The sequence below is a fragment of the Abramis brama genome (assembly GCF_963993115.1).
Source record: "Abramis brama genome assembly, chromosome: 15".
Lineage (NCBI taxonomy): Eukaryota > Metazoa > Chordata > Actinopteri > Cypriniformes > Leuciscidae > Abramis > Abramis brama.
The window spans coordinates 27,559,845-27,704,023 of record NC_139977.1 but is presented as its reverse complement, the minus strand read 5'-3'; the positions used below and the strand labels follow the sequence as shown (position 1 = coordinate 27,704,023).

General features: G+C 36.5%; 4 protein-coding genes, 1 long non-coding RNA gene and 1 pseudogene across 10 annotated transcripts; 1 reads left to right on the top strand and 5 right to left on the bottom strand.

The window, feature by feature from the left end:
• Positions 1-162: 162 nt before the first annotated feature.
• Positions 163-1,043, bottom strand: LOC311097024 (chemokine XC receptor 1-like; annotated as a pseudogene). The gene has a single exon. The product of its transcript is annotated as a chemokine XC receptor 1-like (transcript).
• A 5,183-nt stretch (positions 1,044-6,226) lies between these two features.
• LOC311097023 (C-C chemokine receptor type 8-like) lies at positions 6,227-7,075 on the bottom strand (the record flags this gene model as incomplete). Its single annotated transcript, XM_084136490.1, has 1 exon — positions 6,227-7,075. One exon carries the CDS (start codon positions 7,073-7,075, stop codon positions 6,227-6,229), a length of 849 nt encoding a protein of 282 aa, XP_083992616.1.
• A 6,675-nt stretch (positions 7,076-13,750) lies between these two features.
• LOC311097022 (chemokine XC receptor 1) lies at positions 13,751-14,599 on the bottom strand (the record flags this gene model as incomplete). Its single annotated transcript, XM_084136489.1, has 1 exon — positions 13,751-14,599. The coding sequence occupies one exon, from the start codon at positions 14,597-14,599 to the stop codon at positions 13,751-13,753; it is 849 nt and encodes a 282-aa protein (XP_083992615.1).
• A 20,825-nt stretch (positions 14,600-35,424) lies between these two features.
• LOC311097206 lies at positions 35,425-39,877 on the top strand. The gene is made up of 5 exons (XR_014609206.1): positions 35,425-35,481; positions 35,580-35,620; positions 36,237-36,301; positions 37,895-37,996; positions 39,463-39,877. It is a non-coding gene; the product is annotated as an uncharacterized lncRNA (long non-coding RNA).
• A 15,592-nt stretch (positions 39,878-55,469) lies between these two features.
• Positions 55,470-65,033, bottom strand: sdad1 (SDA1 domain containing 1). The gene is made up of 22 exons (XM_084136329.1): positions 64,798-65,033; positions 63,886-63,990; positions 63,704-63,802; positions 62,823-62,933; positions 62,640-62,711; positions 61,860-61,960; positions 61,706-61,763; positions 61,433-61,507; positions 60,772-60,873; positions 60,617-60,686; positions 60,342-60,445; positions 60,198-60,255; positions 59,425-59,483; positions 58,482-58,558; positions 58,266-58,363; positions 58,081-58,157; positions 57,075-57,201; positions 56,888-56,979; positions 56,604-56,791; positions 56,402-56,486; positions 55,775-55,936; positions 55,470-55,635 (listed from the first exon to the last, which is right to left on the bottom strand). Exons 1-22 carry the CDS (start codon positions 64,885-64,887, stop codon positions 55,591-55,593), a joined length of 2,055 nt encoding a protein of 684 aa, XP_083992455.1. The 5' UTR covers positions 64,888-65,033; the 3' UTR covers positions 55,470-55,590.
• Positions 65,034-65,683: 650 nt separating this feature from the next.
• ptpn13 (protein tyrosine phosphatase non-receptor type 13) lies at positions 65,684-136,777 on the bottom strand. Of its 5 annotated transcripts, none has more exons than XM_084136148.1 (49): positions 136,428-136,777; positions 124,130-124,249; positions 117,582-117,757; positions 116,739-116,804; positions 115,617-115,802; positions 113,889-113,982; positions 109,625-110,194; positions 100,564-100,656; positions 99,734-99,821; positions 98,105-98,303; positions 97,373-97,447; positions 97,112-97,280; positions 96,393-96,543; positions 95,682-95,820; positions 95,130-95,282; positions 94,605-94,787; positions 94,299-94,461; positions 93,013-93,376; positions 91,334-91,440; positions 90,413-90,472; positions 89,197-89,286; positions 88,332-88,439; positions 86,611-86,742; positions 86,049-86,476; positions 84,550-84,693; positions 83,837-83,930; positions 82,007-82,092; positions 81,781-81,925; positions 81,436-81,650; positions 81,230-81,328; positions 80,137-80,492; positions 78,838-78,991; positions 78,546-78,701; positions 74,878-75,049; positions 74,282-74,492; positions 74,002-74,087; positions 72,813-72,874; positions 72,245-72,400; positions 71,979-72,144; positions 71,254-71,343; positions 70,802-70,908; positions 70,589-70,644; positions 69,534-69,631; positions 69,249-69,397; positions 68,270-68,360; positions 67,835-68,172; positions 66,924-67,139; positions 66,460-66,522; positions 65,684-66,372 (listed from the first exon to the last, which is right to left on the bottom strand). In XM_084136148.1, exons 2-49 carry the CDS (start codon positions 124,242-124,244, stop codon positions 66,295-66,297), a joined length of 7,497 nt encoding a protein of 2,498 aa, XP_083992274.1. In that variant the 5' UTR covers positions 124,245-124,249; positions 136,428-136,777; the 3' UTR covers positions 65,684-66,294. The 5 variants fall into 5 exon arrangements, with proteins under 5 accessions (XP_083992274.1, XP_083992275.1, XP_083992278.1 ...); XM_084136149.1 differs by having other exon boundaries at positions 84,565-84,693; XM_084136152.1 differs by lacking the exon at positions 84,550-84,693.
• Positions 136,778-144,179: the final 7,402 nt, after the last annotated feature.

The window sequence follows — 144,179 nt, the reverse complement described above, 5'->3', positions numbered from 1 at the left end:
ATTACATAACAAAAAATTAACAATTAAAAAATTAAGGTAACATAACCCTGCTATTTCAGACAGGAAAGACTCAGCTACAAGGACACACAGGTGATTTACAATTTTCCCAATCAATAATAAAAGTTTGAAGTTATATTTGAGTAACTTAATTTTGTAATATATTTAAGTAGCAGGTTTTATAAGAGACAGGGGCAGGAGAGTTCCAGTGCGGTGAAGATAAAGAACAGGCTGAACAAAACCAGACAGCACAAAACAAACCAAACCAGGGACCCAAAATGCAGGATTAAGCTTTTCTGTGGCAATGGAAAAAACTCCTGCAATACTATATGGGACATATGTGATAACCATCCCTCACAGTAGTTATTAGAATTAGATCAAATGTTCTTTTCTTGATGTTCATTTTCTCTCTCTCCTTCTCTCTCCTGGTCCTGACTGCTTCAGAGCTCTGAGAACAGCCACAAGACAAAACAATTGGATGAAGAAGAAGTGGAGGAACTGCAGTGATAAGAACCACATATGTACAGTGTTGTGTGAGACATGCAGCGCAAACAGGAGCCAAGAATAATAATCCAGGCCGCAGTGCAGCAGATCACTCTATATCTGAGAGGTTTGAACTTCAGAAATGTTACAGGATGAACCACTGCCAGGTAACGCTCAACACACATCAGACACTGAAACAGAGGACGACCAGTAGTGATTAGTCCTGTTAAAAATAGTTTAAACTGTACTATAAATGAAAACCACTCTGCCAGTACAAAGGTCAAACAATTCACGTAGTAACCAGCCTCAGAAATAGAGAAATTGAGGATGAAGAACTCTGATGCAACTCCATTTCCTGTTCCTGTGATGATGAGCCATATAATATAGGAGTGTGTAGGAAGACCAACCAGGAAACTGGTGCTGTAAACACAAATGTTCAACATTTCTACAAGCCCAATGGAATGAGTTGTGGTGTTTGTAGATATTTCAGGTGTGGTGAAGTTCATTGTAGAGTTATTCATCGCCTCTGTGTTTTTGTCTTCTCCTCTCAGCTCACAAAACATTATGTAACTGTGATCAATCGGAAGAGAGAAGTGTACATGCAGGTAATTAAATAATAAATACTAAATTAAAACTGAAATAACCAGAGCAAACCAACATTAAATGACTTCAAAATGGTTCTATAAATTCAGTAGTATTTTAGGTTATTTTATATCTTCATCAGCCTGTTAACTGGCAAAATCTCTGCTTCTATTGTATGTCTACTGAAGTGATTTCTTCTTTTCAATAAAATATAAAGAGCCCAGATTATTTACTTGTTCAATTTTTCCTAAAAAACTAATCAACACAGTGACATTGCTTCTTCTTATAATCTGTTTTACCATAAAAGCAAGAAATCAAATCAAAAAGAGAAGTTTATCACCTGATGAGTGAATTTCCGGTCTCTCTGCACTTCTGATCTCTAGTACATTCATCTCTGCTGTTTTATAGACTGACTTCACAGCTGTAATAAGAATATACGTGCAAGACTTCATCTTTTAGACATCACATAAAACACTAGATATGCAAATGTTAAAAGTAACAAAGGTTCAAATATATAACTTATTGGGTTTGTTCACCCAATTGTTCACCAAGGCACAATTTATACACCACACTGAAATAATTATTCCTTATCTGCAGTTAAGAATGACAACAGCAAGTATTCATCATTTCTTTCAGACTGTGAAGAGATTAAGCACATGGGAAAATTGAGGATGTGTGTGTATTTATTTTTAAGTCAGAGTTGTGAGATATAAACTCGCAATTCTGAGAAAGAAAAAGTCATGAGATGTAATGAGATGTAAACTCACACTTTTTTAAAATTTATTATTATTCTGTGGCGAAAACAAGCTTCCATAGTTTTAAATTAAAACATTTAGAACATTTTATTACATGGCTCCCTGGAATACTGTTTGGTCACTCGCACCATAGCTGTCTGATATTTCCAAATATCCCGTCATCAATAGCAACACTGTATATAGGCGAATAACAAACTGCATTTTTTTTTAAACTGCTGGAAGGAAACGTTTCTTGAAGTTCTTTTGAAAGTGAGCAACCCGATTAATTCCATCGTGAAATATGCTTTATATTTTTATACGTTTTGCCAAATGCCAGTCGAATAGACTACACCATTAAAATTAATTTGAATTAAAGACCTAAAGGGTCCTATTTTGACGATCTAAGCGCATGGTCTAAAGCGCAGGGCGCAAGTGCAGTTAGGTCTTGTCTGAATCCGCTTTTGCTAGTTTAACGACAGGAAAAATGGTCGGCGTGCCAGGCGCATGGTCTAAAAGGGTTGTCCCTATTCTCTTAATGAGTAATGGGTGTGTTTTGGGCATAATGTGCAATAAATCAGAGTCTCATCTCCCATTCCCTTTAAATGCCAGTTGTCTTCGCCCCATGATGGTTTCGCTATTTACATGGCAGAATTTGATAGTGGAAAGACCAAAGCCGTCTCCAGAGCGCAAACGGAACTGCTCGTGTGAGAGGTAAAAGTTCACAAGCAGATCATCTACAGGACAAGCCGGATTCCACCACAATAATACAATAATAATTTTTTACATTGTAATCCTTTTATTTTAAATATTTGGCATGTTTGTGTGCTGCTGTACGTGCGTCCCTGTGTGTACTCGCGTTGTGGACCCGCCTATAGGCGCACATTACTAACGCGCTCTTTAAATAACAAAAAGAAATATTGCGCCATTGACTTTAGACCAGGTTTCAGTTGGTCAATGGTGCAGTCCATTTCTGCTGCCTCAAAATAGCAAAGTGCCAACAATGCGCCAGAACACACCTTTTCAGACCAGCACGCCTATGGGCGCACAAATGGGCGCAAATGCATTTGCTATTTAAACAACGTGGCGCAGGACGTGAAAATGATAACTGCGTCGGACTGAATCTAGCAAAAACACTTGCATCAAGCTTGGTGCTTCATTGTGCTGGGTGTAAGATAGGGCCCTTTGTCTCAGCCTGGGGTGTCCCGGAAAGACAGAGAGACCTCCCGCAACGGATCCAGTGATGACGCCCATTCCTGCCACGGAGTCTGAGTCTGAGCCTGACCCAGCGCCCTCCTCGGGCTACAAGCTTGAGCCCCCTCCCTGCCCGGAGTTGGAGCCAGCCACAGAGTCCACCCCAAAACCATAGTATGTCGCCGCACCCGTCCCGACGCTGGAGCCGATCGCCAGATCCAGCGAGGAGTCAGGTCCAGTGAGACAGTCCTCAGATGAGCCAGTTGAGGAGCGCTGGTTCATCAGTTTCACCACGGAGCTCGTCCCACTCCAACCAACTACACTCTGTATCATGGATGACCCGATCCCACCCAATATCCTGCCCACCCTTTTGTCACCACTATCATTCCCCAGACAAACATGCTTCACTGGTGTCTCATGGCTCCTCAACTCTGCCTTCGCCGTTGATCACCGCCAGCTCGTTGGCTCCACCTCAGGCTCATTCAACACCAGCACGGCTCTGTGATGTGGATCCCCTGGCTACACCTCAGGCCTCTAGGCCCAGTTCTCCACCTGTCTGCCCGGTTTTGGTGCGGACGTCCAGGCCTCCGGCTGCACCTCAACCCTCCCCCCTCCAGCTTCACTGGGATCCTCCTTCCCTGCGGTTCCACCGTGGTCCTCGCTCCCTCGAGTGTCGGCCCGTTCTGCCAAGCCGCCTTCTCCACCTCAACCCTCCAGGCCTGCTATATCACCCTGGGATGTCGTCCTTGGGGCTTTGCTCGTCCCGCTCCACCGCAGTCGGTCGAGGTCCAGGCTCTGCCAAGACTTTTAGGACTCCGCCTTGCCTCCTCCCACCGCCAGTTCCGCCGTGGTATTCTTATCTGCTGACTCCTCCTGACTCGACCTCCTCCTAAAGTTGGACTTTTGCAAGAATAATTATCCAGACCACAATGCTGCAGATCAATCTATATCTGAGAGGTTTGAACTTCAGAAAGGTTACAGGATGAACCACTGCCAGGTAACGCTCAACACACATCAGACACTGAAACAGAGGATGACCAGTGGAGGAGAGTCCTACTAAGAACATTTCAAATCTTGAGAGACATGTAAACCACATTGAGGGAACAAAGACCAAACTGTTCAGACAGATACCAAGCTCACAAACAGAGAGATTGAGAATTAAGAACTCTGATGCAACTCCACTTCCTGTTCCTGTTACGATGATGCATATATATATATATATATAACTCTTTTGCGCCGACGTCACAGTTACGTCACGGCGCTAGCTGGAGGCAAAACAAACGGAAAACTGGAGGCGGCCAATACAAACCAGCACAGATTCGGCTACATAATAAGGAGCTTAAATTATTATTTTTATTATTAAATGTCATCTTGTTGTGTTGTTGGGTGCAAGAATCGATGAAAAATAAGTATGCTGTATCTGGAATTTTTATTTCTAGAAAATATTCATATCATTAAAATTGCACCGTAGTGTCACTATTTACATTGTTGTCTTCTTGGCGCTGGCTAGGCAGAACTGTGGATCGTAGCACACAAGTCTTTACATGACCATTCATCACATAGTTATAGGCATCTAAATATATATATATGCCCTCAGTTTCTCTTTACCCTCGGTTTCTCTATCGGGTAAGTTAGGTGTAACGTTAGAAGTCAGGCCACTCAACCGGAGGTAACGCTAATGTTAATCCTGTCAGATCGTCCATTGACTGAGCGTATACGTTCATCTGGTTCCGTCTGTTAAAATTAACTTTTGCAAATAACAATCGTGGTCCTGGAAAGTGAGTGACCTTGCACATTAAGACAAAATCAGATTTTCTCCAGTCATTGTTAAAAAACAAGCTAACAAAACTTGCAAACTAGCGTTAGTGAAGCGGCCAGAGGGATCTTTCTGCCTCCAGCTAAGCCCCGCCCACACAAATACGTCACCATGTTTACCAACTGTAAAAGGGTCTATACAGTAGGAAAATCAAATGGTCCATACATTTTTAAAGAAATTATCTATAGCCTATTTCTGAAACTGCCAGCACACCTGCCAGTGCATCAACACAAAATATGCAAATTTTTATACCAAGCATTTAAAAAGGAGAGGGAGAAAAACTTTTTAATCATCTGTGTTATGATAGGATGTCAAGTTTAATACAACATTCTAAATTGAAAGCCTTCATAAGGGTAAGGTGACACTAAGTCATCAACAAAACCAGCTCATCCCACACGCAATATAGATGGTCACTTAGTAACCATTCTTACTGAGAAGGCCCCACGGAAAACAAATATTCAAAGTGTTTATTAAAAATAGTAAGGACAATTTCTAATAATCATGCCCATGAATGTGTTAAATAGTTTTATATGGACAAGCATAGACTTTACCTTTTAATGCACAAACCACAGTGACGGTGGCAACCAAAAACAACACTGAAGTCACCATGAAATTAAAATGAACAATTCTTATTTTTTTATGAAATGTTACAGTGTTTATTATAAATTAACTATCCATGCACACCATTACATTTTTTTTAAATGTGCCCTCGTAATCTTACATCCACAGATTCCAAAAGGCTCAAGTTCATCAGAAACAAAAATAAGTCAAGAAGAAGATTATTTTGCGAATTTATTATTTATGTTTTGACATCGCCCTGAACATCTATTCACTTTTGCATAGAGTTTTGTCACGCCTTTTATTTACATAAAATATGTGATAAAATGGCCATAATTTATAATGACCACCTAAAACATTCATATTAACCTGAAAGCTTAATGTGAAAAATGCCTAATTTTACCAGTATACATTCATGTAAATTCTCATTAAGGTAAACTACCTGTCTTCTAAACTGATTGTATCACAATTTTTACTCCTGTGTGTTTTTCTGGGAAAAATAAAATAAATGACAGGCTGGTAGCAACCATTTATATCAATTATATAGGACAAGTACACTCAAAATTAACTAAACCTTTGTATAAATAAATAGAATAATTAAAGTACAACTAAAAGTCAGTTTGTGGTGCTGCATCTCTCTAAATAAAAACTGAATGACAGTCATTGACAGTCTGCCACTTCACACTGCAAAGGCCATTTAAACATTACGAATGCAAAAATGAATTACAGAGAAATCACAATGTTTAGTGTTGCCATTTGTGTCAATTCTAGCGGACAGCTGAACAAAACAGACATGCCAAGATTATCCCAGAACCAATAAATAGATTTAGTAACTTAAGTAAGCAAATTATTACAATTGCAGATTTTATGATGAACAGAGGCAGGAGAGTTTTCTAGTGCGGTGCAGATAAAGAATAGGTTGCACAAAACCAGCCAGCATAAAACAAGTCAGACCAGTGAACCAAACTGCTGGATTATTTTCTGCCGTCAGAATGACAAATATTCCTGTGATTGCAAATGGGAAATATAGGATAATAATGTTCACAGTAGTTATTATAATGAGATGAAATGCTCTTCTCTTCATATGGTTTTCTTCCACTCTCTCTCTTCTTCTTCTCTCTCCTGGTCCTGACTGCTTCAGAGCTCTGAGAACAGCCACAAGACAAAACATCTGGATGAAGATGACCAGTGTAAGCTGCATGGACAAGAACCATGTATGTGCATGAATGTTGTTTGAGGTGAAGTTATACATGCTGACCAAACAGGAGCCAAAACTAATTATCCAGGCCGCAGTGCAGCAGATCACTCTATATCTGAGAGGTTTGAACTTCAGAAAGGTTACAGGATGAGCCACTGCCAGGTAACGCTCAACAGACATCAGACAATGAAACAGAGGACGACCAGTGAATGTAAGTCCTAATAAAAATGCATCTAATATCTTAAGACTTGAAATCCACATTGACAGAATAAAGACCAAACTATTCAGACAGATACCAATCTCACCAAAGGAGAGATTGAGGATGAAGAACTCTGATGCAACTCCACTTTCTGTTCCTGTGATGATAAGCCATATGATATAGGAGTGTGTTGGTAGACTAAAAAACAAATTGATGCTGTACACACAGATTTCCAGACAGTCTAGTACCCCAATGGACTGAGTTGTGGAGTTTGTTGATATTTCAGATGTGGTGAAGTTCACTGTAGAGTTATTCATCTTGTCTGTATTTGTCTTCTCAGTTCAGCAGCTCACAAGTTGTGGTAATGTAACCATGATCTAAGAAGAGAGAAGTGTGAATGAACCAGGTATAATTAGGATTTAGGTTAATATACATTCAAGTGCAAAATCAAGTGCTACCTCAGGTGCCTGGACCCTGGGCCATCTCAGTCTGAGGACTACAGACAGGCTCAGAGGCAGAGTGTCGCCAACCTAATCAGGGGGGTAGGGCTTGGAAAAGGCGTAACCAGAGGAAGGTGAAGAAAGACCTGAGGGAGGTTATTGAGAGTAAGCGCGCTGGCAACTAGCCGCACTTTAGAGAGAAGTAAGATCTCCCTACTCTCATATCCCTCGCTCCTCATAGGCTGCTCCATTGTGAGCTTGCATAAGGATTAAGCTGCCTCCCCATAATGGTGGGTTATCTAAGCAGGTACTATAGCTCCCGTATGTCTTGAGAATTTATCTGCCCGTTTCAGATAAAGGACAGGCTGAACAAAACCAGCCAGCACAAATCAAACCAATGGACCAATGTGGCACAACAGGCACAAAATAAAATAACTAAAAAAAGAGTTATTCAGGCCGCGGTGCAGCAGATCACTCTATATCTGAGAGGTTTGGACTTTAGAAAGGTTACAGGATGAACCACTGCCAGATAACGCTCAACACAGATAAGACACTGAAACAGAACACACCATTATTAAATTACATCTTTCTAGATTTCTACTTCTGCTTCTATCAGCTTCATAGAGTATATGGACCCTGGACCACAAAATCAGTTACATGGGTCAATTTTTTTTAAATTGAGATTTATACATCATCTGAAAGCTGAATAAATAAGCTTTCCATTGATGAATGGTTTGTTAGGATAGGACAATATTTGTCCGAGATACAACTAATCTGGAATCTGAGAGTGCAAAAAAAATCGAAACATTGAGAAAATGGCCTTTAAAGTTGTCCATTTATGTTCGCGATTGTGCTGCATTCACTCACAAAAATAAATGTTTTATATATTTAGGAAATTTACAAAATATCTTCATGGAACATGATCTTTACTTAATATCTTAAAAATTCTTGGCATAAAAGAAAAATCGATATTTTTGACCCATACAATGTATTGTTGGCTATTGCCACAAATATACCCGTGCGACTTGTGACTGGTTTTGTAATCCAGGGTCACATATTGTTTGCTATTCTAGTAAATTGCTTGTCCCTTTGGATTAAAACATATGTTAACCGAGTAACTGTAAATTTACACTAAAGTTGTATTAACCTTAATTAGGCAAAATTTAATTTGAAGTATATATGCAAAACTGCATGAACACAGAAATAGTGTTGAGGTTAAAAACAAGATATTAAATTAAAAAGAAGTGTTTATCACCTGGAGAGTGAATGTCCAGTCTCTGTAAATGTGTATAAATCGATGTGCTGTGTTTTGTAGACTGACTTCACAGCTGTCACAGAACATATGTGCATGACTTCATCTGCTACACGTCACATAAAACACCAGATATGTAAATAAAGTAAATAAAGACCTGGCAAGTCAAGGTTAGTCAACCTGGTTAGTCAAGCTCGCATCAGATGACTCTAAGCTGATACACGTCTACCTATAGGAATAGGACGCCTATCACTGTATACATAATATAAGCTCCTTCACTATTATCAGCAGCTATTGCGTTTCCCAGGAGCTAATTACCCTCCTCCATCCCCAGCTCATCCTATTTTTAAGCTTTTAGCAGCCATTTTTAAGTAAAGTGACTTATTGCACATTCAAGGTATACATTTTGCTAGTATAAGTGTTCAAATCAATAATCACTCAAATCTGTAAGAAAAGAAATTATCACTGCAACAATTTTTATTCAGTCCTTCCAAATATTCTTCAATTGTCTGACACTAGATGGCACAGGTGCCACTTATTCAACATCTTAAATGCAAATTCTTAGACTGAGACATTTGTGTTGACAGGAAGTCAAGTTTATTGCTATAATCTCTGTGGCAACCATCAGTAGGGAAAAGGTGACACTGGGCCATGATGTGTTTTATTGGATAAACAATATACAAAGAGTACATCAGTAAATCAGTTTGTAATAAACAGTGAAACACTTACATATTCTGAATATGTAAAAAGATACATTTACACTCTTCAATGCGAAACTCAGTGCATTTACAGAGGAATCACAATGCAACTTACGTGTTACATTTATGACAAAATGTTGCTATATTAAATCTAGTAAAAAGGGTCGTAAAAAGGATCAGTCCCAGGACATGTTTGCGTTCACACAGATGGCACTCTAGCAATTCTATGCAATTTTCTTGGATCAATGCTCTGTGTGAAAGGGGTTCGATGGGTGTTGTGTTCATAAGTGAAAATGTGTTGTAGACTACTATTTTGAAAAGGAAGCCTGATCTGTTGTGTTATGTGAACATAAGGGGTCCTATTTTAACGATCTAAGCACATGGTCTAAAGCGCAAGTTCACTTAGGGCGTGTCCGAATCCACTTTTGCTAGTTTAACGACGGGAAAAATGGTCAGCGCGCCAGGCGCATGGTCTAAAAGGGTTGTCCCTATTCTCTTAATGAGTAATGGGTGTGTTTTGGGATTTACGTGCGTTAAACCAATCAGAGTTTCATCTCCCATTCCCTTTAAATGGCAGTTGCGCTCACGCCATGGCAGATTAGCAATTTACATGATGGAATTTGATACTGGAAAGGCCGAAGCCGTCTCCAGAGTGCAAATGGATCTGCTCGTGCGTGAGGTTAAAGTGCGCAAGCAGATCATCTACAGGACAAGCCAGATTCCACCATATCTTTATGTACACAATAATAATCTTTTACATTATAATCCTTTTAACTTTAATATTTGGCATGTTTGTGTGCTGCTGTGCATCCCTGTGTGTTTAATAAGCAGAATGTACGTGGGTTGTGGACCGGCCTATTACTAACGCGCTCTTTAAATAACAAAAAAAAATATTGCGCCATTGACTTTAGACCAGGTTTCAGTTGGTCAATGGCACAGTCTATTTCTGTTGCCTCAAAATAGCAATGCGCCTGAACACACCTCGTTTTCAGACCAGCACACCCATGGGCGCATAAATGGGCGCAAATGCATTTGCTATTTAAACAACGTGGCGCAGGACGTGAAAATGATAACTGCGTCGGACTGAAACTAGCAAAAAACACTTGCATCGCGCTTGCCGCTGCATTGCACCAGGTGTAAGATAGGGCCCAAGGTGTGAGAACGGAAGTGAAGATAGTTGAAGTTCGCTACCGCTGTTTCGTGTGCTTCATTACGTAATAGCTCCTGACAGATACCGCAATGGGTCAAAATCAGAATTTGGAAGTGACATTGAGCTGCTTTAATCTGCCAGAGTAATGATGAGGTGTCAAAGATCCTAATTTAGAGAAATTAGTGTTATTTATAATTTCCACAAAGCAATAAACATTACAGATAAGTAAAGGTCACCATCTTAATCTAATCTAAAATGTCAAAGTTGCAAATATTATGGAAAACAGAGGCAGGAGAGTTTTCCCGTACGGTGCAAATAAAGAACAGGGTGCACAAAACCAGCCAGCACAAAACAAATCTCTGAAGGAGTCCAAACTCCCTGAATATAGCGTTTTGTCAGATTGGTAAATAATGCTGAAATAGTAATCGGCACATATATGATGACCATGTTCACTATTGTTATTAGAATGAGATAAAACGCTCTTCTCTTCATGTGGTTTTCATCCTTTCTGTCTCTTCCTCTTTCTCCTGGTGTTGACTTCTTCAGAGCTCTGAGAACAGCCACAAGACAAAACAACTGGATGGAGAGGAAGAGGAGGAACTGCAGTGAGATGAACCATGTATGTGCATTAATGATGAGTGAAGCTAAAATTAACATGGAGCACAAACAAGAACCTAGAGTGATTATCCAGGCCACAGTGCAGCAGATCACTCTATATCTGAGAGGTTTGAACTTCAGAAAGGTTACAGGATGAACCACTGCCAGGTAACGCTCAACACACATCAGACACTGAAACAGAGGACGACCAGTGACAGCTAGTCCTGTTATTAAACCTTGTAGTGTCAAGAGACTTGAAAACCAAATTGAAAGTACAAGGAACAAACAATTCAAACAGTTTCCAATCTCACAAATGGAGAAATTGAGTATGAAGAACTCTGATGCAACTCCACTTCCAGCTCCTGTGATGATGAGCCAGATAATATAGGAGTGTGTAGGAAGACCAACCAGGAAATTGATGCTGTACACACAGATTTCCAGACTTTTCTCAATGGATTGAGTTGTGGAGTTTGTAGATGCTTCGGGTGCAGTGATGTTCATCTCTAGATTTTACTTTTAATGGTTCATAAAAACTTATTTTGTGATCTACACAAAGAGATAAGTGTTACTGAACCAGATCTGTATAAAAAAAAAAAAAAGCATTTCAATATATCCAGATTAATCATTTCAGTTATTAAATGTTCCCAGTTTAAATCTGAATAGAGCAACATCATTAAATTATGAAAAATAGATTGTTTAACAAAGTAATATTCGCAGGCTACATTCACCTGCAAAATCTCATTTTTATAATATGAATTTAATGAATCAATGAATTTAATCATGAATTAATGAATTTAAACTGTTAGTTCTCTTCAATCAAACAAAGCTCAGTCCCATTTTACTCAGTGGATAAAGTGTTAACTCTTTGGACATTATCAGATAAACACAGTGACACTGTTGCTTATTATTAAGGGTATAAACAAGAAGAATCAAAAAGAGAAGTTTATCACCTGAAGAGTGAATATTCAGTCTCTCTGGATGTGTATAAATCTCTGTACTGTGTTTTAAGTTCACAGCTGCCACAAGAATATATATGCATGACTGCATCTGCTAAACGTCACATTAAACATCATATACGCAAATATTTAGAGTAAAAAAATGAACAAAATTCAAGCCATTTTTTACACATTATCAAGTGACCCTGAACTTCAAAATATAATTTTCATATGATACAACATACAATGGTGGGTTTTCAGTTTTCCCAAACAATCTTTATAAATAATGACATGGTAAATTGAGGCTTGGTAATTGATGTAGTTTATTGGAAAAACAAACTAATAGCAACCACTCATTTTATTAATAGGATATGAGGTTTCATGCACTCATGCTGTGACTATCTGAACGACCTTAAATAAGTTCAAATATCACAGAACTTCTGCTAGGCATTTTCTAGAAGTCAAAGTGCACGTTTTTTGTTTTTTTTTGTCCTCTGAAAAGTGAAGTTGTGTTTGAAAAGTATCAAGTTGATATAAGTACATTTGAGTACAAACTAATCCCTAGATTTGAAGAGTTAAATAATATCATAAGCAGGTTTTATGGAGAAAAGAGGCAGGAGAGTTTTCCAGTCCAGTGCAGATAAAGAACAGGCTGAACAAAACCAGCCAGGGGTGCGTTTCCCGAAAGCATCGTTGGCCAACTATGGTCGCAAGTTCATCGCAATGTCCATTGAACTCTATTGGTAACGAGGGAAATTGCGACCATAGTTGCCTAACGATGCTTTCGGGAAACGCACCCCAGAACGTAACAAGTCACAGCCGAAGACCAAACTTTCTGAATAATCAGTTTTGTTAGAATGGTAAACAACGTTGTGAGAGTAAGTGGCAGATATGTGAAATCCCAACAAACCAGAACATTAAGCATTAATGAGTTTCGATGTTTTTCATCCTGCTCAAAAGAACTTTATTCATTCATTCATACCCAAAATAACAATTCTATCATATTTTGCTTATTAAATTGTTACCTCTTTACAATTAAACAAAAAGAGCTCAATCTCATTATATTCAATAGTAAACTTTCCTCGGAACTCACTTTGGACTTTTTCAGATAAATACTGTGACATTTTTTTATATTAAGGATAAAAACAAAAACAAAATTAGTTTGTCACCTGAAAAGTGAATGTCCCCTCTTAGATGTAAATATCTGTGCTGTGTTTGTAGACTGACTTCACAGTCGTCACAAGGATGTCATTGCATGACTTCATCTGTTTCATGCCGCATAAAACATACAAATATTTAAAGTAAAAAAAACAAAAAAAACAGAGAGTCTGAGTAAACTTATTAACAGAAATTGTTAATCTGGAAACTTGTGATTGACCAGTCAGAATGAAGAATTCCAGTGTGCTGCATAATATTGTTATATGTTTCTTCTATATAAGAAAGTAGCAAATTCAAATGAATCACCTGAATACTATTTTTTGCAGACTGAATATTCAATCTTCAAAAATATTCAAACAGGTGCAACTCATTAATTTTTAGACTGAGTATTTAAGAGAGCAAGAAAGAATGACAGAGAGATAAATAGATAAATAAATAATATATAAATAATAAAAATGGAGGGGGGAGTGCAAAAGGTGACTGATTAAATGTTTTATTGGATAAACAAACACACTGATATCAAACAACCATATTTAATTAACACACTCAAAAAAATGCTAGATATATGAGTAAATGAACATGGAAATTAAAGATTTTTATACTCGCATGAACTGACAATCAAATCTATCTAAAAAATAATTTTAAATATAACTTAATTTAAAGATCAGAGCAAACACCAAGAGGAAAGAGACACAAAAATGGCCCATCCACAAATAAAATTTATTTAAAAAGTAAAACAATCTGTAGTCATTTTTGGTCAGTTTATAATGAACAGAAGCCGGAGAGTTTTCCAGTGCGGTGAAGATAAAGAACAGGCTGAACAAAACTAGCTAGAACATAACAAACCAAAGCAGGAGCCCAAAATGTCCAAATATACTGGTTTATCAGAATTAGAAATACTCCTGCGATAATAATTGGCACATATGCAAAAACTATGTTCACAGTTGTTATTAGAATGATGTAAAATGCTCTTCTCTTCATGTGGTTTTCCTCCACTCTCTCTCTCCCTCTCTCTCCTGGTCCTGACTGCTTCAGAGCTCTGAGAACAGCCACAAGACAATACAACTGGATGGAGAGGAAGAGGAGGAACTGCATCATGAAGAACCATGTATGTGCATTAATATTATTTAACATTAATGTGATCATGCAGCACAAACAGGAGCCAAGAATAAATATCCAGGCCGCAGTGCAGCAGATCACTCTATATCTGAGAGGTTTGAACTTCAGAAAGGTTACAGGATGAACCACTGCCAGGTAACGCTCAACACACATCAGACACTGAAACAGAGGACGACCAGCGATGAAAAGTCCTTGCAAAAAATTTGCTAATGGCACAAGAACTGAAATCCAATTAGCCAGTACAAAAAACAACAAATCCAGACAGGTACCAATCTCACAAACAGAGAGATTGAGGATGAAGAACTCTGATGCAACTCCACTTCCTGTTCCTGTGATGATGAGCCATATAATATAGGAGTGTGTAGGAAGACCAAACAGAAAATTGATGCTGAACACACACATTTCCAGATACTCCACTATCAATACAGAAGGGGTTGTGGAGTTGGTGGAAGCTCCTGGTGTGGTGAAGTTCATTTCCTCCTCGTTTGTCATTTGAGTTCACAAAACATAAATAGTATTGCTATAAGAAGAGAGAATTATAAACGTATGGGGTTATTCAAACAACAGTTCAACGTAAAATTGTAAAAAAAAAAATTACTGATCATTTAATACATTGCAGTAAGTCTACATATTGCACTCTTAGAAATAAACAGCGATTCCATAGAAGAACCATTTTAGTTCTACAAAAAAACTATTAGTGAAGTTCCTAAAAGAACCCTTTTTTTGAAGAACATTTAAAAAAATCTAATGAAGCTTTTTTGCACTTGAAAGGTTCCATGTTAAAGGTTCTTCATTAAATCGCACATGCCAATAAAGAACCTTTATTTTTAAGTGGACCCTAATGTCAAGTAAATTGCTAATTCACTTTGATGAAACAAATAGAGATCAGTTCTGTTTTACTCAAGTGGTCCATCTAACATGCCCATAACCCTTTTACTATGACTGATAACCACAGCAACATTGTCATATCATTCAGCGGTAAAAAGAAAAATAATTCAATTTAAAAGAGAAGTTTATCACCTGAAGAGTGAATGTCCAGTCTCTCTGGATGTGTATAAATCTCTGTGCTGTGTTTTATAGACTGACTTCACAGCTGTTACAAGAATATATGTGCGTGACTTCATCTGCATAAAACATCAGATATGCAAATATTAAAAGTAAAAAAGGTTTAAAAAGATCATAAAAACATATACTCTTATTTGATACTTTAATTTTATTCCAAAGAAGTTCATTCATTCATTTATTCATTCATTCCCAAAATAACATTTCTATCATATTCCGCTTATTAAATTGTTACTTCTGTTCAATTAAACAAAAAAAGCTCAATCTCATTTTATTCAATTGTAAACTTTCCTCAGAACTCACTTTGGACTTTTTCAGATAAACACTGTGACATTTTCTAACACTAAGAATAAAAAATAAATAAATTAGTTTGTCACCTGAAAAGTGAATGTCCCCTCTCGGATGTAAATATCTGTGCTGTGCCTGTGTTTGTAGACTGACTTCACAGTCGTCACAAAGATGTCAGTGCATGACTTATCTGTTTCATGCATAAAACATACAAATATTTAAAGTAAAAAAAAAAAAAAACTGAGAGTCTGAGTAACCTTATTAACAGAAATTCACTTTTATATGGAAAATGTTAATCTGGAAACTTGTGATTGACCAGTCAGAATATTCCAGTGTGCCGCATAATATTGTTATATGTTTCTTCTATACAAGAAAGTAGCAAATTCAAATGAATCACCTGAATACTATTTTTTGCAGACTGAATATTCAATCTTCAAAAATATTCAAACAGGTGCAACTCATTCATTTTTAGACTATTTAAGAGAGCAAGAAAGAATGAGAGAGAGATAGATAAATAAATAATAAATATGGGGGGTGCAAAAGGTGACTGATTAAATGTTTTATTAGATAAACAAACACACTGATATCAAACAACCATATTTAATTAACACACTCAGAAAAACTAGATTTGTGTGTAAATAAACATGGAAATTAAAGATTTTTATACTCGCATGAACTGACAATCAATGAACTGACTTTTTTTTTTTGCAGACTGAATATTCAATCTTTGTACATCTAAACTAGACAGCACATGCAGATGCAACTTATTAATTTTTAGACTACGTATTTAAGAGAGCAAGAAAGAATGAGAGAGAGATACTGTAGATAAATAAATAATAAATATGGGGGGGGGGTGCAAAAGGTGACACTGGGTCACTGATTAAATGTTTTGTTGGATAAACAAACACACTGATATCAAACATATTTATATTAATACATATTTATATATTTATACATACATATATTTAATTAACACACTCAGAATAAGCTAGATCTATGTAAATAAACATGGAAATTAAAGATTGTTATATATAATTTAAAATATAACTTAATTTAAAGTCCAGAGCACACACCAAGAGGAAAGAGACACTTCAGCTGATGATACAAAATAAAAAAATTGGCCCATCCACTACTAAAAAAAATGTTTTGTTTATGAGGAACAGAAGCCGGAGAGTTTTCCAGTGCGGTGAAGATAAAGAACAGGCTGAACAAAACTAGCTAGAACATAACAAACCAAAGCAGGAGCCCAAAATGAATAGTTATACTGGTTTATCAGAATTACAAATACTCCTGCGATAATAATTGGCACACATGCAAAAGCTATGTTCACAGTAGTTATTAGAATGAGATTAAACGCTCTTCTCTTCATGTGGTTTTCCTCCTCTCTCTCTCTCTCTCTCTCTCTCCCTCTCTCTCCTGGTCCTGACTGCTTCAGAGCTCTGAGAACAGCCACAAGACAAAACAACTGGATGGGGAGGAAGAGGAGGAACTGCATCAAGAAGAACCATGTATGTGCATTAATATTATTTAACATTAATGTGATCATGCAGCACAAACAGGAGCCAAGAATAATTATCCAGGCTGCAGTGCAGCAGATCACTCTATATCTGAGAGGTTTGAACTTCAGAAAGGTTACAGGATGAACCACTGCCAGGTAACGCTCAACACACATCAGACACTGAAACAGAGGACGACCGGTGATGTCTAGTCCTTGTAATAAAAGTGCTAATGGCAAGAGACTTGAAATATATTTTGACAATATAAAGAAAAGAAAATCCACATAGATATAAATCTCACAGCAAGAGAGATTTAGCATAAAGAACTCTGATGCAACTCCACGTCCTGATCCTGTGATGATGAGCCATATAACATAGGAGTGTGTAGGAGGACCAAACAAGAGACTGATGCAGTAAATCCAAATTTCTACTTCGTCCGCTTCCCAGATTCCATCTGTTCCAGATACCATTGTAGAGTTGGTGGAAGCTCCTGTTGTGGTGGAGTTCATTTCCTTCTTGTTTGTCTGAGCAGCACAGGAGCTTACAAAGCATAACTGATAGTGTTAATAGAGGAGAGAATTATAAATGTACTGTTTTACTTATAGACTGCAGTTCAACATGAGCATGATAAGAAATTACACTAAATGCAATATGTGATTCTTGGTTCAGAAGAACAAATCATTTCAAATCATATGGTTGCTCTACAAATAATCCTTTTCCTATAACTAATTAAATAATAAATAAATAATCCTATAAGTTTTGGGTAATTCATGGTTCTGGACAACATAGGCCCACCACCGTATACGTGAAAATATATAAAAATGTTGCTGCAAGTATTTGCCGTTTCCTTCTGATCCTTGATGGTCGGTGAGGAAAATGTCACTTCGTTATGTAGACCTTTATTGTAGCCTACAAACTTTTGAGTGCATAATGCATAAGTCAGCTCATTTGAAATTGATTGTTTACAGTTTGATGGAAGGTACTCTCATGCCACTGAGGAAAAAAAGTCAAATGTGGATATTAGCAGCAGAATACGCAGAACACAGAATCTATGCAGGACTTATGCAGGACAGTATGCAGGACAGTAGTAGGCTTAAAATAGTATAGTATAAGGTTAAAAACATATATTTTTTTGGTTCATAATTAAAAAATATACCCTAATGGGCTCGTACTTATTACAGAGTAATACATAATATGTAATAACAATACATACATAAGCAAAGTTTTAATGTTCGTTATGTTATTTTGAGTTGACAACTAAGCCATCTAACATGACCATAAACCCTTTAATATGACTCGTAACCACAGTGACAAATGGTTCAGCATATAAAAGAAAATGAAGCTAATTTAAAATATAAAGTTTATCACCTGAAGAGTGAATGTCCAGTTTCTCTGTATGTGGGCTATATAAATCTCTGTGCTGTGTTTTGTAGACTTCACAGCTGTCGAAACAATAGCTTATAATATGTGTATGACTTCATCTGGTATATGTCATGTACAACATATGCAAATGTTTACAGAGGTCAATTTATAACCCCAAAGGACAGCTGGGATAGGCCTATTTGGAACATGTTTAAGTATTTGGGATTTTTATATGTTGGTCTATGTATATAAATAAATATAATTTCTCTCTCTCAGGTGTTTTAGCAAGGGTGTATTTTTGGTGTACTATTACAATGGATGTTGTTGTTTTTTTATTGTACTGATGCAGTCACCAGCACCATTATAGATTAAATTTAGAATCATTTTAGATTAATTGGGGGTATTTGAATCCATTAATGCATCATATGGGTATGAATATGTAATGATGGTAATATGGTTATTTTATTATGTTTTAGAACGGTCTGCATGATGGAATAAATTCAGGACCACCATGTATTTGTCTGGTTGTGCCCCTTAAAGGTATATGGTTATTCATTTTGAGTTTGTTTTTTGTTTGTTATCTGGATGTGACTGACACTCATGAAAAATATTCTATTTTGTTATAGGGTGTTGGATGTTGATTGCTAGTTGCTGTTCTCTTATGTTGTGTTTTTTTTTTTTTTTTTTTTTTGTGTTTTTTTTTTCTTCTTTTTTTTTTGTTTGTTTTATGTGACAATTGTGAAATTGACTGCTCCCTGACTTTTTTTGGTAAATTAATTTCCTAGCCAGCTCTATGTGTGTTTTGTTTATTGGTTTTTGTTTAATGTATTGGTTGGTTTGTAGCTGGCTAGTGGAATTGTGTTTGTTTATTTATTTATTTATTTATTTAAACTGCTTTTCACCCTTGATTAAGCAGCAGGGGGTAGCTTCCCATCATGGTCGGTGGAGACCTGGGAGTACAATTTAATAGAGCCCTTACAGGTTTTGTGGGTTGATTTGTGTGGTTACTAATTGTGAACGTATCACATAATCCTGTTTGTATTGAAGGGCTTATGGGGGTTTGCTGTGGCTTTCACAGAATGCAGTGAAGTGTCCCCTGTATTGGTAGCTCAGTTCCTGTATTCCCAGCTGGACAGTTTGAGAAATTGCTGCCCCTGTCAGCTGACTTGGCTCAGGGTTAAAGTCCTGTATATTTTTATGGTCCTGTTTAATAAAGAATTATGTATTTTTCTACAGCTTATTGTCTTCTGTGACAGATTTGTTTATTTTCCTTTTTTGGGGGGCCCTATCGGGTGTCACACTGATTATGATTTATATTGTGGTCTATCCACACATTTAATATACAAATGGTTGCACCCGCTCTTATGTTAAAAAAGGTGGATATGGAATAAGGAATATCCATTCTCCTCAAATGTACGTCTGAAAATAGGCTTCCACAGTTGATGAAAATGATTTATTGGATAAACAAATATCACTGGATAAACAAAATGCACTTGTATGACAACCAAGTTCACAGTATACTTATCAGAATGAGATTACAAAAAAGGCAATGTTGCATGTAGAATGTAAATTTCCTCAAAATTAAATTTGTTTGAACTGTCTGCGGTATTAAAACAAAATCACTCCCACACCTGTGATGTTGTTCTGAATTTAAATAGATGGGATTTCCTGCAGATCATAACGTGATATTGCTTGTTTATGTTAAAAAAAGAAAAAAAGAAGAAGTCAAATGAATAAAATGATTACTGAAGCAGTGAGTGTTCAGTCTTCACGAACAATCTTTATACATCTGAAAATGGGTGACCACTGGTGCCACTCGTTAAACACCTGATATGCAAACATTTTAAAATAATGGGAGAGAAAATGACATAAAATCATTGATAAAGTGATGTATTCACTAGTGGAAAAATCTATACCAAAATGTATTTAAAATTACATTTATTTCATATAACTAATCATACAACTAAATCTGTATATAAATAGGACAATTAAGGATTTCATGCATTAACCATGGTTTACTGACTGTCAGCAGTTCAAATCTCACTGGCTAAGAGTAAATGTGCATATGCTTTTATTAATCCAGTAGAAACCAAGACATGTTTAGATGTTTAAAATCAATTAGTGTTTTTTTGCAGATGCTGGATTTGTGGGTTCATGACATTAAATATTTTTAATATATTCATAAGATATTCAAAGGTTTTAGTAAAGTTTTTATGTAACATTGCATTTTTACAGAACATGTAAATATACATTGCCTTAAAGCAGGCTGAACTCAGACGATTCTGGTGCTCATTTAGAGGAAAGAAACAAAAGAACCAATTTTTTTAAAGGAAAGTAAGGTGATTCAAAATTGTCCCATGACATTTAAATATCACAATAGCAGGTTTTATGAGGAACAGAGGAAGAAGAGTTTTCCAGTGCGGTGCAGATAAAGAACAGGCTGAACAAAACTAGCTAGAACATAACAAACCAAAGCAGAAAACCAGTGTTCACAAACATATTGTTCTGTTAAAGTGGCGTTGAGTGCTACGATAGCATATGGAATATGTATAATAGCCACATTCACAGTAGTTATTAGAATGAGATAAAATGCTCTTCTCTTCATGTGGTTTTCCTCCTTTCTTTCTCTCCCTCTCTCTCCTGGTCCTGACTGCTTCAGAGCTCTGAGAACAGCCACAAGACAAAACAACTGGATGGAGAGGAAGAGGAGGAACTGCAGTGAGAAGAAGAAGGCATATGCCTTCAGGTTGAGAGGGTTTAAAATAAACCTACAAAATAAACATGGTCCAAGAGTGATTATCCAGGCCGCAGTGCAGCAGATCACTCTATATCTGAGAGGTTTGTACTTCAGAAAGGTTACAGGATGAACCACTGCCAGGTAACGCTCAACACACATCAGACACTGAAACAGAGGACGACCAGAGACAGCTAGTCCTTCTAAAAATGTTACTAATGTTAAGAGACATGGGAACACATTTGACAGAATAAGAATAAAGAATTCATAGAGTTACCAATCTCACAAACAGAGAGATTGAGGATAAAAAAGTCTGCGGCAATTCTGTTTTTTGCTCCTGTGACGATGAGCCATATAACATAGGAGTGTGTAAAAAGACCAAACAGGAAATTGAGGGTGAAGATGCACATTTTGAGATAGACTATTAGCTTAATGCAAGGACTTGTGGAGTTGGTGTACGTGTCAGGTCTGGTTGAGTTCATTTTCTCTTCTCTTGTCTATGCACAGAAGCTCACAAGATATAGCAAATATGATCTGTAGAAATAGAGATGCGTAAAGCTATTTCAGTTTTCAAAGTAAATTATTGTTTTTTGTTTCATAAAACAAATGCAGCCCGTTCTCATCCCAAGTCGTCATATACTGACGCTTTCAAAATTTCTTCAATATCTGACGCACAAAGCACCCTTTAGCGTCCATATGAGACGCATAACCCTACCACAGACCTAAACCTACCCATAACCGAAGCGTCTCATATTGACGCTAAGGGTGCTTTGTGCGTCGGATATTGACGAACTTTCGAAAGCGTCAGTTATATGACGCCTAAACCTACCCATAACCGAAGCATCTCATATTGACGCTAAAGGGTGCTTTGTGCGTCGGATATTGACGAACTTTCGAAAGCGTCATTTACATGACGCCTAAACCTACCCATAACCGAAGCGTCTCAAAGGGTGCTTTGTGCATCGGATATTGAAGAATGTCTGAAAGTGACGGAAAGTGACGATTTGGGGATGAGAATGCGTTGACAAATGGCACTCTAACAACAATGTCTAACATGCCCATAACCCCTTTAATATGACTAATTAACAATATACCCATATTGTGACATATCATTCAGCATAGAAAAAGAAAATGAATAGAATTTAAAAGAGAAGTTTATCACCTGAAGAGTGAATGTCCAGTCTCTCTGAATGTGTATAAATCTCGGTGCTGTGATTTGTAGGCTGACTTCACAGTTGTCACAATAATATATGATGTCTACGAACACATATGCAAATATTCAATATAATAAATGAGGTTCAAAAGTCTAGGTATGTGGCAAATTTTTAATTGATAGCTCATAATCATACAAAAAAAGGTACAAGAGTAGTCTGCCTATGGGATATGATGCTTTCTTAAAGACTAGTTGGAAAATGATATTGCAAGACAACATTCTCTGTAAATAAAACATAAACATGTTTATTGCTTTAAAATGTATCTAAAATGTATTTTACAATTATTATCTTTAGGCTTATACTATATTCTTAATAGTGAGTAGAAAAGGTGCACTGTCAACTTAATACAAAATTAATACTTTACTCTTTTTTAAAACAATTTGTCTCAGTATAAATTGGTCTTGTTACACAAAAATATCTGTCTGCCTTATTTTAGGAAGGACATTCCTCACAAGGAGATCACCATTGGAGGTCTATTCCTTTAAATTTACCCTTAACTGATCAATGAGATTGACAATAACAGGATTATTTTTGTGAGTCAATTTTTTAAAGAAATTGTTATATGATGAGTGAATATAAATTTGAATATTGGCTTTCACAGGTGGCATTGTCAAACACCTGCCATGCAAATTTTGTTTGTATATGAGGTTTAGAACAACATTTCTAAATAAACAGAACAGTGAGGGACAAATCAAACAGGAAAATATCACTTTTCATCAAAAATCACCGATTTCAAGGTTGTCGGTGATGGCAAAAGTATTTGAATCTTTTATAAATGATCAAGTAAAACAGTTTATAACTGAAAATAAAATTTTAAATGAATTAAAATCATTTGCTGGTCACAAATGATATTATTAAATGTTTGGATAGTAAACAGCATTGTGCAGCTTTATTTGTAGATCTCTCCAAAGCATTTGATTAGATCATAAACTACTGTTGCAGAGACTTAGTTGTGTGGGTTTTAGTGAAACAGCTCTAAATTGGTTTGCTTATCCGAAAGAACTCAGTGTGTCTCAGTTGAAAATTTTATTTCAGCAGAACAAACAATTAAAAAAGGTGTCCCACAGGGTTCTGTTTTAGCACCAATTTTATTTTCTATTTATATTAATGACATAGGTTGTGGGATAACCCCAGAATTCATCTATATGCTGATGACACAATCATTTACACAGTAGCACATTCTTTGAAACAAGCCATAGAGTTTCTGCAAGATTATTTTCGGTCTTTGCAACTGTCATTGTCAAGTTTGAAATTGGTTTTAAACTTAAAAAAAAAAAAAATTATATGCTTTTCACCCGTGGTTCCATCAAAACAGATTGCCCGATTTTAACTTTAGAAGGGGACTGTATAGAACGAGTAAATTGTTATAAATACTTAGGCATATGGCTAGATGAAAAATTTGGTTTAACGTACATATTGAAAATCTCTTAAAAAAGGTTAGAACAAAACTGGGTTTTCTCTTTCGTTTAAAGAAATGTTTTCCTTTTGAAGCAAGAAAGAGAATTATTTCAAGTTGATTCCTCTCCGTATTAGATTACGGTGATGTGATTTATATGCATGCAAGTTCATCTTCTCTAAAAAAGTTAGATTGTGTATACCATGCTGCCTTACGCTTTGTGACGAGCTCATCATTGTACCTTGTATGAATTGGTGGGTTGGACTTCTTTGTTTCAAAGGAGAAAAAGACACATGTTGATGTTTATTGCTAAGGCATTGTTAGGCAAATTACCAATTTATATCTTATTACACCTGTAATTATAGCACTAGATCTAGTGCTAAATTGCTTTTAAAGGTTCCTAGAGTACGTTCAGAGCTTGGTAAAACCACCTTCTCTTCCCATGCTCCTTGGTTGTGGAATGAGCTGCAGAGTATAATAATGATAGAAACACTCCCCTCTTTAAAGGTTTTTAAAAATCTCTTATTGACCAATTTAAAAGAAACGTGTGCATGTTTTTTTAAGTAGCTTTTGTTGTTATTTTATGAGTGCTGGATACAACTTTATGTAAGATTCTGAGTTTTATGTTTGTATGTTGTTTATGTGAAATTTTTTGTGCTGCCATTTTGGCCAGGACTCCCTGGAAGAAGAGATTTTATATCTCAATGGGACTATCCTGGTGAAATAAAGGATAAATAAAATTTAAAAATCACATTAGCAGGTCTTATGAGGGACAATGGCAGAAGAGTTCCCTTTCTATGGAACTCGCATTGCGTCGATGATGACTTTTTGGGGAACGAATACCCACTATGCAGCAGCGAACCCTGCCTGTCCCTGTGAAGCTGTCTCAGGCACAACTTAGGACGAAAGCACTCGTGCGCCCGGCGTAGAAGTGAGGTCCAGACTGTAAAATCTTGTGAATGTGTGCGGAGTGTCCCAGCCACCCGCATCACATACCTCTTGGATACCTCTGAAAGGAGGGTTCTAGACGCCATGCCTCTAGTTACGTGAGCCCTTAAAGCCAAAAGTGAAGGCAGACTGTGCACATGATAGGCCAGGGAAATAACTTGAACTCTCAATTTGCTGATGGTATGCTTAGAAGCGGGGAACCCCCTCCTAGGTAACCCGAAACATACCAACAACTGATCTGACTTCCTCCACTGAGATGACTTCTGAATGTAGATATTAAGCACTCTGACAGAGCAGAGCAGATGAAGTTTCTCATCTTCCACCGTCACATGAGGTGGAGGACTAAAAGCCTGCAGAACCATAGACCGTCCCATATTAGAAGGGACCTTAGGCACATAGTCCGGTCTGGGATGCAAGATAGCCTTAACTCTACCAGGAGCAAACTCCAGGCAGAGATATAGAGAGGGCCTGGAGATCTCCCACTCTCTTGTGATGGCTTGTGATAAGTGATGGCTAGGAGAAAAGCTACCTTGAGTGTGAGGTTCTTGACCGCAGCCATCTCCAGAGGTTCGAAGGGGGCCTCGACCAGCCCTTCGAGAACCACTTTCAGATCCCATGTAGGTACTCTGGTCCGAGTCGCAAGCCTCATCCTCCATGCACTACGGAGGAATCGTATGACCAGCTGGTGCCTCCCCAAGGGTTTGTCACTTAAAGGAGTGTGGAAAGCCACAATTGCAGCCATGTACACCTTAAGTGTGGACGGGGTAAGACCAGCAGAGAAGCGATTCTGGAGGAACTCCAGCACTGAAGCCATCTGGCAGTTAACAGAGAAAGCAGGTCCCTCCTGATGGGGATCTCCCATGGAGGGCCCTCCAGGATCAATATTATGTCTGAGAACCATACTTGGGGCGGCCACAACGGGGCTACTAGAAGTAGACTGACCCCGTCTCGCCAGACCCTCTCCAGGACTCCCGGGAGCAGAGCAATCAGGGGAAATGCGTACAGGTGCCGCCTCAGCCACGTCTCAACCGTCGCATCCAGCCCCAGTGGAGCTGGATGGGTTAGAGAGAACCACAGAGGACAGTGGGTCATCTCTTGAGACACAAAAAGATCCACTTCCACTGGGCCGAACCTCTCGCATATTGACCTCACCACCTCGGGGTGAAATCTCCATTCCCCGGGCCTCAACCCCTGCCTCGACAGGATGTCTGCTCCCCGATTCTGGTCCCTGGGGATGTACATTGCGATCTCAGACCCCCCTGATGATTCAAATAAGAAACCACTGACACACTGTCTGTCCGTACAAGAACATGATGGCCCCTGAGGTCTGGGAGGAAGCTCCTCAGAGCCCTGAAAACAGCCAACATCTCTAGGCAATTTATGTGCCAAGAATGATGATGGTCCTGCCACAGGACTCTCGCAAATCGGCCTTCCGAGGCTGGGCCCCAGCCTGTGAGGGATGCGTCTGTCAAAACTTTATTCGCCGACATGGCGCTCCCAACACTGGGCCTTGGGACAGGAACCAAGGTTTCTTCCATATGGACAGGGAATGAAGGCATCTGCGCATAGCCCTGATCAAACGGAATGGGTTCCCCTTGGGGAAAACCCTTTGGCTTTTAACCGCCACTGCAGACAAATTGCAACCCTTGATATTCTATGGATACCAGGTAGAAATAGTCTGTAGTTTTAAATACTTGGGAACATTCATAGATAGTAATTTTAGTTTTGTTGGAAATGTGGATTATGTTTTTATTAAGGCAATGCAAAGATTGTATCTTATTCAGAGGCTAAAACACTTTGGCGTGAGCAAGAATATTTTAGAAATGGTCTATAAAAAAAATGGTCTTGAGATGTCATTTAAGCCAACTGCCATTAGAATTTTAATAGATTTTTAATAGATATGAATATGAGTAGGGGTGGAAATGTATGCATAGATTGTATGTGCATATGGGAATGTTATTATTTTAATTGTTTTATATTTATGTATACTGTTATGTTGTGTTGGTGTCCTTGTGTGTGGTGTATAGTGAAGCCAAAGACAAATTTCCACTTGTGGACACTAAAGGACAACACAGTTCAGCTCAGTCCAGATGGCCATGGTATTGCTGTATATTGTTCTTGGGTGGGGGAAACTTTTTCAAATTCAAATGAGTTTGTCACCTAAAAAGTGAATGTCCAGTCTTTTTAGATCCATTTAAATCTGTGCTTACTTAGCAGCTCTCACTAAGATATATTTCCATGGCTCAGATAGCTGTCTGAGTAAACATTTGAAACATTTGCATAGAAAATGTTCTATTTGTGTAGAAAATGCAGCATGTTAATTTGAGTTGATTTAAAGACATGAGATGTTTACATGCATGTAAAAAATACAAATAATACAAATTTAATATGCATGCTAACAATTGTTAATTACACATTTAATTCACTAAATATTTACTTGAAGATAAAGATACAAGCTCCATTAAGAGATTCGACTTGAGTGTTTAAGTGTTTGAGGAGTCAATGTTTTGAGAAGAATATGATGCAGGTAATGATCATGTCAATTTGAAATATGGTACAATTGTTCTTTGGAAATAAATATTCTGTTCTTTATCAAATTGTTTGTCTGCTGTGACAGAAATATTACATTAAAACTCTTATATTCACAACAGTAGTCTATGAAAACATCCAACATGGAAACAAGTGACACTGTGTTAGAGATAAATGATCAATTATTTTATTTTGAAAACTTACAAATACAGTAACGTGAGTACTGATTGATATTACATAAACTAAAATAGTGTGGTGGATTTTTATATCATTACACTTTTCATTTAGATACAACCTCTTGGCTATTTCCACCTTGAGTGCATGCAGGGAAAAAAGATATCTGATGTCATTCAAACAATTTGTTATACTTTATGGGGTATAAACCTTCCATTAAACAGCCTAGTATGGGATTTTCAGTAGAATTTAATCAATAAAACCTTTATAAAGCATGAAAAAACTCAGCAAAAATATAATTTGTAACATCTTGACAATATTGAAATGTTTTAAATGAGTGAGAGGTGTTAGGAATGTTTGAAGAAGGGCAGTTTCCCAACTCGCCGGAGAAAAAGAAAAGCAGGTACAAAACCACCCAACACAAAACAAAACAAGCTAAACACACTCACTTCCTTAACATCTTTTTGTAAAATAATATAGAGGAATCTTGAGATCGTAAAAGGAACAATTACAATTAGCATAGTCACAGTCAATATTACAATGATCTTAAATGCTCTTTTCTTAATGTGGTTTTCCTGCTTTCTCTCTCTCCCTCTCTCTCCTGGTCCTGACTGCTTCAGAGCTCTGAGAACAGCCACAAGACAAAACAACTGGATGGAGAGGAAGAGGAGGAACTGCACAAACGAAACCCACACGAAAATGTTGGTTGATGCTAAAATTAACATTAAGAAAAAGCAGGATCCAAGGCCTGTTATCCAGGCCGCAGTGCAGCAGATCACTCTATATCTGAGAGATTTGAACTTCAGAAAGGTTACAGGATGAACCACTGCCAGGTAACGCTCAACACAGATCAGACACTGAAACAGAGGACGGATGGTGATGATGTTTCCTGTTAAAAACCTCAATGTAATCAAGGACACTGATTCTTGGTAACTTGGACTAATTTCCTTATGCAAATAAATCAAAGCAAACAGACAGAAAATCATTTCACAAACAGAGAGATTGAGCATAAAGAACTCTGATGCAACTCCGTTTCCTGTTCCTGTGATGATGAGCCATATAACATAGGAGTGTGTAGGAAGACCAAAGAGAAGACTGCAGATCATCACACAAATCGCCATAGTGTCCATTGGTGTGTTTGTATGTGCAGTGAGGTTAGTTGATGGGAAAACCTCAAATGTGGGATCCACAGCAGAGTAGTTCATCTCTCTGTACTTCCCTCTAAATACACATTCTTTTAATTAGTATCAATTAGTATCAATAATGTTCATACACACACACACACGTTATTTTTTAATAATTTAATATTTCATTTTAAAATGAACTATATTATAAAAGAGTTTTAAGGGGAGTTTATTACCTTGACAAGTCAATTTCCAGTAATTCTTCAAAAATCAAGTCCCATTTTATATAATACAACAACTTGTAACAAAAATATCAACTGGTAAGAATTCCAGCGGCACGCGCAGTATTGTGAAGTAGCTCTTTTGGACTGAGAAATTCATTCACATCTCGCATAATTTATCACCATTTGGTTCTGGCATGCAAATGTAGGTCAGATGACATTTTCTCTGTTCCTCAACATGGAGCAAAATATTTAAAGGGAAAGTTCACTTTAAAATGAAAATTAAATCATAATTTATTCACCCTGGTGTTGTCATTTACTAATGCCGTTCTTTCTTTTATGGACCAAAAAACAATTATTAGGATAAACCTGTCTTTCAGATATTCTAAGAGACGACGGGGAATTAACATGTTTGGTATATGAACATTTTGAGCAAAGATACAGTAGTTTGACTTCCCATGGCACTTTGTAAACAAGTGATTGTTAACTATAGGCTCCTTAATTGTAGTTATGTTATCAACCAATTTTGCATGTGTGAACCATTCTACAAAATACCATTTTGCACAAATAAACAAACAAACAAATAAATAAACCTCATCAGGGAGCATGTCCTGGGACCCTGTTAAATGGTTCACACTTCAACCCCCCAATGTTCAAACCAAGACTACTCCCTTGCAACTGAGGGAGACATCCAATCTCCCCATAACCCCGCCTTGTGAGCTTCTTCTGGGCGAGGCGGAGTGAAGTTCGGCACTAGAGTCTCACAAACGGGCACGTCGGCCAAGACCAAGGGCCAAGGTCAAGAATTTTGATAAATAAAACTTTAAGGGCCAGATTTACTTAACAGGGAAAATGAGCGCAATTCAAAAAAGCTTTGATGGGAGTGGGAAGTTCTGCGTGTGATCTACTAACACAGACGCAGCCGGATCATTTCCATAATGACCAACACAATCTACCAAGAGCAGCGCAAATAGTGTCTGATTGTTAAAACATACTTTTTTGGGGGCAATAAATAATGGCGCAAATACCAGTAAATTGACGAGCGCAAACCTTAGTAAATCACCTTGCATGATTCATTTAAAAACTCTCCTCCCATAAATTTTGCATCTGAAAGGTGAACTCCTATACAAATGCATATAAGCCGCAAAAATAACTGTGTCCCCATCTTCACAGAGCTAATTTTTTACTATGTCCCAGCTAGCAGGGAACGTTCTCAGAACTTTCGCTAACATTCCCTACAAGTTTGGTTAATGTTCTAAAGAAAACATTTGAATGTAATGTTTACCGAACATTTTAAGGATGTTTTCTCATTTTAAAAAATGTTCCTATAACGTTATATGAAAACTAAGATATAACATTTTAACTGCAACATTCAAAAGATGTTTTGGGAATGTTTCTGAAGTAACAAGTTGTACTATGATCTCAAAATATCATTGTCCCTATGTTTCATTATAACAAAAGAAAAACGTTCTCTCTGTCACGTTAGGAAAATGTTTTGAGGATATCATTGAGAGATGAGATGTTTAATGTTCTTTATAAAACGTTCTTCTAATGTTACGAGTTAACAAAATTATAACATTTTATTTGCAACATTTTGAGAATATTTTGGGAATGTTGTTAAAGTTAAAGTTTGTACAATGATCTCAAAATAACGTTGTCTTAATGTTTCATCATAACAAAAGAAGAACGTTCTTTCTGTCACATTAGGAAAATGTTTTGAGGATATCATTGAGAGATGAGATGTTTATTGTTCTTTATAAAACGTTCTTTTAATGTGACGAGTTAACAAAATTATAACTTTTTATTTGCAACATTTTGAGAATATTTTGGGAATGTTGTTAAAGTTAAAGTTTATACAATGATCTCAAAATAACATTGTCCCAATGTTTCATTATAACAAATGAAGAATGTTCTCTCTGTCACGTTAGGAAAATGTTTTGAGGATATCATTGAGAGATGAGATGTTTATTGTTCTTTATAAAACGTTCTTTTAATGTGACGAGTTAACAAAATTATAACTTTTTATTTGCAACATTTTGAGAATATTTTGGGAATGTTGTTAAAGTTAATGTTTGTACAATGATCTCAAAATAACATTGTCCCAATGTTTCATGATAACAAAAGAAGAACATTCTACTTGCAACATTTTGAGCATATTTTGGGAATGTTGCTAAAGTTAAAGTTTGTACAATGATCTCAATATAACATTGTCCCAATGTTTCATGATAACAAAAGAAGAACATTCTACTTGCAACATTTTGAGCATATTTTGGGAATGTTGCTAAAGTTAAAGTTTGTACAATGATCTCAATATAACATTGTCCCAATGTCTCATGATAACAAAAGAAGAACATTCTTCTTGCAACATTTTGAGCATATTTTGGGAATGTTGCTAAAGTTAAAGTTTGTACAATGATCTCAATATAACATTGTCCCAATGTTTCATAAAAACAAAAGAAGAACATTCTTCTTGCAACATTTTGAGCATATTTTGGGAATGTTGCTAAAGTTAAAGTTTGTACAATGATCTCAAAATAACATTGTCCCAATGTTTCGTGAAAACAAAAGAAGAACATTCTACTTGCAACATTTTGAGCATATTTTGGGAATGTTGCTAAAGTTAAAGTTTGTACAATGATCTCAATATAACATTGTCCCAATGTTTCGTGAAAACAAAAGAAGAACATTCTACTTGCAACATTTTGAGCATATTTTGGGAATGTTGCTAAAGTTAAAGTTTGTACAATGATCTCAAAATAACATTGTCCCAATGTTTCGTGAAAACAAAAGAAGAACATTCTACTTGCAACATTTTGAGCATATTTTGGGAATGTTGCTAAAGTTAGAGTTTGTACAATGATCTCAAAATAACATTGTCCCAATGTTTCATAAAAACAAAAGAAGAACATTCTACTTGCAACATTTTGAGCATATTTTGGGAATGTTGCTAAAGTTAAAGTTTGTACAATGATCTCAAAATAACATTGTCCCAATGTTTCATAAAAACAAAAGAAGAACATTCTACTTGCAACATTTTGAGCATATTTTGGGAATGTTGCTAAAGTTAAAGTTTGTACAATGATCTCAATATAACATTGTCCCAATGTTTCATGATAACAAAAGAAGAACATTCTTCTTGCAACATTTTGAGCATATTTTGGGAATGTTCCTAAAGTTAAAGTTTGTACAATGATCTCAATATAACATTGTCCCAATGTTTCGTAAAAACAAAAGAAGAACATTCTACTTGCAACATTTTGAGCATATTTTGGGAATGTTGCTAAAGTTAAAGTTTGTACAATGATCTCAATATAACATTGTCCCAATGTTTCATGATAACAAAAGAAGAACATTCTTCTTGCAACATTTTGAGCATATTTTGGGAATGTTGCTAAAGTTAAAGTTTGTACAATGATCTCAATATAACATTGTCCCAATGTTTCGTAAAAACAAAAGAAGAACATTCTACTTGCAACATTTTGAGCATATTTTGGGAATGTTGCTAAAGTTAAAGTTGTACAATGATCTCAATATAACATTGTCCCAATGTTTCATGATAACAAAAGAAGAACATTCTACTTGCAACATTTTGAGCATATTTTGGGAATGTTGCTAAAGTTAAAGTTTGTACAATGATCTCAATATAACATTGTCCCAATGTTTCATAAAAACAAAAGAAGAACATTCTACTTGCAACATTTTGAGCATATTTTGGGAATGTTGCTAAAGTTAAAGTTTGTACAATGATCTCAATATAACATTGTCCCAATGTTTCATGATAACAAAAGAAGAACATTCTTCTTGCAACATTTTGAGCATATTTTGGGAATGTTGCTAAAGTTAAAGTTTGTACAATGATCTCAATATAACATTGTCCCAATGTTTCGTAAAAACAAAAGAAGAACATTCTACTTGCAACATTTTGAGCATATTTTGGGAATGTTGCTAAAGTTAAAGTTTGTACAATGATCTCAATATAACATTGTCCCAATGTTTCATGATAACAAAAGAAGAACATTCTACTTGCAACATTTTGAGCATATTTTGGGAATGTTGCTAAAGTTAAAGTTTGTACAATGATCTCAATATAACATTGTCCCAATGTTTCGTAAAAACAAAAGAAGAACATTCTACTTGCAACATTTTGAGCATATTTTGGGAATGTTGCTAAAGTTAAAGTTGTACAATGATCTCAATATAACATTGTCCCAATGTTTCATGATAACAAAAGAAGAACATTCTACTTGCAACATTTTGAGCATATTTTGGGAATGTTGCTAAAGTTAAAGTTGTACAATGATCTCAATATAACATTGTCCCAATGTTTCATGATAACAAAAGAAGAACATTCTCTCTGTCACATTAGGAAAATGTTTTGAGGATATCATTGAGAGATGAGATGTTGAATGTTCTTTATAAAACGTTCTTGTAATGTTATGTGTTAACACAATTAGAACATTTTACTTGCAACATTTTGAGGATGTTTTGAGGATGTTGTTGAGATAACAGATTATATAATGTTCTCAGTAAAACATTGGCACAATGTTCCATAATAACAGGAGGAACATTATCAAAACAATGTTCGTAAAATGTTTTGAGGATATCACTGAGACCTGAGATGATGAGTGTTTTTAAAAAAAAAATGTTCTTGTAATGTGACATGTTAACAAAACTAGAACATTTTAAATGTAACATTTAGCAATCAAACTACACAATTATTGTTAAATTGAGCTTGCTGGTCTGACAGCAGGCCAACAGGGTTCACGATGGAACATATGGTGCGTTTAAGTCCTCCTGGGAAGTTTGTATTCATGAGGTTTTACAATTTTTTTAATGTTTTAAATTAATGAAGCCACTGTAAACTTTATCATCACATATTATACTGTTATATATTAATGCTATCATATTTTGTGCAGGCATTAGCTTATTTCATTGTCACTGCTGAATACCTAAGTATAGTGGTATCCCACAATGTTTCCCACTGACACGCCCCTAACTCTTCAAGATCGGGGTTAAAGAAAATCCTGAGCTTCCTACTCATATTCTCATCATTGTGTTGGCGTTCAACTTGTAAATACGATCTTTATGACATGACTTGAATGCACCAATAGCTCTAGCTTAATTAGGGACAATCCATACAAACACTCTTTGCTAAAATACATTACAGACTGTCACAGTGAGAAGTTATTCATCCTGTATCAACGCTAAAGGCCTAACCACTGCAGTCAACACCTTGGAGTCTATCCATGCTGTTAAATAAAAGTCTGTAGACAAGGGTTAGGGTTAGAGTTATGGTTAACCTTAACCCTTAATTTCTAACCCAGACCCGGTTTCACAGAGTTTAGATTAAGCCAGGATTAGGCCTTAGTGCATTTAATTAGCTTTTAAAAATGTGCCTTAGAAAAAAGAAAAAAGAAACATTACTGGTGTGCATCTTGAGACAAAACAATGGCACTGACATATTTTAAGATTTGTCAGTGCAAGTTGCTTTCAGGTAAAACAGCCCAAACGTGCATTTTAGTCTGGGACTACAGGCTTAAACCTTGCCTGTGAAACCCGGGGTATATGTTGCAACTTGTATAGAATTATGCCAATGTTAGCAAAGTGTTGTGTTGGACAGAGGATTAACCCTAAACCAACAGGTTGTGTAACAGTGCCACACAGGGTGAAAAGCAAGTTGACATTATTAGGCATAAGAGTGTTTCTAAAGGAAAGGTCAATATTTTGTTAAAGTGCAAAAGGATCATTATGGGTCACATGAATGTAACTCTAATGTCACCATGACACCAATCCATTATTTTTTCATGTAGGTAAGGTATACAGAATTGTATATGAATAGCCTACATATGCAATGTTTGCTCTGTTTAATATATAATATGTTTGCTCTTTTAAACTGCTGTTGGCAGAGCAGTGGTAAATATAATTTTGTTATATATGGTATATATTATTTATGTTATTTATTATTATTATTTATATGTTATTGTAAGTTTTTTTTTATTTATCATGCACTGCAATGAAGACACCATTTAACCAATTGATTAAATATAACAGCCAGCTTACAAATACAACTAAATAAATAGCACGTGCACATTTTTTTCATATTCTTTCTTTTAAAACATGTCATCTTTTCCTGTAATTGCAATGTTACCACATTATTGGCTGTCTCTTCGAGTTGTTTTGAGCATGATTGGTTATTCAGACTGTCATCCAGGAATCTGGCCAATGACAGCTATGCGCGCCTTTTACTGGTCAAGTTTGAATATTCGTCTGTTAGAGTGAGTGTGTGTGTGTGTGTGTGTGTGTGTGTGCGCGCGCTGCTGCTGCTCGGGATCTTCAGTACTAGCCTCCTTCGGTTCTGTGGCTTTTACATTGTTTAAAACATGGATTATTTTGCATCGTACTGTTACATTTTTATTTTGAGCGAGTTGCGGGATGTAAATGGACAACGAATTTTAACAACGTACGTGTAACGGACATATTGCAATCTGCGGAAGGTAAATAACTTTATTTTATATAAAAATACATTCTGCTACATCAAAATATAGTGTGTTAAATTGAGAAGCCAATTTTAAATGCGATTAGAGCAATATCGACATTATGTCAATGTTTCAGGCTAAGCATGTGTAAATATTGTCAGCTAACTTAGTTTTTGATAAAAAAAAATAAAAAAAGGAGCTTTACAATGAGTGAACTGAGAACATTGTGTCTTTATACAGAGAGGAACTCGAACCACACTATGAAAACTAGGCTTTTGAATACTGTTGATCGCGGGATATCGGCCTACCGTCAAAATGATGAGTCATCATCATATTATGTTTTTGAGCTGGTGAGTAAAATTTTGCAAGCTTTTGCAAATGTCTCTTTTAGTAAGTAAATACAAATAGCTAATAATATTGCTGTATGTGTGTGTTTCCCATTATCTAGGAATTTTGGGAATAAATATTATCCAGCCACACGATCTTGCGGTGAGTATTGTCATAGTAAAATACACGTGAAATAGAGGCAGAACATGTAAACTCTGCTCAAAGGCACACTGGTCCAAACCCTCCAGACAATATTTTACCTGTCTTCTTGATATGAGTTTACGGGCCTAGCTGACCCAAACATAAATGTCCTTTCAAAATGAAATTATTTTCAAACCTGTATGACTTACTTCTGTGAAACACAAGAATGTTGGGAATAAAACAACATTGGAACCCATTTTATGGAAAAAAACAAAACAGTGAAGTCATTTCTCAAGATATCTTAATTAAGGTTATACAAAATAAATTCATACAGTTTTGGAACAACATGGAGTACCGGTAAATAACGAGAGAACTTTTTAGGACATGTTCCCAGGGTCCTTTGCTAAATTAACCATGGTTTTTATTATAGTAAAGTGTAGAAACAATGTTTTTATGGTGGATTGATTACAATAATTTATTACCATTTAGTTAGTGTAGCAAAACCATGGTTAATGTTAGTAAGGGTTCTCCAGATTTATATAGCCTAACACTTAAGGAAAACATAAAAAATGGTCTTATGTCACCCAGATCAATAGTCTGTTAACACACATTAACACACTTTTTAAATTTTCTTAAGATCAAGCATTGGAACAATGTTTACGGAGCAGAACAGGCACCAACAGAGAAACAAGTCCATCACTAGTAAGTATCCACTGCATTTTATAAAACCGTAGTCAATTTTAAAGGCACAATGCACTCCAAAATAAAAATGATCTCTTTTTTTCTCCCTCGTGCCTGATTTATATCTGTCCCAGATTTATATCTGACTTTCTTTCCACAGAGATTTTTAGAAAAATTATCATTAAAGAGAATCATATAAAGAGAAATGTGGGAGGAGCTTGAATTTATTACCTAGCCCTGTTTGTTTGAACCGCGAGAGCCGTCAAAGCTTATGCTACTCCTACGTCATACATCGACAAGAGGCTTTTATAGTCTACACGTCGGACGCAAGCAACTTGCAGTTTTGCCCCCACCAACAACGCATAGTATTGCATACAATGGTGCGTCGCGTATCAAAAACTGGGACGACACATTTTGCTACGCATAGATGCATAATGGCGGCCGAAGTGTAGCGATGCGTAGCCTTGCAGGCGCGTATGCGTATCGATGTGTTGACTCTATAACTCTTTGGGCGTAATTTGACTTGCATATGGCTGTCTGCTGGAAGCTAGTTATTTAAGTCGATAAAGTTATAAATATGGTAGGGCTGGGGGAATTAACACGTTAATCTTTGCGATTAATTTGAGATGCATAACGAGTTAAAAAAAAATAACGCAATTAACGCAGCACTTTTTTTGCCTCGTTTTAATGACTTCCTGTTGCGGAAAAGGCTGCAAAATATGCCGTCCCGCCCCTCCGTGTTCGGCGATCAGGTTTTATTCTCACGCAGCTTTCATGAGCGGGTCTTTTCCGCGCCGCGCTCTCCATTCCGTGTGTGTGTGTCGGCGCACTGACACACACACACAACACTGAGCAAACATTGAGCTCTTTGCTCAATGTTCTGCTCCGTGTTTGCGCTGCGTGTTCTGCTCTGTCGTTAACGGCCCAAACGCTCCAATCATGTACCGATCATGCACTGGAAAGCAAAGTCAAATAACGTGAATTTTCTCAGTAGTAGACTTCTGTGAAATAGCCCTACTGAGCTGGTATAGTCATGCTGGCAACAATGGTAAAATTACCTGCTCTGATCACATGCTCTTGTAATAATAGCTTTGTAGGACTATGTTTTATTTTGATAATTAGTAAAAAAAAAAAATATAATAATAAATTGTTAAATTGATTATGTTGATTGATTATTGAAAAATAATAATATATTGATATATTGATGTTTAATATTATTTTAATACAGGGCTATTTTCTGTTCCTTTTTTCCTGTGTTGTTTAATTAGGTTATTCTAAGTTTAAATATTGATGATTACAAGCTTGGGGGAAATGCAATTAATTGCATTTAATTACAGCAAATTGTGTAAATAATCAGTTACTTTTTTTTAATCGATTCCCAGCCCTAAAATATGGATATGTTTCTTACACGAACGCATCACTTCGCTTCACCTTTCGCCTTTATTAACCTGCCAGAGCCGTGTGGAGTACTTTTATCATGGATGGATGCATTTTTATGGACTTGTCAAAAAAATCCCACAGGGAGCTACAGAATAAGAAATCTTTGAAGTCCACTTTTTTACTGTCTGTTTCCATCAGTAAAATTACCGTTTTTTTTGTTTTTTTTTCTCTCAGAATTGTGAGGCAGGAACACACAATTGCAAGAAAATATCAGAATTGTGAGCTGTCTTTTTTACTCCCCTCAGAATTCACCCTTCGAGGGAGTTTGATTGACAGGTATTTATTTTTTACATTTCTATTTTACAAAAATTATTTTTTTTCTACAGAAATTACACAAATTAAACGTTGAGACTTTGTTTCATATCAAAAGTAACCTGCTCTGTCTTGTCTCGGCGTTTAGACGTTTCAACGTTTTTTCTTTGATCCGCAATGTATTTTTCATTGCGTGACAACATGATGTGTGGCGTGAGAGCGCCATGGCTTGTTGGACATAGCAACAGTAACTAAAGGGGGCGGGTCTTTGCAAATTGCATTAACCATGGCTGCCTGTTAATTATCACTGGACTACTTCGCTCTCGCATCTCCCAAAAGTTTTTTTTTGTTTTGTTTTCTTGATTCCATTTTAATGGTTTAATTAAATTGCTATAACCAATTATTTAAAATGTAATGATTTAAGCAAAACTTTCTTCAAAGGTTAAACCAAACTTTTATTTGACGGATTGCCGTGTAGACCTTTGAGTCTCTCTGTGTTTTATGATGATAGTTTTTCTCAAATGAAGCTAAAATGCTGCTGAAGAGCGGCTGTATTGATGAAGTGCATTAATGTCCTCATATAGAAAAGACAGCAAAAACAAAATAAGCCAGAATTGCTTTTTTTTCTCAGGTTTTACTAATTTATCCTGTGATTCTGACTTTCAAACAGCCAATTGCGAGTTTATATATCGCACTTCTGAGAAAAAAAAGTTTGAATTGTGAGTCGCAATTACCTTTTTTAAAAATTGTATTCCATGGCGGAAACAAGCTTTCATATGCACAGACAGTAGCTCACATTTAACATGCAGATTGTGCGCACACAGAAACCTACTGGAGCACAGAAAGTTAGTGTCAACACTGTCCTGTGATTTCTCAATAAGAAACTGCGTAGAAACAGAAGTTATAGCATATTTCTTTCTGCTTTTGAAGTAACTAAAACTTACAGCTTAGCTAATAGCAAAGAGACGATACACAGGTATGATTAAATCACACTAGAAATTGTTCCATCGCCAATGCATTCAAATGCAGTTCTACTTTATCTGTATCTGATTTAAAACAAGCAGAAATCTGTAAGAAATGTAACAATCCATAGACAATATAACTGATGAAAATGAGCTGTTCGTGAGCAGAGCAGTGCAAAAGCATCGTGGGCAGTGCTGTGACATGCTGCAGCTGTGCTCAAGGTGACCTGAGTTCAAGGTTAACACTTCTCAAGCCAAGTTTGTAGTTTGTTAAAATAATTTAGCCTCTAGTTGTGTTATTAACATGTATATAATGGATTAAGTATATGTTTTAAATTACAGAAACAAAATAGATACTCATAAGGTATCATATTTATACTTTTAAATAAACTAATCTAATTAATTTCTGATTAATAATTAGGCTGGCTAATTTTGAAAGTTTTCAAAGTCAATATTGCTTGTGATCTTAATATGTAATATGTATTTGTATTATTTTTGTTTACACTGTTGCATGATCTTCTTTTATAGGCTATGAGGAAAAACTCTACCATGCACACAGAGAATGGAGCTCAATTCTGCTAACTGGGATAGCAGCTGAAAAACAAGAAGAGAAGAACAGTAGAACACCTATTAATGCAGATGACTTTATTCTTTTTCTGCAAGAACCAAGACAACCAAAGACTGATGATGAGCGCTCTGAGCAAACAGCAGTCAAGACGTGTGATTGCACATTGGACTTTACTGAGTTCTTCATGTAATGTTGGGCATCTACTGTACGCAGAACTTCTAATAATTTATGTGGATGCCATTCATAATCCTGTTAGATTTTTGTTTTATTTTAGAGATTAATAAAATTGTATGTTTTAACAATGTTATAGCTAAGCATTTTTTATGTTTAAGAGAACATTTTGGGAACAAAAATAAAAACACCCCCTGAAAACTTTCTAAGAACGTTAGAGAATAATGTTGTAAGAATGTTACACCTAAACATTTGAATAATGTTTTTAAATAATGTTATCCGAACATTTAAAAGAACATTCTGGGAACAAAAATAAAACTATCCGCTTACAACATTATAAGAACGTTAGAGAATAATGTTATAAGAATGTTATTACTAAACATTTTAATAATGTTTTTAAAAAAATGTTCTCTAAACATTTAAAAAAACATTCTGGGAACAAAAATAAAACTACCCGCTGAAAACATTATAAGAACGTTAGAGAATAATGTTATAAAAATGTTACTACTAAACATTTTAATAATGTTTTTAGAAAATGTTCTCCAAACATTTAAAGAAAAAATTCTGGGAACAAAAATAAAACTACCCGCTGAAAACGTTCTAAGAACGTTAGAGAATAATGTTAAAAGAATGTTACTACTAAACATTTTAATAATGTTTTTAAAGAATGTTCTCCAAACTTTTAAAAGAACATTCTGGGAACAAAAATAAAACTACCCGCTGAAAACTTTCTAAGAACGTTAGAGAATAATGTTATAAGAATGTTATCGCTAAACATTTTAAAAATGTTTTTAAAGAATGTTCTCCAAACTTTTAAAAGAACATTCTAAGAACAAAAATAAAACTAGCCGCTGAAAACTTTCTAAGAACGTTAGAGAATAATGTTAAAAGAATGTTACTACTAAACATTTTAATAATGTTTTTAAAGAATGTTCTCCAAACTTTTAAAAGAACATTCTAAGAACAAAAATAAAACTAGCCGCTGAAAACTTTCTAATAACGTTAGAGAATAATGTTAAAAGAATGTTACTACTAAACATTTTAATAATGTTTTTAAAGAATGTTCTCCAAACTTTTAAAAGAACATTCTGGGAACAAAAATAAAACTAGCCGCTGAAAACATTTATAGAACAATACATGCTAATGTTCTTAGAACATTTTTAGAACAAAAAATTTCTAGCTGGGGTGTCTTTAGTAAATCCTGAAAGTAGTTTTTTAACGCCAAAAGAGGGTTTGCACTGGCGCAAGCTGTTAGTAAATCTGGCCCTAAATTTAATTTCACCAAACCCTATCGTTTACTGTACTCCCTGAACATTTTGAATAAATGGCACGTGTCGCATAGGATTAATCTGTGATACTTCAGCATCTTTTTTAAATAGCTTGATCTTGGTCTCTATTCACTGCAATTATATGGACGAGCGTGAGTGGGAATTATTTATTTTTTGAATTCTCCTTTTGTGCATAAAAAAAAAAAAAGAAGGGCATGGCATTAGAACAAAAGGGTGAATAATTTATAACTTAATTTTCAATTTTGGGTGAACTATCCCTTTAATTTTCCTTTAACTGAACACAGCTGCTATAATTATCAGATTGGTCTGATTTATATAAAGTGCTAGCGTGTTTGTGGGGCCTCAGTCCCCTGCCCCTTTTGTCTCAAAATGTATTGTGCCCCTCTCTGATAAATAATAATAATAACTAAAATAAATATTATAATAAATAACAATACACTTATACAACATTGCCACTAACAATAATAATACAAAAAAACATTAAAAAATTTTTTGGCGGAAGCATTTGGCGGAGGTGAAGTGGTTGTAGGCTACTGTAAAAGTTGTGGCAACTTGTGAGTTATGCTTAACAATCAGGTCCATGTCCAGCTCTAAATTGTAAGGAATTTATATCTCTGATTTCATAGTACACTTTACAATAAGGTTCATTTGTTTATTATTCATATTAACTTCATGAGCAAAACATTTGTTAGGCTACTGTAGGCCTATTTGTTAATCAGTTAATAATAATACAACTTTGAACGTGTTATGTCACAGTCAGTGCATTAACTAATGTTAACAAATAGAACTTTTGATTTTAATAATGTTTTAGTAAATGCTGAAATTAATATTAACTAAGATTAATAAATGGTGTAGAAGTGCAGTTCATTATTAGTTTATGTTAACAAATTTAACTAATGAAACCTTTTTGTAAAGTGTTACTGATTTCATGATAGCTAACACTTTAATGAATACATGCATACAATTTATAACATCAAAATAACTAAACATGAATTCCTCATAATTACCTACTTGATTCTCTGTTTTGTTTGGTAAAGTAAATAATATTTAGTAATATTATCATCATTTCCCTATTTTTGTTTGATGTGTTATGCATTCTAATTGTATCAACATCTTTTCATTGGTAATGAAGAGAGGCTCTCTGACCTACTGCTGCTCTCCATCGAGCGAGATATTCCAAATAATTGTGAGGAAGTCATTAAAATATATAAAAACACAACAGACAGACGGATACTGCTTTAAATACAGGTGATTTATTTCAAAAATAAATGTTTTTTAAAAAAGTGCCCTTTTTGGTCCTTCCGCCCCTGCCCCGGAGGAGGTCTTTGCACGCCACTGCCTACTCCTACAAAACCATGCTCTTATTCTATAGGCTATAAAAAGTCTGATTTTCTTGTTTCTGTTGATATTCTCAAATCATGCTGGAGTACATGATCATCATCTTGCAGCTTGAGAGCTGCCGCCAGTTGAACAAGGCTAAAGAATATACTAAACTGCTCAAATAGAAGGGTCCACTAGTGTGCATGTGTCAAACACGTCCATCCGCGCTCACTCAACTTAGCCTGCATTTTCGTACGATTCATTAACTCTGTCCGAATTCATACAAAATCGCCACATTGTATGGGTTGTAAATTCTTTCTATTTATTTTTATTATCTAAATTCCCTTACCTCATCTGCACCTTGAATTATCCATTGCACATTGCTGTATTTAATCTTCTGTATGCAAAGCCTAGACTAAATTATGTATTCTGTCTTAAACTTATGCTCCCATTTTCACTGACAAGGCTTAAGCTAGTTCCAGACTAAATTGCAAAGCAACTTGCACTGACTTATCTTACAATATGTCAGTGCCATTGTTTTGTTTCAATGTAACCGGGCCTACTAGACCCTCTCCAAGCGGGATTTGAACCGAGGCACCTCCTGAGATCAGGGGAGTGAGGTTTACAAGCACAGCTTTTACTGGCCTATGTCACCCCCCTAAACCTCACTCCCATCCAGGTCAACAGTACCAAATGTAACCGATCCTACTGCTCCTATCGGGATTCAAACCGGGGTCTCTGGCGAGGTAAGCAGCCACTCTAATAAAGACCGCAGCCTCTAGCATCAGTCGCTAGCGCGCCTCTTGAGGCCAGGGGAGTGAGATTTACACGCACTGCTCTTACTGGCCTACGTTGCACTCACCCGCCTAATCCTCACTCCCATCCGGGTCACTGCACCAAATTTAGCAGGTCTTACTAGACCCAGTCTGAGCAGGATTCGAACCGGGGTCTCCGGTGTGGGAGGCAGGCTAGTAAAGACGCTAAAGACAGCCTCTAAGTGCCATCTGAAAATTTCTTCTAGAATGATCATTTTTATCAAGCTCGTATATTTAAGTTCAATAATTTCACTTAAATGGCAATGCAAATTACCTATTAATTGTCATTTAAGTGAAATTACTGAACTTAAATATACAAGCTTTATAAAAATGATCATTCTAGAAGAAAATTTCAGATGGCACTTAGAGGCTTTTGCATCTGAACTCTTCATATACAAAAAGAAAAATACAGCTCCTTTAAGAGATTTAGTTTGGCTGTTTAAGTGTTTGAGATGTCAATTAGTTCTAGGAATATACTGTATGAATACCATGCAAAATCAGTGAAGACTTAATACAAAAGAAACAGTTATGTAGTATGGTAACATACAACCAGAGCAAAATAATAATAATAAGAAGAACGCCAACGATTACAATATAGGTGCCTACGCACCTTCGGTGCTTGCTCTACATATTAAACCAACACAAGGTTTAACAATTAATACAATTGTAAAACATACCGTAGAACTTGCCCCACCTGAAATTTAAGATATAGCTAACAAAGTTCAACCTTTCAGTTTGAATTGTAAATACATGAATGACAGTGCGTTTATTGGTTATTGCAAAAAAAAAAAATACGATAATATTGAATTTTAGTTTGGAGGCCACAACTAGGTGTATGAAATACAAAAATCACAAAACAAGTTTCAAGCAACTGGGATTTTTCAAATATGACAACTAAACCCAGTTTCCACTATTTGTGTCAAAAAGATTTAGGTTTAAAATGAGTGAGAGGAGCTATGGAGGTTTGATGAAGGGCAGTTTTCCAGTTTGTCTGAGGTAAAGAAAACCAGGAACAAAACCACCCAGCACAAAACAGTACAAACTAAACAAGCTTATTGCTGAAATATCTCCCTGTGTCAGAATATAAAACAATCTTGAGATAATATAAGGACCAAATAAGAGTAGCGTAGTCACGGTCATTACTACAATGAGATGAAACGCTCTACTTTTCATGTGGTTTTCCTTTCTCTCTCCTGGTCCTGACTGCTTCAGAGCTCTGAGAACAGCCACAAGACAAAACAACTGGATGGGGAGGAAGAGGAGGAACTGCAGGAATGAAATCCATATAAACGTGTTGAATTTCACCACAGTGATGAGCACACAGGATCCAAGACCCGTTATCCAGACTGCAGCGGAGCAGATCACTCTATATCTGAGAGGTTTGTACTTCAGAAAGGTTACAGGATGAACCACTGCCAGGTAACGCTCAACACAGATCAGACACTGAAACAGAGGACGGATGGTAACAAGGTTTCCTGATAGAAATCTTAGAAGTAGAATCAAAGACAATTGGTTTTGGAGACTTGGAATCATCAGTTTCGGCACATAAACCAAAGAATACAGAGAGAATATGATCTCACAAACGGTGAGATTGAGGATGAAGAACTCTGATGCAACTCCATTTCCTGATCCTGTGACGATGAGCCATAGAATATAGGAGTGTGTAGGAAGACCAAAAAAGACACTGAAGATCAACACAGAACTCTTGAGAATGGTTATTGGTGTGTTTTCATTTGCTGTGAGGTTGGTTGATTGGAAAAACTCACACATGGGATCTTCGTGAAAGCAGTTCATCTCTGTATACGTGTCTGTCTAAACAGTATTTCAATAGTATGTCTGGAAAAGCAAACGTTAAAATCATTTTAAATCTTTACAAAACTAGATTCTCAACTGTTACATCACGTGTATAAATCAATGTAGTCTTATATCAAATGACTTTTTAAACATTCTCAAAATTTTAAATAAAAATGTAATGCCTTAACTTAAGAATTGAAAGGGTTTTTTAAACCTTGATGAGTCATTCAGATCCCATTTAATATAACACAGACTCTAACTTTTAAACCAATTTGTATCTGATATAACTAAATGAAAATATTACTGAAAACATTACTAAATATTATAATCTTACTTTGTTTCCTGAGGTGCAGTTGGTACACACACAATCCAATGGGAAGCACAGTATAATAAAGTACATGTGTCTGTTGTACAGGGAATTTCATTTCACAGCTCTCATTTATATACACACACATTACTACAGGGAATCCTGATATGCAAATGTACAGAAAATGACCAAAAAGACAGATGATCATTTATTTTCTTATTTATTTAACAAACTTGATTAATTGACAAAGAACAGAGCAAAAGTGTAAGAATTATCCCTTCTATAAAGTTTTAAACTGGATGCATTAAAGCCTGGTTTGAGAATTGCACTGCCCTCAATTGTAAAGCCCTGCAGAGGGTAGTGCGATCAGCCAAATATATCATCAGAACCAAACTCCCTTCAGGACACTTTCACTGAGCGTGAGCGCAAGGAAAATCATCAAGGATTCAAGCCATCCAAGCCACATAATAATCTTCATAGACTTACCTCCATCATTGTACTGCTTCATCTTGTCTTGGTGCATTGTCTTTATTTATATAAAAGAGAGGGTGTGTTTAAATTAATTGGGGAATTTGCATATCTCTAGTCATGCAAACAAATTATGTTTTATTAACAAAGTTCGGGAGGAGCACTTTCAGATAATTAACACGAGTGGAGAGCAGTTAGCAATCAATGACAAGAGGTATATATAGATTCAGCAATCTCACCTCAATCCATTGACAGTTTACCAGCATGCATCCACCACCCCTCCTCCACACTTCTAGTCCTAACCACTTACATACGGGGGGAGTACTCTGGGTTCGGGCCGAACTCCGAGCTCGGAGCCCTCCCCCTGGACAGCACGCCAAATACGCTTTAAACTAACATTTTATTAATATTACTACTAGTTTCAGAATGTTTATAGAACATCCAAAAGTAATGTTCACATAATGTTTGCAAAATGATTCAAATGGAATTTCTTTACTGTTTGCATAAAAAAGAAAATCATCTTTAAAACATTTTTAAAAACTGAATGTTTTGAACGTTCAGAGAACATTCAGAATTTCTGAATCAGAAACTAAAAAGTTAGTAAAACCATAATGTTGCATGATTTTGGTTGCTATTGGATGTTTGCTTACTGAGACAAATCTCTATGATATTCTGATCTCGAGATATGACCTTCAACATAAATAAATTTTTTCACACGTTTATCATCCAATTGCTTAGTAAAATAATAGCACACCTCTCCTCAACAAGCCGCATGATTATATCTGAGATGAATGACACAGACCAAAGTTTAATATTAGTTGTAGGGGTCTGTTCAAAGTATTTCAATTGTGAATGTATATTTTTTTAATGAAAACTATGTACTTTGATATTAAATGGCATTTTGTAAAAAAAAACATTCACTTTCTATTTTCAACTGAAAATGAAAGCAAAAAAACTAAATGAATATACATAAAATTTGTATTTGAATTTCAAATTTGAATTTAAAAAAACATAAGGTATGAAATATATTTTTACCTTTACAAGTCAAATTCCAGTAATTCTCAAGCAATCAGGTCTTGTTAATAAACTGCATACTGCATTATAAACACTTTTTAAATCAACTGCTAAGATATAAATAATGAAAAGTTTTCCATGAAAACTCAGTTTTATATTGTAATATATATCCGCTGAACTATCTCGACGACTGGCTGATTCTAGCACACTCTCGAGAGCAGGTTTGCGAACACAGGGACCTGGTGCGCCGGCACCTCACCCGTCTGGACCTTCGGGTCAACTGGGAAAAGAGCAAACTCTCTCCTGTGCAGAGGATCTCTTTTCTCGGTATGGAAATCGACTCGGTCGCCATGTACGCGCAGCTTACGAGCGAGCATGTGCAATCACTGCTGAATTGCCTGAGTCAATTCGAGGGCAAGAGTGCGGTTCCACTTAAGTTATTTCAGAGGCTCCTGGGGCATATGGCATCCGCAGCGGCAGTCACACCGCTCGGACTGTTTCATATGAGACCGCTTCAGCACTGGCTTTGCGATCGAGTCCCGAGATGGGCATGGCAACAGGGCACATTCCGGGTGATAGTCACTCGGGCCTGCCGTCAAATCTTCACCCAGTGGTCAAACCTCTCTTTTCTACGGGCCGGAGTCCCCTTAGATCGAGTTTCCAGGCATGTTGCTGTGTCAACAGATGCCTCCACCTCGGAGAGATGACAGCTGGCCATGGGGCCTCCACAAATATGCGTTTCCCCCAGTGAGCCTTCTTGCACAAGTCCTGTGGAAGAACAGGGAGGACGAGTAGCAGGTCCTTTTGGTTCCGCCTCATTGGCCCACACGGACTTGGTTCTCCGAACTGGTGCTCCTCGCGACAGCCCCTCCCTGGCCAATTCCTCTGAGGAAGGACCTCCTTTCTCAGAGACGGGGGCACCCTTTGGCACCCACGTCCCGATCTCTGGAACCTGCACGTGTGGGTCCTGGACAGGACACGGTCTTTGAGGTTTGACCTCATGTGGTGGCTACCATCACTTCAGCTAGAGCCTTGTCCACGAGACACGCCAATGCTCTGAAGTGGAACCTCTTTGTCACGTGGTGTTCTTCTCGCCTAGAAGATCCCAGAAAATGCCCGATCAGGTCTGTGCTCTCCTTCCTCCAAGATGGATTGGAACGGAGGCTGTCTCCTTCCACCCTGAAGGTTTATGTGGCTGTGATCTCTGCGCACCACGACCTTGTGGAGTCTAAGACGGTAGGACAGCACGACCTAGTCATCAGGTTCCTTAGAGGGGCCAGGAGGTTAAATCCTCCCCGCCCCCCTCATATGCCCTCTTGGGACCTCGCAGTAGTTCTTTCTGCACTGCAGAGAGCTCCCTTCGAGCCATTGCACTCAGCTGAGCTTAAGTACCTCTCTATGAAGACGGTGCTCCTGGTTGCTTTGGCCTCCATCAAGAGGGTAGGGGACCTGCAGGCATTTTCGATTGACAAAGCGTACCTGGAATTGGGTCCGGCTACTTCTCACGTCATCTTGAGACCCCAGCCTTGATACGTGCCCAAGGTTCCCACCACTCCTTTCAGGGATCAGGTGGTGAACCTGCAAGCACTGCCCTCGGAGGAGGCAGACCCAGCCTTGGCACTGCTCTGTCCAGTACATGCCCTTCGTGCTTACGTAGACAGCACATGGTGTTTCAGGACCTCAGACCAGCTCTTTGTCTGTTACAGTGGGAAGCTGAAGGGAAAGGCTCTCTCCAAGCAGAGGTTGTCTCACTGGATAGTGGACGCCATTGTCTTGGCTTACCAGGCGCAGGGCCTGCCATGCCCCCTAGGGGTGAGGAGTGTGGCTTCCTCCTGGGCTCTAGTGCATTGTCTCCTGCTATCAGCAATTTAGAACCTGTGCATGCTTGCTTATATGGCTACAAAACGTCAATCCATGTGAACTTCTTTGTACAAAAAATCGTAAATGCAATGGAAAATCATGATACTCAAGAAGTGCTAAAAATGAAAACAAAAATAAATAATAAATCTCCAATGTCTTTTTGATTTGATATAATACAAAATTATATAGAAATAAATGTGCTAATTTATCTGGGAATATATATATATATATATATATATATATATATATATAACATGGTACATTAACCTGAATGTCATCTGTTGTTGTTCATTTAATGGACTGTGAAAAACAAACACTCACTGCAGTGATTCATTTAATGGACTGTGAAAAACAAACACCCACTGCAGTGATCTATGGCAACATCTGGCTTGGAAACATGAGTGTCATAGATGATTTGCTTTTATTTGAAAAACATACAAATTGCTGATAATACATAAACAGAAATGACTTGAGTTAAGAATATTTTCATATTTCGTGTTTGAATTTTAAACTAAAATGCAAAAAAAGAATTCAGGGTATAGGTAAACTTCTTTATAGATACTTAAAGCCTTAGTTATTACCATTATTACTGACGAGGAAAAAAGATAGAGTTGATTGAAAACACTGACTTTTTGTCATCCCATAACAAAATATGTTATCACATTGTATTGTCACATGAGATCCTGCCATTAAACTGCATATTGTCAGCTTTCTGTAAAATTTCAAAAGCAAAACGATTTTGAAGCACAAGACAAATAAAAAAAGAAGAAAAAAAGCTACTTCTACAGTAGTGGGCAAAAGTGATTTCCAGAGGGGATGTTTATTTTTTATAACCCTAAAAGTTCAATTAAACCATCAAAATATGAGTAAAATATTGTATATATTTAAAATATTAAAAGTGCAACCTCACACAAATGGTGTTAGGGATGTTTGAAGAAGGGCAGTTTCCCAACTCGCCGGAGAAAAAGAAGAGCAGGAACAAAACCACTCAACACAATACAATACAAGCTAAACAGGCTTAACACTGTATCTCGCTGTAGCACAATATAGAAGAATGCAGTCATAATAAAAGGCACAGATACAATTAGCATAGGGACGGTCAGTATTAGAATGATATAAAACGCTCTTCTCTTCATATGGTTTTCCTCCTCTCTCTCTCTCTCTCTCTCTCTCTCTCTCTCTCTCTCCCACTGCCAGGTAACGCTCAACACAGATCAGACACTGTAACAGAGGACAGATGGTGATGATGTTTCCTGATAGAAACTTTGCTAGAATCAAGAGCCCTTGGGTTTGGAGCAAAGAGAGAGAAAATCATCTCACAGAGAGATTGAGGTTGAAGAACTCTGCTGCAACTCCACTTCCTGTTCCTGTGACAATGAGCAATAAAATATAGGAGTGTGTAGGAAGACCAACCAGAAAACTAAGGCTAAACAAACAAATCTTGAAAAAGTCCTATGGTTCGCTTTCATGTTCTGTAAGGTTAGTTGATGGGAACACCTTGCATGTGGGATCCTCAGAAGAGCAGTTCATCGCTGTAGGCTGCTTCTCAATTTCAGTTAATATCTGTGTGAAAAAGATCAAGTTAACATGATACAAATCGAAAGCAGAATCGAAAGTATATTAAGTAAATGTTGTTGCTATGGTGTTATGAGTGGTAAGTTGTAAATAAGATAAAGATACAAAATTATGTTTACAAGAAAATGTCTCAGGTTACGACTGTAACCCTAGTTCCCTGAGAAGGGAACGAGACGCTGTGTCAATAACACTTTGGGAACGCCCTCGCGTGATTGCGTCTGAAGCACGTGTCAACTAGTCCAATGGCGAGAGTGAACGTCACAGGCAGGGGGAAGCCCCGAACAGGACAGGAAAGCACATCCGGAAAAAAACGGCGTTAGCTTTTATTTAGCCGAAGCAAGTCAATCACATGGATGCAAAAAATATGGCAAAGTGACGCAGATTCTCGTTCCCTTCTCAGGGAACTAGGGTTACAGCTGTAACCTGAGACGTTCCCTTTTGAGGGAACTTGCACTGCGTCAATGGCGCTTTGGGAGCGACAATGCCCAAACGCCATACGCACAAATACCAGTTGTGTGAATACTGAGAGCAGCTATGACATAAGTACTTGTGATACAGGGGCACCCAGGTCCAAGGCATAAAACCTGATGAACGTGAGTGACAAGGACAAGCCTGCCGCATCACAAACTTCTTGAAGGAAGACCCCAGAAATTAAGGCCTTGGAGGCCGCCATACTCCTAGTAGAGTGAGCTCTAATGGCCAAAGGTGATGGCTGGCCAGAGGCTTCATAGGCCTGGTAAAACCCAGAGTCTCTGTCGGATGGAGGAACTGGTTCTATAGCTTCCTTTGCTAAAAGAGATTTGTTCCATCACCAGAGTCTGCTCTTGATGTACTACTGTTGTATTGTGGTAGACGAGAACCAAACTGGATTCTGTAACCTTTTTCAACAATCTGCAGGACCCATTGAGATATGTTTGGCAGAGTCCTCCATTCTGCCAGATAATCTACTTAGGGAACCAGCCTCTTGAGTATTTAGTCCTCAGGTTCACGTATATTCTGACATTAGAGGGCTAAAAGAGTATGGTTGTGGGGCGATACCGAAGGTGGAACAGACGCTTGTGAGCTATCTGTCACCTAGCTCGGCATCGCTCCTGAAGGCCCCGACACTTCCTACTAAGTCCCTAAAAACATAATTTACATTAGTGAGAAAAAGTGTATATGGCTGCAGGTCAGGCAGGTGCATGTCTCCACACCATGTCAATTTTACAGGCATATACCAAGCTGACCTGCTGAGGGACCTGGATGAGGGACGGTCAATGATAGCCTCCGTGGACACGGAGAGTCTTTTTGCTGGACGCCCCACTATTGCCTCTTCAGCGAAGCTTTAAACACTGTAGTGGAGAGGTTTCAGGAGGCTAAAAGACAAACGGAGGCATTCAAGTGCTACCTCCTTCTTCGCCGTCCCCAGGCCCCTGAGAGTGTCACACTGTAAGGAAACGAGGACGGGACGAAGCACACGATCTGAATGTTTGTTCTTTTTCATGATTTCTGTATTGGAGCTATACTATTTCGGGACAGACAACAATAAATAAGACAGACAGTATGAACACAGAGCGCAAAGGGTCAGTGATGCAGTGCGAGTCCCCTTGAAAGGGAACACCAGTCGTTTTACTTCAAACTTTTGCCTTTAATTCAATGTGTTACTTGCCATTTCTTTGTAATTATTTGTGAAATTTACCAGCAATTCCTGAGTGAAAATTGTTTCAAAGTAAATCCTACATTTCCCCATTTATTTATTATATTTTTTATTACCTTGAGAAGTAATTTTCCAGTAATTCTCAAGCAATCAGGTCCCATTTAATAAAAACACAGACAACATGTAGTTGTCACGGTTCATGAATTCACTGTTTTCTTCGTGTCTCGTGTATTTGTTGTTCTGTGTGTATGGGTGTGTGTGAGCGGGCGTTACCGCTCGTTGCAGCTGATCAGCGCGCCAGTTCACTCACCTATAAGTTCTCATCGCACTCTCCTCTCTTTGTCAGATCGTTGTTTGGTGTCCTTAGTGTGTGTTCATCGTGTTCCCGTCTTCAGTCCCGTTCCTGGTTCGAGTTCCTGTTCGGTGTCTTCGTGGTTTCGTCTCGTCTGGATGTTCACCTGCACTGGATTCACCGTTCACCACTCTTCACCAGCACGCTGACCATCTAGTAGTCCCTGCGCCACCAGCCCACCCGAGTTTCTGAACTGTTTTGTGTCATCTGACCCACCAAATAAAGAGTTTACTTGCATCCTTGCTTCCGCGTTGTGTATTATGACAGTAGTTTCTAACACATTTTTTGTTTGTTTTTTACTGATTGCCAAGATATAACTACATTATATGAAAATATTACACAGAAAACTGTTTCCTGAGGAGCACATGAAAATATTCCAAAAGGAAGCACAATATTCCTCAGTAAAGGACTTGCTCTACTGTTGCATCTTTCAGATACACATTACACCTACAGATACACCTACCCATCACGTGGGTTTAGACAAATCGTACAAATTCGTACGAGTTAGGTCGTACGAATTAGCCAACTTTTTATCATTCGTACGAATTGGTCGTGAGATAGCGTTGCATTTTACAGACTGAATAGTGCCAAGAAGGCCTTACATGCAAATGTATCAAACATAACCAAAAGACAAATGATGCACATCTAATGCTTTTTGTTTCAAACAAACATTACATTAGAATAAAAAGTCAATTCTAAAGAGTGCAGAATTACAATATTGAATTAATAAAGAATTAAAGTTTCTTCTAACTTCTGAGACCACATTGAAATTCAAGGATTTTATTTAAACATGAAAATGTACATACATACATACATGCATACGCTTCATTTGTTCAGAGAAAATATTATTAATTCTTTAACCATTTTATTATCAATTATTACTACCACTACTATTTAATGTGCTAATTCATTTGGGGGAAAATAAAGAATATTATTATTATTACAAACAATAATTTTTGGGGGGGAAATATGATAACAATACTGTACATGCAAATTTATCTGGGGAAAAATATTTCATTACATTTAAGAAGCTTCAGCTCCAGCAAAGGAAGGGCAGTTTTCCAGCCTGGTGGAGATACATGACAGGCTGCACAAAACCAGCTAGATTGAAACAAAAAAAGCTGAGGTATGTAAATATTAAAACATCTTGTGATAACAGAAGATAGAAAAATACTGAGATAATAGCAGGTGCAAACATTGTGACCATGGTCACAGTGATTATTAGAATGAGGTAAAACGCTCTTCTCTTCATTTTTCCTGGTCCAGGTTTCTTCAGAGCCCAGAGAACAGTTAAACAGCAGAACAGGTTTACGGAAAGAAAGAGTAAAAACTGCAGTAGCCTACCACACATATAAACCTTAACATATTTGACAAAAGTAAACATGCTAAACAAACAGGAGCCGAGAGCCATTAACCACACAGCAGTGCAGCAGATCACTCTATATCTGAGAGGTTTGTACATCAGAAAGGTTACAGGATGAACCACTGCCAGGTAACGTTCAACACACATCAGACACAGAAACAGAGGACGACCAGTGACGTACAGTCCTGTTAAGAATATTGAAAATGCTCTGAGCTCAGGAAATCTTATCATCAATAACGAGGTTAAATAATTAACACAAATACAGATCTCACAAACAGAAAAATGAAAGTTTAGAAACTCTGATGCAATTCTTCTTCCTTTCACAATAAGCCACAGGACGTAAGCATGTGTTGGAGGACCAAACAGGACACTGATGCAAAGTACAAAAGTAAAAAAATTCGACTGAATGTTGTGAAGTGAAGTAACGTTGAGATGTGGATTCAGATCAGGGATGGAGGAGTTCTCGAATCCAGACATCTTCTAATGTATCTCTGTTCATATCCAAAGAGACACAAAAACAAGTCTAAAACAAAAAGTAACAGCCCTGACTGGTCAAAATAATGACTAGGCTTGGCTCACTGGAAATATGTGCTTCTACCTACAGTTTTGAAAAACTCAGAAAATGATACAAGTTTCCAGTTGAAATGAACAATAGTGAATGTGAACAACTTTAGATCCAATTCACACACAAATGATGCCTAAGGGCATATTATTGATTAATAAAGAACTTGTACAATAGCCTGACCTCAACACACAATAAACTATGTTGATGTTTTTATTAATAACCAGCTCCATAGGAATGGTTTTTCTAGCGTAGAAAGTTTGCTCGGTAGTCACCTGGTACAGCACTGCTGGCTTCGAGTTCCTTGTCACTTCAGCAAACGTGTTCCTATCTCACGTTTGGTTTTGCTAAAACAAACAAATAGGTTTAGTGTATATTTTCAAACGTGACTGAGCATTAATATTTTAGTGCCATGTACACATTTTCTAAATGTAGGCTACAACCAACGCAATAAATCTGTTAAATTCACATTTAACTGGTTCAGATAAATCTGAACGTGCTTTTAGTTCCACTTACTGGACATTGCTAGTAAAGTCATTTTGCAGAAATGTCACCACATGGATGCATTTCCGATTAGCCCGTTTTTCTAAATAATAACTAACAATCCAACAATCTTGACTAGTTACTTACTAGTTAGAGAAGAGTCCAATGTGAAAATGCTAAACAAAAGCAAGAACAGACAATTCACCTGTGGAGTGAATTCCTAAAATATCCAGGTGAACACAAGTCTCTGCCACTGTTCTGTAAAATGACTACACAGCTGTCACTATGTGTGCTTATGACACTGGACAAGAGAGATGCAAATAAGAGAAATCATATACCAAAGCTGGGAGGAACCTATATTTATCTGAAAGAAAATAGTTGGGCACTGTAAGATAACCTCAGCCTGACTTTCCTGTCTGTTTTTTTTTTTGTCTTTGTGACCCCTCTCTCTGGTCTGTATAACCTTGCTGACTTTGGAGTAGGCTACGAGGGGGAAATGGGAAGAAGTTTTTATTTCCTTTTCATGCACTGTGTGTGTGTTTCTAGGAAACCAGCTCAGATAGGAGATCTGGATATGTCCAGAACATAAACTGCCACAGATCTCTCCGATGGACTTGTTTTTCTCTTTGTCTGGCATTCTACATGATGTAATGTATATTCTCATTGGACGGTTGCTACACCACCCCTGGACCATGTATAAAAGCTCAAGTACTACAGTAAGTAAAGCCGAAGCAGTTTTGTGAACATAGATTTGCTTAGATATTTCAAGGCCTATGCCTAGTATGTTATATAGAGTTATAATCTAACAATGTCTGAACATCACTGTGTTAGATGACAAAATATGAAACCAAAAGCTGTAGAACTATTGTTCATTGTTAACTAATTTAGTTAAACTATTATGGGTGCAGTTTGTCCAAAGGCCTATTTGTAGGTCAAATTCAAAAAGTAACGCAACAGATTTCAACTGTTTAAATGATTTATTTAAAAGACAACATGAAAATCCACACAGCCAAGTCTTCCACACAGATCATGTCATGAGATGAACCATTCAGTCAGCTCTAGTCCATTACAGGTGGGAATTACTTGCGTTTTCTCTTCTTTAAGAGTGCATCTCTGAGGGCGATCTGAGGGGGAAATGAGTGGGGAAGATCACTATTAATACGAAACATCACAAACACAACACAAACTGAACTTGAATGGGGAAGTGCATAGAGGTTTATTGCATCTAAAGTTATTAAAGATGTGAAAGAGCTGCAGGCTCACCTGTTTGTCTCTGAAGGAGCGTTTGCCTTTGGTCCTCACGTCCTGACTGTGTTTCATCATTATGAAGTTCTTTTTTCGTTTCTTCTCCTTGTTACTGGTGCTGGCGAACGGGTTTAGCTTACTCCTCTTTTTAACAAACTCCTTCCTATCAGTCCGCCCAGCCTGAGAGAGAAAAACGTCAAGAAAGTCTAACTTTTAACCTTGTTTTTCTTAGCTATGGGTAACTGACAAAATGCCAGTTAATGTGTTTTCTTTCCTTCAACACCAGTATTCTAAGTTAAAAAAAAAAAAATAATAATAAAAAAATAAAAAAAATAAAATCCTGATATTGAGAGGGAAAAAAAATCGAGTTTGGGCTCAGTCATATTTTTGAAAGAATTCTCTTATGCTCACAAAGGCAGCATTTATTTGATCAAAAATAAATATATTTTTAAATATATTAAAAATGTAATTTATTCCTGTGATGCAAAGCTGACATCAACATCAACATCATTACTCAAGTCTTCAGTGTCACATTATCATTCAGATCATAAAACAATTTTATTTATAATTTAATTCAGCAAGGATCCATTTGATTTTTTTATATATACTTGCAAAATATAATAAAATATTATCCCCCATACTCACCATGGCTGTTGCCAGTCGTGTTTCTTTGTCAGATTTGGGTTTCTTGTGAAGATGCTCAATGTCTCTCAGGCTAAGCAACTCTCCTCTGAAAAAAAAAAATAAAATAATGTATCTCATATGTGAATAGACTGATTATTATCAGTTTATTCAAAAAAATAAACTCGTTTCCGTAAAGAAACATCCTGCCCAAAACATGTCCTACCTCTGATCTTCCTCATCACTCTCTACGTTCTTCCTCTTCTGACCCTTCCCGGGTGCAGAGCTGACCTCTTTGGCCATCTGAGCGATGCGGATCTTTTTGAAGTCGTCCTGCGTGAGGAGACGACTCGTGCTGACCACGGCAGCTTTGGCTTTGCGCTCGTCCTCTGGGATACTCTGTAACTTCTCAGCCTGACATATACAAACAACAAAACAGGTTCATGATGCATAATTTCCCATCATTAGAATCAAGTGTAGAATCAGATAAGAAAGTGGTATGATCCTCACCACTTCTGCCTGATCTTCATCAGAGGAGTGATGCACGTTCACCCACTCTCCATCTTCATCATCCCCACTCATGCTGGCGCTCTCCCAGCCGTCTGGACGGGAAAGCATTACAGCAGAATAAATGTTTTACACACATATTACTCAATGAAATAAGCAAATGCTAATACTAATACAGCTTTTCAAATACCTTCATCTTCCTCTTCATTTACGTTCTCCTCTGCTTCCAGCACCTCAGCACCAGGGATGTAGTCTTTGGCCTCCAATTCTCCATAGCTCTGGATTTTGGCCTCCTTAGAGGATTCTGTTGGCTTTCCCTGATAACAATAATAAATGCAAAAACAATAAGGTACATTACTTTTCAAAAGTCTGGGGTCAGTAAGATTTTGTAATGTTTTTGAAAGAAGTCTCTTATGCTCACTAAATCTGGAATTACTTGATCAAAAATACAGTAAAAACAATAATATTGTGAAATATTACAATTTAAAATAACTGTTTATGGTTTCCATTTTAAAATGTAATTTTTTCCTGTGACGCAAAGCTGAATTTTCAGCATCATTACTCCAGTCTTTAGTGTCACATGATCTTTCAGAAATCATTCTAATATGCTGATCTGATGCTCAAGAAACATTTCTAATTATTATCAATGCTGAAAACAGCTGTGCTGCTTAATATTTTTGTGGAAACTGTCATACGTATTAACAGTATTCTTTACTGAAAAGAAAATTCAAAAGAAAAGCATTAATTTTGTAACATTTACTGTCACTTTTGATCAATTTAATGCATCCTTGACAAATAAAAGTATTAATTTCTTCCTTTCTTTCACAAAAAACAAAACAAAAAACCTGATCCAAAACTTTTGATTGGTAGTTTACATCTAGAACAGGATTTCCAGCTTAACAATTTATTAAATAATAAAAATGTAACATTTTAATGAATAAATCATTTTAAGATAAACAATGAAAATAAAACATGACATTGTATCTGTTTATCTGCATGTCATGTGACCATTAACAGATGGCAGGGAACCATGAACATGCAAATGTGCTGTTTGTTTATTGAAATATTAATTTAAAATCTTTCAGTAAATATTAAGTCAAAAAGGTTTGACTGACAAAACAACTTGGGAATCCTTGATATCTAGAATGTCCAATTCAAAGACTTTTTTTTATATTTTAATATTTTAAGTTTCTCACCCTGTCTTTTCTGTGCAGCATCTTTGGATTGAGGTCTCTGAAAAGCTGGATAAGACCTCTGGCAGACATCCCAACATCTGGAAGATAAACAGAAAAAAAGTCAAACGGTCTATTCTGTTCTCATTTCATTCAAAGTATATAGCATCTGATGAACAGACTATGATAAATAATGACAAACCACACACTTTTATCTTTGTGGGATTTGTACTGTGTGAGATCTTGAAGCAGGTCTTCTGACATGGAGAGAGGACAGCGGGCTACCAGTTCTTTTATAGCGTTGATTCTGAGATATGAGGATGAACAGGATAGACATTTATGCAAATGAGGGACAAAATAACAGTATTTTGCATTAAACAATTTAACACTTCGGTGTATTTTATTGAGCTTTACACAGCACCTACCCAACTGTCATGACCTCCCCTGAATTCCTGTCCGTAACAAAGTTATTGGCGATGGTCATGATGACTGGCTCAACGATCTGTAGATGTAACAGTAATGAATTAGTTAGAACACTAGAAGTTCAGGGTTGGTAAAATAAGTATTTTGTATTTTAATTGATTTCAAAACTTAATTTATTCCTGTGATGCAAAGCTGAATTTTCAGCACAATTACTCCAGTCTTCAGTGTCACATGATCCTTCAGAAATCATTCTAATATGCTCAACAATTTGGAAAACAGTTGTGCTGCTCCATATTTTTGTGGAAAATGCAGTATATATTTTTTCAGGATTCTTTGATAAAACTAAACTTCAAAAGAACAGCATTTGTTTGAAACAGAAATATTTTGTAACATTATAAATATCTTTACTGTCAATTTTGATCAATTTAATGCATCCCTTCTAAATGAAAGTATACATTTCTGTAAATAAAAACAAAGTCTGACGAACCCCGATCGCTGGTGTGCGAGGCGTGTGCACTAACAAGGCCGCTAAACAGTAAACACAGCATTCTCTAGCAGTCATCAGCCTGCACAACTCTCACTAACTGGCCTCTGTGGATATCCATTTATCGTAGCAGAAGCGCAACAAAATAATGCTTCATGAAAAATAAAGCGAAGATGAAGACTTCCCACTTAGCTCTCTCCAGCGCTGGAAAGCTTTTCTAAAATTAACGCGGGTCCTAAAGGTCTTTCCGGATCATAACCCTTCAAATTTCCATTGATATTCTTTTGTAATGTCTCTCAGCCATCTCTCTTTCTACAGTCTTTCTTCAAATCTTCCTCTTGCTCGTTCTCTCTCCTCCACCGTTCAACCAAATGGCTACCAACTTTCAAACAGCGCTTTTCAAATATCGCTTACCCCACCTTCGTTTAATGATATATAAAGGCCTCATGACGAGGTCTTACCTCAGGAGGGACCAGCTGATGGGAGGCCTGGGCGGCACACAACAGAATTTTGGTCACCTCTGAAACAAAAACAACAAATTAACATGAGGAGGACATAAACATGGCCTCTGAAGACTGAGACTGAATATTAGATAAGATACATTAATGATGTGTTCACACCTGGCAGTTTGGTTGTATTAAAACAAACTCTAGTGTGATTGCTCTGTTGAATAAGTGTGAACGCTGCCATTCGAACCCTGGTGCGCACCAAACAAGTGGACTGAAAAGGTGGTCTCTGGTGCGGTTCGACTAAAATATGAATGCAACACGGACCAAAGACATCTAAACGAACCAAAAACAACCTAAAAAGGACAGAAAAACCTAAAAACATGCCTGTTTTTTCTAGTCATAGGAGCTACGTTGCCCGTTACAGTTTGGTACAGGCATCAGAACCGCCATCTTCTAGCAGCAGATGTTATTTGTGTGCAACGGTGGAATTCCTGCCGCTGTATTGACTCCTTTACACATTTTATAAATTCTTCATGAGTTCTCAGCTGGCCAAAATACCATCATACGTACGCACATACAACTAGTGGATTAATATGTGTTTTTTCTCATTAGGATCAGTCTTAAAAATGACAGTGTGATCGCTAAGCGAACCAGGACTAAATGTAGTTCGGTTCTTTTGGTCAGGACCAAAAAAGAAAATAATACAAGTGTGAACACACCCTAAAAATACTGAAGTGAATTACACATTATTTGTGTAAGTATTCTATAAAGACAGCAGTGTTTACCTCTCTGGTGAGGCTGAAGGAACCGCTGGACAAACGGATAGAAATTAAAAAGGAAAAGCTGTAAAGATGGAAACAAAACAGGTTAGATAAAGTTAATGAGAAAATAATGAGCCATAAATGTGCAAATGCTCACTTATACATTACCTCATGAATCCCCACGAGTCTAGAGATGAGCTCCATCATCATGATCTTCACCTCGAACCGTTCGTTTGAGCTCTCCAGCTGCTTCAGGAGCTTCTCTGAGAAATCTGAATAACACAGATATAATTAATCTAGATGCTTTTATAGAAAGTGATTCACAACATGGATCAGTTCTTGTGGGTCTGAACCTGCAACTTCCAGGTACCAGATCTTTAACCATTACACTACATCACTACATCTATGTTGTATTCTATGTAAGTGTGAAAGGGTGGTCTGACCTTGTGGATCGTGGATCAGATGGATGGCGGAGAAATTAAAAACCTCCACTTTTTTCTTCTTTTTATGTTTCTGAGAAAACGAGGAAAATTACAAATTTAGCAGTGACATTAACAAAAAAACATTGATTTGCTAATTATGAAACACTTCATTTAACCTTGAGGACTTTCATTGCTTTCTCCATTTTCCTTTTATTTTTAGATGTTTTCTTTCCGGTGGAATATCGGACCATTAGATCTCTGGTCGTTGGCCCATCATCCTGCAGAGGAAAAATACATTTAATAATTATTTTTAATATTTAAAGTACACTACCATTCAAATATTTGGGGTCTGTAAGATGTTTTTGAAGGAAGTGTCCTATGCTCATCAAAGCTGCAATTATTTGAACAAAAATACAGTAAAAACAGTAATATTGTGAAATATTACTACAATTTAAAATAGCAATTATCTATTTGAATATATTTTAAAATTTAATTTATTTCTGTGATGCAAAGTTGAATTTTCAGCCTCATTCCTCTCCAGTCTTCAGTGTCGCATGATCCTTCAGAAATCATTCTAATATACTAATTTGGTAAACAAGAAACATTTTCAGTGTTCAATGTTCTCTTTCAAGTTCAATAGAACAGCATTTATTTTAAATAGAAATCCTGTGTAACATTATAAATGTCTTTACTGTTATTTTTGACCAATGTAATGTGTCTTTGCTTAGTAAAAGTATTAATATCTTAAAATAATAATAATAATTTAATGACCCCAAACTTTTGCATGGTAGTGTACATAGAAGAAGCAAGCGGAAGAAAAATGTGCACTTATTTTACCTCAGATTCTGAATCACTGTCTCTCTTTTCATCTTCATCTTTTCCCAGGAAGAACTTCAATCCAGCTACAAGGATCTGAGAGGAGACAGGAATTGTCAAAACATGTTGGAAGAGATCATAAGCCCTTGAAAAGCAGCCTTGTGAATAAAGTTATAATATAGTGTATAATAATTAATAAACATGTCCTTAACTAATATGTCACTAAATGTTTTAATACTGGAAATTCATCCATATTAAATTAGAGAAAAAAAAAAAAAAAAAAAAGAATCGAACCTTTGTGACTTTGGAGAAACACGCTGTGGTGATGACGTTCACGGTTTTAGCGTCATTCCTGATTGGTTAATGTGGGAATGAAACAGTTATGATTACAGATCATATTAAATGGCATCACATAATATTATAAAGATGCTTGTGTTCAAGGACTCACCAGATGTTTCTTCTGTAAAGCTCAACCATTACATCTAGAGAGATCTTGGCAGCAATGGGGTTTGAATCCCTCAGCATGGTGTACATGAAGTTCTGTAAGGTCTGAGCGCAGAAGAAACACAAAAGTGCTGAGTATTTATTTCAAAACGGAGGGAAGGGAATCTCATGAACATGTCAGTGTCATATTTCACCCCAAAATCAAAATAGAATTAAGAAATTGAAATAAGTACATGACAACAATTTAGAGGGTAAATTAAGGGAAAAAAAGTCACCATCAAATCAAAATTGACTATCATTTTTTATGAAATAATGCAGTATTTATTATAAATGATTTACACAACTTTTTTTTTTCCATTCGTCACCTCTTAATCTTTAATCAAAATAACTTCCCCTCTCTCTTGCAGCGACATCTCTTTACTACTCTGATGATGCGTTTACTGGTGTGAGGGCGGGGCAACCTGTCACTCACATGAGATCCACCAATAGCAAACCACAACCACCCAATCAATTCCCAATGAAGAAAAAAAGTCCCACCCTACATTTTTTCTTGTTCGAAAAGCCATTTCTCTCTGATATATGAATATATATTACAATATGGAAGAAAAGATTATCGCAATTTCTGTTTCATGCCGACTTCTTTAATAACACAAATCATTTCAAATTTTTTCTGACGTTTTTTATTATTTATTTACACAAATGAAGTGAAGTTTTGCATATTCTGCAGTCCTTCAATTGTCACTTGATGGAAAATGAATATGATGCCCAAATACAAGCGACTTACCGTGTTAAGTTTGTTGTTTTTGTGCTTGGCATTGATATTTTTGATATCGGTCACAATGTGGGTATATAAAGTCTGAGGAGACAGAGGACAATTTTTTATCAGCAGGCTTTGCAATAATTCAATGCAACATTCGAGCATTTGCAATAATTCTAAAAACAGAATTGCACTGCAAAATTCACAGACCTTTCGCAAAAGTTTGTCATGACAGCGCAGCAGCTCAAAGAACAGTCCCAGAAGACTGGTGGGACTGACCAGATCTTTGTTCCTCAAGAGGATGAGGGCTTTGCAAAACGTCTGAAAGAAATTGCAAAAAGTTATTTGTTTAGAAAACAGATATTCAAAAGTTAAAGGTACACTATGTAACTTTTATTTTGTTCAAAATAAACAAAATTTCAATAATGAGTCGATACATCAATCCTTCTTCCAAAACGTGTTTTTTTTCTAACCCTGATTCACTATAGCAAGCGTTCTATTTGAGAAATTGTCTACATATGTTACTCGCCCGTGCGCGTCTCGTCATATCCAAAAAAAATTTAAAAAGTTGCTCTGGCTACTTTGACGCGTCATATGTTTGTTCTCACAATGAGCGAGAAAGGTTGACATAGAGCTCACTAAATCTCCAATCGTTTTAAAAACGCTAAAAAGAAAACGCGACAGAGCTCAAAATAAAACGAGAATCAACATTAGCTTGGCTTTTTGGAGAACTGAGGGATTTGAAATGTACAAGCGACGTGGAGATGGCGTTTATATTCCTCAACAGGTGAGTAAGATATTTTATTGAACAGATAAATTGCCATATGTAGCTCTCTAACAGAGTCCATTAAGCATTATCTATTGTGAAGGGTCAAATTCATCCACAGTCACGCAGAGCCGAAGCACACCCAAAAATATTCTTCATGCAGTTTTGAGGGTCTTCAAGAGGGTCAAAGGTTACATAGTGTACCTTGAAAAAAAAAAAGCTCCTACTCTGAAAGAAAGACTGTAAGAGACTATCCAGATTGAGTTACACCGACATTCTAACTGTCCTGTAAAAACTTCACCTGAACAACAAATATCAATCGTACCATTCTGAGATCCGACTCCAGCAGCGTATGATGGTTTAAGAGAAGATCAGTCAGCTGCTGTGGGAAGTCTGACAGCTCCTCTAAGTAACAGTGTCCAACCTGGAGACAAAAACCACAATCAGTCAATAACGGTCTGATCCATAAGAGATCAAATGCAGAATGAATAGAGAGCACATCCATACCTGAGCCAGGAACATGACCAAATCAGCCAGGTCTTTGTTGGATTTGTCAGGCTGATGTTTAAAGATCTCCACATTTGACTGATAATGACGATACTGCTGCAAAAACTGGAATGACAGCAAATTAAGCTCATTTAGTAGGGGTGTAACAATAGTGTCACAACATATCGCAATACAAAAATGCAACAATATGTATTGTGGATAAAATTACTGTGAGAGAAAAAAAATTCAAGTTTACAAAGTTTTAGTGTCAGTACTACATTAAACTAATATAATAATTTGTGGGTCCTGATAATGCCAAATGTCTTATATTACCAGTAAAACGTTGCCTACATTATTTTAAGTATATCTAGTCAGTGAAAGAGTGCAAGCAATTCTGTATTTTCAACTTCAGAATCATGAATAATTTTATTCTGGTGACACTATTGTCCTGTGCATTAGGTTACTAGCACCAAGTCCACGCCTATTAATTTACACCCCTCAAATTTAGCATTTTTAATTAACAGTACATTTCTTGTTAACCTTTTATCATTTGTCTTGGAGTATCGCAATGATATCGTATCGTGATTCGTGATATGTATCAGTGTTCGTGACATGAGGGTATCGTTACACCCCATGTGATAAAACTAAATGTGAACATTTATTCCGTATCACTAAGTTTCTATTAGTTACTAGCAATACCAGTTATCATAGCTGCTATTTGAACAACAGATCCCCATTGCAATTTGTTAATAATAATAATAGAATAGTAATTTACGAAATTGAAAGTTACATAACTAGAATAGTTACGTTATATAAAATTAGCTTGTTAGGTTTAATAAATACATGAACAGCTTGTCATAGTGCAATGTCATATAATTATTTTGGTTTACTCGCGACCAGGCTAGTTGACAAATCCAATAGCAAATGTCTTACCTCCTCCGTATAGGACTTCGGATCCCTCTTGATCAGATTTTGCAACTGTGGGAGGTTCGTCGGTAATTTGTTATTGTTACGGCCCGACATTTTTGATTATTTTCTTATACTACGCGTCAGAAAAGAACGTTTATTTTGACTGATTCTATTATTTCTTCACCAGCGTGGCTCATAAGGAGGACGCCATGTTGCCAGCGAACTACGGAAAGCCTGAAAGGACAATCCGGAGGAGCGTCACTAGCTGTTTTCAAGTTATCTCTCTGTAGACTGCTGCGACCCCCAGTGGAGATTGGAGGCACTGCAGGAGACATTTATATAGTAGGCACATTTGCCACTAGGCTAAATAATTGTGAAACTACATTAGTCCAACTGAAAAACACGTTTTTTAGGTTATTTAACATTCCCATTAAAAGTAGATTTCTAACATTTATTTTTGTATTTCACTAATATTACTGATCAATCCAAATCGATTTATATACTACATCCATTTTAAATTGTAATCTATCCATTGTCAATGATCATTAGGTTTACATAAAGAAATATGCAATTTGACATTTTGCTATTGAGGCTGTTTATGTGAGTTGAGTTTCTATAGCCTCTGTTTTATATATTTATGCCTATAGTACCTAAGAGATGAGGAAAACATCAATGGAACGGGGAAATAGTCAAACTGATACAGACAGCTTAACTTACTCAAAAAGCAAATGTGTAAAAACACTTTTTTAAAGCACTTTTTGCAATTCCGAAAACTGAATTTAGAGACCATGTTTATCTCAAACCTAGTAAAACCTGAATGCATCCAAATAACATGAAAGAAACATCATACGTAAGACCAGAAAGTCTTAAAAACAGTAGCAGAAATGGCAAAAACACATTAAAGGAAATCTTAAAGGCATGATATTCTTTTATTTACAAATTGCAAATTGTCCAGTATGTAACAGCTTTAAAACATATCAACAGATTTCATATGATAAATATCACACTAAATATAACACTTTTAATTTCTTCAATTACCACTGGCACTCAGTGATTTCTGAAAGATTTACAAAGCAAATACTGTCTTGTATTCTGTCAAGGCAACATTTCCAGCATCATTTCGTTTAAAATACACAAGAATCATTTTGTACCACAAAAAAATATGAATTCATTTCTTTTTTTATTTGATCCATAATCTTTAAGGAATCTATAAAAACAGTTTTTACCAAAAAAAAAAAAAAAAAAAAAAAAAGATAAGTTATAAAATAAATGCTTTCAAAGAAGTAGCAGCCAATGGTCAAGAATGTAAGCGATAAGAATACACAAAATTCTGTAAGAATTGTATGCATCACAGACGTCCAAAACATCGTAAGAACATAATTTGTTCGGACAAGGTCAAAGCCCCTGATCGGAAATCAAAGAAACTGCTTGGAAACATCTGGATGACTGAAGCCCGCTGGTATTTTCAGCTGATCTGTCGACTCTGTGAGGAGAGAAAGAAGGCAGTGCTGGTCCACGCTTTTATCCTGAGAGTTTCTCTTCTGCCTGGAGACATCGGAGCACATACAAGATGACCTGGTAGCAGAAAATGTATTGTTCCTGGAGGGGACAACAGGAAATGTTACGTGAAAAAAGACAGCAGAAGTAAACTTTAATTAAATTCATAGTTTGTTATGAAATTCTTACCTCTGTTTGCACCATGCCTTGCCTCTGGAGTCTCATGGTACGTACCACATCTGATATGTCAAACTAAAGAGAGGAAATGTGGAGAGCATATTACATGTAACTTAATATCACTTTTATTAATCACAAAGCTAATAATGTACGTTTATATAATATAATATATTAATAAAGTGTATATAATGTTCTTAAAGGTGATCGATTTGAGCCATTTCACTAATTTTCCCATTAAACTATTTATACAATTTATGTCATTTAAAAAAGTACATTTATTATTAAGTGTTACTAGAAACAAACAAACATACATACATACATACATACATAAATTCAGCCATGCATTTCTAAAAGTAACAACACTTAACGAATTTAAAGTGTTTTAAAGTGAAACACTTTACACATTACGAATTAAAATTCAAGTCAATTGCTCAAAGAATAATGACAGACCTCTATATTTTAAAGGTGACACTTACATCTGCATCTTTGCTGATGAGGCCAAGAACCACGTCGATGCAAATGAGCGTCCCTGATCGGCCAATCCCTGCACTGCAGTGAGTGATGATGGGGCCTGATTGGTGGATGTGTCTCATGTAGGAAATGAATGTCAGGAGCTGTTCTGGTTGAGTCGGGGTTCCATGATCAGGCCAGCCTGTGTAGTTCAGATGAGTGACTCTCTGGATCTCACTAGTCTAAAAGAGAATGATATTCACATATGCAGATTTATGCATTTATCACTATATCTGTAAGCGTGTTTATAAAGATATTAGAGCTGCGCGATTTGGGGGGAAAAAAAATGTAATTGCTATCTTTGATAAAAATGTATGAAATTCCAGATTTGCTGTGCTTGTTCATGTTCGAGAGCAAGAATAGTAATAATAATAATTATTATTAGTAGTAGTAGTAGTTATAGTAGTAGTAATAGTAGTATTAAATAAAATTATTAAAATAACTAAAAAACAAAAATAAGAAATATTACTATTGTAATGTCACGATGAATGACAAAACATCAATCAATGTAAAACAGCTTTTTTTTTTTACACAACTGTTTTCAACATTGATAATAATAAATGTTTCTTGAGCAGCAAATCAGCATATCAGAATGATTTCTGAAGACTGGAGTAATGATGCTTAAAATTCAGCTTTGCATCACAGGAATAAACTACATTTTTAAATATATTTAAATAGAAAACATTTATTTTAAATTATAATATTTTACAATATTACTGTTTTAACTGTATTTTGGATCAAATAAATGCAGCCTTGGTGAGCAGAAGAGACTTATTTTAAAAACATTAAAACCTTTTGAAAGGTATTGTGTGTGAGATATTCACACAATATATATATATTTTTATATTTATATTTATATCTATAAGCTGTCTGTTACCTGGATGTCTTTGACCTCTATGAGCCGGATGACGAAGTTGTCCAGGTGCTGATCTTTGACCAGTGTGATCTGCAGCCGGTCGTCTACCATCTCAGGTGAGCGGGGCGTATCGGGCCAGTACCTCTGACATTTCACTTTCCCTCCTTCCACTTCCTGTGTCATCATGGCGATCACGTTGGACTTCTGCTCCCAGACCATCTGCCAGAAGTCCCCGAGCGTGGTGGGCAGCGGCCCCTGGCACGCGATGTACAGGAACTTCTCGTCTTTTACAGGCATCTTGATGAAGTTAGCATTAATGTAGCCGCCATCCTTTCCCAACACGACCCTGGTTGTGTCAACTGAATCATGACAGAGAGCAAGAGATGATTAATATGCAAAAAAGTTCAGAGAAACATGCTGAAACATTGTTATACATCAGTGTTTCTCCTAACTCACATGGAACGATGTTCTTGTAACGGTTTTTCTTCTTGTTCTCTTTGGTCTGGCCAATCAGACATTCATCCAAGGGGCGCAAATTCTGCAGGTTCTTTGAAAGAAAACAATATGCACACAAAAATGTATTATTTTATCACCATATTAGCATTATATGCTATATTCATGCCAAGATATGAATAAATAATAAAATATACACTGCGATTTAAAAGTTTGGGATAGGTAAGATTTTTTTAATGTTTTTCTAAGACGTCTTATGCTGAGCAAGGCTGCATTTATTTGATCAAAACTACAGAAAACTTTTTAATATTGTGATTTTTTTTTTTTTTTTTCAATTTAAAATAATTGTTTTCTGTTCTAATATATTTTAAAACGTAATTTATTCCTGTGATGCAAAGCTGAATTTTCAGCAGCCATTATAAACGTCTTTACTGTCACTTTTGATCAATTTAATGAGTTCATGCTGAATAAACATTAAAAAAACATGTACAATTAAACTTCTTTATGCACATAAAATTGTTCAGATACATAAAAAAAAAAATCAAGTAGGCTTTAAAGGTGAAGTAATTTAAAGCTGTTTTAAAAATGTTTCTAATAGAAGAAAGTGTGGTAACACTTTACAATAAGGTCCCATTAGTTAACATTAGTTGATTCATTGACTGACATTAACTAACAATACGGAATTATTTAAGTTAACATTAGTTCATAAAAATACAACTGTTAATTCTAAGGTCATGTTAGCTCATAGCGCATATTAACAGATAAAACTTGGGATTTTAAATGTATTAGTAAATGTTGAAATTATGATTAACCTTCTAAATGCTTTAGAAGTATTTTTCATTTTTAGTTCACATGGACTAATGTAGTAAACTGATTTTAACAAACGGAATCATGTTGTAAAGTCTTACAGAAATTGCTTTTAATACTGCAAAAAGTACAGATGTTCTCTTTAAGTATATGGTACAGTGAAATATTTCTGCACCTCAAACTCTTGCAGAGGAACTTTCTGCTCCAGCAGGCCTCTCATCATACGGACTATAGTGTTGAGGTTAGTGGATGTGTAATGGCCGTCAGGAACCACTTTAACCAGCGGCAGAGACGTCAGCTCATCCTCAGTAACGATGGGTCCGTCTGAGAAAGAGAGAGAAGAAAAATAACATGTATTACAGTTACAATGAGACAAACTGATTGCATGAACAATAAGAAAATAATCCATTTCCCTGAGAAACTGTGTTTTTAATAGCAAAACAGGTTTCTGCTGACTGACCTTCAGTAAATTTAGAGTTGATGTCCTCTATTGGCAGCTCATCGCTCCCCCATGTGATCTCATCTTCATCCAGCTGGCCTGACGAGGACTGCAGGGCACTAACATTTGATTGGAACAAACGTGTTAGACTGAATTTAGGAGGATGTAGTTATTAGTTTCAGTCATTCCTGAAGCTCAAACCGTAGAGCATGACCTGATGATGCATAACACACAAGTGCTTTCACTCTGACTGTGTAACAGATCTCTACAGAGAAAATAAAATGATCATTTCCTTTTAGAACAACCAAAATGATAACATGGTTGTTGGGAGTTGATCATATAGAATTATTAGTTTGGGGTCCGTATGATTTATTGATGTTTTTGAAAGAAGTCTATTTAGAAGGCATTTATTTGATAGAATATACAGTAAAATCAGTAATATTTTGAAATATTACAATTTAAAACTATTTACTGTTTTCTATTTGAATATATTTAAAAATGTCATTTATTCCTGTGACGACAAAGCTGAATTTGAATCAGTCATTACTCCGATGATAGAAATCATTCTAATATGCTGATGTGCTGCTCATTTATTATCTATTATTATTGGCAGTTTTTCCTGCTCAATATTTTTGTGAGAATCGTGATACATTTATTCATGATTCTTTGATGAATAGAAAGTTAAAACAGCATTTATTTGATACAGAAATCTTTAGTAACATTATATTTGACCAATTTAATGCATACTTGCTGAATAAAAACTTTTTGTACAGTAGTGTAGATCCAAACAACATTTAATATACACTATATTGTAACTATAAATTGCTTAAATAGTCTGGATTCAGTCATGTTTACCGAATAGAAAGTGTTTGGGTGAGAAGTCTTTTTTCAAACAATATTTGATGTTGCTTAAAAACGATCACCTTTTTTTTTTCTGCAGTTTTGCACTGCATTTCTAAACATATTTTCTGTGTTTAAAATGTAAGCTGAAAAAAACCCCCCACCAACTGTAGATGTGAAATTAGTGAAAGAAAGAGTCCTATGAGAGTTGTTAAAATTGTTTTCATGTTCCTCACCTGTCGTTCAGTGGGGCATCAACATTTTCTTCCTTCCACTCAACCTTCCGAGATGCCTGAAGACAGAGGAACATGAATATTAATCTGAACTATGTGCTGTTCCAAGTCAATACAATTGCCTCAAAGTCCATTGTTATTAGATCAGATCTTATGAACTATGATTGACTACTGTAAAATTGCAGATATTCAAAGTTTAATTACAGATGGCCGTACCTCTGGGGAGTCATCGGGCAGAGACGAGCCGTCACAGTCTGTGTCCTCTGATAGGTCACCACTTCCTTCTGTTCCCTTGCCTTTCTCTAGAGAGCCTGTGTCATAGTCTAGAACACACACACACACATTCATTTGAAGTGTCTATTTGAAATAAAAATTAAACATTAAATTAAATAAAGTTAAATTAAATATAAAAAATATTTGCCAAGGCAATATTTTTCATTTTCATTTACTTTAAATTGATATAAATATAAAATATAAATGAATAAAGACTATATAAACATATAAAAAAAAACTAATAAATGACATGCACATAAAATTACTAAAAATTATTTCTAAAATTGAACCTTAAAATATTTTTTTTGTATATTTTCCATTTTGATTTTAATTGTATTTAATACATTTTATAATATTTTAATAATATTAAATAATATATATGATCTTTATTGTACCTATCGGAGGGAGGGGAGGTGAATTGATGCTCTTGCTTTGCTCTGATGGCGTCTGGAGTTTTGTTTTCACGCCACTGTCTTCACTCACATCTGAAACATCACACAACAATAACAGATTTGTATTAGCCCTTTTTGTAAGACTAAATTATTACGCTTAGGCCTGGTTTCACAGACAGGGTTTAGATTAAGCCAGGATTAGTCCTTAATTCAATTAGGACATTTAAGTAGCTTTTATAAACATGCATTAGAAGAAAACATTACTGGTGTTCATATTGAGACAAAACAATACCACGGACATATGACAATGCAAGTTGCTTTCAGTTAAAACAGCTCAAACTTGCATTTTAGTCTGGGACTAGACTCAAGCCTTGTCTGTGAAACAGGCGGTAAATAATAATTAATCTTTCATTCAAATAACATTAAAAAACATCTATCAATTCATTATTTATAACAATAAATATGAAAGAAAAATGAAAAATGAAAGAAAAAAAAGGTTTTCTATTTAAGTCTTAAAGATGTGTATATTCATTGACAAAATGTTTTATTTTTATATATAATAATAAATATTAAATATGTTGTTTTTATATATGTAATTTTTTAATTACTACGTGAATAAATAAAAAAATTATTGGACAAAAAAATAGATGAACACAACCTGACAGTTCCGGGCATTCATTCATTCTACTTTATTAATAACCATGAGGTTGTTAGCGTGCAGACCGTACCGTTATTGCCATTAACACCGTTGGATTTGAGAGGCAGAAAGCCCAGGTACGTGTTGGGCATTTGGTCAGGTGGACGGGAGACGATGAGGTGCACCAAGCCTTTCGATTTACGGATGGTGGTGACGGCTTTAGAGTGAGACACGCCGATCATCAGATCGTCATTGACCTGTACACAAACACAACCAGCAAAATTGGCTTTCGGAAGTTCAATTTAAAAATGCAACTTAAAAAAATGAGTGTGAAGTGTAAAAACATCGCTTATGTACCTTGAGCAAACGATCGCCAACTTGCAACGTGCCCGCAGTGTCTGCGGTGCCTCCAGGGGTGACGTACTTCACGAAAATACCCCTTTCTCCACCAATCACAGAAAAGCCCAGGCCCCCTGCTGGCGGCTTCTCCAACTGCAGCTTCACAATCTGCTCCTGTAAACATTTTAGACAAGAAAAGAGTGAAATAAAGAAGGCAGAATGAATGAGACGAGGAAAAACTGAAGAAAACTTACAAAAGAAAGAAAGCCATAATGACAATGAAGCACAATTACAGTGAATTCAGTGAAGGAAGAAGCCTCAATGCTGGCCATTCACGGGACACGTTTCCTGAAAATCGAGTCAAATTCCTCTCACCGGCTCCTCTTGTAACAAACAGAACGCAGAAATCTGACCTGCCTCAGTTAAATTTCAAGCTGTTTGTGTCCCGTCTCACATGCCACAAACAGCACCCACCGTATAATAGTTTCTGTTTCTGAAGTCGGTTTATTTAGTGATAAAATATTTAGCCAGAGCAGCACCGATCAATATTAGGTAATAGTTTACCAGAAGTTCTACAGGTTCTTACCTCAGCAGGACAGATCCCGGATAGGGCCTCTAATTCGTTACGATCGTTGCTATGGAGATAACCTATGATACAAAGAGAAAGAGCAAGAGAGAAATGAGGTCACAGTGTAAATTACTCCGCTTACAACCAGAAGAGTAACAACAACTAACTAGAGCATCAGAATGCCACCAATCAAAAGAAAAATAAACTGTTGATACCATTCATTTAAGCAATAAGCAGCACAAGATCATGTGATTTTACAGTGTTTTTACCATAGTTAAGGAGTAATGTTAGCTAAAAGGAGACTCGTGTAATATAATATACAACAACTAGAATAGCATTTCCTGAAGTTTTATACTTTTAGGCTTCTGCTTCTTGCTCTGTAAATGACCAATCAGATTTCAGTATGCAAATATTATGATGACATCTTCAGTGTGTGTTACATTACACCAACATTATCAGTCAATGTAAACTTTACAAACTTACCATATCTTTACAAATGTATAACATCTTTAACTGCTTGAAATGTATTGCCATATTTTAATAGATTTGATAAAAAATTTCACAACCCATTTTTGAATTTGAACATCACAACTACATTACCATTCAAATGTTTGGGGTATGCACCAAAAAAAAATTGTGTAGCAAGGATTAATTAATTGATCAAAAAGTGACAGCAAACAGATTTATAATATTTTATATTTCAAATAAAATTCTGTTCTTTTCAACTTTCTATTTCTCAAAGTATCCTGGAAAACAATGCTTTCCACAAAAAATATGAAGCCGCTGTTTTCAACATTGATAATAATAATAAGAAATGGTTTTTGAGACCCAAATCAGCATATTAGAATGATTTCTGAAGGATCATGTGACACTGAAGACTGGAGTAATGATGCTGACAATTCAGCTTTGATCACAGAAATAAATTACATTAAAAAAAAAATTTAATAAAAAAAAGTTCTTTTAAATTATAAAAATGGTTCACAATGTTACATTTTTTACTGTATTTCTTAATATATATATATATATATATATATATATATATATATATATATATATATATATATATATATATATAAAAAAATGCAGCCTTGGGGAGCATTAAAGTCTTTAAAATCATACCGACCCCAAACTATTGAACAGTGTATGTGACAAAATTTTGACCAAAAAAACATGTAGGTACAGCTGGTTTATTTCCCACTACACTTACCGTTCATACTCTGGGAGACTTTAGAACTGATGTTATTGTTTAGCAATGAAATCTCCTCCTCACCCGGAAAAACAGGCTTCCCATGCCTACGGAAATATAGTTAGATAGTGGCATCCGTCCAGAAGTTTTACAGTTTCACACATATCACTTAACAGCTGACAAACAAGTCCATCAAAAGAATCTTCCCAACACCTGAATAATTAGATCCTTTTTGCATATTTGAATGAACGTCGTAGTGTTTTTGGTGAACATTGCGAGTGGTGCCGTGCGACTAACTCACCTGGTGGCTTTGAGACTAAGATTCCTCAGTGACAGCTGCAGGAGTCTGCGGCTCTCGCTCAAGGTTAGATCCTGTGTCGGAGCGCCGTTGATGTAATGTATGATATCCAAGTGTCTCAAACTGCCTTCTGCTGAGGCTACGGATCCTGGGATGATGTCCTTCACGTACAGTACGCCCAACCCACTGTCACTTCCTCCATCGAGAACCAGACCTACAAGAGACGGCCACACACACACCCAGTAAACAAACACTTATGTGATCCGGCTGCACTAAACTAACACCACCTTCTTTCTTTCTTTCACTTTTTTGTCAGCATGCTGAAACCCGACACCCTTATCTAGCTTGTTGTTGAACCCCTTGAGCTCATTTTTCCAGTGAAACGCAGGAGGGCTTTGTTTATGCTGATGGATATCTGTGTTTTTGCGTGACCCAGTAAAGCCCCCATTGACCCCTGACAGTCAGATAACACTAATAGTGTCACATGTATCGGTCAAACGCAGCAAAATATACTTGCCCAGCTGGATTCATGGCATTTCCGGGAACACCATTGAGTTGTAAAGAGGATCAGTTACAATATACCTTGATATTTCCATTACCTAAAGGCTCGTCGTGACACTGAAACGTGATGTCGGGAAGGAGGTGGGCCTCTATTGGTGGTTTGGGAGGTTCTAGGACACGGCCTACCACCAGGTCCACGACTTTGGGGGCGGCACGAACCAGGTTGACCACCTCTGTGTGATTCATGCCGGACACCTCAGTGTTATTCACCTAAAAAACAGAGGAAGAAGAATGAAGATGTGTAAAACACAAATAACAATGTGTAAAATAAATTAAAATGTACATTTTAGCTTGTAGTCCATGTGTGTTAGCTTTATATGCTAGTGTACTTCAAAAAGCTTACAAAAATGAATCTATAGAAGACATGTGGACCAGAAAATCAACTAAAATTATTGATTAGTTTTCAGGCAAGTATACAAATTTACATGATCTATCTATCTATCTATCTATCTATCTATCTATCTATCTATCTATAGATATATAGATAGATATAGATATATACCCAAAGTTCTGAACATTTGAAAAGTTTAATAGAAAATATGTCAAAACAGGAAAGAGAACTATATTATCTTGATATCTATATTATCTAGCTTTCAAAAACGAGTCAAACTGCAAAACTAGATAAGAGTAAAATTGCACCCATCCCTATGCCAATAGATTATAATATTGTGGATCGAATAGTCAGATATAGCCGATATTAGGCTAATTTTCCCATTATTGTATTAAATTGTTATTATTATTAGGCTATTATTATCAAATTGCCCCTCCATAGTTTCACATCAACATCACCGCATATAGCCAGCACTTCACCAACACGCGAATGAAATAAGGATCAGTTTACATTGAAAATGTTTTAAAAGCAGACTACAAAACTACAGCCCACATCAAAACTTAATTGCAAGGTGATATTCACAATGAAGACATATATTCACAAATGATATCAAGAGTGCTTGTTACAAAAGAGACATAATTTCTTAAACAGAGGCATTGTCATTCTTCAGCATTTCGTTTTAGTTTTTAGATTTTTTATTTTTTTTTGCATAGCACATTAACAAAAAATATTGACGTTTATGTCTAATAATAATAATAATAATAATAATAATAATAATAATAATACAACGGGTATGACAACACAATATTTGTTATTATTGTTATTGTTATTATTATTATAAAATAAAAATAAAAAAATCGCTAGTTATTGTTGTGATTATTATTATTATAAAATAAAATAAAAATATATAGCTAATAACATTGGTCCGCACAATCAGTGATTGAACGATGAAAAAAGCAGCTTTATTTCACACACCAACATAAAAAACGACTTGTTTAAAGGCACACTAGGCAGCTTTCCGTTTTTGTCAAACAGCGACCCCTAGAGTCGCTGTGGAGTACTTGTATTTAACGTTACTGTCGTAAATAGCACTCGCGCAGAGCTGTCTCTGCACTCACGGCCTGATCCCTTCCGCCCTCTATACCGGTACCTGTTCAATAGGATGGAAGCTGTAACGAGTGGAAAGAAGGTGTGGCCCCTTTAAGAGCTGCGCGCGCCCTGTTGAACTGTGGTCGGCAGTCTGTGTTGTATCATGTGCACCTCGAACACCCGTATGCGGGTTATTTCAGTTTGATGCTCATTCTTATCCTACTTTTGTTTATCAAGTAAAGATGTGGACGTTAGAACGGGTGACAGACAGTTACACGAGTTCGACTGGGGAATAAAGTGCAAGTTGTGAGATGCCAATCGCCTCCGTGAGTCTGTCTGGCTCTCGGTAATAACTTCATCTGTGAGCTATCCCTATTTCTCCTCCTGACAGAACGCGTTACAAAGCGTCGGACATCGAACAGGCACAGATAACCTCTGAAGATGTCTACTAGTCCATCAACAAGAACGATATTTACTCGAGTCTGACTCCTTGCTCGGTCAGTCTGCCGTTTCCTTTCTTTCGTCCTCCGACAAAGCTTTCCTAGCTTTGTGTGCAGTGCCATAAAGCAATTTGTTACATCGCGAGACCTGATATCACGCGATACTTCCTGACGCGACCCGCGGCCCAAAGTTGCAAGGGTGGTTTTTCCGCTCACAGGCGCTCGGGGGATGCGTGACGACCACCATTCAATCCGAAACAAGTCATATAACTATTCCAATGACTCCGAAGCTGTTCGGTTAAGGTAAAAAAGTTACTTAGTGCACCTTTAACACTAAATATTGCGCATGAACCAGGCCGTTCAGTTTACTTGTTAAAGTGCAATTAAAATACCTTATGTCAGCAGATAATGTACGAATAGGTTTGTGGTTCGCGACTCCTTCACCGGCACCATCACCTTCTTGTGCAAAGCTTGCATGATATTGGAAAAAACTGACATTGCGATATTTTTTCTGTCATATAAACTGCAGTATGAAAAATAAATTCACCAGATGACTTGAATAGCTCTATTTGGAAAGAATTAATCATTCTAGAACGATTGGGGTGATTTTGTAGGGGAGTGCATCTGCATAAAAAATAATAAACAAATTACAAACATAGATGAATACAATAGAACAAAGATACAAATGAAATAAACAATGCTTTAAGTTTTTCAGCTAAGTCTAGCAGTATTCAGGTACAGAAATTGAACAATCAAATGTAAAATAGCACTGCATAGTCTTCACTGTATAAATTAAATATAATTTATCTATTACAGCTACAAAAGTGATTTTCACTTTGTATTTTGTTATTCGATTAAGAATGACGACACAGACAGCAGCAGGTTTATTATGCCGCTGTCACTTTAAGACTGATGCACAGATCCAATTTAATGATACGCATCCGTTTTCTTTCTCAGTTGTTTGCTTTCACATAAGCCATAAGCGAATGTTTACGAGGATACTTGCCATTGCAGAGACGGGCATTTTGACATAATTATGCATTTATGTGTCCGTTCAAGCACAAATAATGTGGAAGAGAACTGAATGCGGTATTCGCGTGCTGTCTGCGCAGTTCTGTGTGCGTGTACAGAAAACCACATGTGAGATCCGAATTGAGTTCTCTTTCGTGTCTTCTTGACCTCAAATGGTTTAGAATCGCTTGAATGTTTAAACTGACAGGACCTTAAACACGTGCAAATGATAAACTTTCTCTCTATGATGGTTAAACTTTGCAATGAATCCGAGAAACACATGGGGCCTGGTCCGTATGGATTAACTACGATCCCTATACTTGACATCGCACATCCTGTGATGTGACTATCGGCAGTGTATATAAACTTGTTACCCGTTTTAAATACTTTTATATTAATAATGTCAGTTTATCAATAAGTTAACAAGCTAAAGACTTTAGTTTGTTTATGCTGTCTGACAGATTTTTACATAGATTCATCCACTTAGTCCCGAAAACGTGAAAGTGTCTGGCGAACTGTGAGAAAACAGTGTAAACTTTATATTTAACTACTAAATAAAACACGCTGTCAAATTATGTTTGAAAGTTTATTATATTGATTATTGGTGCTTCTATAGACATCAGTGTGTATTTTTACAAACTATTTTTGTTTTTTGTTAGTAATGAAACAAAATAAACATTAGATGGTTGAAAACATTGAGTAGTTGTGAAAAAGTCTTTCTCTTGCACCCACCCGCATGCGCACGATAATATTGTGTATGGGCATTCTCGCAGTCTGACGATAGGACGATCTGAAAATGGAAAAGATCGCCCAACACTAATCCCTATTATCATACCATTATCATGCGATCCCCTGGATGCAGGCGGCCGTCTCCTTTAGCAGGGTCCTGGATAATGTCATGGATGTAGCAATTGTCATCCGGCCCTTTAGTGAGGGTGAAACCTAAACTTCCTTTATCAGACTTCACCAGAGAGACCCTCAGCTCCACCTCCTAAAAAAATGACACAAACATTCTTGTTTTAATCATAGCAGAGAAGTCATGCTTTAAATCTACATTAGAAATCAATTTCCATTAGAAATTCTGGGAAAAAAAAGATAATTTCATAGTCACGCTAATGGTCACTCACCGGGATGAACTCCTCCTCCTGGCCGTGTTCTGGTAGACAGAGGTTAACAGGGTTTGGCAGTGGTGGAGGAAGAGGGTCAGGACTGGGGCTCAGGATCCCCCCCTCAGGAAGAGATGGAGATGATGACATACCAAGTGCAGAGCTGTCCAAATCACTGGATAAAGATGACGAACAGGAAGCAGTGGGGGATAGAGACAGGAAATGGAACATGATTAATAAATATGAATTCTATGACAACCGGCCTGTTTTGTTAAAAATTGGGAAAAAAATGATGCTACATTAAAAATAGGAAAAAAAAATGCTTTGAGGTTATTGAAACCAACAAACCAAAAATAAAATTTATTTGAAATAAAAATAAAATAAATCAAAATAAAAAAATATAATAACATTTTTGATAGACATTGAAACTAAGAAACAAAAAACTAAAACATAATAAAAAAATTAAAAAATTGTTTAAAAGAAAAAAGAAAAGACAACTTAAAAAAACTGATGTAACTAGTATTTATCATCAGACTAAACATGACTAAAAGGCATCGACCTTTTCCTGTTATTTAGTTCTTCATTTCTAATTCTCTCTTCTGCTCAAAGAGAAGTCTTCAGGCAAAACAAGCCACATCATTTATCCTGCAGATCTCTATCACACTGCATTCAGCAGTGCAAACAAGCATGTCACTGCTGCCAGCTGCCGTGTTGTGTAACACTTCCAGAGTCACATGACATAGACTGAGCAAAACACACCCACAGGAGAGAATTAGTGCGTCACACCTGAACTCTGTAACCTGGGCCCAATTATATGAAACAACCAAGTCAGCTTATGTAAGAACGCTGGGGCTGTGTTCAAAAACTCCCCCTACACCCTTAAATAGAGCATTAATTGGGGGAAAAGCCATTTGTAGTGGTGTCCAAAACCACAGTGGACGTTATCGAGTTATCACTCATTCAATCCCATACTGCGCCGCAATAACGAGTGTACAACTGATGTACATTCATTAATTCAAATTCATTTGAATCATCTTAAATTATTTCAAATGAAATTTAGATCAATTAAATTTAAGTTGAACATTTACATTACTTTAACTCATAAAAAAAGGTGAAAACTTATTTTGATAAGTTATACAAGATTTAAATTTTTTTTAAAGTCAGTTTAATATAATTTAAGTTGAAATGACTTATACAGCCAAGTTGATTGCAGTTAAAAATGTAAGGCAGCAGCTTTTCTTTTTTCTTTTTTTTTTTTTTTTTTACAGTTTAGCAAGCACATATATTAGCAAAACACTATTTTAGGAGTACATTTCTGACCTTCTGTTGACCTCCGGTCTAGACATGGATTGTCTGGGTGAGTAATATGCAGATCGTACGGTGTCGTCCATATTGGCCTCGTATGGGAGTCTTTCCATGGGGGTTTGATATACACCCCTGTCCCAGGCTTGACTGGCCTGCTCTAGGTTGGCGGGGCTGAAGGCCTCCTCTACCTCGTCATTGTCGGTGCTGTCGCTGTAACTGTCCCTGCGACTGGGTGACTTCATCAGCAACCTCTCCAGAGCCTCTTCCACAGGACCCACCGACTGCTGGTGCTCCGCCTGAGGTGGGGCGCTCGTCTTGGGATCAGGCTGAGGCTTGGGACGAGGTTCCTTTCGTGGAGAAGGCACGGGAGTCTGCGGAGTGTGAATTTTAGTTTTAATTTAAAAAATCTGATAGTAAATGAATACTAATAAAAAAAATATATATAAATATAAATATATATATAAATATATAAATATATATATAAATATATATATATATATATATATATATATATATATATATATATATATATAATATATATATATATATATATATATATATATATATATATATATATATATATCTCAAAACTCATTAAAATTCAAAATAAAATAAAATCTAAAATAAAAATTAGATTAAATACTCAAAAATAAAATACTCAATATAAAAATAATAATATAATTTTTTAAAAAGAAATAAGATTCAAAATAAAAAAGACACAAAATAAGTCTCAAAACTCAGTAAAACTCCAAATAAAATAAAATGAAATACTCAAATGAAAATAAAATACTCAAAATATAAAACAATAATAAAACGAGAGAAACAAAATAAGATTGTAAAATAAAATAAAAAATAAGACACAATAAAATAAAAAATAAAAAAAGCACAATAACATAAAATGACTCAAAATAAGACTCAATAAATTGGTCTCTAAATTGTGGTGGGACTACTTTTCTAATTGAATATGGTTGTAATGTATGGATAGTTACATCATGTCCCTTCCTGAAATTCTTGAGCAAAAACCAAGATATACATAAAGTTCATTTAGGTAATGGAACATGATGCTGACACGTAAATTAAGATCAGTGAGACTAACTAAAAGTCTTACTGCATTGGCAGGGTCCATCTCAGGTAAGACTCCTAATTCTGGTCTACACAAGTGAAGGGTCACTTCCTGTCCTGTCCCCCTCAGAGCAGAGATCACCTCCTGACAAACAGCAATAGAAAAGACATTTTTTTTTTAAACTTTTGTTAGTATTTTGTTTTAAATCATATTTCTAAATCCTCACAGACTAAAGTAAAGGGTTAACGTACATGTTGTGAAAGTCCTTTGAGTGGCGTCTGATTGACACGTAGAATGACGTCGCCCACTTCGATGCGGCCACTCTCGGCTGCTGGTTGCCCTGGAAACAGCTTCTTGACCCGGACCATGCTGGAACCCGAGGGCTCTCCGGGAACGTTCTCTTCACGGCTGAAACTGAAACCCAGACCGGACGTGTTCTTCAGCAACCCCACCTCAAACGTGTTATCTAGAGGGGTGAATAAGAAAGAGGACACTGATTTACTCTTCACAACCTTTGAGTAACCAGCCCACATGTTTAACCTCTACACCTCTGGCACATTTTCATAAGCTCGAAAGCAAGCGTGTCAATTCCATACCTGGAGTGATGAAGTTGTATTCTGCTTTCTTGGGTGGTGGTACCTCCACTGCTGCGTTTTGAGGTTCAGAAGTGTCTTGAGGGGTCAGAGGGGCATGAACGCTGTTTTCTGGGGGCATACCTTTCTCCATCAACAGATGCACCACCTAGACAACAAGAATATAGTTTAAAACACACGGTTAAACGTTGAGAGAAGAGAAGTCCTCTAGGGGGCGCAGCATTCTCACCTGCCCAGTATATCTCAACATCTCTACTGCCTGTTTGTGAGACGCTCCATCAAGGCTCTTCCCGTTCACAGCCACGACACGATCCCCTGAAGGACACAGCATCAACACACACCCTTACTAACAGTCTTGTAACGTATGGGAATCTCTTGAAGAACCGTACAGGTCATCTTTTACCCCCCAAAAATATTACAAATATTAAAATAATAAACATTTATTTGTATAACACTTCTCATACATGGAATGCAGCTCAAAGTGCTTCACAAGCATAAAAACTAATATTTTCATTACATTTTCACACAATATTAATATAAAATATTTGAAAACAACTTTAAAAGATTCACAAGGTAAAATAAAGAGATTGCAATATATGTTAAGATTATTGTGTGCACATCCCACCATCTGGCAGGTGCTGGACAAAAAGGACTACTGAATAGAAAATATTGAAATGTCCGCAACACTGCTTACTCCCATATTTTAATAAAAAAAGCAACGTTTCGACCCTACTGGGTCTTCTTCAGGCAAATCAAAATAAAGAGATTGGCAATACAATTTCACACTTTTTTTCTATATAAAAATACTCAAATGCAACTATAAAAGGATCACAAAGTAAATTAAAAACATAAAATAAACTTAACCCAAAGTTTAACCCACCTTTTAAAAATATGAATGCTAGTAGTCGCTTTCACTTTACATTTTTGGAGCATAGTGGCTAAAAGAAGTACCACCGGATCATCAAGATTTACTGTATCCTAAGCCAAAAGACCAGCACTAGAAGATCTTAAACTACGATTTGGAACATATCCTGACAGTAATATATAAAGATGCCAGATTAGTTTTATAAACTAATAAAGGAATCTTAAAATCAATCCTTTGGTGAACTGGCAACTAATGTAATTCCATTAAAACTGGTGTAATATGCTCTCTCCTTTTTAAGTTTCATTAGTACTCTGGCTGCTGCATTTTGTATCAAGTGTAGCTTAGCTATACAACCCTTAGGCAAGCCAGTATACATATATTATTAAAAATAAAAATAAAAACAAGTTGTCGTCACTTGATTAATATAGGACTTAAGACTCAGGTCACATTATTACATCATTACTTTATATTACATTTATATTATATTATATTATATTATATTATATTATATTATATTATATTATATTATATTATATTATATTATATTATATTATATTTAAATAGAAAAAGAAATTGTTTAGCACCAAACAAATTTCTTTTGCATTGTGATATCTCTGTAAAATGTAACCGTAATGAAAATCATTCTGTCTGGACACAATGTTTTTTTTTGTTTTTTGTTTTATAAAATCTGCATAAATTAAATTCAATACAAAAAGTAATAACGTGATGTATACTTGCAACTGTCCTTAATTAATCTTTATTTTTCTCGAATATAGACTACTGTTCAAAAGTTTGGGGTTGGTAAGATTTCTTTTTTAAGATTTTTTGTAATAAGTCTCTTCCAAGGCTGCATGCATTTGATTCAATTAAAAAAAAATAAAAAAATAAAAAAAATAGTAATACTGTGAAATATTATTACAATTTAAAACAACTGAAGTTGTTTATTCTTGTGATGGCAAAGCTGAATTTTCAGCACTTTTTTTCAACAAGTTCTTTGATAGATAGAACATTCAAAAGAACAGCATTTATTAGAAATAGAAATCTTTTGTAACATTATAAATGTATTTACTATAACTTTTGATCAATTTAATGCATCCTAGCTGAATGATTGTATTAATTTCTTAAAAAAAAAAAAAAAATCTTTGAACGGTAGTGTATTGTTTTAATAAAAAAATTTAAAAAATCCTTTTTTACCTTTCTTTATTCTCCCATCCAGCTCAGCTGCTCCTTTAGGAATGACTGCTTTGACGTATATCCCTCCATGCCTCAATGTTGTGTTTGATCCACCCTGAGACAGACAGACATGTTAATATAGCCACACACAAAGGCATCATGGGGAAAAAGTCTTTGGATCTAAGAGTGTATTAAGCAATCAATTGGACATGCTCATTTTATATTTATAAGATATACCCACCCTAACAATCATAAAGCAAACCACTTGATTTCTTAAGTTGATGATTAATGAATTTCATTGCAGTGTTTTGAAACAGACTTTTAAAAAAATCATTTCAATCATTAAAAGTCTACGTAACAAAAGCTGCATGCTGTAAAAAGCATCACTGTAAAAATCACACCGTAGACAAGCAAATGCAAATCCATGCAGGCATTAGTGCTTCTCCGTCAGAAACAAAATACAACTGAAAACGTGCCATGTAGTCTTGGCTGTGCGTGTTTCCACACTTTGCCGTACCTACTGTTTTTCAGTTTTACCGTTTTTTGAAGCAGCCAATTCAAATGCCTGTAAAAATCTGCATGCAAAGAACCAAATCTACTTTCCCAAAACTGAAGCCAAGCGAGGAGCTTCAAAAAGGAGCGAGGGCTAAGGGTACAAAAACAACACCACACACACACACACACAAAGTAAGTAAAGGGGAAACAAAGGAGGAAAAAAAAGAGAGAGCGGAAACCTTTCCGAACAGTACCGTGACACTAATGCCCAGACTGCTGTCTATTTTGGACAGCTCAATGTCAAATAGATCTCCAGGCTGGAGGCTATTGACTTCTGGGCTACTAGCACTTAAAGTCTCCGTGACGATGTTGGGAGAAACCCCCTGTAAACAGAGAAGAGCTGGGTAAATACAAGGCCGTGCACAGCCGTATTCATGCAAGGGTCAAAGGTTAATGGAGTTGACATGCACAACTGCATTGCATTTACATTCAGAAATGCAATTGGTCAGAAAGAGAGCGAGGGACGGTCACAAGCAGTTAGAACGTTTTTATTGGCATTTCACACATTTGCGTGGCTCTGAAGTGTAGCTATATACTAAGTATTAACCTTAAATGGTGATATTAGCTTCCAAGAAATGTGGAACTGAGATACCTGAATTTCAATATGTGAAAAGTGAAGTGAAGTTTTGATCTAAGCGGCCTTTATGGCGATGATCGATAGAACATTTTGGCAGTCATCTGGTTGTGCATTTTAGTCCTGCCCACACTGAAATCTCATTGGTCCAAAACCGTTACCTTGTGGTTTTGAGTGGTTGTTAACACATTGATATGATATACCATTTGCTAAATGGTAAATAACTAATCAAAAGTTTGGGGTCAGCAAGACATTTTTAAAGAAATTAATACTTTTCTTCAGATAGGATGCTTTAAATTGATAAAACGAGACAGTGAGGACATTTGTAATGTTTCAAAAGATTTCCAATAAATATTGTTCTTTTAAACTTTCTATTAATCGAAAAAACCTGAAAAAAAACTGATCAGCATATTAGAATGATTTCTGAAGGATCATGTGACACTGAAGACTGAAGTAATGATGCTGAAAATTCAGCTTTGCCAAAACATAAATAAAAAATAAAAATAAAAAAAAGAATGAAATATATTCAAAAAGAATACACTTTAAATTGTAATAATATTCCACAATATTACTATTTTTACTATATTTTATCAAATATATGCAGTCTTGGTGAGCATTTAAAAAATCTTGCTGACCCCAAACTTAAGTACCTCCTTCAATGCAATGAATTTGGTAACATCTCTAACACTAGAACGACCAATAGTTCTAGGGACGTTTTCCTTAGCAAGTGAGTGGCACTTGATGATTTCACTTGATGATGAAACATGATGATTTCATTGATTTAAACCTGTCAAACGGCGATGGGTAGAACATGGTGTAAATGTGAAATATGTTTAAAAATCTCAAATTATGTTCTGCATTTGATTAAGTGAAAATCCACTGGCATGTAGGGAACTCCAAGGAGGGATGCAATGAGTGAGCGAGAACTGTCCTATTATTTAAAAAAAAGCAATTTAATATTTGTTGTGAGGTTTAAACACTGAAGTAACATCTTAAAAAGCACACGTCAAAGTTCATATCAAACAGATGCTGACTAGAATCTCGATAGGAAACCTTGAGGGCTGAGTCAAAGTTCATTCAAATCACTACAGAGGCTGATTCTACCTTTTTAGTCTTTTGTTTCTCTTGGCTACTTGAGTGTGTGTCTTCATCCATGTCGGAATCCCCTCTGTCTGAGTATTCCAGCTCTTTAGGAACATCTGGCACTTTGGATTTTCTGGTTTTAGGGGGCAAAGCTGGTGGAGTAGCTTCAACAGAGGGTTTACTGTCAGCCGTCAGTGACTGCGCCGCCACGGGACCCTCGGTGGGAACGTTGCGATGGAATCCATTGAGATTTGTTTGCAGGATGCCGGCGCTCTCTGTCCTGGAGTCCTGCGAACTGACGCTGCCCTGTCGAACGGACTGAGGCGGAGACGTTTTGCTGGAGATAAGAGGCAGGCTGGGGGAGGGTGTATGATCTTCAGAGGAAGAATCGACATCTTCTTCCTGATTTTGAGTGTCTGATTTAAAGTGATGGATTCCTGAATGAGAGTCTAACAGGAGGGAAAAAAGAGGCTTGTTTATGGTACTGTCATCAAGCCTTCAGAAAAGCCTTTTCTCAGAACGATTCTGGTGAAATGCTACATTTATATTCGTTCTTCCAAAATGTCCACACGCAATCCATTACCTGGAAACAGTCTCTCTTTAGGTTGAGAGACCACCAGTGTGACATCATCAGGGGTGCTCTGCAGAATCTCCACCACAGTGTCATGTGATAGGTCTTCCAGACTGACATCATTCACGCTCAACAGCCTGTCACCTGCAGGAAAAGACAAAAATGTGGAGTTAACAACCTTACACTGAGCAAATAAAAATGTTTTAAGCGTTCTGGAACAGGGTTATTATAGTTATCTAAAAGCATAAAAAAAGCATGTTGTTTAAAAAAATAAAAATAAATAAAAATAAAAATAAAAAAATAAATAAAAAAATAAATAATAATAAAATAAAATAAAATAATAATAAAAAAAAACATTTCAGGTAGTTTGCAAGAAAACATTTCTTATTTAGTTTAACTTGATGTACTAAAACTAAAATTGAAATAAAAATTAATTTAAAAAAAATTTAGACATTAAGAATAAAAATGACAAAAACAATGAAAATGGAAGATATAAAAATAAAAACATTTAATACTAAAATTACACTGTTCTGGAATTGATCGGTGAGCTCTAAAATCATTTAGATCACTATGAATGATTCCAGAACATTTCCAGAGTCAGGATTCTAGAATAACATACAGAGTTATGGAACTGTTATGGAACTGTTAAAGTGTTCTGGAATCTTTCAATGTAATTTTTGGGTAATTTAGGTGCCATTAAAGGCATTCTAGAATTATTTAAAGCATTAAAGATCATTTAAGTTATACAATACTTAACAACCTTCTACAGAAAATCCGAATCGCTCAAAGTGTTCTGTAATCATTCAAAGACTTCTAGAACCAGTTCAAAGTGTTCCAAATTCTTTTGGAGAATTTTGGAATTGTTCAAAGGATTCTGCAACCACTCAAAGCATTCCATACATTTAAAGCATTCTAGAATCATTTAAAAGTATTCTACAACTAGTCAAAGTATTCAATGATCTTGTAAAACATTCTAGAATAATTTAAAGCACTGTAGAATCACTTAAAGCATACTAAACAGGGAGTTAACAACCTTTTAGTGAATATTCTAGAATCGTTCAAAGTGAAATAATCGCTTCAAGTGTTCTGGAATCAGTTCGAAGTGTTCTGGAATCTTTCAGAGCATTCAGAAATCGTTCAAAGCATTTTGGAATCACTCGAAGCATTCTATAATCATTTAAAAGTATTCTAGAATTATTTAAAGCATTCAACAATCATTAACAGCAGTGGTTCAACCTTAGGCCTCCTGTTATTCAACACAATATGCAAAGGCTCCCCAGTATCTACAAAATATATTTTGTTTTCTGCTGTAATTATGACAAAGCTGCTTGTTTTAAAGCTTTTTTATTAACATATACTTGAAATATTAAAAATGAATAGACCATGATTCATTTGTGTGATTCCATAAGTTTAAAGAATTTTGCATTAGATTGATTTTTACTTGATATTAGATTTTTTTTATATTATAATTTATTAATTTAAATACTTGTAAGTCATCCTGCGGGCCCCTTTGTAAGTTTTCTGAGGCCTCCTGTTTGAGAACCACTGTTTTAAAGCATGCTCAAAAATCAGTTAAAAGTATACTATAATGGTTTAAATCTTTCAAGGGTATTGTGGAACCAAGATTCTAGGAATTCTGTAAATTTCTCGACTAAAATGTGATGCTTTCCGTCAGAAAATTCAAACTACTTCTAAATATAGAAACAAGATCACTCCTCTTTCCACTCTGATACCTGGTTTCAGACAGCCGTTGATATCTGCTGGTCCCCCCGGTGTTATGGAGCTGATGAGGGAGCCCAGGTCCTGACGGCCAGAATTCTCTCCGCCTACGACCTGAAAGCCTGGTGAGCGACACAAATACACACTTCATCCTACTATGTCTCACAGACTACAAAAAGACAAATGTCCAAAGATTCAAAGATGCCTTATTGAGAGAGTAACTTGTGCATATACTCAATGATAAACAACCTCTTATTCAGGCTAAATCCTGATAAGATATTTCAGTGCAAGTCCCCATCTGAGGTGGATGTAAAACAGCACATTTCCCTCCCAGAGTGGGATTCATTAATCACTGTGTGAGAGGTGAGGACTGCCAGACCTCTGCACTCTATCACACTATAGTCATGTGTATGTGTATGTGTATGTGTGTGTGTGTGTGTGTGTGTGTGTGTGTGTGTGTGTGTGTGTGGGGGGGGCCTGGTAAACCCTACATTATGAGGACAAAATGTACCCACAAAGATGGCAATACCTGAAATCTTTGTCCTTGTGTGAACATGTTTTGGTCCCCATGAGGAAAACCGCTTATAAATCATACAGACCAATGTTTTTTTTTTAAATGTACAGATGCAGAATGTTTTCTGTAATGTGTAAGTTTAGGGGTAGGGTTAGGGTAAGGGGATAGAAAACACAGTTTGTACAGTATAACAATTATTATGTCTATGAAAAGTCTCCATAAAACATGAAAACTCAATGTGTGTGTGTGTGTGTGTGTGTGCGTGCGTGCGTGCGTGCGTGCGTGCGTGCGTGCGTGCGTGCGTGTGGCATTTCTGTGTCAAAGGAGCTCCATTCTGACTGGATGTGTGAACCCCTCTCACTCACCCAGCCCATATTTGACGTCTTTCTTCAGATTTACGGTCTGTATCTCTCGCTCTGGGGAGGGTAAGGCATGCACCTTCTTCTTCAGGGAGTCTGTGGGTGGGAAATAACAGAGGGGGAAGAGGTTTAGGTTTTAAAACAGTGTGTGTCCATTTACACACAAACACACTTTGAGAACTAATAACCAGTGTTATTAAGGTTAGTTCAGAGAACACAATCCAAAAGACCTATTGACAATTGTATATTTTCTTAATGAAAAAAAAACATTTTATATATAAAATTGAGCATCCCGCAACAGTCTCTATTTTATATATATATATTTTATTAAATGCATACATGCATTCATACATACATACATGCATTCATACATGCATTCATGCATACTTTTTTTTACTTACTTACTTACTTACTTACTTACTTACTTACTTACTTACTTACTTACTTACTTACTTACTTACTTACTTACTTACTTACTTACTTACTTACTTACTTACTTACTTACTTACTTACTTACTTACTTACTTACTGTAACACTTGTTCATTGTATATAAAGTATCAAAAAGCTAAGTATAAAAAGTCTCAAATGCATGTACAGCTTTCCATAAGCTGGGCTAATCTTTCATAACTAGGGTCTTGGTGCTAAGGGACAACATTATGTTTGGCCCAACTCTGATGTGCTATACTAACAGCCGTGGCCAGCAACTCAACTCATACTCGAGGAGGAGGGAGATTAGCCCACACCACGGCCATATATCAGAGCTGCTAAAAACACGTGGCTTAGCGAAAGTGCATCTGAGCCAGAGAAAGACGCCAATGAAACTTGAGCCAAGTGTGTGCGAGAGAGGAAAGTGCATAACAAAAGATGTTCTCCATGCCATGCAAAACACCCGAGAAAACAGCAATCCGGAGCATGTTGGATTTGGCAAGTTCTCGTCAGACTTTGGGATTCTAAACTCTGATTAAACACACGTCGTTGTCAATGTGAGGCAAACGACTGTTATTATTGACATTAAAATCGGGACTGTTTTCCTTCAGTAAAAGTTCACTGCAATTTAAGCAGATGTGTTTCAGGGCCAGAGAGGACATGACATTTCATAGCAACTTTCAGGACTTACTAAATTTGACCACTGAAAAGAAACAGATGACTGGCAGAAAAAAAAGTACATAGAGCTGTGCTGTGCTCCACAGAGCTAAACGAAACACAGATTTTATATCGTACCAGTGATTCCTATGGAGGCGGCAGGAGTCGAGGGCACTCCAGAGCTGTGCATGCTCACACCTGCAGAATATTAAAAACAGGTCAAGGTACTAGACCGTCATAACTACAAAATAATTAAATGCATGTATTCAAGGGGATGTATTTTGTATTATGTGACACTAAAGACTAGAGTAATGATGCTGAAAATGTAACTTTGCATCACAGCGAAAAACAACAAGGACAATAACTGTAAAAGTAATAAAATAGGTCTAGTTATGGTCTTCGTTGTTTTTGACCCATAACCTTAATAAAAAAGATTGTTTATTTAAATACATAATGTATTAATGCCATTTTATGCATTTCATTTGCTATTGTTATATTTTAAAAAATTGATAGTATGACTCTGATTTGAAGAAAGTAAATGGAGTGAACTTTGCTGTCATGTTGCCTAAAAACAATTCTTCGCCATGGTAAAATCACATGTATATATAAAGCCTTGCATTATTCTCTGACATATATGATGACGAATGTAAAAGCACATCAATTCAGACTGTAATCTCTTCATGGCATCTATTCTACATGCGGAGGAAGATGTTGAGAGGATTTGGGCTGCTGCTCTCTCTGATCTAACAGCGGATGATGGGATGAAATGGAGAAGTAAAATGAAAAGATCAGTGAGGGAACCGAGGGAGAGAGCTGTTAAAAAGATAAAACGAAAGAGGCAGACAGCCCCTGACTCCACAGAGAGACGCAGAGAGAAAATAATTCCACCCACTATCCTGACAGACCATCAGAAGAGAGACTACAAAGTAAGGAAGTTAGAGATGGCGAAATAAAAGTTCAAAAGCAGAAAGACATGTTCTTTGAGGGTGATGAGCCATTTTCCAGGCAGGTGCAAGTGGAGATGAGACAGAAGCAACTGGTCAATCTCATTGTCCTCACCTACGACATACGCCTGTCCCGTGTCCTCACAGGAGGAAGAGTCAGACTCTTTCTTCAAGCTTTTGGGGCTCCAGCGGGGACTGTCGTCGACCGTGGTGCTGAACATACTGAGAATAAAGTAAAAGAAAATCATTTTCTGATCAATTCATAAAAATCACCAGAGAGTGAAACTGCATATGATATTTATAAACTTAAGTTACATAGATATTACAATCATAAAGATGTACTTGATCACAATCACCAAATCAAGACTTCACCCACAAGAGCACTGTTCCTGTGAGCATGCATTACACCACTGAGTGTAAAATATTACAATTATCTTCACAGGACTATAAAATGGTTGCAAACATGTGCAAACACGGTTTGAAGAATATCAGTCTCACAGGCACAGAGACTGTCTGTCTCCCTTGAGAGCTGATTAATGCTGTTGGCCCCAGGCAGCTCAGCGGCAAGCTGACACAGCAACACGCAAATGCAGAACAGGAGAGTGCGACAGGCGTAAAGACATTCGGGAAAAAACTGCAGGAGTGTGAGACGGGTATAACAAACTAAAAGAAGTATGAAGACGAGTATAAAGACGTAAGATAAACCACAGTAGACAAGGAAAATGACACTGTTTTGAGACATAAGACAAACTACAGCAGACGGGTGTAAAGACATTGTAAATTGAGTGTAAAATGGGTGTAAAGATACATTTTTTTGCATGATTAGGTGAGTGAGACAGGAGTAAAGACATTATTTATAAGACAAACTACAATTGATCAGCAGAATGAGAAGGGTGTAAAGATATCATAAAACAAAGCTAGAGAGTGAGACGAGTGTAAAGGGCATTAAAAGGCACACGATGCAGAAGAGTGAGACGGGAGTAATACATTATAAAGCAAAAACACAGCAGAAGAGGAGAGTGAGACAGGTGTGAAGCAATAAGACAAGCTGAATCATATCAGGAGAGTGAGACGGGTACAAAGACATCAAAAAACAATGTTCAGCAGAAAGTGAGAGTGAGAACGGTGCAAAAACCTTATCAGATAAACTACAGGAGAGTCAGACAAGCATAAAGAAGTTACAAGACAAACTACAACCAAGCAGAAGGAGACTGGTGTAAAGATATAATAACTGCCAAACAGGAGAGCGATACGAGTGTGAAGACATAAGCAGAGCAGGAGATTGAGAAAGTTTGAAAGACATAAGAGAAACCACATCAGAGCTAGAGAGCAAGAGGGGTATAAAGGTATTGTTAAAAAAAAAAAAAAATTATTTAGAGAAGGAGAGTGAGACAGGTATAAAGGAATTAAAAGGCACACAATGCTAATCAAGAGGGTAATACAGGTGTGAAACATTATAAGACAAACTACAACTAAGCAGAAGAACCGGAGAGTGAGACGGGATACAAAAATATGGGTAATATGGGTGTAAGATGAGTTATCCTCTATTAGATATTACATAAGTTGTACATGAGTAGGAGAGTGAGACAGAGACATTATTTTCAAGACAAGTTACAATTGATCAGGAGAAGGAGACTGGTGTAAAAACAAAGCATAGCAAAGCAGCAGACATAAGACAAACTGCAGGTGAGCGAGATCAGTGTAAAAACAAACTATCTATGAGACAGCCAGTGAATAAAACAAGATTGCAACCATCATTTGTTTTGTAAATATATGTTTGCATGTGTCGCTCACCTTTCCTGCTGTCTGGCGACAGAGATGGAGTCCGTGTCGGAGCTTGCGCGCTGGTGTGATGATGCAAGCACTTGTGATCGGGCCATGCTGCTCTGTGATTGGCTACTGAAAGGCAGCATCCTGTGCTCTGGCGACTCAGGCAGCTGACCTAGGTTATGATGGGAACGACTCTTCATCCTGGGGTTGGAGCTGCTGAACCCCGGATAGGGCGGTTCTGCTGGGGCAGAGACCCGACCCAGTGAACTCTTGCTGACGGACATCTCAGAGTAGGACATCCTCTTGTAGAGTTCGGGGTCAGTGCTGGGGGACAGACTAACTGCACCCATCCCATCAGAGTACTGCAGACTGCTCAGAGGAGAGTTCTCTGCAGGCAAGAAACAACAGAAGATGGTGAAGAACATGCAAAGTGCTCCAGCTTGCATGCCATTTTTGGCTTCTACACAGCCAAGAAAGGTTCTACATTATAGCTTGTATTGACCCTATAGTTTATTTTCAACCCTGAAACCCTGAGTTTAATGCCAGTTCTTGAAGAGCAAATTGAGGAGGATGGGCCATTTGGAACACTTCCTTATTTTCCCAAGGTTTCTTATCTCAAAGGAACTTTTCCTTGCCGTTTTCTCATTTTGTTTAATCACTAGGAGTTCAACCCTAAAAGTTTGCCTAAAGTTGTTTTCTTTTGATTGCAAATATTTCAGAATGCCAGAAGTAAATATTGAAATAAATATCAGAAGTCCTGAAGTCATCTTGTTACAGTGTTAAAATGACACTGGCCAGAACTATGAGTACCACACAAAAATGTAATTAAGAAATCAATGATCAATTTTTAATCAATACCAGAAATAATTAAAAGCACAAAAATCACAAAGAAATAATAATAAATCACAAAATCATGTTTAAAAAGGTAAATAAATAAATAAATAAATCATAAATCATGTTTAAATCGTAATAAAAAAACACTCGCCATTTGCTTTTCTTAATCCATTTGCCAATGGAGTTAAAAAAGCCATTGGACAGTTCACACATGGGAGCAGCCAATGAATGCATCAACTGAATTACATTCACGATCAAAACTATTAATTTTATAAAATGTATGTGGAAATATTGTGTGGAAACTATGGAATATCTGCCTTTCTTGCAGACAAATACACAATCTGAATCTATATTTACAATATTTATGCTGTATTCTTGCTCTTTTACAGCTACATAAAGAGTATTAAATTAAAAATTAAATAAATGTTTGCTTTCTGCTTCCATTTTTGTTTGCTCTTTCTTTCTTTCTTTCTCACCCAGGTCCTGCAGTTCTTGGTTGTTCTGTCTGGCTTTCATGTGCAGGTGGAATTTGTACTGGGCCGAGCACTGTTGCAGCAGATACTGGCAGGTCTTCTGACTGTCTGTCTGAAACAGATGTTTGATCCCGTCTGAAGTGTTCTGCAAGCAAATCTTCTTTTTCTGCCATAGAGAAACACATAAACACACCAAATAAATGATTCCATGTCAAACAGCCTGAAGCTGAACTTCTTTAGCTTTTTTTCTGGGAACTCACGGCTGTGTGATTTCCACCAAATGAAAACATGCACATTTAAACTTCTTACCGTGAAAGAGATCTTCTTGGTATCCCTCCAGGGGAACCTTAGCACAGGGGTTCGATTTCCATTCAGGACCTCGAAGATGAGGACACCCTTCGAGTAAATGCCCAGCATGATGCCAGTCAGGGATCTCTTCTCAGGAAGCACACGATGGAAGTGAACTCCATATTCCGGCAGTCTCTGGCACACCTTTAAATTAGAGAGAAATGACGAGACCGATCTAATCACAAGCAGACTACAACAACAGCTTTTAGGAAAAGAAATCGAGCACAATCAAAACAAGTCAGTTTATTCACATCTATTGACTTTACTATACTTATCTCGTAAAAAAACAAAAAACAATTCATGTCTGTGAATGAGTAAAACCAGGCTCCAAGTACAACTTTTGGTCTGGCTGTGATCAAAAGTATTTGAGGGAAAACAGATTGCAGCAATCTATGTTTATTCCAGTCAATTACAGAAGTTTGGCCAATCAGGAAGCTCTGCCTAGAATCACTCTGCAGGACTGATGCGTTTCATTTAGTTCCTGACCTTGAGGAACTCAAGCTCGGCCTCCTGCTCTGAAGCGTTGAAGTACGAGCTGTGGAGTTTGGGTAGCTCTTCTTTAACGGTGGTCTGATCGATCTTGTCCAGAACCGAAGCGGGGAGGTAGTGTTCCGACCGGAAATATGTCTTTCCATGGAGCTGTTGGAACATGAAGGAGAAAACATGTAATGAAAAAATACCATTTTTTCCTGAAAAACCTTTTTCCACTATAAATAACCATTCATGCAATAGAAAGGTTCCAAAGGTTCTTCAATGAACCATTGAAGCCAATAAAGAACCTTTATTTTTGAGACTTAATATGATGTTCAGATGGTCAAAACAATCTCTGCTTTAAAATAGTATTTAAGATTCCTGGTTTAAATCACATTTTTTTGTTATAAAACACTTGAATATGGAGAGTTAGATGAATAAATAACTATGGTAAGGGGGGTTTTCAGTTGGTAACAACAATCTCTCAAAAAAACACTGATGTACTCAAAAATTATTCTTAATCTTGTGAACAAAACTTTTCTCTATTTTTCCCCATGTCGTTTGTACCTCCGTCTGATAGTCCCCAAACTCCGCCTGCAGTGCCAAGGACGCCAAGATCATGGAATTTTCCAGGTCACAGCGTACCCGCTCCTCTAGGATATCCTTCCGCAGCTGCAAGTAGTACTGGTGCTTCGTCATCATGTGTCTATTTAAAAAAAAATAGCTTGATTAATTTGGCTTTACTGGATAATACATTTATTGATGCAGAACCAAGCAAAAGATTGGGATCAGTAAGAACATTTTTTAATAAATTATTACTTTTATTCAGCAAGCATACAATAAATAGAACAAAATATATTATGTATTAAAATTCAATATAGTATTTTAAATGGTAATAATGGTAATAATAATAATAATAATAATAATAATTCACAATATTTACTGTTTATTTGGTCAAATAAACCATAATGGTCATAATGTTTTGGCTTGTCAGTGTGTGTGTGTGTATAAAGCTGCCAAAGGTCGTGAAAAAATATGTTTTTGAGACCCAATGTAAATCGCTTTATATTTTCTTTGTAGTGGCCAGAACGTGAGGAACGTGGCACCACATTCATTTCTGGGATTGCAAAAATAAAATGAAAATAGGAGGAAAAAGCATTTGGCTTTCTAGATTCACTTCTGATAGTACAGACTGCATGCTTTATTTTGCAATTCAGAAAATAGCTAGAAAGTTACAATATTTTGGAGTCTGACTGCAGTTGCTGTCTGAGCTCTTACTGTATCAGACTGACATCATCCTGAAAGAACTTGATACGCAGAAACAGATTAAAATTGACATTCGTTTTCTTTTTCTTAGGGTCATCCTTCCAACCATCAGGTGCCACCTTTGAAAGTTTGGAGTCAGGTTCGACGAAGTAGAACTCGTCATCTAAAAAAAAGGAAAAAGAAAATAAGAAAAACAAACAGATTATGCTAAAAGTGTTCAATGCAGCATAAAAAGCAAAAGCCTTTGGCTTGGGAGGCATGAGTCAGAGGACTTAATGAACCATCTGTGGACACAAACCACCCGTGTCCATTAGAGCCGTAACTAGAGGAGTCATGCAGGGGCAGCGTGTCAGGAAGACAACAACAGAATTATTTATTCTGATCTATTTACACACTTCATAATCAAATAACTCTGTTCACCTGAACATATACCAATAACATAAGCTGTCCTGTTGACATTACAGGAAAAATCTACTTAAATATCACTTTAAATGTAATGCTGCAGGATTGATTAGATATATAGAAATGCAGCATGGTGCTTTCATTTAGACTCAACAAAAACACAAAACTGTGAAAGATATTGCATTTCTCACAAACAAAACCAAAGACATTTCTTCTCTACAAAGTGTCCGCATTTTTGTTTTAGACAGAAAGGTATACAAGAAATGAATGGAGGCAGAAAGGAATTGGATGCATTTAATAACAGTTTAAAAGAAAGATGTTTTATGCACCTTTAAGGTAGGCGAGGCTGAAGAGATGGTGCTCCACCAGTCCAATGTGAGCTACAACCATGTCCAAAACGTCCTTACAGACCGCCTTCACATCGCAACTCAGCTCCAACTTCTGACCGTTCAGTAAGACCACCCCCACTTTTCTCAGACTCTCCTCCTTTGACTTGTTCTGTCAAAACATGCAAAAATTAGAAATGCATACATGTATACATTTATACATGTAGCAGCAAAAATCAGAGCAGTTTTTTTTTTCTGTCTTACCATAATGGACGAAGGCACGCTTAAAACCACAGTTGGCTCACTGCTCATCCTCACAAACTCGGGGCCAAACAGATTCTACAACACAAAAAAACATTTTTTCAAACGTCCCACAGAGACCTTAAGTTGAACAAATCAAAGTGATTGTGCATTCACATACGCAGTGTATCTGAAGTCAAATTGAATTATTTCATGTTTGCATCATTCACACTATAACTTGCATAATCTGAATTCAATCTGAATTTTATTGACCTTGATTTCTTCAGCTTTGTATAAAACTTTTATTAGATAAATATGAAATATAAAGTTGAGCATGATCACTTCATGCCTGTTACAGTGTGAATGCTGCAAAGCTAAAGTGAATTCAATGTGAATTCAGATGAACTGGATTATGTTATCCTATTCACAAATCTATATGCATAAAATTAAATCTGAATCGAATTTGCTTTAAGCATATTTAATCAAATACTTCATCCTTCGTTGTTAATTCTGTAACTTGCATAAACTGAATTCAATTAGAGTTCAGTTAACCTTGAACTCAGTTGAATGTGATTTATTCATAAAAGTTATGGTGTGAACGACATGAAGCAAAAGTAAAGCCAATCTGAATCCAGATGAACTGGATTACGACATCTTTGGATTATTCACAATGTAAAATTCAATTAAATCATATTTCGTCATTAACACTAACTTGTACAATGTGAATTTAATCTGAATTCTGCAGCACTGTATTACTTTAGATTTGCGTGGATGGAGGCCGGTCTCCAAAGGACTGCTATGAAGAGGCTCCACCAGGTCCAGTATAGAGGTGCGCGGGTCTTCGCCAGGGTAGATGGAGGCTCTAGACAGCCGGGCCTGGAGCCTGTGCAATTCTTCCTGACGCTGGATCAGAAGTTCTGTTCCCAACAGCTCATCCTGACCCGCCTCAAAAAGTCTGGACACAAGGCAAAACCAGGATGGTGTTGTAATTCAGTGCATTTTCATTCTGCTTATATACACTAATACATATATTTTATATACACCAACATCTGATAAAAATCATTATATCAATGGAAAGTCCTCATAAAACATGGAAACCCAACACGAGTGTGTGTGTTTATTTATGTAATTATAATATCAGCATATTTAAATTTCCAAATCAGAACAAGTTGTGAAAAGGAATCCTTAGAATTTAAGATAATAGGATGGATAAGACAACTAAGACTGTGTGTGTGAAGCGTTATGCCAATGGCAGAGCCAGCTGGTTGCCATGGGTGACCTATGGTGGGGCTCTGAGCCCTGGGCATCCTCAGGGAATCAATTACTGAACACTGTCCAAAACCTGCTCTACACAACAGCAGCACCTGGCAACCATCACCAACCGCCAACATCTACTTCAGGGAAGGACAGAGGTGGGTAGTTCATCTGGTTAACCAGCAGGGGGAGGAGTAGAATCACTGCCTCAATGAGAAACACATTAGATGGAAGTATTCACGGTATTTACACTGACTTTTGGCGGTTTGCCTGGGATAATAAGGATAAAATGCAACAAAAGCTGCTGGAAGATCACTGGAAAAGCTGTTAATAGGCAGAGAACAAGGAAAAACAGTGGGATATCAAAGTGCAAAGTATATAGCGTAGATGGGCCTTACGATTATGACAGTGATGATGACATATTTAAATGCTCACGCCTTCAATGCCAGAAAATCACTACTTTTTAAAACAAGCAGCACACTTTATCTATAATCTGAACACACAGACACAGATTAGAAGTTATATTAGTGAGCCAGGCACAATGATTTTCATATTAAGACAATAATATGTATTGCACACTTCATCTTACGGAAACCTGTTTACATTACTAGATTTAATGTAAAGCATTATTTGGCTGATTTATGAGCCTTTCAAATTGTGAGAGTAACTTAAAATGTGCTCATAAGTCAGTTTATGACATTTCTTACAATATTTGTGAGGACAATTTCAAAACTTTATGGCTTGAACACACTTTTGACTTGCTATTGAACACACATGACACGTTTACATAAAGCTAATTACAAAACTAAACAATAATCCAAAACTTGTTTCAAAAAATGAGGGAAAATATTAACATCACATATCTGGGGATGTCCCCATAGGGAGGTTTTGTGATGTTTAGATCATTTCTGGGGACAATTTTTGGTAACTGAAGCCACACACACACACTCAGTGCTGTAGTTCTTGTAACCAGAGCTAAACTTGAACAGGATGAGAGGAAATGAACTCAGGAAGGGTTTAGATTATCATTAACATGGGCCTGGGTCCACAACCACAAAAGAACTCAAGAAGGGGTCAGTACAGATGATTGATCAACACAAACATCAGAGAGGAAAAAAAGAGAGAGAATACCTGTGTCTCTGTGCACTGCTGAGCGAAACGGCGTCATGCTCTGTGAGGCCGACCTGAGAGCTGAACCGCCTCAAATCTTCAGGCTTAGCTGTTTGTGTAAAGAAAGTTGTGAAACTAATGCATGTGAGGTATGTGCCTTGCACAGTGCAGTAATATGCAAATCAAAACATTTGTATGTCCCCTAAATGAACAGCAGGGCCATCAATGAGTTTGATTCTAATTACATCCACCCACATTCATCTAAACTGTTGAAATGCTCACAGTGCTACAAGCTGTGATGACTCACACTGCATTCATAACTATGGTCGTATGGCCCAGATCATCTTATGGATAAACATCATGTTGAACAGGAAAAAAACTATCTTGAAAATTAATCTTATTTTGGTATTTTTAACATCGTAACATTAATTAAAGGTCCTTACTGTAATGCAGAAAAAAATATCATAAAACAATACAATATACATAAAGCAATAATTATACATATTATATAAAATATATATAAAATTATATACTATATTATTATATATGCCTATAAACTTGTAGTGCCTTGAGAAAAACAACAAAGTAAAACAACTGGACACATTACGGTAATAAGAATGTGGAAGGGGCTTAAATTGTCATGAAAATATAATATGTCTCATAATATGACAACAACAACAAAAAAATTGACTTCCTTCTCTTATAAATAAACAAGAAAATAAAAATAATATAAATGCTAATATTTTTTAAAAAATTGATTCAAGCCAGAAATTATTTATACGCCTGGTGTGTATAAAAAAAATAATATTTTTTTAAAAAAAGGTAGAGATTGATGAAGTCATTAGGACAACCTTGTCTGTAGTCGGGGTCTGATGATGCCACTGAGGGGCTTTCGCTGGAGGAACTGTAGTCGCTGTGGTATCTTCTGTGAGTATGTAGGGGATCTGAAAATGGAAATTCCATTTGTAAATTCATTTGTAAATTCCATTATGTAAGAATGTAGCACAGCACATTCAAATACTAAAGTTAGCCTGTCAATTCTAGTTTATTTCTTGAGAAAATCAGGGACAGCCCTGCCCTCAACTTGCATTTTATTATTAAAAAGAGCACTTATTGTTCGATTCACATTTATTTGTATTAGCGCTTTTCACAATACACATCGTTTCAAAGCAGCTTTGTTCTACAAAAAATTCCTGTCACACTTATAGTCTTTTAAATCATGTCCAGAGAAAACCCCAATTCTATCCCCATAACCAAATGAAACAGACAAATTACCCTAATATTCTCAATCATGGACTGTTATTAACATAGTAAATGCAGATGCTGCTGGAAACTGTTACAGATTATTTCCATCATTATAAGCACTGACAGGAGTTCAGAAATGTGATGAGGGAGTGTCTAGCTTCCAAACATTCATACAGTAACTAACAGTGTAGGCTTTTGGTATGAACACGAGTGTAAATCATGTTCTTCCACGTGTCATGTTTTATGATCTCAAAGGAAGGTATGTGACCAGCAGTCAAGTTGAAGGCCTTCGGGTAAATTAATTAAATAACATCAGCAAATCACACCTTGCTTCTTTTCAATATGACATGGATTACAGTGTGGTTTAGAAGCGAGATTGGAAAACACCGAAAAGGGTTTACAATACAAAGCATAATTTAATTGAGTACAAGCACATTGAGTCTACAGCAAAACTACTTATACTCCACTGCAGCTCCTCAAAACCGTATGAATGTATGAATGAACACCATATGGCAGTCATCTCATCTGTCAGAATTTCAGAATGCTCAGTTTTCAAACAGGAGACTTTTACAATTAAAGCTCAAACCTGAGAAAACCACTCTAGGCTGACCCAATAACCGTTAACATGGCTCTGGACTAAGATCTGTTTAATATTGATCAGCCTGTAAAAAACAAACAAAACCACCAAAAGTTTGTTTTATTTAAATTAAGTTTTTAATTGAACTTTATAGCAGGGGCGATTACCCAAGCCATTTGTGGACTCGCTAATTAATATCAACAATATGGCCTGGTTTCACAGACAGGGCTTAGATTAAGCCAGGATTAGGCCTTAGTTCAATTAGGGCACTTAAGTAGCTTTTTTAAACGTGCCTTATAAAAAACATTACTGGTGTGAATCTAGTGTGACAAAACAATGGCACTGACATTTTAAAATATGTCAGTGTAAGTTGCTTTTAGTTAAAACATGCATTTTAGTCTGGGACTAGACTTAAGTCTTGTCTGTGAAACTGGGGGATTGTATTATAAATTCACTTGTTTGAGGTATGTAATAAAGCGTACGATAAGATTTTATCAATACGTACATAACACTCCATTTATTTATCTGCCAAACTACGGTAATTTCCTTCAAATCTGCCAGCTAGAGGGTTTGGGTAAGCAGATCCACAGCAGCTTTGGCGCATACGCTCTGTTGCTATGATTCAACATCATTATCCCGCGTTCTCATTGGTTTGCTGGCATTTGGGGGATTTCATGCGCAGGAAAAGCTATCTGCGAATCGCTCGTCCAAGAGGAAAAATGTGCTGTAGCTGCCAGATCTTGATCAATGAAAATCATAATATTTCACTTTCTCCATAGGGAGGTTTTTATTTAGGGGCAGTTGTGGCCTAATGGGTTCAATACTCACTACTGTGTGTGTGTGTGCACTTGGATGGGCGAATTGCAACGCACACATTTCGAGTATGGGACACAATACTTGGCTACACACGTCACTTTCACTTTCTTTGCACGAAAGCTTGTAAACAGTTAAAGACCTTACCTACTGTAAGTAGACCTACTATAACTTTCCGAGGTTGTTAATCATTAGTCTATGCACTTAAGTCACCAATTTGCATGATTTCAACTTGTTTTTTAAAATAATACTTTTATTTGTATTTATTATACTTATATGTATTTATATGTTTTATTTGTTAAATTATTTGTATTAGTTTGACCTTAAGTAACACTAAATCCCTTGTAAGTGTGTTCTCAGTCAAATTATTCTTCAGTTTGCATTTCCAGACCAAGCTCAGGTAGGAAACTCTGAATCATTGACTCAGCTTTACTCTTGTGTATGTGTGTGTACATTACGTCACTATCTAAACTTGACAGCATTCCCTGTGTGTGTGGCGTGCTGCCTCTGTGCATAACTTGACAAGTCTGTCAGAACCTGAAAATCAAGTCCACGCACCTCAGTTTCTTAAAGCTGCATATTTAGCATTGACGGAATTCCTGAAGGATTTCTCAAGCCAGGAGTTTCGGAAAGGCAAAACAATGAAGCTTCAGTCTCATGCCCGACTGAATGCTCTCCACAGTAAACAATTAGCTCAACCTTGAGTGAAACTTTGAAACAATGACAATTATGTAAAGCAATCAAACAGTTCCACGTAAAGAGACTGAAAAATGTGTAAACAGTTCCATAAATTCAGTTAACTAGTCAGTCCACTGACTTCAAGGGATATTTCACACTATCTTCTTTTGTGTTATAAACTCATACAGGTTTGGAACAACATGAGGGTGAGTAAAATTTCCATTTTTGGGTGAACTATGCCTTTAAATGAAAGCACCTGCTCATGGAGGAAATAGTGATGTGATGCATACTTCATATTTAATGGGGGGGTTGCATTAAAAGGAGCTTAAATGTCACACACACAAAAAAAAAAATTCTATAAACTTAAAACAAGCTGCAAATAACTGAAAATGATTTGATTTAAAAAAAAAAATTGATGTAACGTATAACCTGGGCATGTTCTTTTGTGAGTTTCAACCCACAATACGAAAAGGGAGGATGATCTGGCAACCCCTGAAAAGGGCGTTAAAAAAAAAACACTGTACACACACATAAACACAAACCAAGACACTCACACCAACAAAAAACAAAAACAGACACCCATACATATTACTACTTTGACTATGGGAAATGCTGCCCACAGAGTGTAGTTCTCAGAGCCTGGTGGGAGTTTGGCGGGCTGTGAAGTGAGTCACTTGCACACAAACACACACCGTATCATCAAACTGGCCCATGATAACACTCACATCACTGTAGGTGTGAGAGCACGTCTGCTAAAAGCCTCTGAAGACATTAACTCCCTCGAGTGTGCGCTTTCTCTCGGCTCATCATTTATTTTACAACTCTTTCTGTAGAGCGAAAATCTTTGAAACGAACGGAGGAAAGAATGAGTGCATTAGGGAGCAGGACGGAGTGTTCTGCCACAGGCTGCACGCATCACGTAATGTCATACGAATCAATTTTCTGCCACGTTTCATGCCACTTTGCAGATGTGAGATAATTCAAGAGAAAACGCCTCTGGATCAATGCCAACCACAAGCTGAACGATAGTGATGCACGACATCTGCCAAACAAATGTGTGATCGTTTTATTGATGCATGACATAAAGCTCTGTGTAGTGTCATTATTGGGCCATATTTATCTTAATTGCCTTGTTTATGAAAAATTCTGTGTAAATCCATTCATTCAAATATGACAAATTATGCAAGAATGGTGTTAAAAACGATTTTCATGGAAATTTGTTCTGCTCAAGTTTCATGAATGGCCTAATATGTTGTTCTGTTATGTAATTTGGACTGTTCAGACAAAAAAAAATATAAGAAATGCATATTAATGAAAAAATATTCAGTGGGCAAAAAGAGTACAGAAAAGATCACATTGATTAAACATGACCAAAGACTTTAAAGGGGTCATGACAGATTTTTTTTATATACATTTTCCTCTAGGTTCACTTAATGTTAATAAAGTGTTTTGCAAAACAAAAATAGTTCTTGAAAGTGGACAAAGAAACAACTGGAAATGAAGGGCAGAACAGATGGTATCCCAATGGATGTTGGATCTCAACTCTTGGGTCCAAATTTTCATCATGACCTCAGATCTTGTGAGTCAGCCATCAGAAGCTCAGAGGATCGGGACGTGTAGGTGGACAGGTCATACATGTCAGCGCCACCTCAGTATCTTCTGCTAAATCTCTTTTCAGAGAGGAAAACACCCACATTTAGACTTATTCTTTTCCCTACTCTACCTTTTCCCAATCTTGCATGCTCTTCATCACTTCCTCATGTTCCTTGCCTTTTTCCAGTCATTTCTTTCTCAAGGGTCTCCTCTGATCTTAATGTTTTAGAGGCCCGGGGCAGACTCATATACTAGTGATTATTGCCATTGAAAGTCTTACATGCAAATGGATTCAACAAAATAATTAAATAAAAACAAAGGAAGAGAAAAAGAACAAGGGATTAATGGGGTAATTAGAGCCTGATGAGGACAGAAAACACAAAAGGGTTTCGGGAGAAAGGCTGTTTTCATTAAAGCGCTGAACACTGAAGAGGTCTGTTCATTAGAGTGGCTTTGTTTCTGTCCTGTAAAGCGCTGATTTTAAGAGGAAGGTCAGAGATTTACTAGCAAAGTGGAAAAAGCTTTCAGTCTGTCGAGTCAAAGTTCTGTCAGACTTGCATATCCTCTTGTGATTTTATGGTATTTTTTTCTTTTGATAATTGAAGATCAAACCATAAAAAATATGCACGTGGTTTTGTAGCAATAACGTATTTGGAGTTGCTCTTTAAATCTCTGACAAGCCTTTTTTTTTTCCCAGCCATATTGTTTCATAACACACACAGAATAAATCCTACGAACACAATATAGAGTGTGCTATGCTCAGAATGTTATAAACAAATTTTAAATGCAAATACATAAATAAATGTGTAAATAAATAAATAAATAAATAAATAAAGTGTAAATAAATAAACGCATGTGTAAGTAAATAAATAAAAATAAATGTGTAAATAAATACATAGATGTGTAAATAAATACATAGATGTGTTAAAAAAATATGTAAACAAATAAACGTAAATAAATAAAAAGTGTAAATAAATGAATGTGAAAATAAATAAGTAATAAACAAATAAACTTGCAAGTAAATAAATCTTTCTGGGGACCCTCAATGACTCTCGGTGAACAATTAAGAAAGTCTCTCTCAAACAATATGTCTAAAATAATATATACATTGATAAACTGTAGGGTCATGCAGGTAAGGAAAAAAAAAAAGCTGCAAAAAGTTAAACTTCTAAGTGACCTGAAGATATGCAGAGTATGAGAGAGATAAGATCTGATCTCTCTGCGAAACTGCAAGTAGATACGATCATGACAGGTCGCAAAGCAGATGTAACACAGAATAAATGTTACATACTAGGAAGACCTGTGGAATGAAGAAGTGGTGGAGTTTACAGAGCGTGTGATCTGGGAAGTGTCTCCACGGCTCAGAGTTTCCTGAAGCTCTAGTTGAGTGTGGGAGAAGTCTTTAAAAAGCTTTTAGATTCAAACAACCTTCGACCCACGGGTGAGAGATCTTCCATAAAATGTAATCCACACAGATGGACTTTAACATGAAATAATCTCTTTCCGTTCTCATCCCTGTCTTTTATTATCAGGATGTATGTAGTGACAATCGGACCCTTCTGTCTGCTCAAGAATCCTGATCAATTCTACTCACAAATGTCTCCAATAAAACAACAAAACAGCACACGTGACCTGATGACAAGTAATGGACATTTCCTCGTGCTAAAAACACATGACTCAAATTACTGTCTCCAAGATCAGCACACTCCAAAAACATGGATGTACCTTGACTTGAAAGTGGATGTATTTAGGGCAGAGTTTCCCTAATGACGGATCATAAACACCAAGTAGGTCGAGATGAAAGTGCAAACATGGATTTTACAAAATCAAATAAAAATGCAGAATTTAAATCATTTAAAATTAAATCAAATTTGAATGTAAACTAATTTAAATTAAGTGTGAAACTCAGTATAAAAGTTATAAATATATATATAGGATCAGTTGTTTGCTATGCTATGAGCCTCAACAAATGATCTGCGCACCATTACATTCATTCACAGCAAATACAGGCACCGAAACAACCAAAATATGTGCTCTTTCCCATCATGCTCTAATGGGGCTGGACATTCCTTCTCTTCAGGATCGTGGGTAATGCGGCCCATTATTGTCAGGAAAATGAGCCTGGCTCATGTTTACACAAGCGGATGGACAGACGGCAGCTTGACACACAGAATCGTGTTTTCCCTCACAAAAGCAATATGATGGCAAAGATTCCTCTTATAATACACTTTGGAGAACATATGATTGAAAACTATTTTTTTCCTGCTCTTTTGAAGAAAGAGTATAATATAAGATTTATTCAGAAAATGTCAAAGTTATTCCATCACAACCATGAATAATACCTCAACATATGACGAACCACACCATGCAAAACGCACAAATTTAGACAACCAGGCAATTTACACAAGTCTTAAAGGTACAGTAGTGAAAAGGTCATTTAATTCTAAGAGTCTAAAAGAGGATCGAAAGAGCTCATGAAACATTAAATCGACTGTTTTTGGTGTAAAAAAAAAAAAAACTAACATTATAACTGGAAAGAATGCTACTAAAAAAGTGCAGAGTATTAGACAGCCTCAGACAGATCAGCTTCATGGATCCATGAGCCAGAGTAAAACCACACGGGCTGGGAAGAGAATGTCTTTGGTTCTGAGCTCAACCGTGGTAAAAATAGCAGCCAAACAGCTTCTGGGCTCAGTTCAGGGCCAGGTCGGGTTGGAAAGCCTGAGGTTTATTATTATGAAGCAAAGCTTCTCTCCATCGAGAAAATGTCCAGATGGAGGCCAGGCGAAGGATGTGTACATGAAAGTGGCTCATATGAAGAATTCAATATCTCTAATGGAGACTGCAAGGTGGCAATAAGACAAGAATGAAGAAAAAACATATATGGGAGAATTAATTACATTACTTTTTGTCTTGCAGATTTACGGCCTAAAATGTCCTCTTTTATATAAGCACAGAGAAGTTTGATTCATTTTAATGAATAGGTTCGTTCAGACAGATCACTTAAATGAACCAGTTCAAAAATCAATTCAGTCTCTCTGCTCCAAGTATATGCATATTTTTTGTGTCGATATACAACTAAAATATGATGATTAATCAGTATTAAAATAAAATAAAATAAAAAAGCCCTCCCCAAAGCTGCATAGTTAGTTACATGCAGTGAACTTTTTCAAAAGGGTAGCTTGACTGATGTTTAACTACTTTAAATTAGTTTCACCAACAGTGTGGAAAGTTCTGAATGAAAAGCTAGCAGAAAATGGCGAGAGAGACCCAGAGAGAGTGAATGAGTGAAAGAGAGAGAGTAAAAAGCTTGCATAAGTCTGTGAGCTTTGAAGGCCTAGAATTATCCATCTCTCTAATTAGTTCCTGGAATCTTGAGCCCTCAGCCAGACTGAGTCATAAAGAACCTGGCAACATGCCGCACGTGCAAAAGCCATGCAAAACCCATTCATAACCCTGCGTTCACTTCCACCACACACACACAGAGACACCTCAGCTCGGCAAGACTTTAGTTTCACAGGAACTCAAAACATCAGAAGAGCAAAAAAGTTCCTCTGTAACACAAATACAATTCATGGTTGCCGTTGAACCTTCTGATGGTTATTGCAATGCTTTTTAGTTATGAGTCAAAGTCAGTAGCACAGTGGTTTTAACCAGCCTGGTTAACGCTGTCACATCAACTGCATTGCATGGAGCCTGAAGGATAAAACCCTTGCCACAAAAGCATTTCGTGATGTGACCATGATGCAATGATAAGCTACAGGCACAATTTCTCATTGAGCAACACAGGGTTAAGTGTTTTACTGCAACCTTTTGATTACAATCCCAGATCTTAGACTACATCACCGCTAGTCTCAGTCTCAGACAGCACACCCACAGTCCATTCACTGGTGATTTCAGCCATTTTTGTGTGCAGTTTCCATCAGATAGTCAATATCATTCTGACAACTAGCTCTGCACAACTCACAGCAAACAAAGTGTTGTTGATACAATGAGCTTGAGGGGAAAACGAATCCTGGATTTGGATTTTCTGACAAAATCTTGCAGAGCCATAGGCATTATTTGTAATTTTCCACATTGGGGTCAATCTCATAAAGCCTGACAAGAAATGGCAGGGTAATTTAACTCTAAGATCATAAGAAAAACATATATATTGCATGCAAAAAATGAGCCTACAAGTACACTACTGGTCCCTAAGAATTTTTTTTTTATGTTTTTGAAAAGTCTGCTCACAACTCACACATTGACTAGATCAAAGAAACAGTAAAAACAGTAATGTTGTGAAATATTATTACAAATTTAAAAGAACTATTTAAATATATTTAAAAAATATTATTTATTCCTTTGATGGCAAATCTGAAATGTCTTCAGTGTCACATGATCCTTCAAAAATCTTTCCAATATGATGTTTTGAAAGAAAATTTTCTAATAATGATGTTGAAAACAGTTTAATATTTTAATATACTTTTTATATTTTACTTATATATTTTTTGGTGGAAGTCATAATACACATATTGTTTGATAAGATTTTTTGATAAATAGAAGATTCAAAAGAACAGCATTTATTTGAAATAGAAATCTAACATTATAAATGTATTTATTGTCACTTAAATTTAATGAATCCTTGCAAAATAAAAGTATAAATTTCTTTCCAAAAAAAAAAACTTACTGACCCAAAGCTTTTGAATAGCCGATATTTAAAAATCAATATTTTTTGTATTGTGACAATATTTTCAGACATATTTTACACTTGATCTTTCCTGTTTTGTGTCTAGGAATTTTTATTTGTCCATTCTCAGTTTAACTTGAGAGTTATATGTTTAATCGTTTTTAAAACGAACATCAGCATAGAAATAGTATTAAGAAATATAATACAATTGGCTTAACTTTGTTCATGCAAAACATACGTTTTTTTGTGAAAATTTATTTCTTGACCGGTATTGTGAGATTCACAGACCGTTTATTATTGTGGTAAGCGAACAAGTAACTTTAGAATCAGTACTCACCATCTATGGCCTGTTTGAGCGCTTGCAGTTTCTTATGCTTCTCTCTGATCCGGTCGTAAGCGCTGTTGAACGCCGAGCCGACAGACTGACTCGAATGGTGATGGGTCTTCCCGACATCCAAGCTCCCAAAGTCCGAATAACGGGAGTCTCTGGCTTTGGAAGCTGATTTGTGTTTACTGGCTGAGCGGGTGCTCAGAGCGCTGCTGCCCCGTCGGGCGTCCTCAAGGGCCCCAAAGCGGAGCATATCCGGATCCAGGCAGGCCAGGTCTGCTGAGGAGGCCCAGCTTTTGTTTCTCTGATGAGGGTGTGAACGCTGGTTCACCTCCACGGGTCGGCCGCGCTGTTGTTGCAGTTGTTGTTGTTGTTGCTGGCGTTGGTGGTAGAGTTCAGCAGTGGATCCGGACCCAGCATTGTACTCTGAAGGGGCATTCTGAACAAGACCCTCGTCTGCTCTGACAAGGTCCTGTATGGGAAGAGAGCCCATAGAGCGGCTGAGTCCGCGGTTCAGGTTGTCCTGCTCCTGGGTTCGGGCTCTATAACGCTCCAGCACACGATGGGCGGCACTACGCCCTAATGGGGAGAAAAAAAAAAATAGTACAAAAAAAGGTTAAACGTATAAAAGTTTAAAGACAAATAAGAATCTATTGAAGGACATAAACTAAATGTGGGACCCTTGCTGTCTTCAGGGAGCATTTTTATTGGATCACGTTTGTCAAGGCGTGATTAGAATGGGTCATAATTGGCTGAAAGAACAGAAGGGACAATAGTGGCCTTCTAGTGGTTACCAGCCCCACTAAAGCCTCTCTGATTTCACCCTGAGCTTCCAGCGGCACGCTCTTTAGCCACGCCAATTCCAGCACTGTCAATCAGGAAGACATGGATGTTCCAGATGGTTCTCTCTTAGGGAACTGTTTGAGCATTAAATGGCTCAACAAGAGGCCTTTTCTCTCATGTTTCATAAAAAGCTTACTATATCGTAGGGGGCAAAGATGGATCTGGGCTGATTTCAAGCAGTTAACAAAAAGAGGCATGCTAAAGTCATTACACACACTGACCCAGACACTTCAAAACCCTTAATGCTGGAAGGATACCAGTGTCACAAAATCGGAAATTAGATACAAGAGTCTTACCATATCGTAGACCAACAAGATGTAAAACTAAATGCCTTAAAGTCACAATGAATTGGAAATAGATATTTTCTTCCTTATTGTGATGTACATCCAAGTGTAATGGATTATCGAAAAAGAAGAAATTGTAGGGCAGGGACTTGGTTATATGCATTGATTATTGATTTGATTTTGAGATATAGGTGTTGCATTCAAAAGTGGAGGAAGATGAATGCGAGCTAAATGATTGGAGAAGTCCTGCATACATCACCAGACAGAAGTCTGTCATTTTCACTGGAAGATCCAGTTGTGGCAGATTGGTTAAACATTATGAGGTCCAAAAAAAAAACTTTTTCACAAATGGATTGTTCATAATAAGATCTATAACATGCATTTATTAATTAATTCATAATATAATTAATACACAATATATTTAAAATATAAATAATATCAATTTATATAGATTAATAAAATAATATAAAGAAATAAAGAAAAATATTTATTTATATTGAAGCGGTTTTTTATTTTATTATTGGCCTTTTTGCCACATTTTTAAAACAACAGTGGACAGATGATCAAGAATGATGGGGAGAAGATGGTGGACATGGATTAGGAAATGTTATGGGTCTGTTTTGAACTTAGCAGTTATAATGTTTGAACATCATGGCTCAATTTGCTGGAGCACTAACTGTTAAGCTAGTTAAGAAAGATATAGCCGTTTAATTGTAAAGACTGACTGATTTGTTGAAGCACACAATATGCTAAAGAAAACGTGCTTCGGGTAAAGGCACAAACGTGCTCAACATCACCTAATAATTTGCCCAAACACTAGGATTTGTGTGCCACTAAACAGTTTACACTGTATACAAAATGTATCCCAAAAATTTTAGCAACAAATGTTAACGGCAACAGGCCAGTAGCGCTTGCATAAAAAGGAGATGCTAATGCAAATAAAATATTGCCATATAGTACCTGAAGCTCTCAGAAGTCACATAAGGACAACCACTGTGAAATTTAAACATTTATACTATTGTTTTGACAGCCCTGAAACAGATATGTATATTTGCTGCTATGTATATTTCAAGACAAGCTAAGCAGTGTTAGCATAGCCTGAGGCTAATGCTAGTGTGCAGAGCACGAATACTTTTGAAAAAGTCAACAAACATTCGATCTACAAAATGAGAACAATGACACAGTCTGAGACCACAGTTATTACTTAGTTGCTGAGGTTTCATGACATCAGTAAAGCCAAAAATAAGCTAGAGTGAAGTGAGTCACATCATGACCCCAATGCGTGGCCAGATACAACAGCATGAAAACAAAACTTCCTACAGAACACGCAGTAAAAAACCCTGGGAAATATGTATTAGTGATCGATGCCATGCCTCAGTTACATAACCGGTCGGTCGTGTTTGTGCTAAAGCACCACTGAAACCACTGGGAAAATCTGGTCATATTTTCCAAAATGAAACGCTCTGGTTTTGGTTTGTGGTGATGTGCTTGTCTAGTTTCGGTTCAAACTCTTGTCTATGCACACAGTGAGAAGACAAGAGGGAGAGAGAGAGAGAGACTAACAGAAGATAGATGGAGAGCGAAAGAAATGAGGGAGTTGGAAAGTTGGGAGAAGAACAGAGAAGAAGGGGAGAGAAAGGTTCTTTGTTTGGCACATCATTAAACTATAAAGCATGAGAAGTCAGACAGAGAGACGAGAAAAACAGATTGAGAGAATAAAGTGGAGTCTTAAAACACAACTCGAACAAAACTGTATCTTCAGAATGATAACATACTGCCTACCGCACACAACACAGAAAATACATGGAAGAGTGGCATTCTGGAGACCATTTTCCACACATTATATGAAACGTCAAAATAATATGTTCAGAATAACATACTACTCTTATTATATCTGCAGTGTGTGTACTGTGCATACATTCACATATTTTGTATGCATAAAATTCCATGGATGACAAACTACACTACCATTCAAAATTCGGGGTCGGTTTTTAATGTTTTTTTATGTTTTTTTTATGTAAAAAAAAAAAATATATATATTATTATTTCAAATAACTGTTTTTATTTTCATATATTTTAAAAGTAATTTATTCCTGTGATGGAAAAGCTGATTTTTTTTTAGCATCATCACTCCAGTCTTCAGTGTCACATGATCAGGAAACATTTCTTATGTTTATCAATTTTGAAGACAGTTGTGCTGCTTCATATTTTTGATGAAAACATGATACATTTATTTTTAAGGATTCTTTGATGAATAGAAAGTTAAAAAATCTTTTGTAACATTATAAATGTCTTTACTGTCACTTTTGATTAAATTAATGCATCTTAGCTGAATAAAAGCATTCATTTCTTTAGGAATACTATGCAGTATGCAATAAGCAGTATATTAGTATTTCATGTAAAATGCTGCATAAACAATCTGTGCATTGTGACATCCCATCAGACTATCATAATATTATTTGGAAAACACTTTTCTTCAGAACCACTATTTATATCAAAAATCAATGAATAAAATACATTTCACAAAATTCCCCAGAACCTTCTATCTGCAATCTTATGATTATCTGGAAATTTCTGCACCAATCTTTAGTTTCAGTTTGGCACTTCCAGACACTGGTGCTGGCTGTGTTCTGGCTTGTCTCTTGTGGCAGGGAGGATCTATTATCCCTCTGTTCTGATAAGCACCCCAGGGCCAAAGTCGTGTCATGTCAGTACCAAGCCCTGCTTTGTTTACATTCTGAATCACTTCCTCTAGAACTGGACAAATGGTGTGTGATGAGTCAGCGTGAAGCTTAGCGCTTCATGGTATAAGAGCAATCAGTCTGAGATTATTAGAAAGAGGAGAACGTGTGAGCTGTGATTACAATCAAAATATCATCAAATATTAACAGCAACTTCAAACGAGTGGTTGGCGCTGAAGACGACTAGAAGGTTGAGGTATGAACGTGTACTGGCATGCCTGTGTTTGGGTGTGCATGTGTGTGTGGGAGAAAGAGAAAAGTAGAAATCAAAAGCATACATGTTTATTCATGTAGGGATGAGAACTAAAGGACTCCAATACTACTAAAAAGTGAAATCCCCAGCTTCAGTGTCCTATATATTAAGCATTAATTACATATTATTTTACATCTAGATTTGTGTATTACCTGCGGGCAGGCCTTTTCCTCGCAGACGTTCACGAATCTCTTTACTTCTTTCTGGAAGTGACTCCCTTTCGCTCTCAGACAACAGACCATCCAGCTAAACAAACACACATGCCCAGAATGAGAAAGACATAATCATTCACTCTTATGGGAAAGGGATTACAAGAAAAGAAAATGGCTGCATCACAGGAATGAATTACATTTTAAAACATTAAAATAGAAAACAGTTATTTGTAATTGTAATAATATTTCACAATATTACTTTTACAGATTTGTTTTTATTGAATAAAAATGCAGCCTTGGCAAGCAAAAGAGTTCTTTCAAAAACATTACAAATTATTTCCAACCCAAAACTTTTGAACAGTAGTGTACTTTAAGGTGCACAATGCATTTTTTTTCCTCAAGCCACCCAAACCATTTAAGCTACAAAAAAAATAAGATCAATTAAAGATATGGTTTAAGTAAGGGATAATGTATAGCGAGGCGGTTGTTATGAGGGTTATTCACTATAACAACCGCCTCGCTATACATTATCCCGCTTATTACATGGCTACCTACAAAATAAATCAATAATTTGACACAAAATATTGATTTAAAAAGGAGTTTATTGATTTAAAAACGATTGTATTGCTTCCGCTAAAGAAAATAGTCCGTTCCGCGTCCATAGCAACGCTCTGTTTTTCATGGCAACGGTGTGTTATACTTCGCAGCGGTCTGTTATCAAGAAATAAGAGACCGCATTCTACATTGGAATTCAACCAAGCCATGTAATAAAGTTCAATAAACTATTATTGATTTGTTTGATATGTATTTTGATGAAGCAAATGAATAAAACACAACATCCAGGAAAAAAAATTGGGGGAAAATAAAATAGAATTTTGCAGAGAAAATGGATTTGATCGGGCCTTAGAGGGTCAAGATTGCTAAACAAAGTCAAAACACCTTTTGAATAAAATGGTCAAATTTTTAACTCTGAATCGGGGTTGCTGGAGGAAGAAGAAACACTCATGGTGGAAGACATGGGTTCAAGATGAGGGTTGCTCATCACATTTACCTCCCCAGTGTGGAAAAAGATACACAGTGCAGAAAATAAGAGCAGAAACATGTCTGTTCCTGGCAATACACTGTTTCTGTATCGCTGAGCAATTAAACTACTGGGGAGAGTGTAGCTAGAAACAGGATGTGACATCAAACATGAGAAAAGCACAGGAAAGACTGTTAACCACCTTTTTAATTGAAAGCTGTTTTATAGGGCTGGGCTGTGCAGGCAGTTCAGTTAATAGGAACAGTATGTTCACACACTTTGTGCTGAATCATTATTGCTTGGATGTGATCAACTAACAAAAAAATTGAGTTGGGAACCAAGAACCAGTGCTAAATTAAAGCAGATTAAAAATATATAATGTTTATTCTATATAAATGTATTTTCAATAATAAGCATCAAAAAAAGTAAAATACAGTTGCTAATAGAAAGTTGCCTTTGCAACAGAAAACAATAACACGACTGTAGTCTGATTCGCAAGTAAATGACTCTAATCAGTCATTCAATGAATTGAAAAAATAAAATAAAAATAAACTCAAACGTTTAGGTTTGAATCATTCTATTGACTCATCCATTCACTGAGTCAGAGTGGCTATTTATGTACTTGCTGATCCGCAAGTCATTCCTTTTGTCATATTTAATCTACACAACAAAAACAAGCATGTTGAAAAAAATACATAGGCACGTACCTGAGAGAGACTGCCAAGAACGAGTCTCACCAGCCTCCTGACATATGAAAACGAAGGGTCACAGTTGGAGTTACGGATGTGAGCGCTGCAGGTGTCCAGAACCGATCGTGCGGACAGTCGGCTGAGTGTGGAGTCATCACACATGTTGAGCAAGACTCTGTTCAGGTGTTCTCCCAGTTTCATTGGCTAAAACACACATGAAGAGGTCAGTGAAAAGATACAAGAAGATGCTGAGTCATCTAGAATCTATTATTTGTCTGGGCCAACTGAATTTATTTCCATAAATTAACTTGGCAATGGCAGACATCCCACCTCTTCCGGAGGGTCCGGGAGTCTCACACATATAGATAGCGGCTCCCTGAAAATTATATACATCATCCCGGAAATCGAGCGAGCGAGAAAGCCTGTTTCCACCTGGTATTAAGATGCATTTTCAGTCATCTGATCACAAGTGGTCAGCCAATCATTAGTGTTACACCTGGTATCATACGTTTCAAATGCATCTTCTGTGACCACTTGAGTTCGGATTTTGTGGAGACCCTCACCTATTTTTTCATCACACTCAACTTCATCACTTTCAGCGCACAAATATTATTGAATGAACAAACCCATGTTAGGCGGTTAACACAAATTAATATAATAGTATAATATAATTTTTTAATAATATGGTGGGTGTTGTGCCATATTGCCCGGAAATGAGTTTTTGCAGGGTGGGATTCTCCATTGATTCAAATTGATGTTAGCATGTTGCTAAGCTAACAACGTAATACCCTACAAAGCACTATAAAATACATAGTACAAACAAATACTGGGTTAATATATTCAATTTCATTTGATTTTAACCACTCCTTTTGTACTGAATTTAGTTCCATAATTTAACGATGTTTCTATGTACAGCAGAATGAAACCGCAGACTCGATTCTTAATAGATATTAGCATATTGCTAAGCTAACAATGTGATGCTCTATAAAGCACTGAAAATTACATAGAATCAAATTAAATTGTATATATTAACCCGAAATTTATTGGTACTAGCCATTCTAAATCACTCCTTTTCTATATTAAATGAAAAGTAAAAGTAAATTGAAGAATTATAAACATTAAATGCATTGAAAGCCTCACCTGGCTCTGAGGAATCTCATAGTCTGCACCCCAAAACAACGTCATGCCAAGCGAATACATGTGCATCTACAAGGTAAAAAGAAAACCGAAATGTCATGTGACAATGGAGCAGTTTATGATTGCATTTGATGTTTCAGTCCACATAACAAAATGGAGAAACAACAGACAGCGTCATTCTGATACATTTCAAGAAGCAAAGGCAAGTGCGAGTGAGCTTGTGTTGCCAAAAGCATTTGCTAGCCCACAGTATGTTTCAGGTCTTAATCCGCATCAAACTTTATATATAGCACATCTACATAGTTTTGTGTTTCTTCCCCGTCTAGTTCTTCTGTCTGTTCCTCTTCCTAAAGAATAGCTTTGAGCACAGAATGTCCCAAAGTCTGCCAAAGAATGCAAAAGATCCTTTAACTTCTCTGCAAATAATCATGCCTTGACTCTGCGGTGGTGTATCGGTCTCTCTCGAAGAATGTCATGTGTACACAGAAGTGTACTGTCAAAATGGTTTAAGAGCTCAAATGTATACATAAAACAAAATAAATGGTTGCTTGATAGAATGAAAGTAGCTTTCCTCACTTTTTGGCGACAATAAATAACAAACTTGTTTTAACTTCACTTTTTCTCTCATATTCACATGCCATCGTTCAAAAATGAAATAAAAAACATCTGAAATAACCTCACTGACAACAGACTCTAAAAGTCTGAAAAGTAGAAAAAGAGCTTTTCAGAATTAAAAATAATTCACTATTTCCTACCAAATTTAAATTGATACCAGAAGTCATAAACGAGAGATTTTAAATGGGAAACAACAAGCCCAACAAAAATCATTCAAACTACATAAGGTACCTTTTCCATATCAGAGAGCGAGGAGAGGTTGAGACCGTCCAGCACCTCTGGAGGAGTGAAAGCCCGCAGGTCCTTCTGTGTCACGTTCTCATCCGTGAAAGAGATGTTTCCGGAAGGCATGAGCAGCAGCGACCATGGAGAAATGATGAATCCCAACGCAGACGGATCGGTTGAACCTGAGGGAAAACAAACATGCAAAGTATTACCACAAGCTTGACCACAACTGCAGCTCCTAGGACATCTGAATCTGTAACAAATTCTTAAATATAAAAATGAGATGGATAGATCGTTAGACAGACAGAAAGATGGATTGCTGACTGATTAGATTGATAGAGTAATATCCTTTTTTCAGATATCCTTTTATCGGTCTATGGGATTTATTAAGTTCAGAAATATAATGTTCCTTTGAAAACTATGGAAACAGCAAAGTTTCCAACACTGGCTAAGTTCGGAAGTTAAGGAAGATTATGGCCTTGGGCTCAGAACATTTCCTCGACACGAATACAGCACGATCTGACTGTGCACGTTTCAGGAACTTTGGAGATTTGGTGGTACAAAGCTAATTCTTTTCATCCGGACAAAGACATGTAATAAAGAGCTGCATTATTCTGTGAATGAGTGCATTTCCTTAAAATACAAGGCCCTTGGGTTCTCTCTCAAAAAGATGATTCTGTATGACAGTTCATTTTTCTTTTTGATGTTTTTTTCCCTCTTCTTTTGTGCTGCTGTAGGCGCAAAACAATGGAGCCTTTGCAATACGGCCCTGCGGTTTAGATGGAACAGCTGTGCAGAAATAACTCCTCTATTACAGATTAGGATTCAGTGGAAATGTGGAATTGCTTTTGAGAAACCTACTTTTTATTATTTCATGTCACGTATACCAGAAAACCAGAGCGATATCTCAAAACGCTACAACTGAAAATGTACAGTAGATTCTTCTATTTACTAAAGCAAATGCTGTCACCATGATGATAGGGTGTTATGGGTCAGTGAGATTTTTTTTTTTTTTTTTTTTTTACAGAAATTAATGCATTGACTTGATTAAAACTGACAGTAAAGACTATTATAATATTACATTATTTTGTTTTAATTATAATTAAACAAAAATGTCCATTTCATATGAATGTTGTACTTATCTATTTATTTAAAAAAATCCTGAAAATCACGGTTTATTTGAAATACTTGTAAAACTATTAAAGATATTTGTAAAACGGTTTTCAACATTGATAATAATAAGGATGTTTCTTATTCACCAAATCAGCATGTCAGAATGATTTATGAATGATCATGAGGGAATGAAGACTGGAGTAATGATGCTGAAAATTCAGCTTTGCATCAAAGGAATAAATTACATTTTAAAATATATTCAAATAGAAATAATATTACTGTTTTTCCTGTATTTTTGATCAAATAAATTCAGCCTTGGTGCACATAAGACTTGGGGTTTATTTTGGCATTTAGTAACATTCACATCAGTAGCTCAAACAAGTTATGCTCCTATTACTGTACTTAAGAGTTAGGGGTTTGTGCAAATTAACATAAAATAAATTAACAGAAACATTTAAATAATGTCAGAATGTGTTCTAGAGAACAAATAAAAATGTATTCAAGCAGCGATGCTATAAAGCACTGGAATTCCCAAAGTAAACACATGTTTCCTGTGGAAACTGTCTGACCACAGTTGAACCTCAGTGAAAATATAGCAGTGTCTTGTTTAGCTTCCAGCACAGATATTCCAGCAGCTTTATTCAAATAATCTCCTAGTAGAACTACACAGGTAACATACCTTTCTTTGGAATGCACTGCAACTAATTCTCAAAAGCTGAAAATGCTGGCATGCTAAAGCTCAGAGTCATCAAGTTGTTAACTGGAAGGAAGCTGACGCACAGTTGGAAATATCTCAGAACGGGCCTATCTGATAAGTTTTTATCTGCCCGAGTGGACAGATAATATACTGCAGTTCTCGAGCCCAATGAAGTATCAGCCAAAAATAGCATCACAAATTCTCCTAAGAAAGAGAAAATAGATGGGAAAAAAAAGAAGAAAAAAAATCAAACATGTGCTGTCTACTGACTTGGGTGTCTGTTTATTTAACCAGTATCTGTTTATTTGAGATGCTCAAGATTACTGTGCAAGGACAACCAACCGAATGACCTAAATACCCATTTTAAAGCGCAGGAAGTGGTGGAAACTTTTGCATTATATATATATATATATATATATATGAAGAGATCAGATGCAAAAGCCTCTAAGTGCCATCTGAAATTTTCTTCTAGAATGATCATTTTTATCAAGCATGTATATTTAAGTTCAGTAATTTCACTTTAATGACAATGAAAATTACCTATGAATTGTCATTTAAGTGCAAATACTGAACTTAAATATACGAGCTTCATAAAAATGATCATTCTAGAAGAAAATTTCAGATGGCACTTAGAGGTTTTTGCATCTGAACTCTTACATACATACATAATATATATATATACACATACACACACACATACATATAATATATATATGTATATGTATATATATTATATGTATGTGTGTGTGTATGTGTATATATATATATATATATATATATATATATATATATATATATATATATACACATACATATTATATACACATATGAAATTTAAAAAAAAAAATATATAAAAAAAAAATATATATATATACACACACACACACACACACACACATACATATAATATATATACATATACATATACATATACATGTATATGTATATGTATATGTATATATATTATATGTATGTGTGTGTGTGTGTGTGTGTGTGTGTGTGTGTGTGTGTGTGTGTGTGTGTATATATATATATTTTTTTTTATATATATTTTTTATTATTATGTGTGTATACTGTATATTATGTGTGTATTAAGGGCTGGGCGATAAAACGATAACAGTAATTATCGCGATATATTTTAATATATTTATTATTAATATTTTTTATTTATATAATATATATTTTATGATATACTGAATACAAGCAGCGCCTTCAAATTAAAACGGCATGTTACACAAAGCAAACTTGCTGACTCGATCAAGTCATGTCCCATGACTCTCGTCCAGGGCCCAGAATTTCTGCAAACTCTGTCAAGAGGGACCTTTGCCAGCAAGTTTTCACCCCAGAGCAACTCAAGGCCAGATAACAAGCTTCTGTGAGACGAGGAGAGTCCTACTTCTCCCTGCAAACACATACCGAAGCAGCTACATCATCTTTATCATCATCATCGTCCTCCTCGACCCTGAAGACAAAGGCTTAATTACGTTCCAAACCCGACTGGCTAATGGCCAGGTCCGCTGAATAAAGGGGGCAACGACTGTCTGGGATGACGACAGAATGAGAATTGTCCACCGACTGTGAGAAAGACTTGTCGAGAGCCTCAAGATCTGTGCGGGAACGACAGATATCGGTCGAGAGGAGCTGGCATCATCTCAATCGCCGCAAACTGCCCACCAGACTGCTCTTTAGGAAACCAGGGTGCAGGGACAATAAAGAGGCTTTTGTTCACAACGTTGACACACAACACAGTCATTCTGAGACACAGAGGACGGACATAAGGCTGAGTAAGCCTTCTCATAAATTTCGCAGAAGTGTTACCCTTCCCTCCAGAGACAGAAAAAAAAATGATTCTTTGAATCAGACTGATAGGAGCTATTTTTGGTCTGGCCTACGCTGACAGCTTTTGAGGAGGCCGGAGATTTATTCGAATGACTTTTAAACATGAGTGAATTGGCTTAAGACAGAACTGAAAGTACCATTCTACAAAAGAATCGTGTTGAATGTACTGATAAAGTCATAGCTGAGGCTTGTAATGGCATTGAATTGTTTGCAAGAAAAGGACAATCCAGCGAATGTGGACAGCAAAATATTTTTTCACATTTAAAGATATTTTTGTGAGGAAACAGCATGGGCTGTGTGGCATACTTGTGGTCTGTGGTTTTTCTTAAGTAGTCGCAGGGTTTTCACTTTAAGTCATACTAACCCTATTTCAAACATTCCCTGCCAGTTATCGGTAGAAAGGATTAACCAGTAGCATTTTTCGTCAACCGGGTAGAGTTTTTGGACTATCGTCTCTATCGCGGTTGCGTTCACGTGAAGTTGCTGTGCTGCGCCGCCACGAAAGCTTATCGTTTGCATGCGTTTTTAAAGTGTTGCGGTTTAAAAACAAGTGATTTTAAACCGCTAAAGTGCAGTAAGCAGCGAAAGACAACTCATTTCGCTATATGCATGCTGTCAGAGAGACTGTTTTTCAGGGCTGTCTGAGACGAGCTCACGTGAAGACGCTCATAGAGCCTGTGAGAACTGAACTGAGGGCTTTTTGATGACTAATTGGGCTTGAACAGTTAAATACACATACGTGTCAAAGTGGCCATGTATTTGCAAGTAAACAGTCATTTATGTCCTAAGCAAAAATAAGCTGTCGAGAAAGAAAACTGTGCAGTCTGTCTTAAAGTGACGGCATCCAAATGCACCTGCTTTCGTTATTAATGTTAATCAAACAACAACAAAAATATCTCACTGCTCTAGACTGAATCACTTTTGTAGCTTTAATAAGAGTAAATGTATATTTAATTTACACAGAGAAGACTATGCAGGTGTTTTTTTATACATTTGATTATATACAATTTATGTAGTATTTATTACGTTTTTCAGATAGGTCATATCGCCACCCCTAATGATAACCATAGTTTCCACCAAAATAAAGTTACTGTGGTTATTGCTACAAAAAAGCTATTCTAATCTTATAGCAACAATCATCCAAAAGAATGACAGATTTGAACAATTACAACAAGATATTGGACTACAAATAACTAGATTTTAACATTTTCTAAGAAAAAAAAGTTAAAGCTTAAAGTGTTTAGATTGTTTTTAGCGAATTGCTATGTGGTTGCTAAGGTGTTTTAACGCATTTCTATGAAGTTGCTAAGGTGTTCTGAGCGCTATAATGCTTGCTTTTACAGACTGCATTATGGTTTTTAGCTACATAATAGTATGTAATATAAATATAGTTATATCACATATAATATAAATAGTTATATAATACATTAAATCATATACAGGTGAAACTCGAAAAATTTGAATATAGTGCAAAAGTTCATGTATTTCAGTAATTCAAATTAAAAGGTGAAACTAATATATTTAGTATATACTATAACTATATACATATGCATGATTATAATTTTCGGAGGGCCGACATTTCTGTATTTAAAATCCTTTTTTTTTTTACTGATTTCATGTAATATTCTAATTTTCTGAGATTTTGAATTTGGGGTTTTCATAAGCTGTAAGCCATAACCATCAAAATTATAACTTTTGCACAATATTCTAATTTTTCGAGTTTCACCAGTACAACCTAGGTTTTTTTTTGGTGGAAATTTTTACTACCATGGTGTGGTAATTTACACACAAACACAAGGTTAGCGCATGAAATTCCTCCACTGAATAGATACCGTAATGGATTCCTTCCGAAATGTTAAACCAGGACATCTTGTACATTTAACAAACAAGAATGTTTGCAATCATGACAAGAGGAAAGAATAGCTACAAAGTTTCAGGTTAAAGAAAGTTGAAATTGCAACATGCTGACCAAACCAGAGAAACCAGGTGAACGAGGAAAGATTCAGACAAAAAGAGAGTGAAAATAATTAGAGGGGCAAAAAAGGATCTAAAAAGCAGAGACAGCGAGACGTTCCCTGAGCGCGTTATTGCAATAATTGAAGAAATGGAATGTAAATCTAACATTCCAAAAACTATTAATAAAAACACTCTGAATGGCACTGCACTGGTTTGGAACACACAAGGTCAGATTTTTTTCAAAATAAAGCAGCATTCTCTGCATGTTACTTGGCAACAGAAGCTACCGGGTTCTGAAGAGGTCAAAGATGATGGTTTCCTTACAAACACATCAAACTCAAACCTGCAGAATTCATGCCACACTCTAAAATAGGAGACTTGACTCACAATTGCTTTCAATGGGGATAGTTCTTTCTTTAGTATATTTATAATCACCATTTCAAAACTTTCAATTTGTCAGCCATCTTGGATACATTCCTTTTTACTGATCTTCTTGCAGTGCATTGTGGGATTTCATTCTTTGTGAAGAATACATTCAAACCTGCAAAATTTGGCCAAATGAAAAGAATACCTTTTGGAACTACCTTCACATAAGGAGCATGACCATGATAACTTAAAAATGTTGCCTATGTAGGCAGCTCGCTAGGTTTTGGTACAGATTCCTCCATATAACTTCCTTCAGTTTTGGATGACTGGCGTTTACACCGCATTTATGCAACTTTATGGCTTGCACTTTAACCAAAGGAAGCCAGATAGCTGGTTTCATTTGCAAAAACCCTGCGTATTTTGAGCAGATTGCTGAACACTTTGGACATGTTTTATCAACAAACGTTCTTATGTGCTCCAAAGATACCAGACTGCAATCCAAGGTCTCTGATTGTCTCGGCCATCCCAAGGCCAACATGGCTGGGTACCCTCGGGAGATGTGGGAGTTATCAGCGCGGTTTACCTCTGCGGAGGAGTTCATGCAGGCTCTCTGCGCTCTGGTTCAGGACGGCCCAGACCTCCTCCTCCTGCAGCGGTCCTCCTCTCACCTGCAGCGCCTCAGCCAGAGACACATGCATGCTGCCTACGGGACCACAGAACACATCAATGTTATTCATACAATCACCATCAACATTGTACATCCAGGACATTTACAAGTGCTCTCTGCACATCTATGAGGATTTTAAATTCTGAAGAACCAAATATGTATCGGGTATTTGCTATTATTGCTAACTTGGCAAAACTGTAGAAAGGCTGCATCACCTACAACAGTAGCCTAAAACAAATTCTACAGTAAATATCTGTTTGGCTATTGTTAACCAAGTGATGTCAGCCAACACACACAAAGTAATTTAGAGGAGGAGCGAGTAACGGAAGATTAGGAAGATACATTTTTTCTTTGGTATAACATGAACTGATAAGTCAGGCACAATAAGATTTTTGGTAGCACTTTATTTTATAGTCTTGATCCCCAAGTATATGTACTTATTATAGTAATTATGGGTAATAACTAGGTACTAACCCTGAACCTAACCCATATAGTTACCTTATATGACCCAGTACTTCCTTAGGTAAGTACACTAAGTACACTACTCACACGTACTGTAAAATAAAGTGCAGCCTTTTTTTAAATGCCTTACTGTACCCAATTTATTGCACTAAGACACAAAATATGTATTAAATAAATGGGGGTCATTTTGATTTCACGCTGGCTTAAAGAAACAGCTGCACATTTACCTTCTAAAATGCACCATATTTCCGAGTGTAACAATATTCATCTGGAAATAATGTAGAGCAAAGCTTGATTTTATCCATAAGGATTTGAATGGAACATTATATTATTTGCCCCGCCCACATGGCCATGGAATACAGGGGTGGGTGGAAGAAGACGTAAAACATTCATGATTATTAGGATTAGGTGAGGAGAAATCTGTGATTCTTCCATTTTAAATGTGATCCTGAAAGAGAGAACGCTGCTGAAACTGCACAGCTGATCCAAACAGTCCATCAATCGCCATAATGTCACACCAAAACAAGCAAACCTGTGTGTGTCCTGTCAGGTCTAATTGTCAGGGTGGGGTCAGTAACACTTGCAGTGAAATTGTTCGTCATTATGTTAACCACAGCTGTAGTTACAAAGAGCCATAAACCCCTGGAAATCCCAGCATGCTGTGAGGCAAGAGAGACAGAGGAAGCTCAGGGTTTAAGGGATTACTTTTGAGCGGGCATTATGCGGGGCTACCTAAATGGTTATATGTCACATTTCAATTGAACTGTGGAGTCAGACTTTTTTTAGGCAACGCGTGCATGCATGAAACATCAGAGCACATGTGACATGTTTGGAGATCAACTTTTGGGGAATTTTTCATTTTCATATTATATAAAGTGATAAAAATTATATTAAGTGATAAAGGTAGTTAAATAAAAATAATTAATAAAACCTGAGACCACATTTGGGAGAAAATTACAAATATTTGTTAAAAAAAATAAAATAATTATATATATATATTATATATATATATATATATATATATATATATATATATATATATATATATATATATATATATATATATATATGTGTGTGTGTATATATGTATTTATACCATTTACATACAATTACATTAAATACAATCACAAACAAGCAATAAATCAGGCTCAATAAGGCCAATTTATCAATTCATGTTATCTGAAAGTTACAAAAAAATCTGTAATCTTTCATTACAGTTTGGATAAAATATAAAAACAGGTTTAAGGGTGGAGCGTAGAGGTGTGTGTGTGTGTGTGTGTAAATAAATGTTTATCAACGGTGGCTATATTAACGCTCTAAATCTCATTTTCTGAGACCAAACACCCATGAAGAATGCACTAAAAGACATGGCAATCACCTTCCATCTAAGATACTTAAGGCCCCAACGAGAGCGGCTCATTCCACATAAGAGAAAGAAAGCTCTACAGATTGCCGCATATTTATGCAGGAATGCCATTGGGGATGTGAAACTCTCTGAAAGAGGGATATGAGGAGAGGAAAGTATGATCCGGACCCCTCCCGCACGCCTCATTAGCCTTTAGTGTGGGGGGCTGTCGTATGCAGATTGTTTTCCTCGGCTTTTGTTATTCCAACACAGCCAACGAGTGGAATGTTTTCCCCCGTCTCTCAGGGTGCAGTGGAACACTGGGTCATTCCCACCGGTACGTTTAGCCACAGGAGAACAGGAGAGAACCAGTGTAAGAAAATATGGCAGATATTCATTCCAGTAGAGCAACACCAAGGTCATGGCCGGTTCAATTCCAAGGGAATGCATGAACTGATAAAATGTCACTTTGGATAAAAGTGTCAGCCAAATGCATAAAAATGGGAATATTTGGAATGGTAAACTACCAAATAATTGAGTAGTTTGCACAGTATGCACTGAATACTTGCATGACTTGCTACAAGGAATACAGTATTTCACAATACAATGCATTTGACTTCCCTTTAAAGACATATTCCAGATTTAGTACACACATAATGTGGATTACCACAAAAATTTACTTCCATGGAAGTAGTCACTCATTTTCTTTAAATAGCAAAAGACTGATCTACAGTGAGGCACTTACAACAAAAGTGAATGTAGCAGATTTTTTTACATTAAAATACTTTAAAAACAGAAAAATTCAACGTATATAGTACATGTACTAGACACACAGATGGATATTAAATAGGCTACAGCTCAGTCTGACAAAATTATGAATTATTATGAATTTTCAAGTAGCCAGAACTAGTCAATAAGGAAGATTATGCAGACACTTAATATTTATGTGTTAACATTTTAAGAAAAACACTATGCAAACATTTTAGTTTTACATCATTTGAAACTGCTACAGCAGCGGGGAAGATGTATGAGCAATAATTTGAGTTATTTTAATGTTATGTTTAGTTTTACCTAAAACCTTCCCTGTTCAAACAGTAATACACAAATGTGGACGTGTCAATATTCCCTTTTACAGCAGATTCAGTTCAGAAACAACTGACAGTCGTAACCTAAATATGATTTTCAGTTGCAATAATAAATTCTAAAATTCAGCATTAGTAACTTAATTTTCACGCCATCGGTCACACTGAAGAAAAAGTAAAAGTTTCCCAAAATAAAAATACTTTGTTACTGTCCATCACTGGAAAAAGGCAATTAAACTGTACTTTTACTTTTACAATACGGCATTGTGGGTGCCGATTCTGCCGAATTACATGTGCAACTTAGTCATGTGTGAACAATATGTTACATACTGCATGCAGATACAATACACCATGATGCAGTATGAGATACGCTAGCATTCCATTCTGAACATACTGTAGCATCCATTACACCTTCCACCCAATGTGAGCTCTCACACCCAAGTGTTTACTTCATTATGTAAATTTCAGAAGAAGTTTCTTTTCCCAGTCATTATGCATGGTGGCAGTTATTTCTAAAAATGTTAAAAGACATCAAGCAGCACTGAAATGCTCAGGACTGCAGGGGAATTTGGGTTATGCGGAATGTAATCACTTCAGGGAGAAATCTTGCACGTCTGGGGAAAAATGTTTCAAAGGGAGGAAGAAAAGCCTGTTTTTAAAGTGTATTTTACACAACCAAAAACACACAAAAACAACACAGCTTCAAACTACTTCTGTAATATTAAGCTTTATAAAATGCCTATTTTAAAAGGCCATATTTTAAATGCGATTTCCCTGATGACCATTATTAATTTTAATCAAGGTTTCTTGCAGAAAAAAAAAAAAAGTCACAATTTAAAAAGTACAAACATTACATAAAAAGCATAACATTTTTACATTTATTTATTTTATTTTTTTGCTACTGCACCTTTTTTTAACGTTTTTATTAATATTTGGTATGTTTTTATTTTTACATTTTCCGTTTAATTTTAGTTAAAAGTTTTAGTAATTTAGTTTTTATACATTTTATTTCAGTTTTACTTTTAGTTATTTTTTACATAAGGTTAAACTAAATAAAAATGAGAAACTTATTGGCAACTGAAGTCAGCATGAAACGGAAGTTGTGATAGTATTTCCTTCCCTATTGTGACGTACATCTGATTGAATCGGCTTCTCAAACAAGAACAAATGTAGGGCGGGACTTGATTTTGTTCATGGGGAATTGATTGGATGGTTGTGGTTTGCTATTGGTCAATCTAATGTGAGTGACGTTGCCCCGCCCTCACGCCAGTAAACACGTCATCAGAGAAGAGATGTTGCTGCAAGGAAGGGAAGTTATTTTGATTAAAGATTAAGAGGGCACATGAATTAAAAAATAATAATAATAATGATGTGCACGGACAAATAAATAAAGGCTGCAACATTACTCAAAAACAAGAATTGGCCATTTTGATTTCATGGTGTCAAAGTTACGTTTGTTTTTGTATATTTTATTTTATTTCAGTTAACATTTATTTAATTTCAATTAATAAAAATGTTTTTATAGGGTTATTTTCAGTTAAGTATCCCACCATTTTACTGAACACTGGTTGTGATTTGCTATGTAAATGTGGGTAGTTATATACAAAGTTGCTTAATGCTGTGAATTTCTTAATGAGCCAGTTTTGCAGCTTATTTTCCATAATGGTCAAGTAGAATCTTTTAAATTATGGAGATTCAAGATTTTCTCTAGACAGCGGCAATGAGCTGAGACATGAAACTAAGCACTAAAACTAGTCAGTACTGAAAGAAGAGCTGCAATGGATGGTAGATTCAGGCCAAGATTATTCCCCCAGTGCCGAGCGAGCTGGGAAAACACAAACAATGAGCGTGGTCAGGGTTTTCCTGATCACAGTAATGAGGATTTTAAAGCGATTCATCTTTGAAACGTGATATCTCATCACGATCCTCATGCGGGTGAAACCCCTTTACCCAAAAGAAACATTCCTGGACTGTGTAAAAAAAAAAGAAAGTTTTTTCCACATGAAAATACAATTTGAGTCTTTCTACTTCACCTTAAAAATTCCATGTTTAATTCAATGGTACTTGCCATTTCTTTATAATCATTTATGAAATTTACCAGAAATTTCTGAATGAAAACTGTTTCAGAGTAAATCCAACACTAATTTTATTCAGTGTAGAGACAGGGTTAATGAGATAGGCGAACAGGGCTTGTTTTAAGTCATCTTCCAGATGATACAAGCACTCTGTTTTTCCCATAAATGCCCGAGACAGCAGTCATCATTTCAGTATTTTCCATTTAGCTGCAGAACTTGGCAGTATGCAGATTCAAGAATAAAACTCTAGAAGCAATCTTTTTTCTTTTAAGCATGGGCTAACAGTTTCCAACAGAACACCAAAGCCCAATAGAGAGGATGTTTAATTTTCTCATAACATTAATCTGTGGTTGGACCCGGTTAAATCATCTGTAATTCTAAAAACAGCCCGATGCCAGTAAGCTGAGCCGAAAATCTTTCTTGGAGATGCTTTTGACCGAAGAAAGCAAAAAACCCTCCAAACCCCCACAATCCTTTGCTGGATCCCCTTACCTCTCTCTCTCTCTCTCTCAATCTCTGTTAAAAAATAAGGAAAACTTAAGAGCCAGGAATACCTCATAGATTTTCCAAATACAGGTCATTGAGTCCTAAAAAGCTTGTATGACATAAAACAGGAAGCAACTATCCTTCCTCAAATTAGGTTCTTCTCATTTCAGCTTCAAAATAGTAGTTCTCAACTGGTGGGCCATGACCTAAAAATTGGTCGCAGGTCTGTTCTGATAAGGTCATGGACAAAAAACAATGTCAAAAAGGAATAAGAAGAAGCAACTAACCATATAATCACACAATTAGCAATTAGGAGAGTAATGTAATCCAAATCTAATTAATTTATAGGCTAGAATGTTCATTTTGTTGTTGGTGTGCAAACTGGCATGGGACAAAATAAAAAAGTGCATTATATGTATGTGTGTGTGTGTGTGTGTGTTATACATATATACACACACAATAACTATTGCACAATAATCCCTGACAACACGCTTCGCTAAAGTAACAAGGCGACTGGAAGGACCAGATTACTGCACCATGATGAATCAATGCATATTTCCTGCAGCATTAAACAAAACACTCTTTTACATGGTAGAGGCAGAAGAACTCCCTTTTACCCTGGATGAGTCACTACTTGGCTGAAAGATAAACCCCGCCCCCGCCCCTGATCTTCATCTCTTTTCCTATTCCACCACTTTGCTTGTGCAAGTTCATCATGATTGTTCACTGCTCAGAAAACCTATCATTTCTTTCCATTTCTCCCATTTCTAGTAAAAAACAAGGTTGCGGAACAGAACTATGGCAATCAACTCCTCCTTTTCTCTTCTTCTTTCCTCCACAAGCTCCACCAGGGCTGGACAATATAGTCTATGCAGCCAATTAAGACTCAAAATGTTTAATTTATGAAGTAAAAAAGTTTTTAAAAGATTGTTAATAATCAATGAAAGAACCTTATTTTCAGAATACAAGTCATCATCATCTAAAATGTACTGTGACTTATAATGCAAATAGTGCCAAATGACGGATCCAATATACAAATACAGGATCAGTTTTCTTTCTCAGTTGTTCACGTTCACTTAAGACGTAAGCAATTGTGTTTACGAGGATACTCGCTGAGACTGCCATTTTGAAATAATTCAGAACTGTATTCGTTGTGTTGCGTTGTTTATGAAATAGTGTGCGAGTTCCGAAATGATTATTCTTTCACGTCTTCTTGCGCGTGAATGTTTTAAACTCACTTGAGAGTTAAAACTGACTAGACTTAAAAACGCATGCAAATGATAAACTTTCACTCTGTGATGGTTAAACTAAAAATCGCATGCATTCCGATCAGTGGGGCCTGGTCCATACGGATCAACTACGATCCCTACTCAGGCCTATTTGACATCACGCATCCAGCAATGTGACTATCGTGGATGAACACATCTCAATGTCGATGCTGAAATGATATATTGTGCAGCCCTAATTTCCTCAACTCCAAATGTACTTTAATGCCAAAACCATTTCTATATTCAATGTTTGCTAGATCCAATGTCAGTTTTCTGATCCATTTTGTAATGATAATGCTTGTAATCCACACAGTGTTGCTCTGATCCCAGATCAGTGAGGATGAGAGGTTTCTTTTCTTTTTTTCTTCTCCCAATGGTGTGATCAATCAAGCCCTTAAAGCAGAGCTCTGGAGAAAACCAGAGGCCTCCAGAATAAAACTGCCCACTTGTAGCTGCTTCTCAGGGTCAAACACACTAATATTCGCCACGTGTTGAGCCTGGGCCAAAGGGATACACACTGTGCCCGGGGCAACAGCCCGGTTTGACTTGGATATACTGGTAGAACATAAAATATACCAGCTCTCAGTAAGTTTCCATCCTGGAAAACCCCAAAATATGTGAATCATCCAGGGAAAAAGAAAAAAAACCCAAAACAGAATGGCCATTTTTATTTTAAAGCTTACTCTGCATGTCTCGTTTACTGCACTGAAAAGAAAATTAACCAAAGCAAGAACACAAGAACACCCTGTGTTAACGCAAAAGTAAAATGAGTCATATCAAACACTAGCAATGACACTCCCATTCAAAATTATGGGGCCAAGTCTCTTCTGCTTAACAAGGCTGCATATATACAGTAAAAACTGTAATTTTGTGAAATATTATTACAATTTAAAAGAAATGTTTTCTATTTTAATATATTTAAAAATTAAATGTATTCATGTGATGCAAAGCTGAAATTTCAGCATCATTACTCCAGTCTTCAGAGTCACATGATCCTTCAGAAATCATTCATGCTGATTTGCTGCTCGTGAAACATTTCTTCTTATTATTATCAAGTTGAAAACAGTTGTGCTGTTTAATATTTTTGTGGAAACCCAGATTTTTTCAGGATTCTTTGATGGATAGAAAATTCAAAAGAACAGCATTTTTTTAAACAGAAATCTTTAATCTCACTTTTGATCGATTTGCTATATGAAAATCGTATTGACCCTAAACTTTTGAACAGGAGTGTATCATAATATAAAACATTTACCCCCGGTTTCACAGACAAGGCTTAAGTCTAGTCCCAGACTAAAATGCATGTTTGAGCTGTTTTAACTGATAGCAACTTGCACCGACATATCTTAAAATATGCCATTGTTTTGTCTCAAGATGAACACCAGTAATGTTTTTTTTTCTATGGCATGTTTATAAAAGCTACTTAAATGTCCTAATTGAACTAAGGACTAATCCTGGCTTAATCTAAGCCCTGTCTGTGAAACCAGGCCTAAGAGATTTATTTCCATGCCCAAAAAGCCATTTTATTTCAATCCACATCAGCAGCAGCACTAACTCCGAAACCTAAACATTTACTCAGAATAAGCACAAAGAGTGCAAAAGAGAGAGCAAATGCACATTTTAAAGAAAAACACCTCACACAGATGACTGAATATGGCCGAACTAAAAACCTGAGCTGTGAGCGTCTGGCGTGTAAAAGCGCACTGAGTTGCGGTTCAGCAGAGATGGAATTTCCTCAGTGGAGACAGACAAGAACAAAATAACACGCTGAAAGAGCAGAATTAGCATCAAAGGTGAGAGGGTGCGGCTTGATCCAGGAAGCCATCAAAACTGAGACTTCCGTTCAACACATTTCTCAATCCAGCGAGAAAGATCTCCTTAGAGCAAGAGCGGAAAAACGTGTGGACACAATGCTTATGTTATTCTTATGTTATAAATCAGAGGCCAACCAAGACTGTTGTGCCACTTTATCAAAGTCGCCTACCGACTGTTCACCCGAATGTTAGGAAACAGAATAAACATTTACACAAACGTAACAAGCAAGCAAACCAGTGCTCGCGCCCTTTCTTACCCACCTGCCAAATGCACCATCCACATGGCTGTTACATCACATAATAAGCACCATAATCCATCCGAAAGGCTCATAGCAAACAGAAATACACAGCAGATGGATTCAGACAGTCAGAGGTGAACTCATGCACTGGACGAAGGTAAACCTCTTTCACTGTCGGCCTACTTTCACATCCATCAAATTTTAGTTTAAGTACTCAAAACGCAGGGATAAAACTGATGGACTGAAAAGCCAAAGTTCAAATGTGCTTTTGCACGAGCTGGATTGCTAAAGGCCAGCTCACACCAAGAATGATAACTGTAAAGATAATTATAACTATTAGCATCCACACCAACGCATAATGACGTTCTATTTATTATACACAAACTGCAGGTATGTTGTCTGCCACTTTAAATGCTCAAGCTCTTTAAAGTTCGGTGGATTCTGATTGGCTGTGAATGTTTTTTAAGCGTTCATCATTTGGAAAAGAAGTTTTTAAAGTGATTCCAATGACATTGTTACTCGGTGTGGTTATGATATGCTATTTATTATATGTGTGCACTGTAGTTACATCGTCTACCACTTTAAATGCTCGAGCTCTTTAAAGTTCGGTGGATTCTGACTGGCTGTCAATGTTTTTATCGTTCATCATTTAGTGATTTTAATGATATCGTTCCTCAGTGTTGTTAGCGTTATAGTGTGGACGTCTTTATGTTCACACCAAGAAGTATAACTATAAAGATAACTATAACGATAACTTGGCGTCGACACCAACAGATGACGACATTCGATTATTATAAGCGAGTGATGCTGTTTAAATGCTCAAGCTCTTTGTAGATTCTGATTGGCTGTAAATGTTTGAATCGTTCATCATCTGGAAAATTGTTTCTCTGTCTCATTATCATTATAGTTGTCGTGTGGAATCTGCTTTTCTTTTAAAATTTAGAACTATTCTTAAAATGTTATCTTTTTCGTTAAAATCTTTGGTGTGAACGGGTCTTAAAGATGCTGTATGTAATTTTTTTGGACTGTAGTAAAGCATAAAAATACCATCATGTTTGCAGTTATTTAGGAAACACGCTAAGTTGACATTCTTGTTTCTATGAAAAACAATTCTACAGCCAGTTATTCTAATTTGAAATATATTTCGTGTTGAATGTCTGTTTTGGTACGTGTAATCCCGCCCACTGCCAATTTACCCAATAGTATTTTGACACTCTGGGTTGCCAGTTGGCAGAAAACACAGCGTATTGCAGCCATGGAAGCCAACAAACAAACGGGGTCAGAGATCACAGATTCTACCTGATCTAAAAAGCCTCAGCATCCATCTTAAACCAGAGGCATATTAAAATACCAATAAATCAACTCGTCTCAACCCTTCCATTGTCAATTGCGTAAGCTTGTTCCTGTTCTCAATCTGGCAAACCACATGAGCTTCATGAATGAGGAGGAGGGGCGGGGCAAACAACTCTCTCCAATATTTTGAATTTGGACTGCAGTGCCTATTTCAACCACTACCTGTCAATATTACATACAGCACCTTTAAAATCGGTATAAAAACAAAGTTGCCATAGTATTTTTTTCCCTATTGTGAAAGACTCCACCATATCCAGGTGAAACGGTTTCTCGAAAAAGAAAAAAAATTAAGGGCGGAACTTGAATGAATTGGATCATAAGATGGTTGTGATTTGCTATTGCTGTGAGCTCATATGAGTGACAGGTTGTCCAGCACTCAAACCAGTAAACAAGAGAAGAGAAGAGATGAGCAAGAGGGAGGGGAAGTTATTTCAATTAATGAAGTTACGAGGGTATATGAATGAAAAAGAAAAAAAAATTGCAATGACATCCTTTGTAATAAACAATGCAATATTACATTTTTTTAAAAACAAGAACTGTCAATTTTGATGTCATGGTGACTTTAAGTCTAAACCATCTCCTGTCCAGCACAAATGAACTTTGAGACGTTTGGCTAGACAAGATTACCGAGCCAGATTCGCACAACCCAGATGTAAGCAGTGCCCGGACTGTACTGCAATAGAGACATGAAACAAAAGATCCATTGAGCTCAGCGCAGAGGATAAAACAAACCTTGGGACCACCGCACCAAAGAAAACAAGAACTTGTATTGGCCCCTATAACTATGGCTGGATGAATCAGACACCCTCAGTGTCAGGAACATTCCTCTGTGCAAGAACCTTCTCTTTCACTGATAATTCTGTGAACTGCAAACCACACAGCATAATTTCATAAGAACTCCTCATGTTTATACTGGAAAGAGACAGTTCCGCCTGCCATTAGTTCAGGGGTGGCATCATGGGATATAAACAGACTAAAAATGACAAGTTTCAGCTCTCAAATGACAGCTTTAGAGAGCTGAAGTGCATGAGGATGAAAGGTTACTCAAAGTCATGATGATGGTCATCAGGATATAAAAAGCAGAGTACAACCTTCTAACTTTTGCAAAATGTACTGTGGAGGTACCATAGTATTGTAATTTTCTGGGACGATAACACTATTGTACTGAATACAGCTTTCCCGCACTTTTTACATTACTTACTACAGGTCATTTATGATTACAGGATTTTATAGAGATGCAGATTTTTAGGTCAGGTAATAATCCATGGAATTACTTATTGAGAGCACCACTAAACTAGTCTAGAATTTACTTTACTAGGCATGGACATTACAATATTAAAACTCTCTTTCATTAATGTATGAAAGATTGCCATATGTACAATGGTCGTCAAATTGTGAAATGTTGTTCTAGCAAGAAATACCATGGCACTTTACTGTTAATTTGAATCTTCTGTAGTAGTATCACATAAAAAAATAATAATAATAATTTAAAAAAAATTCGAACTTTTATACAATTCCCCATTTAACCAGGCCATATTATTAGGCATCAATGACTATATCCGTGATATTAGACTTGCAGTGTTGTGATTTGGAGGCCAGGCTACAAAAAAACGAGCCAAAAAATGACATGCCTACAATAATAATACCAAATGAAGATAAAAAGTCTTTCATTTCAATATTACTGACTGAAACTACATGTTAAAGGCACAAAATTATCCAAAGAGACCCTCAAGTGGACCAATGGTAGACCAATGACCATCAGGAAAACACCTGCGGTTACTTCCAACTCGCTCCACCATCCAACACTGCAACATTGGGCACAGTTTGTAGCCTATTTGCAGAGCTCATATTTTTACATACACAAACGCCTTCTTGGAACTTGCTGTAGACTGTAATAATGAAATTTGAATAAAGTTCGAATAAAAGTCGCATTTTTGCTCGAATACAGACATAAACCTTTCCTAATCCAAAGCCTGGTGCCTCATGGTGTGCAAAGCTACTTGCGGGGTTTATAGACCAATATAAAAGCTAGTAAACTTTGCAAGCAGTAGCATCAAACTCAACAAAGTATTGATGTAAAAACAAAAACTTACCTCGCAAATAAGTGGCCTACAACTTCAAACTTCACTCCAACTACCAGCCAGTGCGCAAACAAGAGTCCAGCATCACATCCACCAGCAAACCTGAAATGGAAAACCAGCCCGAGTCGAACTGGCAACAGGTTTTACTTCATAAGATCTACTTCGAACGTAAGGTCCATGATCTCCGTTTAAAAAAAAAAAAGTAACCAGCACTCCTTGTCCTTAAAGGATAATGCGTAAAATGTTGCGAGTAAACAGAGGATCTTTTACGCGGCTGAAAACAGGCAGCGCGTCTTTGGTTCCTCTGGGAAGCCGAGTCACCCTTCCAGCCCGAGAGGTTCAGATCTCTCTCTAGCGTCTGTGAGCCCTCCTGCTCGCGGGAGAGAGGGAGTAACCAGACACCGCACTCCTGCCTCTCATTGGTTGCTTTCCACCGGAGCAGGAGCCGTCACACCAGCAACATGAGGCGTCTCTATAGAAACTCTCCTCGACCGGGAGGAAAATACCACGAAAAGTTGTTAGAGTGAGGCGCAGTCCACGGTGGCCACGCATCCAGATATGTAGCGCAACCAAAACAAAACATCTGAAGAAGTGAGCAGGTTTTCGAGTAGGGTTTTCTTACCCTTCTTGGATAGTTCACCCAAAATTAAAATTTTGTCATCATTTACTCGCCCTCAGGGTGAGTAACGTTAAATGATGGCACATTTTTCATTTTTGGGTGAACTATCCCTTTAAGCGTGACGCATTAAATGATCTCATTAAATACCTACATATTTGCATATTAATGCCCAGTGCTACCTGTTGCAACCAAGACATTTAACTACAACAAATGTGATGCAAATGTGATTTAATTAAAAATAAATGCACAATTCTACCTCATTTAACTTTTTTCAGAACGTGAGACACAACTTGACACAATGGCACAACTTTAGTTTAGCTTTGTTGTATGGGAGCAACTAACCTTTTGTCAAATGTATCCTATATTTAAATATAATATCAGAATATTTAAATAAAGCACTCTTGTGTATGTGTAAAACATGTCTTTGTATGAATAGCCTATAGAACATCAAAGACAATCATCAGAAAATACTAAATTATCCAAAATCATCATAAGTGGGAAAATCTAAAATTACAGGATTATTTAATAATATTACTTTAAACATTTGTTGTTTCTTTCAGTTGCAAAATATTGTGAAGAATCAAAGTAGGGGAAGCTCACCCAAAAATGAAAATTCTGTCATAATTTACTCAACCTCAAGTTGTTCCAACCTTGTTTTTGAATTCATTCTTCTTCTGAACACAAAAGAAGATATTTGGAAGAATATGGGTAACCAAACAGTTGATGGACCTCATTGACTTCCATATTTTTTTCCATACTGTGGAAGTCAATAGGGTCCATCAACTGTCTAGTTACCGACTTTCTTCAAAATATCATCTTTTGTGTTCAGCAGAATAATGAAATTCATACAGGTTTGGAACAACTTCAGAGTGAGTAAATGATGACAGTATTTTCATTATTTGGGTGAACTATCCCTTTTAGAGTTCATGCTGTTACACCTCGCAGTGTTTTGTAGTGCCTGAAATTCTGTTCTGGGGTCAGTCATACAACCTGATGCTTGCCGTGTGTTGCCTGAGAGCTACTGAGGAATGAGAGGTTAGTACTCCAACCACAGAATTCCACCTCCACCCCTCCTCCCGTCCCATCTCATCTCCAATCCTCCTTTCCCTCACCCTGTGCCATTATTGACCCTGGAAGTCTTTCTTTAAACTTGAGCAGAGCTTCCTACTTTACCTGGGGCCGCAGGGATCAGCACACATGTCTGCATGTGAACCCTGCAATACATTAAAGCTTGTTGCATACATGTTGTTTTGATCAGAAAGATTTATTTTACTTTAACGCTTTCATTAAAACATCTTAAACGGTGTCTTGAAAATGTCTTTTTAAACATGCAAGGGTATAACGGTATAACTTGGCTGAGGTAGGAAAGAAAGGGTGTGTGTGCAGTGAGTTAGCACTGTTCATATGACTAACAGGGGGAAAACTGAGTTTCAAGCCACAAATAGCAGGGTTCAGATGAACCAAATGTCACTCCGAGGTACTGTGCTACGTATTTGACATTTCTTCCTCCAAAACAGAATCCGGAGAGAGGCAGAATGAGTGCTATTTTAAAACAGACCGCTGGATTTTTGTTTTCAGACCTGGATTGCCCACCACCAAAAAGTGGAGCAAAAAGGAGGTGGTGGTTAGACTGAACAGGAGGGCCCTGAGGAGCAGGATATGGAGAATTAGATGAGGAATATGGGACAGGAAGTGCATTGAAATGCAATACAGAGTTCAACAGTGTGTTCAAATGTAATTAATCATTATAAAAAATAAAAAATAAAAAAGGTTTCCTTTCAGGATCTGCCATGAGAACCAGGATTGTTAAGCAGTGTCATGTGCTTATGGAAGCCACAGGTCAGTGTGATTTCAACTTGTTTAATAATAATAATAATAGAACTACAATACCCATAATAACCAATCAGAGAAGTCACTGTTACCATGCAGCCTCCATTGCACTGTAAATAATAATAATAATAATAATAATTGTGGGAAGTTGTAAATAAATACATTGCAGTGTTTTACAAGAAAATTCTATTTCAGACTTCTTACAAAATTACGTTTAATTCAATTGCTGTTTCTTCGAAATTATTTGTGATATTTGCCAGCAATTTCTGAGTGAAAATGGTTTCAAAGCCATTTTTGTATTTTAGTGTGGAGATGACATAATAAAGTTGGCCGCACTTTTTTATTGGTTTAATAGATTTGCAAATACAGCCAGGCGATTAGGATAAACAAAACAAAGAAATACAACATAAATTCAAAATCAAACAATAGAAATAAAGTTATTTTTCAGACTTAATATTGTTTTTAAGTTTAAAAAAAAAGAAAAGTAGTTTGGATTTAAATAGGCAAATGCTTAAGAGTCTGTGATTGGATCATTATTGCAGTGATTATTATGGCAACAGTTCTTCTAAACCTAATAAATGGAGTGTGTAGCTTTTCATTTCTTAAACAAACATGTAGGAAGACAGACACATCATGGCCATATTCCAGGATGACAATGTCAACATTCATCAGGCTTAAACTGTGAAAGGATGTGAGGGAGCATGAAGAATCATTTCCACACATGAATTGGCACCTCTGAATCCAGACCTTAAATTCAATGAAAGTTTGTGGGATGTGCTGGGGGAGACTTTACAGAGTGCTGGACTCTTGCATTGTCAATACAAGATCTTGACCAAACATAGATGCATCTCTTGATGGAAATAAATGTAGTGATTTTATTTCCATGTTATGTTATAAATGAAAAAAAAAGAATTAAACATGTTCAAAACACAGTTGAAAGCTGGGCATGATGTGATCATTAATAAATGTACATGTAATGAGGACAGCTCCAAACTAAATGAAAGCATGTTTCAGCAGGTAAACCACAAAAATATATCAATATGACAAATAAATCTGTTTACCAGATTGTAATTGCAAGGGTAATATTTATAAATGAGTTTAAGAGATTTTCTTAGATTTTCTTTGGAATTAAAGATTTATGAGATGGTTTCTGAATTTTATTCCACAACAGACCATCAACACGGGCATTCCAAAATGTTTCTGGAAACAATATATCTTTGAAAGCCTGAACGCATCGATTATGGAGGAAAGAGAGAAACTGAGTCAACCAGCTACAGTATCGGCAGGATCCAATGATTGTAGAGAGAGATGAGGACAGGGATTTTTAAGGAGCATCCACAACGACAGAATTGTCTTTTCTACATTTCACATTTAAAACAATTCCAGGAAACTTACAGTAAAAAAAACGCAGCTATGGTTGCCAGAAATTTACCTTAAAAATATGGTAGCCGCATTTTATGGGTTACAGATTTAAATTAAATAAAAAAACACAGCAAATTTCATTAACTGATATAATGTTAATTTACCAACCTATTGAAGTACTAATATTTGTTGAGTACCCTTGTAATACACTGACAAGAACCAAAAACAGGTGGTGATGAGAAAATCAAATCAAATGAGAATCAAATCTCAACACAAGCAGCTCCACAGAAGGCAAGTTGAAAGTGAACCCATGTGCAGTTTATTAACATGAACAAAATACACAATGACCAGGCTTGATTTGAACCATGAACTACACTTGAACAGAATTATACTGTCACCAACAGCAGTTACACAAGCAAAGCTAAACATTAGGAACATGAGGGCTATACACATGACTAAACAAGACACACCTGAACACAATGAAACTTCAATGAAAAAAAAAAAAAAAAATGAAACATTAACCACAACCCAAAACTAATTGCGACATGACAAGCTGAAAAGATCGAAATAGTGACATATAAAAGGTGCACAGTCATTCACACAAATACTAAACACCATCATGGTAACACATGCCACTCAAATAATGCAATAAACATTCATTTAACAACATTAGATGTATAACATAAAACCCTAATGTATATAACTTATAAGAACGAAAACGAAAATACATAACATGAAATATTACGCAGGGAATTCTGGGAATGTCAGTTTATGGTTTTTCACTGTAAATCATACAATGACTTGCTCTTTTCATGTAAAACTGTAAAATTAACAGTATTTTACTGTAAAATAACATTAAATGTCTGATTATATCTATCAGTTGAAGTATTGTTTTCAGAATCCTCCAGAAAACCAATAGAAGAAACACTTCAGAAACACAAGGCACTTTTACAAATTAAAAACTTCCCTCATTTCGAGAATGGGACATTCTTTGTCCGTTTGGATTTTATTTGTTTATGATGTCTGAAAATGTTCCGCCATGACTTAATGGCGAGTGACAGCTTTCTCTATCCAGGGCTTTTGGAGGTTTGTACCTACAGGGCAAAGCAGCACAGAGCGCCCCTGGCTCCCGACCAGGCCATTAAAACCACTGTGGGGATGCCGGAAAGGAAAAGGGGAGGAGGGGAAGACAGACTCGATTGGTGGCTTTGCTAATTGCATGCCCTGGTTTTGCAAATATGCTTCCTCAAGCACTTTTGCTACACCTCTGTGGGCCATGAGTAAAACAGCATGCCCCAAAGAGATTCGAGTCTTCAACAGAACTGTATAAACACTCACTGTTTCTGAATCTAAAGTTGTACTATTGCAACTAAATGTTGTTCTTTTGCTCCCTAAAGGCCCAATTGAATGCCGAAGCTAAACAGGCTTTAATCCATCTGATCTCATCCATCTGATTCATGTATGTACTTTACATAAGAAGCTGAACTCCAGGTTTAAAGTTCAGATTTATATGCAGTGGCTTGCAAATCATACATAAGCCACTAACTCTCTCAGAGTATACAGTACACTTAGTTTAGTTTAGTTTATTATTTTCAACACTGATAATAAAAAAAAGAGAACCAAATATGCATATTAGAATGATTTCTGAAGGATCATGTGACACTGAAGACTGAGAATTCAGCTTTGTATCACAGGAATAAATTACATTTTAAAATATGTTGAAATGGGAAAACAGTTATTTTAAATTATAATAATATTTCATAATTGTATTGTTTTTATTGTATTGTCTAGCAGTCATTATAATAGTAGACTGTCTGCTTAATATCTGCTAACACTTTATTTTAATGGTCCCACAACAGACATTATACTGACTATAACTTTGCAACTGTAACTGGCTCTACTCAACCCACTCTGAGCAGGATTCGAACCGGAGTCTCCGGCATGGGAGGCGGGTACGCTAACAAGGACACTAAAGACCACATCCACCAGCGCGCCTCTTGAGACCAGGGGAGTGAGGTTTACCTGCACAGCTCTTACTGGCCTACGTTACACTCACCACCCTAAACCTCACTCCAATCTGGGTCACGGCACCAAATGTAACCGGTCCTAGTCGACCCGCTCCGAGCGGGATTTCCAGTGTGGGAGGCAGGCACACCAACAAGGATGTTAAAAAACGCAGCCTTTAGCATCAGTCGCTAGCGCACCTCAGGGAAGATCTGTGGTCTGTTACACAACTACATGTCAACTAACCCTAACACCTATATCTACTACTCAAGTGAGGGTTAGTTGACATGTAGTTGCAAAGTTACTAGAAGGGTTATCTAAAGTGGACCATTGAAATAAAGCTTTTAAAGGGTATCCAACTGGTTTAATCATGTTGAAATAACTAGACCTATAGCTACCGATGTTAAGCAAACACTTAAAGTAAAAGCAATGAGGTAAATTACAAAACAATCTCATGTAGCCTATTAATATGTAAAACAACGATCCAGATTCCAGATGTATATGTAAATAGCTATTTCATAGTACTTAGGAAGTGGCTATTCTATGCAGAGGCAGAGCTAAACAAAATAATTTGTATATTTCCATGTCTGGACCATGTGCTGGTCATCATCAGCAACTGTGTGCATTACACTGACAATGATTGATGTTGAAGCATGTTTAGTATATTTTAAGGTGCCTTGCATAGTAGTAGCAATATTTTCCCATTGCAGTGGTAAGAGCCACAGCAGCCCAAATAAATGCACCGGACTAACAACATTAGTTATTTAGAGAAAGTTACCCCCAAAAAGATCAACAGAGAAACATAAAAGTCAGTGATTATCTGATCAGCATCACTCAGTGCTTGAATGTTGGCTTTCAATTGCTAGAGGTCAAGTTTGTCAGGAAGTAATTGAGTTTTAATGGCTTCCGTCCACTAAGTGTTCTGTTGCGTTAGCATTTATAATGCAAGACACGCCCCCTAGTGGAATTTTAGTGTCATTATAAAAAGTCATCTCTCTTTGCAAAGGAGGACTGGTCATTTTTAAAGGATTGTTTATAACAAATAAAATTCATATTCACTCATTCTTGAATATGAATTCCAGTTTACCAATTTTTTTTGTAGAATAAATACTTAGATCTCTGTCTCTTTCACCACCATCAAAATGGAACCATGTTCTGCAACAATCATGAAATATGTATCTGATTCTCCTCGATAACACTGAAAGCCTTTTTATGTGTCACTCTGCAGAGTGTAACAGAGCTCTCTTAGTGTATAAAGCAAATATTGCATCTGGAATATGGAAATTCAACAAAAGGTGATTAAAGGAGGATAAAACATTTGGGTTTATGTGGATTGATTAGAAATATGAGGCTAATAACTACCCCTGCACAGCATTGGCAATGTCTGCAGAGTAAGTCGATAATTTCCATTATGATATTACGTAAAGATTTTCTCGAGTGCTCTTGATTTTCAAAGTGGACCACTTCACTCTGGCATGGTCACTGTGATTTGTCTTCTTAAAATGCAGACTTGGTCGATATTTACAGATAAAGAATCTGGAAGAACTTTGAGACAGTTGAGCCGTAATATTGCAAGTTCTTTGATTTTAATTAATATGCAACAACAGCAAAGTCCCAGTTGAGCCCCAGATTCACTAAAGGGCTTGGGGTGTAAAAGTTTGAGAGAGCATAGGACATTGTTATGCACAGGCTGTCGGAGAGATAGTCCCAAATGAGGACTGATATGATTAAAGCAATACTCAGAGAGACAGGACAGTAATTGTGCATCTTGTGCATTCAGCATGTTCTGCCACTTGACACTGCTCTATACGTTTAGAATGATGACAGCTTGCCTGAGAATCGGGGCTGCCAGTCATTCTAACCACAGCTCTCTTGTGACAATAGACCTGGAGGCTTTTTAGTTAGTGAACAAATCACAGGGAACTCTTATAATAGATGAATGGAAATCT

What these genes read in the sequence shown, in the direction of transcription:
- sdad1 (XM_084136329.1), bottom strand. Translation starts at nt 64,887, where the DNA reads ATGTCGGGCCGTAACAATAACAAATTACCGACGAACCTCCCACAGTTG. An exon ending in ATCAGCTGGTCCCTCCTGAG is followed by an intron (nt 58,559 to 59,424) that starts GTAAGACCTCGT and finishes TTACATCTACAG; the next exon opens with ATCGTTGAGCCAGTCATCAT. An exon ending in TGCTGCACAGAAAAGACAGG is followed by an intron (nt 57,202 to 58,080) that starts GTGAGAAACTTA and finishes TATTGTTATCAG; the next exon opens with GGAAAGCCAACAGAATCCTC.
- ptpn13 (XM_084136148.1), bottom strand. Translation starts at nt 124,244, where the DNA reads ATGCATGTGTCTCTGGCTGAGGCGCTGCAGGTGAGAGGAGGACCGCTG. An exon ending in ACCTCCCCTCCCTCCGATAG is followed by an intron (nt 70,909 to 71,253) that starts GTACAATAAAGA and finishes TGTGTGTTCTAG; the next exon opens with ACTATGACACAGGCTCTCTA. An exon ending in TGCCCGATGACTCCCCAGAG is followed by an intron (nt 70,645 to 70,801) that starts GTACGGCCATCT and finishes CTCTGTCTTCAG; the next exon opens with GCATCTCGGAAGGTTGAGTG.